This window comes from Neoarius graeffei, chromosome 2 (assembly GCF_027579695.1).
Source record: "Neoarius graeffei isolate fNeoGra1 chromosome 2, fNeoGra1.pri, whole genome shotgun sequence".
NCBI lineage: Eukaryota > Metazoa > Chordata > Actinopteri > Siluriformes > Ariidae > Neoarius > Neoarius graeffei.
In genome coordinates this window covers 4,351,495-4,489,924 of record NC_083570.1, presented here as the reverse complement: position 1 = coordinate 4,489,924, position 138,430 = coordinate 4,351,495, and the positions used below count along the sequence as shown (strand labels likewise).

General features: G+C 43.9%; 6 protein-coding genes across 11 annotated transcripts in view; 2 read left to right on the top strand and 4 right to left on the bottom strand.

The window, feature by feature from the left end:
* LOC132876101 (uncharacterized) overlaps positions 1-1,961 on the top strand; it is a 7,615-nt gene extending 5,654 nt beyond the window's left edge. The window contains exon 10 of the mRNA XM_060913367.1: positions 483-1,961. Coding sequence (XP_060769350.1) covers positions 483-1,018 — 536 coding nt within the window. The 3' untranslated portion in view covers positions 1,019-1,961. The remainder of the gene's footprint in view (positions 1-482) is intronic.
* Positions 1,962-28,467: 26,506 nt separating this feature from the next.
* On the bottom strand, positions 28,468-45,374 carry LOC132877506 (uncharacterized). Of its 4 annotated transcripts, none has more exons than XM_060913593.1 (5): positions 45,112-45,374; positions 32,763-32,861; positions 31,682-32,027; positions 31,084-31,164; positions 28,468-30,750 (listed from the first exon to the last, which is right to left on the bottom strand). In XM_060913593.1, exons 1-5 carry the CDS (start codon positions 45,135-45,137, stop codon positions 28,609-28,611), a joined length of 2,694 nt encoding a protein of 897 aa, XP_060769576.1. In that variant the 5' UTR covers positions 45,138-45,374; the 3' UTR covers positions 28,468-28,608. The 4 variants fall into 4 exon arrangements, with proteins under 4 accessions (XP_060769576.1, XP_060769575.1, XP_060769577.1 ...); XM_060913592.1 differs by lacking the exon at positions 45,112-45,374 and adding an exon at positions 43,697-44,600; XM_060913594.1 differs by lacking the exon at positions 32,763-32,861.
* Positions 45,375-55,349: 9,975 nt separating this feature from the next.
* Positions 55,350-56,511, top strand: LOC132878224 (E3 ubiquitin/ISG15 ligase TRIM25-like). Its single transcript, XM_060913650.1, has 2 exons — positions 55,350-56,114; positions 56,410-56,511. The coding sequence occupies exons 1-2, from the start codon at positions 55,515-55,517 to the stop codon at positions 56,494-56,496; spliced, it is 687 nt and encodes a 228-aa protein (XP_060769633.1). The 5' UTR covers positions 55,350-55,514; the 3' UTR covers positions 56,497-56,511.
* Positions 56,512-79,600: 23,089 nt separating this feature from the next.
* On the bottom strand, positions 79,601-86,181 carry LOC132877898 (tripartite motif-containing protein 16-like). The gene is made up of 6 exons (XM_060913625.1): positions 85,490-86,181; positions 83,212-83,307; positions 82,848-83,081; positions 82,544-82,715; positions 82,286-82,345; positions 79,601-82,192 (listed from the first exon to the last, which is right to left on the bottom strand). Exons 1-6 carry the CDS (start codon positions 86,078-86,080, stop codon positions 81,639-81,641), a joined length of 1,707 nt encoding a protein of 568 aa, XP_060769608.1. The 5' UTR covers positions 86,081-86,181; the 3' UTR covers positions 79,601-81,638.
* Positions 86,182-95,794: 9,613 nt separating this feature from the next.
* Positions 95,795-102,800, bottom strand: LOC132877714 (tripartite motif-containing protein 16-like). Of its 3 annotated transcripts, none has more exons than XM_060913611.1 (6): positions 102,106-102,800; positions 99,819-99,914; positions 99,441-99,674; positions 99,137-99,308; positions 98,879-98,938; positions 95,795-98,804 (listed from the first exon to the last, which is right to left on the bottom strand). In XM_060913611.1, exons 1-6 carry the CDS (start codon positions 102,703-102,705, stop codon positions 98,212-98,214), a joined length of 1,755 nt encoding a protein of 584 aa, XP_060769594.1. In that variant the 5' UTR covers positions 102,706-102,800; the 3' UTR covers positions 95,795-98,211. The 3 variants fall into 3 exon arrangements, with proteins under 3 accessions (XP_060769594.1, XP_060769596.1, XP_060769595.1); XM_060913613.1 differs by having other exon boundaries at positions 95,795-98,780; XM_060913612.1 differs by having other exon boundaries at positions 98,879-98,932.
* A 33,025-nt stretch (positions 102,801-135,825) lies between these two features.
* The window catches only part of LOC132879131 (tripartite motif-containing protein 16-like), a 4,593-nt gene continuing 1,988 nt past the window's right edge, over positions 135,826-138,430 (bottom strand). The window contains exons 2-6 of the mRNA XM_060913707.1: positions 137,462-137,557; positions 137,086-137,319; positions 136,782-136,953; positions 136,524-136,583; positions 135,826-136,428 (exon numbers count right to left, since the gene is read on the bottom strand). Of these exons, the coding sequence (XP_060769690.1) occupies positions 135,875-136,428; positions 136,524-136,583; positions 136,782-136,953; positions 137,086-137,319; positions 137,462-137,557 (1,116 nt within the window). The 3' untranslated portion in view covers positions 135,826-135,874. The remainder of the gene's footprint in view (positions 136,429-136,523; positions 136,584-136,781; positions 136,954-137,085; positions 137,320-137,461; positions 137,558-138,430) is intronic.

Below are 138,430 nucleotides of genomic sequence, written 5' to 3'. Positions count from 1 at the left end.
GTGGGCTCTGTGTTATAGGTTATACCTGGGTATAATATTCAAGGTTCTGTGTGTTGCATAGCCTACCTGGTTATGAATTTCCAGACTGTGTTGCAGAAGATGTTCAAGGATGTGTTGCACAGCTGGGTGTTGTGTTAAAGACTCTGTGTTGCATATCAGGGTATGATGTTCAAGGCTCTTCATTGAATAGCCAGTGATTTTGGGATGTTTGATATTTTTGATTAAGGATATGAGGCACTAGCCTGGCAAGCCAGACTATAACATGAAATGTACAAGCAAAAATACTTTCTGCCACTAGGTAGGGTTGTCTAGTTCACTATGCTAATGGGGCACACCTTTCTATGCTTTGATATCCGGCCTACAGGTTTTACGATGAATGCGTAAAATGGGCTTCCCCTGTTTTAAAAACCAGCAGCCGCCACTGGTGTGAATTAATTCCAACATGTTGACATTGTTCAGTTTGTTTTTCTCTTTTATTTTAGATTTCTGTTATCTGACTCTGGATCCCAACACGGCACATTGTCTCCTCATTCTGTCTGAGAAGAATAGAGCACTGAGAGACAGTGAGAGAGAGCAGCGTTACTCTGATCATCCAGAGAGATTTGATGCCTGGGAGCAGGTGTTGTGTAAGGAGCGTGTGAGTGGACGCTGTTACTGGGAGGTGGAGTGGAGCGGGTATGGTAGTGTGTTGTCTATATCGGTCTCATATAAAGACATCATCAGGAAAGGATGGAGTAATGAGTGTGGGTTTGGAGGCAACAATGAGTCCTGGAGTCTGTGGTGTTCTTCCTCTTCTCTCTCTTTCTGGCACAACAACATTGAGACTGATCTCAGAGTTCCATCAGCCTCCAGAATAGGAGTGTATGTGGATCACAGTGCAGGAACTCTGTCCTTCTACAGCGTCTCTGACACGATGAAGCTCCTCCACAGAGTCCACACCACATTCACTCAGCCTCTATACGCTGGGGTTGGGTTCTACTTGTTTTATGGTTCTGCGAGATTGTGTGATCCAGAATAAAAGTGTGGAGTGTTTTCTGTAAAATTCCTGCACGTTGCCACGTTGTTGTTGTTCAGTCGTCTGTTTCACTAGAACACAATCCAGCTGCACAAAAACGCTCATTTTAATATTTAAATTAAAACAGATGAATAATTAAAAAGGAAATGTTAAAAACTGTCAGACAAGAAACTCGTCAAATTTAAAAAGAAAATGATCTCATGACCTTCGCATTATAAAGTTGTGTTTGTTTCATATTAAGCAGCGTCTCATTAAATAACTAATAAACAGTAATAAAGCCAGAACAGAACAACATTTTAAACCTGTTCAGGTCACACTATATAAAAATAAAACATCACTTTTCGAATGAATTTGATTTTTCTGCTTGTGTTCTAAGATGTAAAATCCACATTCACTTTTTCAAATCTGAAGTTGTTTCTAAACCCTGAGATTTGATTGTAAAACATTGAACAATATTTAAACTCCATTAGAACATCCAGTACATGATCGGTTCAGGCTGCCGATGTCGTGTTCATCCCATATTCAGCCTGGATGATGATGATTGGCCCGCAGATAGAACCTTATAAATCCAGGTTTATCTGTGAGTTTGGGATTTTTATTCAAATATTACAATCAAAGCTTTGCAGAATAAAAGATAAGAGCACAGGAGAATAAAGTTTCCCCCAGTGATGGAGTTTCTGTGCTGAACTCATTTTCAGACAGAAGCTTTTAATACTGAGGTCAGGATGTCAGCAAGCCGCTGTATTGATACGCAACGGGGTTTTTCCCCACTTTGGATGGATATTTTTAGATTATTTAATCTGTGGGAAATAACTACAATGCCTTAAATATGTGTTTGTGAAAATGACTGTAAACCTACAACTGACTTTTTCCTCCAAAAAACATCTCTTTTAATGTTGTCATATATTGTCTGTGTGAATAATGATGATGAATCTATCTCTGTGAACTGGATCTGTCTGTAATTCTTTTCATTTTCAATAAAATAAAGCAACAAATCCAATACAGTTCTCTGTTCTGATTGGTGTTGGTGTTGATTAATTTTCCATAACATCAGCTCTGACAATGGTGCATGTTCATCCCATACAGTTTTAAAACATGTAAAGAAAGCAGTCCAGGATTCATTCTGGTATTTTTTAACACCTGTTACTTTGGAGAGATCAGAACCAGATTGAAATTTTAATATTTATCCTTCAGATACCTGGTTAGCTGTTCAAACATATGCTCAACGTGCCACAGCTTGCTTTGAGCAGTTTAGCAGTTAAACAGCTTCGACAGTTGCTTCGGGCTGACTGCAAAAGTGTTGAGATTCTTTTCATGAGGGACAGCTGGCTGAGAGCCAGGCTCATGGGCGGGACTGATGGCGACTGCAGCGAGGCACTCATTGCTTACGTATCCGAGTTAGTCTGCAGAGGGCTGGAGCACTGAATAAAAATCGCAGATATGAACATAACACGGCTGAGTTTCATAAGAAAGTGAAGTCAGCATTCATGCATTAACAGATGATATGGGCAAGGTCCAAAACTTACTATATACGTAAGTAAATTATAGATAAGGGAGAAGAAATATATGAAAGAGAAGGATACACTGTATAATAGTCAGCCTGTAGCTGACTACAGGCGAGAGGTGGGATACACCCTGTGTACTGCGAGTTCCCAAGGAGCGCCGCTACTCACGATTTCACTGATATGACCCGGGCCGGACATGTCGCCCTGCAAAGGCTGTGATGGATATTTACAGAAAATTGCATTACTTGAAACAACGATTTTTCATCTGAAAAACTCTGTGAGCAATCCATCAGTACCACCGAGCCAAAATGCTAACGCAGCATCAGCCCAGAATGTACCGGAGGCTAAGCTAACGTTAGCTAAATCCTGCTCCGACTCGGCTAAGCTAACGCTAACTCGTGAATCAACATCGGTCTCTAATGACACTGCCGTTTGGACTGCTTCCGGAGTGAAGCCGAAAAATAATTCGATCCCCCACAAATTAGTGATTCCACCGGAGTGTGCGTCTCAACCGCCTGAGATTAGCTCTGCTACAGGATGGCCGTCCCTGACTACCAGTCAACAATGTAGGCCTAAGGAACAGCTGTGGGCTCTCACCAGAGGAACAAGTAAAAAAACCCAAGCACCACCGCAGTTTTCTCTGCAACTGGGAAACAGATTCGACCCGCTTATACATGCGCCTGGTCCATCGTCCATCGACATGGTTCCGTCCCGACGCCGTTCTGAGAAGAGAGCAGTGGGTAAGCGAACAAGGCCTCATGCTAACGATGCTAACGCTGCCCCGAGGCTCTCCAAAATTGCTTGTCCGCAACAACAGCAATTCGACACCACAGAACAAATAACAACCCTGATTATTGGTGATTCCTCTATAAAATATATCAACATGGGCAGAAACTCCAAAACATACTGCTTCCCACATGATGTGATTTGTGACATAACAGAAAAAATCCCAGAGCTATTAGAAATTCACCAAGCTGTGACCAAAATTATTGTGCATATTGGATCAAATGACATCTCCAAGCAACAATCAGAGAAACTAAAAGCCGACTCTGTCGAACTCCTAAACCTGTTAGCCTCCCTGGATATTGAGGCCTATGTCAGCGGCCCTATTCCATCAAACCAGGGCATAGGCTGATTCACTAGACTGCTTGGATTAAGCACTTGGCTCTCTTTTGCCTGCCCCCTACATAAAGTGAACTTTATTGAAAATTTTAATTTATTTTGGCAATGCAGATACCTCTTCACTGAAAATGGACTGTATCTAAATAGAGCTGGTATGGCACTACTTACCTTAAACCTACTTCATACTGTGGATTACCACAAGACCAAGTCCCCTATTTCACCAGCTAAAAAGGCTTCTAGCCCATCTCAACTGCATGTTGCCCCGCCAGCTACAGCCTCAGAGACCTCAGGCCTGGCTAAACAGCCTTATGGCCCAGCGACAGTCTCCCCCGCCACTGGTGCAGTTTCTAAGGCCTGGGGCCTTAGTGTGGCGGAGACCCCTGCCTCACCATCAGTTCCAGATGCACCCAGCACAGCTCTATACCCTGATGCCCTGGCAATGGAGACCATCACTCTGCAACCCGTGGCTGCTGACCTGCCCCTGGCGATGGAGACCATCACCCTGCAACCTGTGGCTGCTGATCTGCTCCTGGCAACGGAGACCATCACTCTGCAACCTGTGGCTGTTTATCTGCCCCTGGCGACAAAGACCATCACCCTGCAACCTGTGGCTGCTGATCTGCCCCGGCGACAAAGACCATCACCCTGCAACCTGTGGCTGCTGATCTGCCCCCGGCGATGGACACCATCACCCTGCAACCTGTGGCTGTCGATCTGCCCCTGGCGACGGAGACCATCGCTTCATCACCTAGAGCTGCTGACTCTGCTCGGCGGCTTGAATCCTCCAGCCACTCCCCCCCTACACCCTCTCCCACTCCTCTACCCCCCTCCTATCACCCTCCTTCCTGCTCTCATCCCCCTCCCCCCCTCCACTGTTCCCTGTCCCCTCCCTCTCCCTGGCCCTTTTCAGCTGGCATGGACAAAATGGTTTCCCAGGGCAATGCCATTATAGCCAGCCCCTACCACCCCCACTGTCCTCAACCCCTATCTGGCATGAGCAAACTGATTGAACAGATTAACACCAGTTCAGCCAGCCTTCTCCATTCCCCTCGCCTTCCCACACCCCACACCTTATCCCTACCTGGCGCGAACAAACTGATTGACCAGAACAACACCATTTCAGCCAGCCCTCTATATTCCCTTCATTCACCCAACCCCCACATCCTTTCCCCACCTAGCATGAACAAACTGAATGAACAGAACAACACCAGTTCAGCCACCCCTTTTCATTCCCCACGTCCACCCACTCCCCATATCAAACCCCCAAGTCTTCCCTCAAAACCCCCTCTCCCACTCCCCTTCCCATCATCCCGGAACTCTCCCCGCCCCTCCCTACTCCCTCAAAAGAAGTCATCAAAACAACCAAAGACACTACGCCTTTTAAGGACAAGGTCAAGCAGAGACCCAGTAATGAAGTCATTCTAGCCATTCCCATTCTGATCACCTTTAGACCAAATAAAAACATCTTCTCAGCATGTTCAGTATCTAGATCAAACCTAGTACCTGTCCCTCAGAGACAGACTGAAGAATATCTGCTAAAACACCTTAGCACTAAAATTATTAAAGCCGCTCTACAACCCCGATTCCAAAAAAGTTGGGACAAAGTACAAATTGTAAATAAAAACGGAATGCAATAATTTATAAATCTCAATAACTGATATTGCATTCACAATAGAACATAGACAACATATCAAATGTCGAAAGTGAGACATTTTGAAATTTCATGCCAAATATTGGCTCATTTGAAATTTCATGACAGCAACACATCTCAAAAAAGTTGGGACAGGGGCAATAAGAGGCTGGAAAAGTTGAAGGTACAAAAAAGGAACAGCTGGAGGACCAAATTGCAACTCATTAGGTCAATTGGCAATAGGTCATTAACATGACTGGGTATAAAAAGAGCATCTTGGAGTGGCAGCGGCTCTCAGAAGTAAAGATGGGAAGAGGATCACCAATCCCCCTAATTCTGCGCCGACAAAGAGTGGAGCAATATCAGAAAGGAGTTCGACAGTGTAAAATTGCAAAGAGTTTGAACATATCATCATCTACAGTGCATAATATCATCAAAAGATTCAGAGAATCTGGAAGAATCTCTGTGCATAAGGGTCAAGGCCAGAAAACCATACTGGGTGCCCGTGATCTTTGGACCCTTAGACGGCACTGCATCACATACAGGCATGCTTCTGTATTGGAAATCACAAAATGGGCTCAGGAATATTTCCAGAGAACATTATCTGTGAACACAATTCACCGTGCCATCCGCCGTTGCCAGCTAAAACTCTATAGTTCAAAGAAGAAGCCGTATCTAAACATGATCCAGAAGCGCAGACGTCTTCTCTGGGCCAAGGCTCATTTAAAATGGACTGTGGCAAAGTGGAAAACTGTTCTGTGGTCAGACAAATCAAAATTTGAAGTTCTTTATGGAAATCAGGGACACTGTGTCATTTGGACTAAAGAGGAGAAGGACAACCCAAGTTGTTATCAGCACTCAGTTCAGAAGCCTGCATCTCTGATGGTATGGGGTTGCATTAGTGCGTGTGGCATGGGCAGCTTACACATCTGGAAAGACACCATCAATGCTGAAAGGTATATCCAGGTTCTAGAGCAACATATGCTCCCATCCAGACGACGTCTCTTTCAGGGAAGACCTTGCATTTTTCAACAGGACAATCCCAAACCACATACTGCATCAATTACAGCATCATGGCTGCATAGAAGAAGGGTCCGGGTACTGAACTAGCCAGCCTGCAGTCCAGATCTTTCACCCATAGAAAACATTTGGCACATCATAAAACGGAAGATACGACAAAAAAGACCTAAGACAGTTGAGCAACTAGAATCCTACATTAGACAAGAATGGGTTAACATTCCTATCCCTAAACTTGAGCAACTTGTCTCCTCAGTCCCCAGACGTTTACAGACTGTTGTAAAGAGAAAAGGGGATGTCTCACAGTGGTAAACATGGCCTTGTCCCAACTTTTTTGAGATGTGTTGTTGTCATGAAATTTAAAATCACCTAATTTTTCTCTTTAAATGATACATTATCTCAGTTTAAACATTTGATGTCATCTATGTTCTATTCTGAATAAAATATGGAATTTTGAAACTTCTACATTATTGCATTCCGTTTTTATTTACAATTTGTACTTTGTCCCAACTTTTTTGGAATCGGGGTTGTACTAAATATTAGATCACTTGCAAACAAATCCCTTCTGATCAATGATTTGATTATCAGTCACGAATTAGACCTCATGTTCATCGCAGAAACTTGGCGTGATCCAAATAACAGAGAGGTTGTTCTTAATGAGTCAGCCAGACCCAACTTCAACTACATTGACGCTTCTAGAGTCGGTAAGAGGGGGGAGGGGTTGCCATTATCAGTTCTGATATGTTTCAATGCAAGCAGATATTGTTTGGAGACTTCTCATCATTTGAATACCTTGCTGCTGTTCTGAAATGTTCACCCGCTATCCTACTAGTGATTATATACAGACCACCAAAATACTGTAGTAGGTTCCTTGATGAATTTTCTGAATTCCTTTCTATAATTTCTTTAGAACATAATTGTATTTCTATTGCAGGAGACTTTAATATTCATACTGACAATCCCAGTGACAACAGTACCAAAGAATTTAATAACCTGCTAGACACCTTTGAACTGTCACAACAGGTTTCTGGGCCCACTTCCAGCCAAGGCCACACCCTAGACCTGTTTATCACCAAGGGCTTTGACTCATCGTTTCTTTCAGCTATTGATATCACTCTGTCTGACCACTTCTGTATCTTCCTTGATATGAAGATCACCCCTGTCACTTTTTTACAATCACAATCTGTCAAGAAGCGACACATTAATGATAGTACTTGTACACTTTTTATGGAGGCCATTTCTCTGACCCCTACACTTTCCTCAGATTCTGTAAATTGTCTCTTAGAAGATTTAAATTTTAAAACCCTTAAGGCTATTGACACTGTAGCCCCTGCTAGAATCAAGCTAATATCTTGAAAGAAAAAAGCACCTTGGAGAAATGCTCCCTCTGTTAAAACTAAAAAAAAAAAAAGAATGTAGGATGGCTGAACGCAAGTGGCATAAAACTAAACTTCACATCCATTACCAAATCTATAAAACAAGTCTTCAACTCTACAATCAGGAACTGAAAAACTCTAGACAATCTTTTTTTTCCGAAAAAATGATTGAACTGAGTTCTTTTGAACTGAGTTCTCAGAAACTCGTTTATTGTAGCTTTTCAGCTTTTAACTACACACATACACACACGCACGCATACAAGTATCCTGGTTGGGGAGTAGCTCCCTTCCTCCGCTCTCCCTCTCCTCTTATTGGGCGTGGTCAATGGGGAAGACACACAAATACAGGTTAATTCCCGTCAGGTGCAGTGATTCCGCCACTTACCTTCCCTGACTCCGCCCTCCATTCACAGACCGCTGCTTGACCATGCCCCCGCTGCCACATACCCCCACCGCCCGACTCAGACCGGGAAGCCGTCCAGCCTGCAGCCGACTCCCCCCCCCCTTGATGGGAGAGGAAGTCCACCATAACCATCTGCACCCCTGGCCTGTGGACCACCTCAAATTTAAATGGCTGGAGTGCCAGATACCAACGGGTGATCCACGCATTGGCATCCTTCATGCGGTGGAGCCACTGCAGGGGCGCGTGGTCCGACCAGAGGGTGAAAGAGCACCCCAGCAGATAGTAGCGGAGGGCGAGGTCCGCCCACTTGATGGCAAGGCATTCCTTCTCTATGGTGCTGTACCTGCCCTCGCGCACCGACAGCTTGCGGCTGATGTACAGCACTGGATGGTCCTCCCCCTCCACCTCCTGGGACAGAACAGCCCCCAGCCCTCTATCCGATGCATCCGTCTGTAAGACAAAGGGAGAGAAAAGTCAGGGGAGTGCAAAAGTGGCCCCCCACACAGTGCAGCCTTTACCTTAGAGAAAGCCCACTGGCATTGCTCCGTCCACTGTACCGGATCTGGTGCCCCCTTTTTTAGTGAGATCAGTTAGCGGGCTGGTGATGTCCGAATAATTAGGTATAAACCTACAATAGTAGCCAGCCAGCCCCAGGAACTGTCTCACCCCCTTTTTGGTCTTGGGCCTCGGGCAGGCCGCAATCACTGCTGTCTTATTGATTTGGGGACGCACTTGCCCATTGCCCAAGTGGAAGCCCAGATACCGTACTTCCACCCACCCAATCGCACACTTCTTCAGGTTGGCTGTGAGCCCCACTCACTTCAGCAACCCCAGGACGGCCCTCAGGTGTTTTAGGTGCCGCGACCAGTCATTACTATAAATAATAATGTCTTCTAGGTATGAGGCCGCATGGGTGGCGTGGGGGTGGAGGACCCTATCCATAAGCAGCTGGAATGTAGCGGGCGCCTCAAACAGCCCAAACGGAAGAGTGACGAACTGGTGTAAGCCAAACGGTATGGAAAAGGCCGTTTTCTCTCAGGATAGTGGAGTCAAGGGGATCTGCCAATATCCCATTATCAAATCCAGTGTCAAATAAAAACGAGCCGTGCCTAGTCGATCGAGCAACTCGTCAATATGAGGCTTTGGGTATGCGTCAAATTTAGATACCGCGTTGACTTTTCTATAGTCCACACAGAACCGGACCGACCCGTCGGCCTTGGGAACCAAGACCACCGAACCGCTCCAGTCACTGTGGGACTCCTCGACGATGCCCATTTCGAGCATGGCCTCAAGTTCTTCCCGAACCACCTTTTTCTTGTGTTTGGGCAGTCTGCAAGGGCGGCTGCACACTACTACCCCCGGGGGTGTCTCAATGTGGTGTTCTATGAGGTGGGTGCAGCCGGGCAGGGGTGAGAACACGTCAGAAAATTCTGTTTGCAACCAGGCGACCTCCGCGAGCTGGGTCAGGGAGAGGTGGGCTCCACAGGGGACCGGAGAGGTGGGTGATGCCGATTTTCCCTTTTGAACCTCCGGCCCCAGCTCCACCTTCTCTGTAACCACCGACACCAGCGCCAGGGGGACCTCCTTGCGCCATTTTAACAGATTGAGGTGGTATATCTGTAACGCCCCACCCCTGTCCGTTCGCCTCACCTCATAGTCGATGTCCCCGACTCACCGTGTGACCTCAAAGGGTCCTTGCCACCTAGCGATTAATTTAGAGCTTGACGTGGGCAACAACACGAGTACTTTGTCTCCCGGTGTGAATTCCCTAAGGCGCATGCCCCTGTTGTACAGGCGGACTTGACATTCTTGAGCCTGCCACAAATTCTCCTGGGTTAGGTGTGTGAGTGTGTGGAGTTCTGCACGCAGGTCAATAACATATTGAATTTCATTTTTGCTCGGGGAAGTTCCCTCCTCCCAATTTTCCCGCAGCACATCTAGGATGCCACGCAGCTTACACCCATATAATAATTCAAATGGGGAGAACCCCATGGAGGCTTGTGGGACCTCTCACACTGCAAAAAGCAAGGGCTCGAGCCATTTATCCCAGTTATGTGCGTCCTCGCCTACAAATTTTTTAATTATGTTTTTGAGGGTGCGATTAAACCGTTCGACTAAGCCGTCTGTTTGTGGGTGATAAACGCTGGTGCGGATCGGCTTGATTCCCAGTAACCCATACAGTTCGCGCAGTGTGCGTGACATAAACGTAGTGCCCTGATCATTCAGAATCTCTTTGGGGATTCCGACTTGGGAGATGACGTGGAAGAGTGCTTCTGCAATACTACGTGCGGAGATATTGCGAAGTGGCACTGCTTCTGGATATCGTGTTGCATAGTCCACCAGAACTAAAATAAAGCGATACCCTCGTGTTGACCGAACTAATGGCCCGACGAGACCCATCCCAATTCTTTAAAACGGGGTCTCGATTAATGGTAGAGAGTGCAAAGGCGCTTTTGGGATGGCCGTTGGATTTACTAACTGGCATTTGCGGCATGCCGTACACCACCCACGGACATCACTGCGAATCCGTGGCCAATAGAACTGGGCCAGTATTCAGGCTAGTGTCTTATCCTGCCCTAAGTGTCCAGCCATGGGATTAAAGTGAGCTGCCTGGAATACCAATTTGCGGCGGCTCTTTAGGATCAAAAGTTGGGTTATTTGTTCCTTAGTCTGAATGTCCTGCGTCACTTGGTATAACCCATCCTTAATAATCGAAAAATAGGGGAAGGATGGGGTGGCGTTTGGCTGGAGCATTTGACCATTGATTACTCTCACTTGGTCAAACGCATGCCACAGAGACTTGTCTCACGATTGCTCTAACGGAAAATCCGCGAGGGATTCCCCGAGAGGGGGAAGAGGGGCCTGCTGCTCCTCACTCTGACGCGGTGATGACATAGACAGATCTGTGACAGCTGCTCCCGCCAATGCCACACCGGGACCTCCCCCTGCTGAACTACGGCAGGACCCACTCTTCACTAAGTGCGTCATTAAATCCTGAAATCCCGGCCAATCAGTCCCCAAAATTATCGAGTGGGTAAGGCGAGGATTAACTGCCGCCTGTACTCTAAATTTCTCCCCTCGAAACAGAATGTGGACCGACACTAAAGGGTAGTTGTGAACATCCCCATGCACACACAACACCTTCACCAACTGTGCTCTTCCCAATGCCTCGTCTTGCACCAGGCTTTGGTGGATTGAGGTCTGATTACAGCCAGAGTCCACCAAAGCCTGATACGTATCCCCTTGGATACTCACCGGTATGCGATATACTGCGTCCCGATCGTGGGTAGTTCCTGGCGCGTCGGGGATCCGGACCACCGCGCCCACCTCCATCGCTGAGCACTGATGCTGGAGGTGCCCTGGCTCCCCACAGTGCCAGCACACTGGCCCAGGCTCTCTCTCTGCACCGGTGTTCCGGATATCACTCACCTGAGGGGGGGAAGACACAGACATGGAAGTAGGAAATGGTAGGACACCGCAGGTGCGGCGGGCCGGCTGGGGTGGAGCTGGCCCCCGCCTCTGCGGTGGGGGAATGGGGCGAGGAACAGAAGGGGAGAGAGAGAGAGAGAGAGAGAGAGAGAGAGGGGAGGGGAGAAGGGGAGACACGCTGTCCTGCCGTTGGAACGGCCGCCATATGGTCCTCTGCCAGCTCGATGGCCTGATTCAGTGACGCCAGGTGATGGCACTGGACCCACTCCGCGGTTCCTTCCGGAAGTCGTGCGACGATCTGCTCCAGCACCACCAGATCGATGGTGTCATGGTTGTCGGCCCTCAGCCACCAGCGGCAGGCGTCCCGGAGTTACTGGCCAAACGCGAACGGCTGGCTGACCTCCTCCAGGCGCAGTGTGCGGAAGTGCTGCCACTGCTGCTCCGGAGTGTGACCTACGCGCTGGAGGACGGCCCTGCTGAGGTCCGCATAAACCAGCCGGCTGTCGGCGGGGAGCTGTAGCGCGGCCAGCTGCGCCTCGCCCATGAGCAGGGGGAGGAGGCGTGCAGCGCGCTGTTCCACCAGCCAACCCCACACCTCTGCTGCCTGTTCAAAGAGAGTGAGGAAGGCCTCGGGGTTGTCGTGTGGGCCCATCTTCATTAGGGTAAGGTGGGGAGGGCCCGCGGTGGTGGAGGTGGTGGACCCCACCGACGAGAGTAGGTGCCAGAATGCCTGGTGATCTTCCTGCTGCGCCAGCACCAGGGCCTCGAACCTTTGCTCCTGTTCCTTCCGGAGGGCGACCAGCGCCTGGCTCTGTTGGGCCGTGGCAAGGGCATGGATCAGGTCCTTGAAGGGGGAGGACTCCATGGGGCTGTTCTCTCCTGCGCTCCTTCCCCGGGTTTCGGCACCACTGTAGCAAGTGTTCTAGGTGGGTGGAGCATGGCAGGCCAGAACTGAGTTCTCAAAAATTCGTTTATTGAAGCTTTTCAGCTTTTAACTACACACATACACACACGCACGCACACAAGTATCCAGGTTGGGGAGTAGCTCCCTTCCTCCGCTCTCCCTCTCCTCTTATAGGGCACGGTCACTGGGGAAGAGACACAAACACAGGTTAATTCCTGTCAGGTGCAGTGATTCCGCCACTTACCTTCCCTGAGTCCGCCCTCCATTCACAGACCGACGCTTGACCACGTCCCTGCTGCCACAGTAAAAAAAAAAACAGTGAAGGGGAGCGCTACACAAATATGTAAGGAATGTGGGTGAAGTTGAGAAAATAAGAGGAGGTAATGAGATGGGGAAAAAAGTCAGGAGATACTTTTCTTTGGGCAAAGTTGATCAGATACCACGGTTAAACACATGAGCCAAATACACGCGATGGGAGGGTAAGATGGCGGCCAGATGGCTTCACTCGTCTCTACAGCGGGGAATAGGCTCTGAGCTCTCCAGATTTCATGTCGAGCTCAGTGTACACCACCCACATAATGATCACTGAAAACACTGTGTGTTAAATCAACATTTTCTGTCAAGGTTAATTATGGCAGTAGTTTACCTGGGCTCTCACGACTGCCTCACTACTGCCACTGTTGGGAGTGGAGCAAGAAGGTGAAAGGAAATCAAATTCCTATCATAACGAAAAAAAATGTTAAAAATTAATTAAATTAAATTAATGAAATCAGCACTTTAAAGCAGTCCCTCTTATTGATATTTTAATAGAAGGATTGATTCTCAAGACTGAACAATAATGGATCAAAAATATTCATAATGTGATATCGATCCAGGCGGCACAGTGGTGTCGTGGTTAGCACTGTCGCCTCAGAGCAAGAAGGTCCGGGTTCGAGCCCCGTGGCTGGCGAAAGCCTTTCTGTGCTGAGTTTGCATGTTCTCTTCGTGTCCACGTGGGTTTCCTCCGGGTGCTCCGGTTTCCCCCACAGTCCAAAGACATGCAGGTTAGGTTAACTGGTGACTCTAAATTGACCGTTGGTGTGAATGTGTGTGAATGGTTGTCTGTGTCTATGTGTTAGCCCTGTGATGACCTGGCGACTTGTCCAGGGTGTACCCCGCCTTTCGCCTGTAGTCAGCTGGGATAGGCTCCAGCTTGCCTGCGACCCTGTAGAACAGGATAAAGCAGCTACAGATAATGAGATGAGAATGAGATATCAATCCACCCATCCTTACAAGAAAGCTTTAGTGTTTCATGAAGTTTCATCTGGCTATCATTATCTGTGTGTATTTCTGAAATTAATCCTAATCAGTGCGGCTACATAGGTTACATTTATGCACTGAAGGGAGATGAAATGGTTAATAGTGGAGTGTTCATGATCTCTCTGTGTTCGTGCTCCTCCTCTCTCCATTGCTCTTTCACACACAGAACCAGGAAGTAACTCCTCATTTCGGAGAAAAACAACTGATCTCTCTCTCTCTCTCTGTGATTTCAGGAAAATGGCTGAGGCCAGTATGTCAGTAGCTCAGGACCAGTTCAGGTGCCCAGTGTGTCTGGATCTCCTGAAGGATGCGGTGACTATCCCCTGTGGTCACAGTTTCTGTAAGGTGTGTATTAATGGCTGCTGGGATCAGGAGGATCAGAAGGGCGTCTACAGCTGTCCTCAGTGCAGAGACACTTTCACTACAAGGCCTGTTCTACGCAGAAACAACATGCTGGATGAAGTGGTGGAGAAACTGAAGAAGACTGAAGTCCAAGCTGCTTCTCCTGCTCACTGTTACGCTGGACCTGGAGATGTGGAGTGTGATTTCTGCACCGGGAGAAAACACAAAGCCGTCAAGTCCTGTCTGATGTGTCTGGCTTCATTTTGTGAAACTCATCTGAAACCTCACTATGAAGTTTCTTCATGGAAAAAACACACATTAATTGAAGCCTCAGCAAAACTCCAAGAGAAGATCTGCTCTGAACATAACAAGCTGATTGAGATCTACTGTCGTACTGATCAAACCTGCATCTGTTATTTGTGTACGATGGATCATCACAAAGGTCACGACACCGTCACAGCCGCAGCAGAAAGAGCTGAGAAACAGGTGAGAACTAGAAATCTTTCCAGAATTAAATCATCTTAATTATAGTTTCCCATCTAGAAACAGGTGCTTTAGTCAGTGATATGATTTGAACTTTAATTTCAATGTGTGTCTCAATCAGAAGGATTCTGTAAAAGCTGATTAAAATTGTCTGTGTTCTGGTGAAGAGTTAAATTTATCTTCAATGATGGTCATAATCTGGTCAAACCAGTTAGCAAACATTTCACACACACACACACACACACACAGTACATAACATTCACAGCTGTAAGAAACATGAATGTACTTTGAACTGACATTAATATGTAACCAGTTCGCTCGTACTGTATAAAAAGTTGAATGTATTTTATTTGTCCTCAGAGTGAGTTAAAGGAGGAGCAGATGAAATCCCAGCAGAGAATCCAGGAGAAGCAGAAGAAGGTGCAGGAGCTGAAACAGGCTGTGAACACTATAAAGGTGAGCAGTGAGCAGAGACAGAGCTGCTCCTAGAACCACACACAACATGGACAACGAGTCATTTACAGTCCCAGTAAGAGAGGGAATGATAGATGAGCTTTAAATCTTGTGTGTGTGTGTGTGTGTGTGTGTGTGTGTGTGTGTGTGTGTGTTTGTGTGTGTGTGTGTGTCCTAACAGCTCAGTGCACAGACAGCAGTGGAGGACAGTGAGAGGATCTTTACTGAGCTGATCAGCTCCATGGAGAAAAAGCGCTGGGAGGTGACGGAGCTGATCAGAGATCAGGAGAAGGCTGAACTGAGTCGAGCTGAACGACTCCTGGAGCAACTGGAGCAGGAGATTGCTGATCTTCAGAGGAGAGTCACTGAGCTGGAGCAGCTTTCACACACACACGATCACATCCATTTCCTCCAGGTAACACTCACTGTCTGATCTACAGAGCCAGCTGTTCCTCACACACTCTCTAAAACACCTCTCATTAAGGGAACAATAAATGTCCCTGTCTGACATCACAAGTGGGTTTTAAATTTCATTTGCTTTCTGTAGGTTTTAGCTTCAGGACATCGGTCTCCTCAATTTCAGAGACCAGATTTTCACACATCCAGCATCACTGTCCATCAACATCTCTCATTTGATGGAGTGAGGAATTCTCTCTCAGATCTGAAAAAGAGACTCGAGGAATTCTGTGAGGAGGAATTCAACAAAATCCCTCCACATGGTAAGAGGAGCTGTTCCTGCTGGAGAAACACAGTGATGTGTTATTTCTTAGCGATGCTCCTGCTTTCTTTTCTGCAGACACTTTATTCACCCGACACTTTGAACTAAAACACTGATTTAAAATGAATAAACTGACTGGATCACTTTAAAGGTTCTGACTGCAAAGTTGAATTCTGGGTAAAATGTTCTCTTGCTGTTCCTGTTGGAGTTTCGAGATGTTTCGCTGCTGCACAAACACACTGTGTCCTGTGTGTAAATGTTTTGCCGAGATAAAAAGCGTCCTGCATTTTACAATTCCAAAAATTGCTGAAGCAAATGAGCAAGAATATCACGTGACCACAATGGGGCGTGTTTGACCTACTGTTCACCAAGACAAGTCGGCCTGGGCAAACATGGTGGACTCGGCTCTGCCACCACCTAAAAGCCAGCAGGAAAGAATAGAATAGAATAGAATGCCTTTATTCTCACTGCACAAATGTACAACGAAATTTAGTTCATCATAGGAGAGCAAAGCCTCTGCGTACATGCACGCCGCCACTCTTGGGCACTTCAGCTCAAAGCTGAAGAAAAGGAAAGCCTGCCGAGTGAGTGTAATTGCAAGATGGAGCAAGGTTAGATGGCATTTCTTTTTTTTTTGGACAGATAACTAAATCATTCTGGCCAGTTCTTTGCTCCGTTAGCTTTAGAATGCATGGGCTCGACTCCATAGTCCTGAGTACGGAGTTATAGGGGTCTTTCACATGACATCATCGTAACTGCAGATTTGTTCATCTGGCCAAGCTTTGTGTTTGACAACGACCAGCACAATTTTTCTTTTTTGGAAATTTCCCAAAACATTCTGGCCCAAAACCTACCTCGGAATATTGGTAGGCACCTGTAGTTTTGTCTGCCTTTAGTATTTCTGGTGTGTTTACAAATCCCAAATGTCAAATAATTCAGGATGTCGTAGTGTCCCAAATCCGGTAGCCGGTTTGCCAAACACTTTTCAAGAAGAATAAATACATCTGTGGCTAAATTGAGAAGAAAAAGCCCTTATTTTTGTCACAAATACGCTCAAGCACAGCAAAACTCCTCCTCTGACTTTAAACCATTTGAAGCTGTGAACGCGTGCACATACATTTCAGGATTTGAATGTAATGCGATCTGCTGGTATTTCATTCATCTCATCTCATTATCTCTTGCCGCTTTATCCTGTTCTACAGGGTCACAGGCAAGCTGGAGCCTATCCCAGCTGACTACAGGCGAAAGGCGGGGTACACCCTGGACAAGTCGCCAGGTCATCACAGGGCTGACACATAGACACAGACAACCATTCACATCTACGGTCAATTTAGAGTCACCAGTTAACCTAACCTGCATGTCTTTGGACTGTGGGGGAAACCGGAGCACCCGGAGGAAACCCACGCGGACACGGGGAGAACATGCAAACTCCACACAGAAAGGCCCTCGCCGGCCCCAGGGCTCGAACCCAGGACCTTCTTGCTGTGAGGCGACAGCGCTAACCACTACACCACCGTGCCATCTGCTGGTATTTTTTAATTTTAATTGTCATGATGTTTTCTGCACATCGCCACCTTGGTGTGATGCAGTCCCAGAGTTATGCTCATTAGTTAAGGCTCTTGGTGTTCGGCTGTTTCCGTAGGGCCACACTGTTTACCTCAAGAAGTAGGAAAACGGTCTCCGAATGGAGAAAAGTGACTCTCAGCACATCAAACTGTTTACACCTCGTCCGCATGATCTTGATCTTATGAGAGAGGAAAATGTCATGCACAAGAATTTTTTTTTTAATTTCAGAGAACTTTGCAGTCAGCACCTTTAAACTCTTTCCATCTTTTACACAAACTAATGTTTCCATTTTACTCTCCACAACTGCAGCAGTTCAGATCATTTCAGGACCAGAACCACAGAGCAAAGAAGAGTTTCTGAAATGTACGTCTAAAACACACACACACACACACACACACTCTCTCTTCGTTTAAATAGATTGTGTGAATTAAACCCAACATGTTCACATTGTTGAGTTTGGTTCTCTCTTATTTTAGATTTCTGTTATCTGACTCTGGATCCCAACACGGTACATCGTCACCTCATTCTGTCTGAGAAGAACAGAGAGGTGAGAAACAGTGGGAGAGCGCAGCGTTACTCTGATCATCCAGAGAGATTTGATTACTGGGAGCAGGTGTTGTGTAAGGAGAGTGTGTGTGGACGCTGTTACTGGGAGGTGGAGTGGAGCGGTGCTGGTGTGTACATATCAGTCTCATATAAAGACATCAGCAGGAAAGGACTGGGTAATGAGTGTGGGTTTGGAGGCAACAATCAGTCCTGGAGTCTGTGGTGTTGTTCTTCTTCTTCTCTCTCTTTCTGGCACAACAACATTAAGACTGATCTCAGAGTTCCATCACCCTCCAGAATAGGAGTGTATGTGGATCACAGTGCAGGAACTCTGTCCTTCTACAGCGTCTCTGACACGATGAAGCTCCTCCACAGAGTCCACACCACATTCACTCAGCCTCTATACGCTGGGCTCTGGCTCCCCTGGGTTTCTGGTTCTACAGCGAGATTGTGTGATCCAGAATAAAAGTGTGTAGTGTTTTCTGTAAAATTCCTGCACGTTGTCACATTGTTGCTCAGTCGTCTGTTTCACTAGAACACAATCCAGCTGCACAAAACACTCATTTTAATATTTAAATTAAAACAGATGAATAATTTAAAATAATTAAAAAGGAAATGTTGAAAATTAACTGTCAGACAAGAAACTCGTCAAATTTAAAAAGAAAATGATCTCATGACCTTCGCATTATAAAGTTGTGTTTGTTTCATATTAAGCAGCGTCTCATTAAATAACTAATAAACAGTAAAAAAGCCAGAACAGAACAACATTTTAAACCTGTTCAGGTCACACTATATAAAAATAAAACATCACTTTTGGAATGAATTTGATTTTTCTGCTTGTGTTCTAAGATGTAAAATCCACATTCACTTTTTCAAATCTGAAGTTGTTTCTAAACCCTGAGATTTGATTGTAAAACATTGAACAATATTTAAACTCCATTAGAACATCCAGTACATGATCGGTTCAGGCTGCCGATGTCATGTTCATCCCATATTCAGCCTGGATGATGATTGGCCCACAGATAGAACCTTATAAATCCAGGTTTATCTGTGAGTTTGGGATTTTTATCCAAATATTACAATCAAAGCTTTGCAGAATAAAAGATAAGAGCACAGGAGAATAAAGTTTCCCCCAGTGATGGAGTTTCTGTGATGAACTCATTTTCAGACAGAAGCTTTTAATACTGAGGTCAGGATGTCAGCAAGCTGCTGGATTGATACGCAACGGGGTTTTTCTTCACTTTGGATGGATATTTTTAGATTATTTAATCTGTGGGAAATAACTACAGTGTCTTAAATATGTTTGTGAAAATCACTGCCAACCTACAACTGACTTTTTCCTCCAAAAAACATCTCTTTTAATGTTGTCATATATTGTCTGTGTGAATAATGATGATAAATCTGTCTCTGTGAACTGGACCTGTCTGTGATTCTTTTCATTTTCAATAAAATAAAGCAACAAGTCCAATACAGTTCTCTGTTCTGATTGGTCAGAAGGTGTTGATTAATTTTCCATAACATCAGCTCTGACAATGGTGCATGTTCATCCCATCCAGTTTTAAAACATGTAAAGAAAGCAGTCCAGGATTCATTCTGGTATTTTTTAACACCTGTTACTTTGGAGAGATCGGAAGCAGATTAAAATTTTAATACGAGGGGAAGTCAAAAAGTTTTAAGACAAGCTGAAAAAAAATCTTTGTTCATGAAAATAAAGTTATTTCTCTACATATCCTCCATTTAAGTCTAAACATTTCTGCAAGTGGTGTTTCCATCAGAGAATTCCTTCTTTGTAGAATTCTGGGGGATGTTTTTCACACCTTTTGAAATTATAACATCTGTCTGAGAACTTTCGACTTGCCCTCATTTTTATGCTTTAGAAGCCTGGTTAGCTGTTCAAACATACGCTCAACGTGTCACAGCTTGCTTTGAGCAGTTTAGCAGTTAAACAGCTTCAGCAGTTGCTTCATGCAGACAGCAAAAGTGTTGATGTTCTTTTCATGAGGGAGAGCTGGCTGAGAGCCAGGCTCATGGGCGGGACTGATGGCGACTGCAGCGAGGCACTCATTGCTTCCATATACGAGTTAGTCTGCAGAGGGATGGAACACTGAATAAAACTTGCAGATATGAACAGAACTTTGGCGGCACGGTGGTGTAGTGGTTAGCATGGTCACCTCACAGCAGGAAGGTTCTGGGTTCGAGCCCAGTGGCCAGCGGGGCCCTTTCTGTGTGGAGTTTGCATGTTCTCCCCGTGTCTCCGTGGGTTTCCTCCGGGTGCTCTGGTTTCCCCCACAGTCCAAAGACATGCAGTTAGGTTAATATGGGACGGCCTTGGGCTGAGGTGCCCTTGAGCGAGGCACTGAGCTCCCAACTGCTCCCCAGGCGCTGTTAGCATGGCTGCCCACTGCTCTGGGTATGTGTGTGTGCTCATTGCTCATGTGTGTGTGTGCATGTGTGTGTTCACTGCTTCAGATGGGTTAAATGCAGAGAGGAAATTTCACAAGTGTGTGATGAATAAAGTTGTGCTTTCTTTCTTTCTTTCTTTCTTTCAAAGCACAGTTGAGTTTACTAAGAAACTGAAGCCAGCACACATGCATTAACAGATGATACGGGAAAGATCTCAGTCAGGTTTTTGATTGCGCCACTTTCTCAACATTAGCATGTCTAATATAGTTCTAATTCCATGTCGGATCTTCTACTCTAACATCTATCATCACACCAGCATTTAACAAAATACCTTCATCAAAAGAACCATCTCCAAGGAAAGGTCGAGACTGAGGTTGACACTCCATTCATCCTGATAAATTGTCAATGAAAGGCTGCATGTAGTATTCCAATCCATGACTGTTCATGCATTCGTGAGGAGTTTTATTCTGGGACAGACCACTTCCACCCATGGAACACACACATTGATACAAAATTACACAAACAGAGGATCAATAATTGAGTGGAGTACTGAAAAATTAACTGATCCTGTGACACTGTAAGATTTATAGCATCCAGTTGTATGCGCCTTGAGTCAGACTCGTGAACCTCTTGCAATGAGAAGCAATCAAAATAGGGTTTACCATACACACAGATTACAACAGTCACTTCCAATTCGTTCTGAGAAACTTCAGCAAAACGACTTATACTTTTAAAACATATATACAAACACAACTGGGACAAACAGATGTGTATATGTTAGGGTTTTGCTGGGATTCAAACCTGGTTCACTGGTGTGATAATCCAGCAAACCCCCACTAGGCCAACAGGGGGATGACTCAAATGCAGAGGCGTGAGGCGGAAGGACAAAAAGTATCATAAGGTTTATTTACAATATTTACAAAAATCCAAAAAGTATAATCCAAAACGCTCAGAAGATCTCTCTCTCTCTCATTATCTCTAGCCGCTTTATCCTTCTACAGGGTCGCAGGCAAGCTGGAGCCTATCCCAGCTGACTACGGGCGAAAGGCGGGGTACACCCTGGACAAGTCGCCAGGTCATCACAGGGCTGACACATAGACACAGACAACCATTCACACTCACACCTACGGTCAATTTAGAGTCACCAGTTAACCTAACCTGCATGTCTTTGGACTGTGGGGGAAACCGGAGCACCCGGAGGAAACCCACGCGGACACGGGGAGAACATGCAAACTCCACACAGAAAGGCCCTCGCCGGCCCCAGGGCTCGAACCCAGGACCTTCTTGCTGTGAGGCGACAGCGCTAACCACTACACCACCGTGCCGCCGATCAGAAGATCTTAAGGGAAAAAAATAAAAAATTCCAAAAGTTCAAAGTCAATACAAAAGCCCAAAAAACTAGAAAAGAAAAGGCAAAAATACTAAATGCTCAGAAGATTCACAAAGTCAAAAAACAAAATCCACAAAGTCCAAAAGAAAGCAAAAATACAAAGAACACGAGGACATGGACGAGGAAATCGGAACAGAGGTAACTGGAGCTTATACATAGCACAAAGACTCCATGACAAGAGGACTGAACTCATCTCATCTCATCTCATTATCTCTAGCCGCTTTATCCTTCTACAGGGTCGCAGGCAAGCTGGAGCCTATCCCAGCTGACTACGGGCGAAAGGCGGGGTACACCCTGGACAAGTCGCCAGGTCTGACACAGGGCTGACACATAGACACAGACAACCATTCACACTCACATTCACACCTACGGCCAATTTAGAGTCACCAGTTAACCTAACCTGCATGTCTTTGGACTGTGGGGGAAACCAGAGCACCCGGAGGAAACCCACGCGGACACGGGGAGAACATGCAAACTCCACACAGAAAGGCCCTCGCCGGCCCCGGGGCTCGAACCCAGGACCTTCTTGCTGTGAGGCGACAGCGCTAACCACTACACCACCGTGCCGCCCGAGGACTGAACTCAGGGGGGTAAAAATACACAAAATAAATTGGAAACAGGTGACACTAATGAAAACAGGCAATCAACACAAACCACAGGACACAGTGGCGACCTCTAGAGGCCAAAACAAACATAGACAAAAAACAGGAAATAACAGCGGCCTCTAGAGGCCAAAACAGTCCCAGTCCTAACAGTATAAGGAGGAAAAGGAATTCCAGAAAATCAACATTCTTCAAAATATCGATATTTAGAATATACTTACGAACGTATCTTTATATCAGACTGGTTTGATGAACTGCTGTGCACCAGCCTGTGTATTGTCTGGATGATTTTATGATTAATAGCTTGACCAGCAGGTTTCTCTAGTCAACAAGTGAAGCCTCAAGAAATGAACCATTTCAACGCAATTAGCTGGAAAGCTTCAGTGTTTCATGAAGCTTCATCTGTCCATCATTATTTAAAGTTATTCATTTACAGTAAAAATGAATGATTATCTCTAATGGAATTAGAAACCCAGACATTCTAACTGATACGGTCTCAGATTTGCAAATTTCTAACATTTCACACAACTCAATTTGTATGAAAATGTAATGATGTTCAAGTGTAGGGGTGGACTGATGGTGATTTAAGGGTGGGGCTAATATTTGTACCTTTCCTTAGAACTTCATTTAAAAGAAATTGAACAAAATCCAACGATGTTAATTCTGTAAGGAGGAATTCAACCAAATCCGTCCACATGGTACGTGGAGCTGTTCCTGCTGGAGAAACACAATATTTAGTTTTTACTTTACTTGCTCAGCAACAGCCATATGCCTTTATGCCCCATCAATAAATAAACTTTATTACTTGATCTGCATTACATTAGCATGAGGACTAGCTCAGAGGTTTATTTATTCCTGATTCATTTTTGTAGCCAGTTTGCTCCATTGACAAATACTTTCAATAAAATACTGCTTGAAAATGTTTTCACGAACAATCACCTTTACCTTTTTCCAACTTTTAGACAAACTTATGATGCTTTTGTCTTTATTTCTGTTTCTCTCCACAGCTGCAGCAGTTCAGCAGATGATTTCACCACCACAGCCAGAAAGCAGAGAAGATTTTCTGAAATGTACATCTGAAAAAACAAACACACACAAAAAAAAACCCACAAGTTTTCTTTGAGACTGACGTCAGGAAATGAAATTGAGTTAAACGTATCACAATTTATCTTGTATAAACTCTCACTACAGCATTACAATGATAATAATGATTCTTTTATAATTTGGTAACAATTCTGTGCAGCACCTCAAAGCTCAAATTATCGACTTTGCAAGTTTCAGTTTTCATACAACACATGAAGTTACACGTTGTGGCTCAGGAATACTTCTGAAAACCATCGTCTGTGAAAACAGTTTATCACTGTGTAACCCCCATGAGTTATTGCACCACATTCAGTCAGTGATTTTTCATACATCAACCCTTTCTTTCACTTGTCCATAGTGTATAACCCCCTTGCTGTTAAGTTGTTGTTGGGGGTAGGGAGATATTTACAGACGCTCCCTGGGGAATTCCCATAGGTATTAGCTATGACCGTGGTTGGGTATTCGTAGACACTCCCTAAGGAACGTAAGCATCGAACACATAGGCTAGCGTTCGTCTTTTATTTTCCTCAGACCAGACGCCCCATTGATTCCACGGATAAAGCATAGATTTAGTGATCAAATGAATAAATAGATTTTGATTACACACACACCACACCAACACATCCACACAACATACCCACACAACAATAGTGATCCCCCAAGATTTTGGTTCCCGCAGAAAATTTTTGTTCCATTTGTAATTGAAAGATATCCTGGCTGGTTCCCCCCTTCAAGTGCCGTACGACTTGTGGATTCTGCCCTGGTCCTGGACTAACTCTGTCGCTGCCACATAATTCGCCTTCGAAGGATTGATGTTGAAGAGAGCAGTAGGAGTGGACTGATACTTACGAACTCGGAGTACAGAACTGCATAGGTTTTTTGAGACACTTTCTTCATCCCTTTTGATACTTTGTTTTGACACTTTTCTTTTTTTTCCTGCGATCTCAGAGGACAATCTTTCTTTTATTCCTTTTGCTTTTGGGGTTGTTGGATCCAACAAAGGGTAGATTTAGATTTTGAATTTTCCATATATTTCACACTATTCTGTGCCTGTTTAACGATTGTATAGACTGCAAATATTTTATATCATTACTTTATATTGTCTTGTGCCTATTATACCTGATTGATATTTCTTCCTTTATATCCTGATATTGGGTCCGGTACACCGAATGCCCTAATTTCACGGTGATTGCCATTTAGCTTTACACAACACTAAATTTACATTTCACCACACTCATTTAACATCACACCCCATTTATTTAACACTACATAGCATTCATTGATATTATATATAGATATTACACAGTATTCCTTCCACATTACAGATATTCATGTAGTACTACACCACATTTGTTTCACACCTTACATTCATTTCCCATCATGTAATAATTCCCTCTGCACACTGAAACTAGATCCATTTTAGATTTAGATATTGACTTCTATTGATCCTCTTCTGCGGTAAATGTAACAATACAGAATAATTTTATATAAACCTTAATTGTTGTTGTCTGTGTTATTGTGTGGTGTGGCAGTAATACTATAATATAATAGTGTTCACTACTGCAGTCCTCCTGTTCGAACCCAGGGATAAGAACTCAGTTGACTATTAGATGCATTAGATTTATTAGATAGCAACGAGAAGTCTACCCAGGTAGGCAGAGTTACATAATTAGTGGTGAGCCAGCCAGGAGGATTGCTTTTCGTAGTTTAACCCTGCCTACCCACAATACACAGTAGTTAACCTTTTTAACTTAAGCACAACCCCAAAGCAATGGATCTTTGTGATCGTTTTAGTGTCGACGGACAAAAATCCCTCTTTGCCACAGGCATTGAAGACATCTACACCAATGAAGAAATAGAGCAGGTATTTTCAATTAATGGAAATATTAGTAAAATTGTTAGGATACCAGATAAAGAGAATGAGCCACAGGGTAGAGTTTTAATAGAATATTCATCAAATAAGTCCATCACTAAAATTGACCCCATAGTGTTAGGCAGGATAGCAAGCCCACATGACCCCAATGAGACATGGCATGTCAGGACCATAAGAGGAATGTATGAAGAGGAGGCAGGAAAGCAACTAGCTCAACGCTACTTGTATGAACTCAGGGCTGTGGCAGGTTCTAACACTGCAGGCTTCCTCAAAGCACTTCAAGGTGAACTGCAAGTTGCCAAAGATACTGATCGTAGCTCACCCACTACCACCTGTGATCCCAGAATGACACACCAAGCCATGTCAAGTCCACACATTCCCAGTACACCCTCTCCCAGTGTTCCAGCTAGCCCTGTTCACATGGATGATAGTGTAGTAAACCCTCCACACATTCAGAGAATGATCGTTGAGCATGTCATCCGCACTGAGTCTGCCCCACTACACTCTCTCCATCACCCCAGGCTTCGCACCTTTTCTGGCCACACCCCAAGGCCCAATGGTGAAGTTGATTATGAGACCTGGCATGCCCAGGCTGACCTCTTGATTAGTGACCCCTCTTTAAGTGACACTCAAAAAGTGCATAAGATCCTGGAAAGTTTACTGACCCCCGCTACTGATGTAGTAAAGCCACTCGGCATAACCTCATCACCAGACACTTATGTCACACACCTTGACTCTGCATTTGGCGTGGTGGAAGACAGGGAAGAATTGTTTGCAGCCTTTCTGAACTGTAGCCAGAACAGTGGTGAAAAGCCCTCCATGTATCTAAATAGACTGCACACACTCCTCACCAAAGCCACGTCTAGAGGGGGAGCCTCATGTGACGATGCAAGCAAGCTGCTACTCCGCCAGTTCTGCAGGGGCTGTTGGGACCAGAACCTCATCATGAGCCTGCAGCTGGAGCCCAAGAAAGAGAACCCACCATCATTCCCTGACCTGCTCCTGATGTTGAGAACTGAAGAAGACCGTAGGCCCGCCAAGTATGAGCGTATGAAGAAGCACTTAGGAACCACTAGAGCTGCAGCACACGCCCATTCCATTCTTGGCATGCCCTCTTACGATGTTGACCCTGTCCGGATGGCCCAGCACCAACAAAGTGAGGACTCAAAGCAGGAAAAGAAACCAGTGAAGCTGGATGCACAGGTGGAAACCCAAGACAACAGTGAGCTGGAAAAGAAAATTGAGGCATTAACGAGGCAAGTTGAAATATTGTCACACCATGCAAAAGTTGAAAGAGAAAGTAGTAACATCGAACGCAGTGGTTGTCCTCCAGCCAACTACACTCACCAAAAGACTGCAGTGTCTCCAGGGATGCTGAGGGCATGGTTCTGCTTCAGGTGTGGTGGAGATGGGCACATCGCTGCCAAGTGTTCCCACAATGCTAACCCAGGGCTGGTGTACCAGAAGAAAGCTGAACTGAGGGAGAGACAGGACCGTCTCAGATGCCAACAGAACACCTTTCACCCTCATTTAAACTGCTGACAGCGCCTGTACAGGGACGCCCAGGAGCTGAGAGTTTAAGTAACTTTAGTCCCACCACAGCAGAATGTAAAGCCACTACGCAGAGACACGCTGGAACAAACTACCATGTCATTCCTCCCTTACCCTCAGGACTTATTGGCCCTCGCTGTGCAGCATCAGTTTATGTTGAAGGTGTGCCATGTGAGTCCATACTGGACACTGGTTCACAGGTTACGACCATCTCAGAGTCTTTCCACAATGAATTTTTGTCTCCTCTCCCTATCCAACCTATCCATACTCTTCTTGAAATCGAGGGTGCAGGTGGCCAGAATGTCCCGTATCTGGGCTATGTGGAAGTGAACATCTTCTTTCCCCAGACCATAACTGGAAAGAAGGCAGATTTGAGGACTCTTGTGCTTGTAGTTCCAGAACATCACTTAAACAGTAAAATTCCCCTTTTGATTGGAACAAACGTCCTTGACCGACTTTACCAACACGGCATTGGACATGATGGCCTCAAATCCCTTTTCCAAGCTCACTCTGATGGCAGCTACGCACAGCTTTTCCTACATATTGCAAAGACCCATGAGACCACAAAACACCCACACACTGTGAAGCTGCAAGGACGGAGAACCCTCACCATACCTGCTAAGCAGAAGCTATGCACCACTGGCATTGTCAGGGTAGGAAAGATTGCCCACCACACTGACTTTGTACTTGAGCCACATGAACACTGTCCATTGCCAGGTGGAGTACTCCTTGAGTCTGCTCTTGTAAATGTCCCAAGTGAAGCCAGCTGTAAAGTCCCCATCATCCTGCGCAACTTGAGTGACCATGACATAACGTTACATCAACAGAGCATTCTTGCACAGCTATCAGCAGCTCACTGTGTTACCCCACTCGATCCTGACCGACGTGCTTCTGGCCTTCCTGACTCATCTCCGGGCCTACTCAGATTTGACCTTGAGAATTCCCCTATCCCTGAACAATGGAAAAGGCGTGTCACAGAGAAACTTAACAGTATCCCTGAAGTTTGTGCCACAGACGATCTGACATACGGCCATACCACTGTAGTGAAGCATCACATTAGGTTACAAGATGATACCCCATTCAAAGAAAGATCAAGGCCCATCCACCCGTGTGACAGAGAAGCTGTAAAACAGCACCTGAGAAAACTGCTTGACACAGGAATCATCCGAGAGTCAGAAAGCCCATTTGCTTCCCCGATCGTAGTTGTACGGAAAAAGAATGGAACCATCTGTCTATGTGTTGACTACAGAAAGCTGAATACCCGCACCATCAAAGACGCTTACGCCCTCCCGAACATCGAGGAGACCTTCACCGCCCTAAATGGAGCCAAATGGTTTTCTGTGATGGACCTCAAGTCTGGGTATTATCAAGTTGAAGTGGCTGAAGAAGATAAATACACTGCAAAAACAGATTTTTAAGAAAGTAAAAAAAGGCTTTTTTCTAGAAAATTTGTCCTATTTTTAGTCTAACAAGAAGAAGAATCTTGACAAGCATTTTTCACATGAGAAAAATAGTCTCATTTTGAGAAAATATATCTAACTTTTTCTTAATAAGATTTACCAGCTAAGATCAAGCTCAATTTAACTAGCAACAAGGTATGGACATGTTTTGCAAATTATCCAAGCAAAGGATGAAGATTATGTTCCTTATTTTAAGATTAAGACCACTTGCACAACTTCTCAATTTAAGAATTTTAAGAAATGACAGCAATTTTTTAAAAAATAATTCATTTATTGTCAAACAAGACAAACATGCAATACAGTTGACTGATTTAGAAAAAGCTATTAACCAGTTCTGTGTTGCCCACTAAATGAATTTTATAACATTTCAATAACTTTTTGCCAAATTTCCATGACTGAATATGAGCCACAGCTAATAGCAGAATAACAGTGTGCCTTTTATACATCAGATGAGGCTTTGTGTAGCCCAATCACATCTCCGAGGTAATATTTCATTGGGACAAAGACCATATCCTTGTGAGTAAAGCTGTAATACGGAGTGAAATCTACAAGGTTATTGACAGATATCAGTTCAGTTGCTTGTGCCAAGTTTGGGATCTCTAATTGATATGCCATATAATCTCTATTATAACAAATGGTGTTGTACTGCATGAACTCAAAACAAAACAATGATGAATTAATCACATAGATATGTCTTAAAAGTCCAAATTCTGGCAGATCAGAATTAACATCACTCACAATTAATGACTTTTCCCGTATGTATTTGTTGCCATTTAGATTAATCCATTTTACAGACACTGCATGGTTTACCTCATCATTTCCAAGAAAGGCTCTCATTTTTTCTTTTAAGTATGACATGTTGCTTATTTCTGATATCGGTCCCAATGTACAATCATTTGAAAAAATAGGGTGTTCGGAACTACTAACATTCTGACAGCATTCATACATTTGATTATGCCTTATTAAGGACTTGCAAACATTTTTAAAGTTTAGTTTTGAAGCCCACTGTTTGAAAAAGCAATGCTTTGATTCAAATCTCATGCACATATGACAGACAATTGGTCCCAGTAGCTTAATCTGAGATGGAATATGAATCAAATAATGTTGCTTTGGAGTGATGTTGTTATCTGGGAAAAGGTTCTTCATATGTGTTAGGTGCTGTTCAATGAGTGTTTTCAATTTGTTGATAGTCTGTAGACCAATAACAGGAGCAAACAAAATTTGAACTATTTCTATCAGCTCAAGAATGACTGTGTGGTACTCATTACCTTTAACTCTATCAATCAGAAATGGAAGAATTTTAAGTAGAACAATCATTTGGCCTGAGGATTGCTTTAATTTATTGTCACTGGATGCTAATGTGCTATAGCTTATAGGGCTTGGTTTATCTCTGACATCAAGTAGAGAGTAGGGAAATGCAAGTAACACACTATTGAGAACATCCAAGTCAAGTAGTCCTAAAAGTACTAAGTGTTTCATCACACATTTTATTTCTAATGGGGCAATGCCTTCCAGAATTACGTGCATGATGTCTTGGGGTGTTTGTTGGATCAAGTTAAAAGCTGGGAATTCTACCAGTTTACTCCTTCTGTTGATCCCAAATGTAGTTTTTAAACTGTTTCTGAGATACTCAGTATTGGCCTTCTCAATATCACTACACTGCCGCATATGTCTCTCTATGTTTCTTTCTTCAAAGTAATCCTCATCAAAATACAACTGCATGTCCTCAAATGTACATTCACACTGCCTACATTTCTTGAAAACAAAACCAACACCCTCTTTAAAACCACAAAGCTCATGCTGAGCTAAAGTGTCCCCACATATAGAAACTAATGCTCCATATATTTCACGTTCACCATCCCCAATTTGAATTCTAACACCCTCGTATAGCCTTACTAGGTCCTCATGCAGCCTTCCCAAAATTCCATCAACTCCACATTCAGAGAGTTCTCTCTTCTTTGCAATGGCGAGTAGGCGAATTGAAGCCAGTTTTGATCTATATTTTGGATTAATGTTTCCAAGTGTATAATAAAACATTACCAACTTATTCTTGGAAGCATGAGACCCAAGCGGGTTGCAAAGTTCAATTTCGTCAGAGTAAAGGATTATCTGTAAGGCAGAGGGTCGGGCAGAAAATAAGGGGTGTGATTTCATGAATTCACCATCTGTACTGTCATACAAATACCCACTTCTGTATTTCTGTGGCTCATCTATCATTGCCAGGACTTTTGGATGGGACAATAACTGCTCCAGACTTCTGATCAGAGGAACATACTGAAAACATTTGGGTCTGGTAGAGAGGACTCTTTTTGCTCCTTTTTTAAGAAAGCAAGCAGTATACCCAACAGTAACTTCCTCTGACTCTACAAAATGGAAATAGTCCTTAATCACACAGTCCTGCCTGTACGTTGTTGAAACAGAGGCAAACGGATCCTCCAACTGGTCAAATACCGCCAGAGCCTCCTTTTCAAGTTCACTTCCCTGGTGTTGTTGGAATACTCTTTGTAGCCGACTCCTCAGATTGGTCACCAACAAAGCTTGGTACTGTTGCATTGCAGCCACAACTTCATTCACACCAGTCTGAAAAAAAGGCCCAAAAAGACAAATAAGATATAATTACAATAGTCCAATATATATATAAAAGAATCGTTTTGTACTACCCTCTACAGAGACAGAGATTACACCCCCCTTTCAATGAGGATTAATGAATAAATGATAATAATTATTTTAAAAAAAAAACTGTGGAAACAATGAACTTACCAATTGAATGACAGAGCAATAAAGCATGATGATAAATAAGTCTGTGACAGTTTATGGACAAATGTAAATATTATCAAATTATCAGATTTGACATTGCAGATGATCAACACAGCCAAAGAATAAATTATATAGTAATGTTGCATGCGGACAGACCTGCGAAAGATGGTGTCTTTCTCTTGCAGTCAACACAATAGCAGTAGCTTGTTTGGTCAGACTGTCCTGGCAGGAGTCATCCTTTAACAACAACAAAAAAAAAAACCAGTCATCAGATGTGTATTTTTTGGTCATTTCATTTTTCTTGAAGAAATAGCATCCGCATACAATGAGTTACACTTTATGCTGCAGATAGATCTTGGAGCTTTAATGATTGGAGTGACAAGTAGTATTTGCATTGAAGACCAAGAGGATAAGATTCACTGCTCCTACTATTGTTATGAATTGTCAAGTGTTTCTTCTTCATCTTCAGAGTGACCAAGCCACATACATAACAAAATATCTTGCATACATGTTTGCGGTAACCTTGGAGTGCAGCAGGTAATGTGTTTGAAGAAATGAACCTGCTCTAATAGCAGTATTGGCTGATTGTGGGGGAGCAGGGGGCTATTAGGGCCAACCGTGGTATATAGATAGATAAAATATCAACTACTGACCCTGACCAACACACACACAAGAACAATCTAATGACAAGAAGATACATGGAGCATTATAAAAGATTGTTATTGTGTGCTCAGAAAACTATTCATATGCATACCTCAGATTGGTGTGATGCAGAGGGGCCATCTGCAGGCTCACTTGGAACATCTGGTATATTCAAAGTTGTTAGCATGGTACAGTCACAAGTCTGGGACATAGTAGGGTGCCATGGAGAGGTGAGGGTGCTGTTGTCAAAGCCAGAGTACAATGACACTGAATTGTCAAAAGCACCAAAATGCTCTGGGATGACAAAATCAGGACAGGGTTGCTCTCTGTTCTCCACCGTTGCATCCTCCGTTAGTCGCTCTACATTTTCCACCATTGCATCCTCCATTGGTTGCTCAGCGTTCTCCACTGCATCCTCTGTTGGACTCTCTCTGTTCTCCCCCATTGCATTAGTTGGCCTGTATTCATGGACATGCAAATATTAGAAGAGCAGGGGCCCAAACTCATAAAAGGCAGTCTTTGTGCATCAACATATATTTGCTACACTGGAATAATAAAAGGTATCTATTTAAAACAAACCCATAACTGGGGTTGGATCCAATACTACAACAACCCATCATATTGGCCCAATAGCCTACTATAACTTTGACATCATGCATTTAAGTCACAATTTGAAAAAGAAACCCATTGGCAAAACATTAGTTCTGAAAATAATCTCTCTCTCTCTCTCTCTCTCTCTCTGGTGCACTTTCATGCACCAAAGTAAAGGCTACTTTAGGTGGATTAATAAATCAGCCATATGCTTTATAATCGGGTCTGTCAAATACCTGCAATAATAAAGCCACACTTCATAGATGTTGTGAGTTTGACCTTAGGCTAACCTAACAGTTTATTTTTGCACACATTGAAATGCACAGTTGTAGTGAAGGCTTTGATGGCGATTAATGTTCAGTGATTCTACTCGGTCTCGTGCATGCCATACGCAGTAGAACAAATAACCACCGCAAGTACAATAAAACTACATTCTCAGAGGCTGGCAGGCTTGTTTTTCATGCATTCCCCGTAGGCTATACTTAAGCTATTTCCCAGCCATGCTGCGCTTGCCTTTGGGGACCTTTTGGCACTCCCAATGGATGCGCAACACGCGCCTACCCAATTGAAAACCGCTGACTTAAGTAACGCAGGTGGTTTACCTATATGCCCACACGTTGTTAGTGTTTCGATCCATTGCTGATGTGAGGTCCAGTCTTGAGGTTGCTGTCCTTCCTTCCCTCCTTAAGTTGCTGCTGCCACTGTCAAAGTGTTCAGAATGGGTTCTTCAAATATGATACCAAAGTGAGTTGTAGATGCGATATTCTTTGGTACAACCATCGATTCCACAAACAACACGGAAATCTGGACTACGACTATGAGCCGAATTTATATGACTCAATAAAGATTTGAGGGTTAGACCTACAAAAACAAAGCGGATTACACAGCGCCAAATCATGGTTGTAGAGTCTAGCTAGCTAAACTAGCTGGCTTGTTGACATGACACTGCACTTCTTAGATCACCTGTACTTTTGGATGTTTGGGGCGATCTGGTTGGTTTATCACATTAGGTCATCAAGGGGAAGTGACCATAACTCTGGGTCTCATAAGAGTAGCAACCAGTCATTAATTAATTATCTTATACACAGGCTTAATATGTATTATAAGTTAGTGAAATTATCTAAAGGAATTTCAATTCAATAAAAATATAGAGGCAATCCTAAGTTATTTTGGCCCGCCGGCCGCACCCCCGACCCTACCCTGAAAATGGTATATTCCAAATGTGTTCGCGCAATTTTCTGTAGAGAAGAGTGCTAAGACAGTCGTTGGATTTCAAATGCAAGCAGCTATTTTTGCAAGCAGACAGTGTTTGGAATCGCGCCGCAGTAATGGATCAACTGGACGAAGTTGCAATTGCTACACTTAGAGGTACGATATATGGTTAAGTTATCTGTTTTATTAACATTAACTTTTTTAATTTTATGTGTCTAACCTGCCTTGCTAGGTCGGGTTGTGTGCTAAAATCCATGAAGTTAACTAGCTAGCATGGTAAATCTCAAAAAATATCCTTGTGCATGTATCTACGGTTAATATTGTGCCTTTTATTGTCAAACATTAGTTTTTCGATGCTATCTTTGCAAAAGTGCATGAAGTTTAACTGAGGAAATTATTTAACTGTTAGCTAACTCTGAAACTTTAGTGCTAAGTTTCCAGGACAGTTGGACCTTATAGCTAACTAGCAGGCTAGTACAACAAGGGAACCTGCTAGATATATTGTAGCCTACTCTGATTTTTCCAGGGGTCCATGCCGGTTCTACTCACTTAAAATATATTATATATAGGATTTATGGACACAAGGCTGAATTAAGTCAGTGATAAGCTCAGTGTCTTGGCACTAACTACTTTTTTTTCTATAGCTGCCAAGATTGGAGAAGAGTTACTGCCTTCACTTACTCAAGATGACATCAAGGATCTGTTTCCTGGTCCTGAAAATTTTCACAGGCTGCGGGCTATATGGCTTGTTGTGAATAAAGATGAAACGGTAAGTTAAGATAATGATAAAATATAGTTAAGTGCATCCACAGGCCTATGTGGCAGTATCAATTTACAAATATTTTCATTTTAAAATTGTATTTATTTTAGCCAAAGCTCATTTTTTGGTTAAAGAAAAAAAGGCTTGACCAGTCAGTGTAACAATAGTGTAAATCCATATTTAAACTAAATTCAGCATGATCTCTGTTCTTCGAAGGCAGTTATATAATAGTTTATTGTTATTGCACAGGGGTGTCATGTTGTATGGGTTTTACAATTTGGCTGGGCCATATGATTATTACAGTGTAAAAAACTCATTGTGTGGGAATATATTTATGATGGAAAGTTATCCGATGTAATGTGTAATTGTGAATGTATTTTAGGTGGAAACTGCTGCTGAACTACCACAACCATCAGCGACTGGAGGCAGTGGTCTTTCACCAGAAGAGCCCAACACTTCCAAGTTTGTGGTTGTGTCCAGCCCAGAATACATAGTTTACACAGACAGTGAACTTGAACAGGTGCGACGCTCCTTCTTCGAGCAGAAACGGCTGGGGACTGACAACATCGTGGATTTATCCAAGGAGCTCTTCTGCCGGCTCATTAGAAACACTATGTGTAATATGATCTCAATTGCAAGAACCACAGAAGATGCCAGATACCCCACCAGACCAGAGGTCAATGCCATGGCAAAGCAATTGGTGGAATATTATCCAATGATAAAAGACTGGGTAAGCATTTTCATCTCCCTGCTTGTGTTTTTATTTTTATTGTGAAAACATTGTCATGTGTCATCTTTTAATCTTTACTGTTTTTATGGCAGGAGCATGTTGCCAAAAAGCTCATGAAGAGGCTATCGAATGTTAGAAGCCCCAAGAAGGGCACTCCTCCTGCAAAGAAACAACGTCGTGATGTCGGGGAAATGACTACAAGTGACTACGACGGGGATTCAAGTGCTTCTACGGTCATTCTTGAGCGGTCCCCAGTCAGCACCCCAATGCAACACCTGGATAGCAGTGATGAAGGTATGTATCAAACTTAATACACTTTGTTTACACAAGTTTTTGTGGGAAGTAGCAGCTAGTCTCAAGTTGTCAAGTTGAGATGTGTGGGAGAGATTGCTATGCTCAATTTTCAAACAAAAGAAAACAGGCCATGGGTAAGTGGCCTTGCAAAAGTTTAAGTCCAGGGATGTTAGTATTTGAACAATGCAATACTCTATGAACAAAAAAAGGGGGGAAACCTAATATTTTTTTACACCTCTAACCCTTTTTTAAAAAAAATATAATTCCTGTAGGTGGTTTGGGTGACGTCTTGGACAGCCAGAAAAGCCAGGCAAGGCACTACAATACACTGCAAGAGATGTGCCGGTCCAAGAAGCCAAACAAAGCTTCAGTAACCCATCTGCTGAACTTGGAGTTTGAGTCAAGAAGATGCTTTATAACCTCTGACACTATCAAAGAGCAAGACCGACCCAGCAAGATTCTGGAGGCATATTCTTGTTTCAAAGACTTGGATCATGTAAGTAAATCCCCTCGTAACCAGTCCTGACCTTTTTGTAGCTTTCAGTACATGATTTGGGGTCATTAGGGGCCTTTAACCATTAGGTTTTAATTGAAGAGACATCAGTCATCAACCTGTTGGACGGACCGGTAATGGAAATAATTTACACGTTTTTGAATGTCTTTCAGGTCCTAGATGAGTTGCAAAGGATAATACAGCCAAACAATGCCCACTACGTCTCAGAGATGAGAAATAGATGGGACGACTTTTATTCAAAGGTCCAATTTTATGGGGTGATGAAAAAAGTGATGAAACCACCTAAAATGTTGGATGGAGGTGAGGTCACTGTATACCTTGATTTGTCCAAGTTTATATTTTGAGATCTCATGATGAGTGGGTACTCATACTGCCTTGTGTTGTGCTTTCTTTCAAATTAGTGGAACATGCCACTGCTGTGTTCAGAGCCCTGCCACTGCTCTTCCCATCCAGCACTACGCCACCTAAGAGGCTGGGCGCAAGCAGCGAGGCTGTTTTCCATGTCCTTACGGTAAGACTAAAAGTATTTATTTTTTCAGTTCTATTTTGTGGTAAGCCTCTGTCATTTATGTGTTGTCAGTGACCTAATTGTTGTGTTTTTCTTTGGAAGAATCCCAGTCCAGGACAAGGTTTTTGTTTCTTGTGATTTCCTAAACTTACGCTCTTGTCATCTATAGGCTTCAGAAGACCCTGATGCATACTTGTGCCAGCGACCCCTGTCCTGTCCAGTTTTGCTCGTCTGTGAGGGTAACTGCTTGATCGCCATTGGAAACACACCAGTGACCACCTTTGACAGACAGAAGTTTTATGAAGGCCTGCTCTACCTCTTGGGGTATTACTATTGCCTGCACCTCACTTATCCAAAGTTCATTTCCACACTGCTCTCAGTATTGCAAACTGAGGTTCTCCAGGACTCCCTCCATGACCGAGATGTAACTGGTTCCTACAAAAAAAGCCATTGCCGAGTGGAGGTCCTTCATTGAGTGATTGACTATTGACATCTCTAACAACCAAAAGAAAAAGAGTTTGAGAGTCAGGCCCATGTTGGCCACGTGTTTGCTGAGGTCCTTCATGGAACAAGTAAGAGATTTTTTTTTTTCTGTTTGAGAGACCTGTGTAAAAGACATGTTTGTTTTTGTCAAATATTCAAACCAGCAGCTGCAACTGTTTTGTTGTGTTTTTATTTTTTTAGTTTTTATATTGCTTGAATAGCTGCATATCTTCTCAAAACATTTAACTGTTAGCTAACTCTGAAACTTTAGTGCTAAGCTATTTCAACATGGTACCTGCTAGATATACAGTAGCCTACTCTGATTTTTCCACCAGGGGTCCATGCCGGTTCACATAATAAAGAAAGAAATGCTAAAAACAAGATGCTTCTGGTGCCTTAATTTGAGATGAATTAGCTTATTTTTATTGTGCTGTTTTAAGATATTGTGTCTTGTTTTAAACTTTTTTGGCTAGTTATTAAAATAATTTCAAGGTATTAATTCTTAAAGTCAGCTCAATTAATATAATAAAATGCTTATTTTAAGAATATTTTGGCTGGTTGTTAATCTTATTTCAAGATATAAATTCTAACAGTCAGCTAATTAAGAGACTAAATTTCTCATTTTAAGTTACTTTGTCTTAAATAAATATGATTGTATTGCTTGTAATAAGCTCAGTTTGCTCAAATTCTAGCCTTTTTGTCTAGTTTTATGTCACATTATGATTTTCCAGTGACTAGGCTTTTTTGCTAGTTTTAAGAATTCTAACCTAGTAAATTTTGCTTACCCCACTGGCAGATTTTTTTGCTCAATACAAGATAATTTGGCTAGATTTAGGAATATTAGGCTTATTTCTAGAAGGGCCTTTTTTGCAGTGTACAAGACTGCATTCGTATGTCCATTAGGCTTCTACGAATTCAACCAGCTGCCCCAAGGTGTGACAAATGCGCCAAGTACTTTGCAATGCCTTATGGAGAAGTGTGTTGGTGATCTACATCTGAATGAAGTGCTTGTCTTTCTCGAAGACTTGATCATCTTCTCAGAGATGTTAGAAGAACATGAAGCTCGATTAATGAAAGTACTCACACGCTTGAGAGATTATGGATTGAAGCTATCCCCAGAGAAGTGTCACTTTTTCCAGACATCAGTCAATTATTTAGGTCATGTTGTAGACGCTCAGGGAGTTCACACTGACCCTGACAATGTCTCAGCCCTCAAAACCTGGCCCCGCCCCTCTAACAGAAAAGAGCTTAAATGTTTTTTAGGCTTCGCAGGGTACTATAGACATTTTGTTGAAGGGTACTCAAAGATAGCCAAACCATTAAACCATCTGACAGCAGGTTATCACCCAGAAAGGAAAAGAGGGAAAGTGTACAAACGGCCTAGTACAGAGAGTCACCCCAACCCAAATGTTCCGTTTGGAGATGAGTGGACTCCTGAATGCGACACTGCCTTTCACACCCTGATTGACAGATTGACCTCTGCCCCCATTCTTGCCTTTGCCAATCCACAATTGCCTTACATTCTCCACACACTCGCCTGCAGGCAGGGGCTGGGCGCTGCCCTCTATCAAGAGCAAGAAGGATGGCTCAGAGTAGTGGCTTATGCCAGCAGAGGTCTCTCAAAGAGTGAACAGAACTATCCCACTCACAAGTTAGAGTTCTTAGCCCTTAAGTGGGCAGTCTGCAAAAAATTTCATGACTACTTGTATGGGGGTGAGTTCACTGTCCTGACAGACAATAACCCCTTACATACATGTTGACATCGGCAAAACTGGATACTGCTGGTCATAGATGGTTAGCTGCCCTCTCCACCTACCACTTCAATATCAAGTACAGAGCAGGCCAGGCCAATGGAGATGCTGATGGGCTGTCCCGTTGACCTCAAGATCCCCCTTGTGAAGATGACGCCTTTGTCGAAGAGAGAGACAAAGTAGAAGACCTAAAGGAAAGGTTCATGGATATGGCTGGACCCACCATCTCCTGCGAGGTGCTCTCCGCCGTATGCCAACATCATCATGTGGTCTCCATGAATGAACCCTGCTCAGACGCAGTTATCGCTGAGTCACTTGCCATTGATGCATCCTCAGTCCCTGATTCCTTTGGTCAAGACGTTATACCAACAATGACATCAGCCGATTGGCGCAGGGCACAAGCAGATGATCCACACATTCGTCACATTGTTGGCCTTGTAGCGAGAGTGGCAAAGCCCAGTCACACAGAAGTCCGCTCAGAACACCCTGAAGTAAAGCTTCTGTTATGACAGTGGCATAAGCTGGAGCTGAAAGATGGAGTGCTGTACCGCAAGTGGGTTGATCACAACAGGCCTGTGTATCAGCTGGTGCTGCCCAAACAGTTTCACCAGAGAGCTCTACATGGCATACACAACGAGGTTGGCCACCTTGGTGCAGAGCGTGCCCTACATCTTGCCTGTGCCCGATTCTTCTGGCCTGGCATGGCCAAGGACGTTGAAGAGAAGTGCCTGAGGTGTGAACGCTGCTTCCGAAGGAAAGCTGTCCCCCAAAGAGCTGCACCGATGGAGAGCATCGCCACAACATACCCCCTTGATCTCATCTGCATGGACTACCTGTCTCTGGAACCAGACAGTCATGACACACGGAATATACTTGTAATCACAGACCACTTCACAAAGTTCTCAGTAGCAGTACCTACAAGGGACCAAAAGGCAAAAACCATCGCTAAGGCCCTGTGGGAGAACTTCATTGTGCATTACGGGTTCCCCAGTCGTTTGTTGAGTGACCAAGGTCGGGATTTTGAATCCAAAACCATCAAAGAACTCTGTGCAGTCATAGGAGCAACTAAAGTGTGAACAACCCCATACCATCCTCGTGGAAATCCTGTGGAGAGATTTAACCGGACACTGCTGGGAATGCTGGGAACCTTGGAAGATAAAGAAAAACACCACTGGAGAGACTTTGTTAAGCCCTTAGTGAATGCCTATAACTGCATGAGAAATGATACGACAGGCTACTCACCATATGAATTGATGTTTGGAAGGTAGCCAAGACTTCCTGTAGATTTCATCCTGGGAATCAGTCCTGACACTGGGAACCCTCAGACACACTCAGAGTATGTTGAAAGCCTCCGACAGCACCTCTGAGAGAGCTACTCATTGGCCACTGAGAGTGCTCAGAAATCAAGGGACAAAAACAAGGTCCAATTTGACAAGAAGGTCAGAGCTGCAAGACTCCTTATAGGAGACAGAGTTCTTGTCCGGAATGTGAACCTCAGGGGCAAACACAAGCTGGCCGACCGATGGGAGCACAAGATCCACGTGGTGATAGAACAGATTGGTGACAGTCCAGTTTACATCGTAAAGCCTGAAACTGGAAGCGGCCCCCACAGAACCTTACACAGAGACCTTCTGTTGCCATGTGGATTCTTGCCTCTGCAGGATGCAGAGGAGCCAGATCCTCATGTGGTGGTCACCAGGAGACTGAGATCTAGAGCCCAAGGAGACAAAGACCAGCCAGGATGTCCAGATGGCCTGCAAGGTGACTCCTCAGACAGCATGGACGAGCTGTATCCAGTAACCCAAGTGCCAGACTTTGTCACTAATGGACCCTTCATGCTGCGGAGAGACCGTATGCCTGAACCAGCTGTCAGGCCACAGCCCAGGCCACATGTTGAAGTGCCCACAAATGTCCCACAGACATCTGAAGTCGTCTCTGAGCCCCAGAGTGTTGAAGCCCATCTTGAGCCTCAAGTAACCCCTCCACAGAGGAACACTGTTATCTCACCCCCCAGAGCTCAGAGCCCAGACCATGTCATAATAGAAATCCATGAACCAGAACCAGAGTCCATACCTCTCCCTAGTTCAGAGCCTGAGAACCCTGATGATATGGTTATGCCAGAAGAACAGCCTGAAGTCAGACGCTCAAGTAGGCCCAAGAATCTGCCCCAAAGACTAACTTATAATGAGTTAGGGAAACCCCTAATTTTAGCAATTAGCTCACTGGTTGAGAATTAGAAACTACACTGCTCCAGGCACTACAGGACTCTGTTAAGCCTTACTTGCATGCAGAGACTCATGCGGTTTAGAGGGGGAGAGTGTAACCCCCATGAGTTATTGCACCACATTCAGTCAGTGATTTTTCATACATCAACCCTTTCACTTGTCCATAGTGTATAACCCCTTTGCTGTTAAGTTGTTGTTGGGGGTAGGGAGATATTTACAGACGCTCCCTGGGGAATTCCCATAGGTATTAGCTATGACCGTGGTTGGATATTCATAGACACTCCCTAAGGAACGTAAGCATCGAACACATAGTCTAGCGTTCATCTTTTTTTTTTCCTCAGACCAGACGCCCCATTGATTCCACGGATAAAGCATAGATTTAGCGATCAAATGAATAAATAGATTTTGATTACACACACACCACACCAACATATCCACACAACATACCCACACAACAATAGTGATCCCCCAAGATTTTGGTTCCCGCAGAAGATTTTTGTTCCATTTGTAATTGAAAGATATCCTGGCTGGTCCCCCCAAATGCCGTACGACTTGTGGATTCTGCCCTGGTCCTGGACTAACTCTGTTGCTGCCACATAATTCGCCTTCGAAGGATTGATGTTGAAGAGAGCGGTAGGAGTGGACTGATACTTACGAACTCGGAGTACAGAACTGCATAGGTTTTTTGAGATACTTTCTTCATCCCTTTTGATACTTTGTTTTGACACTTTTCTTTTTTTTCCTGAGATCTCAGAGGACAATCTTTCTTTTATTCCTTTTGCTTTTGGGGTTATTGGATCCAACAAAGGGTAGATTTAGATTTTAAATTTTCCATATATTTCACACTATTCTGTGCCTGTTTAACGATTGTATAGACTGCAAATATTTTATATCATTACTTTATATTGTCTTGTGCCTATTATACCTGATTGATACTTCTTCCTTTATATCCTGATTTTGGGTATGGTACACCGAATGCCCTAATTTCACTGTGATTGCCATTTAGCTTTACACAACACTAAATTTACATTTCACCACACTCATTTAACATCACACCCCATTTATTTAACACTACATAACATTCATTGATATTATATATTGATATTACACAGTATTCGTTCCACATTACAGATATTCATGTAGTACTACACCACATTTGTTTCACACCTCACATTCATTTTCCATCACGTCATAATTCCCTCTGCACACTGAAACTAGATCCATTTTAGATTTAGATATTGACTTCTATTGATCCTCTTCTGAGTTAAATGTAACAATACAGAATAATTTTTTATAAACCTTAATTGTTGTTGTCTGTGTTATTGTGTGGTGTGGCGGTAATACTATAATATTCACTGTGTTAAAAGTGTTCACTACTGCAGTCCTCCTGTTCGAACCCAGGGATAAGAACTCAGTTGACTATTAGATGCAATAGATTTATTAGATAGCAACGAGAAGCCTACCCAGGTAGGCAGAGTTACAACTGCATCCACAAATCCCAGTTAAAACCAGATACAAACACCATCCGGAAACACTGCTGCCTTCTCTGGGCCAGAGCTCTTTTACTTTATTGGACTGAGGCAAAGTGGAAAACTGTCCTGTTGTCTGACAAAGAGAAATTGGAAATTCTTTTTGGAAATTATGGACACCACATTCTACAGGCTAAAGAGGAGAGGAACCATCTGGCTTGTTATCAGTGCACAGTTTAAAAGCCAGCATCTGTGACGGTATGAGGGGGCATTAGTACACATGGCATGGGGAGCTTGTACATCTGGGAAGGCATCATTAATGCTGAATGATATAAACATGTTTTAGAGCAACATGCTGCCATCAAGATGACATCTCTTTCAGGGAAGATCTTCCTTCTTTCAGCAAGATAAACCGCAATCTGCACATATTACAACTGCATGGCTTCAGAGTAAAGGAGTCGGTGCTAAACTGGCCTGCTGCAGTCCAGACCTGTCTCCTGCTGAAAACATCTGGCGCAATATGAAAAGAAAAACATGACAAAAGGAGACCCCAAACTGCTGAGCAAATGAAATTGTACTGTATATCAGGGAAGAATGAGACAAGATTTCACTTCCAAAACTACAGCACTTGGTCTCCTCAGTTCCCAAACATTTACAGAGTGTTGTTCAAAGTAGAGGTGATGCAACACAGTGGTAAACATGCTCCTGTTCTTTCTTGAAATATGTTGCTGGTATTGAATTCAAAATAAGTGTATATTTTTCAAAAAACAATAAAATTTCACAATTTCACCATTTGATATGTTGTCTTTGTACTATTTTCAATGAAATATAAAGTTTCCAAGATTTGCAAATTATCACATTCTGTTTTAATTTATATTTTACACTGTCCAAACTTTTTAGAAATGGGGTTATACATAATACCATCACCTTGCGTGAGTCTGACTCTCATTCGGCTGATGTGAGCACTTGATAATATTCCGATCCTGTTAGAGATTATCTGATAAATGTCAGGAAGGTTGTATTGTAGTTAGTGAACTGTTATTTAATTCAGCCGAGTTCAGAAAGAGTTCTGTACTAGAGCTGATTCAGGGTTCCTACAGATATTTTATGTTGAATTTACTACCTTTTTACTACCTTTTTACTACCTTCACAATTTTTTTTTACTACCACAGCGACAATTTGGATTTGGACATTTTCTCACAATTTAACAAGGTAATCTTTGAGTGTATGTGTTAGTCCAAGTGAATGTGCTACATACAAGTTTGTGACAACTCTACCCAAAGAGTTGGATTGATGAGACAAGATAGAAAGAAAATCTGAATGTACCGGTAGTGTAACTCTTTCCCTTTGGACGCCTAATAGAACCTCCCATTGCTAGGGCTACACATGGAGTAATGCACATTTGCATAAAAGAAAACAAACTTCCACATATAATTTATAATTTTATTGAACTGTGAAACTGTGGCCCATAACCTCTTGGACGTTTGGTTCATGCTCTCGTCAAACATAATTACAAAAGGTCCGGTGTTAGTTAATGCCTCGACCAGGTGCCTCTTAAAATAAGGGGCAATGCCAAATTTAATCATGTACCTGGTTTGGTCACTGGCCAAAGCAAATGATTTGGCGATCTGGGAGTCCGGGAACATCCTCCGAAACAGATCTCCGATGCCTTCGTTAGAACTGAAGAAGTGGTGTTTCACCGCCAAATCCAAACACCACAGTACCTCAGCCTCAAGCGAGTCAGTGCCAGTTATGACCGTCTGATGTCCTGAAAGGCTGGTGGTAGCCATGGCGGTAGTATTACCAACGGTGGATTCAGGGTTTATCGGAGCAGGCAAGATTGAGGGCGTTGTGACCGTAGTAGTCGCAGAAGTGCCTCGGCAAAACAACGACAGAGGTAGCTGTCTATTTCGTCCACGCATCCTTCCCTGGTGGATATTCGATTCCATGTGGGACCTAATAGCCTTCACTCCCATCCAGGTAATGCTAATAGTTTTCTTGCACACTATGCAGAACGCCTCTCGCCGATTGCCATCTACCGCCTTTAGCCAGTCTCTAAAATCAGGTTCCTCCAGCCAGAGGTCTGAAAATTTGCATTTCCCCATTGTTTAATTCTCGTGCAGATGTTGCCAGTCGGGTGAACAGATAGATTCGACTAGAGCCGTATAAACAAAGTCAGTCTTGTACTAAACAATCTCTGGTATAAATTTATACTGGATTCGACCGTTATTGGAATTCAATGCGCATGCGCCACCAACTCCTCACTGCGGTCCTCCTTGATACATAAAAATAAATTCGCCCAAATGTAGTAATTTATGGATATTATGGCATGCAGGTTAATTAAACGAATTAGAAAACACATAGGCCCAGTTGGATGGGGGTCAAAAAAAATTTACTACCACGTCAGATTACGTTTACTACCTTTTACTACTTTTTACTGGCCATAATTTAGCCTATTTTAATTAACTACCTTTTAAAACCCCGCGGGAACCCTGTGATTAAAATGCTGCAAATATATATTTTAAATATTGTTTATTAATTTTTAATTCAACTAATCAATTAATGAAAAATAGTTGACAGATGAATTGAATATCAAAATAATCAGTAGTTGCAGCTCTACATTTTACTAAAATGGATTTGATTGGAAGTTTTAAATATAATTAAAGCACAGAAACAAGAATAATTGACTTGATATCCAGTGAAAAGGAAAAAAAAACTTGATTTGTATCTTTAAGATTTATAAAGAGCTCATTGTAATGATAGAAATGAAAATGCAGGCAATAAAAGTTTGGAGATTTGTTTGTGCTTTATAGTGTTTTATAAACTCAGTTAAAGACTTTACTCCACTTCTGCTACTAATTTTCTCCTCATACACATTCACACTCATGGAAAACAACTGAAATAAAAATAATTAACACAAGATTCAGTTCATTCAGATTTATGAACTATATTATCTTTAGCAATAACTCCCAATACTAGTGACAGAGAGACTGTAAAATGCTCACCATGTAAAGCTACTGCACTCCATCATACATCACCATTCTACTCCCACAGGCTAACCGGTTAGCATTAGGCACCAACAAGCTTTAAACATCACTAATGTACCGAATACACACAAACATTCGACGCTACAGTGATTTTAACAGCACAGACTCACTAAAAGCTGCCAAAATTTACACAAAATCACCAAAAAATCTCCATTTTTAAAGCGTTTAAAGACAGAAAATGGCGCTGTGGCGCCTCACAGCCTCCTGCACGCGCACACACTGAAATCTCCTCAGGGAATGAAAGCGCGTGCATTTCTGCAGGTGCTGCGCGAGCCGCCCCACACCACTCACAGCCAGTCAGAGCGGGGGGGCGGGGCGGGGGCGGGGCTCTCCTCTCTGCTCCAGACTTCTAATGAATCGCGCATGTGCAAAGCCGCCGCTATTTCCGCCCTGGCTGTAAATGTTTCTTCACTGTGACACTAAAATAAATCACTGCATTTTACTCACCCAGCCTCAGTCACTTCCTCACCTCGTCCACTGTGTGTGCGCCTCTGACATCAGCTAAACATCTGGCTACCCCATCATGTCTCAGTCTGAACTGTACCCTAACAGGTGTCTAACCCTGACTTAGACCCCGAAGCCGTTTGTTTTCAGGATAATGGCTGGCTGATGAAATTATTGGCTGGCTAGCTGACTCAGCCAAAACCTTAATGGCTGCTGCAGCCACCAAAATGTTTATGGCTACAAATGGCTGATACTGGACGTCACTGTGTGGCATATATCCGGGCGAACGGATCAAACAAATGGGGGGAATAAATAGCAAATTACCACAGGTCCCCTGGTCTCTTACTTCATTGTAAATATAAATCTAGCAAGGTTGTAGTTCAATGCTAATAATAAGCTAATCTGGATTGTTCGAGGAAGGCATCTAGCTATCTACTCTCACTAGCAATAACCAGTGAAGGACTAGCAGCTATCTTACTACGATGAAAGTAGAGTGGTGGAGTACTTTTTTTTAATCAATCTCGAAGTATGTGAAACAAACAAACAAAAAAAATACCTTTACACTTTCCCTCAGCAGCGGCAAAGAATGCAGCCATCTCGTCGATATCGGAGTCGATTGATGCTCTGGGTGGGTTCCCGGGTTCCCCAGTGTATCGTGGTAATGGTGTGAGGGGCGGGAAGCCAGACAGGTAGTCACAACGGCAAGCTTGTGGTGGCTCTCTGTGCTGTGATATCAGTTCTAAATCTCTACAGTGTATGCCTATATGTCTCTATTGTGTTACTACTAGTGTGTACAGTTGATCATGTTTGTGTCACTTTTCTTGTAGCTCATGATGTGGATAAACCCATTATTTGATGTACACAATTCTTAGTGGCTCAGCCAAATTTTATTAGATAGCGGCTCAAATTGGCTTACAAAATTATTGGCTGGCGGCGGCTCAAATTCTAAATGGCGGTTTTAGCGGCGCCTGGTGGCGGCTTCGGGGTCTACCCTGACTCAACAAGAAGTCCTCATTCAACTAGTCCATATATTCATCAGCCTGTTTTTAAACCCACTGCTCTGAATGTGACACAATTTATCACCAACGATGACTTTATGGGTGTATTTTTATTTTTATTTTGTGTTTCCTTTTTTATTTAGTTTTTGATGTAACACAACATGCCACTGTGCCAAGCAATAGTGACACTCAACTGCATGTTTAAAAATAAGAATATTCATAATTTCACACAATGAACAGGCATGACATGGCATCATGCAAACTTCATAACACCCAATCACACAACGGTGACACATAAAAAATAACTTCACACAATGAACAGGTGCAATTTTGTTCACCACCAACAGTGACTTAAGTGGGTGCATTTTACTTTTTTCCGATTTAGTGATACTCATAACAAAAATGACATGGCATCATGCAGTCTTCATAACACAAAATCACACTGTGTCAAGCAACAACACATAAAAGAGAACTTCACACAATGAACAAGTGCAGTTTTGTCAACCTACATGCAATGGTGGTACTACAGTAGCATTTACAGATCAGTATAACAAATAGATTTATAGATATAACTCCTTCTTACATTGGTGCCACCACAATTTCTACCACTTCATAACTTTCATCCCCCTTTCCTTCACAATCCACCAGGAATAACACCCATCTCTCTCCATCGCTTTCCTTTCTATGATTCCTTCCCCATACACTGATTTCCCATGTTACTTTCCAGAAAACTGCGCGCGGTGAGCTGTTGTAGGGAACGCCCGGAAAACCCGGAGTGGATTTTCAGTGGTCTGTGTATTCTCTTATCGATCAAGTGGAAAGGATTCTTTCACGAAGCAAGAGAAACGGTGCTGGGTGAACTAATATTTTATGTTAAATGTGGGGGTCCAATAGCCTGGCAAGCCAGAGTAAATGTGAATATTTAGTCTGGTCTCGATCGTAGACATTTCCGAAGGGTGTAGGTAGGGACAACCCGCTGTCTTTCAAACTGTCTCTGTGCGTATAGGCCAACGCTCTGACCAATCAGCGCAACAGTGACTGTGACGTAGTCAGATTGACAGAAAGCAGTGGGAGAGGCCTTGAAATAAATAAGTTTTCAAAATGCGTATTAATTAATAAACAGGTTCTAGATATTAAGAAGTTTGGAGATAATGACCACAAGTTTGGGGTCTGTACCACATACTTAACTCTTTTTTTTTTTTTCAAGTGTTTTTCAAGGGTTTGCTTAAACTGTTTTTGAGTTTTTATTTTTATTTAGTGGTGTTTGGCGAAATAATTTCCCTTAAATTTAAAATAACGGGAAAATAAGAAACAATCAAAAAGTAATGTTTCAAAGCTGTTTATTAATTCTTCGTACTGCACAAACTAGCCCCATCCTTTTGGCTACAAGCGGAGCCAGCTGGTAGATCAGACTTTTGCCATAGCCGGTCGGCAAAACAGCAAAAACATCCTTCTTGAAAAGGAATGAGCGGAGAGCCTCTTCCTGCTCATGTTTCAACGAAAACTCCAAGTCTAATTCTTCTAAAACTGATTCCAAAGCAGAGTCAAATGAGCGCTGTTCTCTAGCCGTAGCCATCTTTCCTGTTGTGCTTTCTCCAGCGTCGCGCAGCCTTGTCATCACTCCTGCAAAAGCCCGCCCAAAGAATCCAAACAAAAACTTTGTGTTGTGATTGGCGGGCACGATTTGATGCCCAGGGTGTTTTGTTGATATGGTGCGAGGCTAAAGCCACTCGTAGGCAAAAATATTTTTGGCCGCTAGGCGGGTGGGTCTAGTTTACTAGGCTAGGGGTCCAAACGAAGAATTATGAAATGTGAAGGGGACAGGCCCCCTTCACATTCAATGGTGGCGACGCCCATGGTTGTGGGAGAGACAAAAAGTGAGTAACAAACACCCTAAATATGTTTAGAACTGCAAATGAACTTTCTTCTTCTTTTTTTTTATTTTGCCATTGAAATAGGCCATCACTTCCCAAAATAACTTAATGACTTTCGTCAATTTTTTTTTATTTATAAAGTGCCAAATCATAATACAATTATCTCAAGGCACTTTCCACGTTACATAAATCAGTTTTGTCCTGTACTGTTAAATGTTAGAATATTAAATAGAATCAAAACACTGTTATGTGGGGTGGAATTGTTCGCTCTACATCCAAATCTCCTCCTTTATCCAGGCTTGGGACCGGCAAAGTGACCCAAAAGAGACACTCTGGCAGAGTTACTTAGGGTTTTTTTATTTGTTTGCTTTCTTCAGTTTATGCTCTTAAGGCGCCTATAAGAAGTCATAACATAACATTTTAACTCATCTCATTATCTCTGGCCGCTTTATCCTGTTCTACAGGGTCTCAGGCAAGCTGGAGCCTATCCCAGCTGACTACGGGCAAAAGGCGGGGTACACCCTGGACAAGTCGCCAGGTCATCACAGGGCTGACACACAGACAACCATTCACACCTACGGTCAATTTAGAGTCACCAGTTAACCTAACCTGCATGTCTTTGTACTGTGGGGGAAACCGGAGCACCCAGAGGAAACCCACACGGACACAGGGAGAACATGCAAACTCCACACTGAAAGGCACTCGCCAGCCACGGGGCTCAAACCCAGACCTTCTTGCTGTGAGGCGACAGCGCTAACCACTACACCACCGTGCCGCCCATAACATTTTAACATTTTTTTCTATTTTAACGTGACAACATTAACAATCTTAATGGACGAAAAAGAGACAATAGAAAAAAAAAACTGTCAATGGCAATGTAAGTAAATGATGCTAACTCATCTGGCCCTAATTCACATTCATTGTTTTTTTTTTTTTCAGACCCTCCCTCCACACACACAAGCTGTGCTGGCTCACAGAAAGAGTAGGTCATCCTCATTATGGTCAAGGCTTCCTATGGCAGGTTTAGCAACTGAGGAAGCTGACTTAAATGAGCAAGCAGCTGATGTGCCAAAGAGCTGCAAAACATCATCAGGCAGCTTGTGCTCATAACAAGCCTCACCAGACAGCTTCAGACCAAATCGGACATACAGGATGGAGTTAAGGGTCTGCAAGGACATCTGATTTCTAAGTTTGCTTTTTTCCACACTCATCTGGCTGAATAATCTCTCGACTTCAGCATTCGAATGTGGCAAAGACAACACAGACACAGCAGCCATGGCAAGTTCCTGAAATGGGTTGATATCAGCTGCATCCCTGAACTTCCAAATCTCACTCCAGAAGCCCACTGTGTTTTTTGTTTCATTTCACTTACTAAGATGGATGACACGCCATTGCTTGGCAATCTTGTCTATCTGTGCAGGAGAGTAGCCAAGGAGCTTGGCTATTTTTTCTATTTCTCCCAGGCTCTTATTGTGCTCAGAGGCGATTTTTTCTCACCAGGCAAGCCAATCAGCTGCTTGGGGCCCCCACCAGGTGGCGACAGAGAGTCGAAATTTGCACAGCAGTTGATAGAGAAATTTGCGAGTCGAGAGTGAAGAAGAATCGAAATTTGCGTTTTGAAAAGTCATTCGCTGAGTCTGACTCTCACGGGTTTCCCGTTTACAATAAGCTGTTGGGAGGAACAAAATGCTAAGCAGCCAATTGTGTGACCACATTTTTGAGTGACAAAAGTCTTCAAGCAATCAGCGCTTGCAGTCTGCAGAGGGATCCCTTCCTGCGCGTGCAACCACATGTTTGCACAAATCGGAAACCCTGTAGGCTATTAACGTGCACATATTGTGTGTTGGTAGACCTCCATGGCTAAATTTTATGAAGAGAAACTATCCATCCGGGAGTGAAAAAAGAAAGAAGAAAAAAGAAGACGAGGGGAGAAGAAAGCAAGATGGTGGTAAGTCAGTAGCAATAATAATGAACAGAGACAATAGTATTTTTCCCTACCGTTGATAATGAATGATGTAGTGCAAATGGTGCTAGTCTTGTTTCACTCGCGCTAGCATGACCATACTTTATTTATGTTGTTTTTATTTGTTGTGGGCGGGCGGTGGTGGGGCCCCCCAATGAATTTCTGATTGGGGCCCCACTAGACCCTAGAATCGCCACTGATTGTGCTTCAGAGTTTCCTCTACTGTACATTGAAAACTGACATGTACTGCAATGCTTCGATGTTGTCCGTCAGTCTCACCCTCAACTCATTAGTGAGGGAGATGGTGAAGGCTACACACTGCTTTCGGACATTGTCCTTTTCCTCAGGCGCAAGATGGAGCTCGGCTGCCTTTGACTCAAAAAGGAAACCAAGGTACGGTTTGGGACTGATGTATCCATCAGTTGGCTCTTTGAGTAGATCAATATTTGCCAGTGGATTCAGCACCCTGTTACTCACAGACTTTATCAGGCTAACCAAGCTGTCAAGAAGTTTAAGAAGATCTACCTGCTCTCCCTCAAAAGCCTTGATGGCCAACTGTACCTCACCCAGCACTGACTTCAAAAAAGTCAGACACAAGATGTTTTGAGGATCATTGTGCATGGAGTATAAAACCTCAGCCATGTAGCAGTGTTCACTGGACTTGGTGACTGTGAAATGCAGTTTAAGCGCCTCCCACTGGTCCAAAATGTGTGAAACCGCTGGTTCAATGGAGAGCCAATGTGTAGCACACACCTTGGTTATTTGTAAGGGTTTCTCCCCACAGTTGATGGTCTCATATAGTGCTTTGTAGGCCTCCCTGCGCTTTGGAGACACTGAAAACCAGTTATAAGTATCCCGTAGCAAGTACTCTACACTATTAGGCCATGGGCCCAGTATGGTCCACATGCACCCCCCCCCCCCCCCCCCCCACACACACACACACACAACTGTACAAAACAAGATTTTTTTTAAAGCATTGGGGTCCTCTGAACATGAAATCAACTGGTAACAGTAAATATATTGGTTCTCACTCTTCATTTTCCTCAAATATTGGATCGCACCCCCAAAACGTTAAATTTTCACCAATATTGTGCCATAATTTGGGTCCGATTACCATATCTAATATATCAAAAGAAAGGTAATTGTTTACTGGTTAAGATGATATATGTCAAGTTTAGATCTGATGGTGCTAAGTATTTAAAAATTTAGACCTAACAGTTGTACCCCACTTGTCCCTGCACTATCCCGAACAATCGGTGAAAATTTTAAATCCACATAATACCAAGCCGACCTGGCGACTTGTCCAGGGTGTACCCCGCCTTTCGCCCGTAGTCAGCTGGGATAGGCTCCAGCTTGCCTGCGACCCTGTAGAAGGATAAAGCGGCTAGAGATAATGAGATGAGATGAGATAATACCAAGCCACAATGAACTTAATAAACAACATTAATATATTTAGTGAAAACTTACATGAAAATACCTTTCATTTGATACAATACATAGCTTCTTACCATAGCAAGTCTGCCAAATATGATACTCATGAAAAACAACTGTATTGCCAAAAGATGCTTTTATATTTTCACATTGGTCTACATTCATACTATATATAGCAATATAAGCTCAATACCTGTTTATGCCATGGACCACTTTGGTGCATGTAAAAACCATTATTTTGAACTCAGCGTTCATTTAAACATATTAGGGAATATGTAAACTAAACACCTGGTTAGGTCAACAGAAAAGTATTCACAAAACTATACATCATAAATGATACAGTTAGTTGTCTTTAGGCTGGAAAGTAAAACTTAAATATGGAAAGTATACGACCTGATGATTCCCTTGCACATGACAGGTAAATCTGCTTCATACTTGATATGCTTGTAGCCCTGTAAGTGAATCTGGATGAAGCATTAGTACACAAAACAATGTCAATAAAATGAACACTTAATTGTTGCTTCACCTTCAATTGAAACTGTATTGCATTTATATATTGAGAATTATTGTAATCACTACAGTCATATTACAAGATTGTCTGATTGTCATATCTGGCAGACTTGGTATGGTAAGAAGCTATGTATGGTATCAAATGAAAGGTATATTCATGTAAATTGTCCCTAAGTATATTAATGTTGTTTATTAAGTTCATTGTGGCTTGGTATTATGTGGAATTAAAATTTTCACTGATTGTTCGGGATAGTGCAGGGACAAGTGGGGTACAACTGTTACTGTAGGTCTAAATTTTAAAATACTTAGCACCATCAGATCTAAACTTGACATATATCATCTTAACCAGTAAACAATTACCTTTCTTTCAATATATTACATATGGTAATCGGACCCAAATTATGGCACAATATTGGTGAAAATTTAACGTTTTGGGGGTGCGATCCAATATTTGAGGAAAATGAAGAGTGAGAACCAATATACTTACTGTTACCAGTTGATTTCATCTTCAGAGGACCCCAATGCTTTAAAAAAAAAATCTTGTTTTGTAGAGTTGTGGGGGGGATGCAAGTGGACCATACTGGGCCCATGGCCTATATGGGGAATGGTGTCATTGGAAGCATGGCTCACAGCAAGCTGCAGGGAGTGACATACACAGCGAATAAGAACCAGATCTTTAAGGCCATACTCCTCCTTCAGCACTTTATGAACCCCATTGTTAATCCCAGCCATAACGGTGGCATTGTCAGTCCCTATCCCCAGGAGTTTCTCTTTTTTAAGACAACACTTCTCCAAGAAAGCCACAACAGCTCGGGCTATAGATCTGGCATCTCCTCCCTCCAACTCAACTAGCCCCAGAAATGTTGAGACAGTTGTGTGTTTGGTGTCACTGACGTACCTTATCACAACCCCCAAGTACTTAGAAACACTTACATCTGTGGACTCATCGAGGAGGAGGCTGAAACGCTGGCCACCCACATCTGCAACCAATTTTTTTAGAAAGTATGGTGCTAGAACGCCATTAATCATTTCCGTGCACTTTGTCCAGTGCATTTTGAAGTGAGTAGCAGCAGTGGAGTCTGAGAAAGCAGCTTTACATGCTTCCCCAATGTGATCACATGCCAGCAGGGAACAGTGTTCAGCAATAGCTAATGCCATGGTGTCTTCAGCCTTTTTTGCAGAGTCAATTTTTTTACACATTAATGGCAGCTTGCTTTGGGTGGAACTGTTATAAGACTTTGACTTTTGAGTATGTTTTTGAGTTGCCATGTGTTTTTTTTATGTCACAAAGTTTGGCATAGAAATCAGCCTTACAATACAGGCAGTATGCCTGTGTATCATCCCCAATAAACTGTTTCAACCAGCCTTTGAGTTCAGGGTTTGATTCCCACTCCTTTCTGTATTTCTGAGTGTACAGTTCAGACTGAGACATGATGAGCTAGCTAGCCAGATGTTTAGTTGATGTCAGGGGCGCACACACAGTGGACGAGGTGAGGAAGTGACTGAGGCTGGGTGAGTAAAATGCAGTGATTTATTTTAGTGTCACAGTGAAGAAAAGGGGCAGCACGGTGGTGTAGTGGTTAACGCTGTCGCCTCACAGCAAGAAGGTCCGGGTTCGAGCCCCGTGGCCGGCGAGGGTCTTTCTGTGCGGAGTTTGCGTGTTCTCCCCGTGTCTGCGTGGGTTTCCTCCGGGTGCTCCAGTTTCCCCCACAGTCCAAAGACATGCAGGTTAGGTTAACTGGTGACTCTAAATTGACCGTAGGTGTGAATGTGAGTGTGAATGGTTGTCTGTGTCTATGTGTCAGCCCTGTGATGACCTGGCGACTTGCCCAGGGTGAACCCCACCTTTTGCCCGTAGTCAGCTGGGATAGGCTCTAGCTTGCCTGCGACCCTGTAGAACAGGATAAAGCGGCTACAGATAATGAGAGAGAGAGAGAGAGAGAGTCACCAAGTTGGCAACACTGGAATGAAGGCACGTGATAAGATTTTCAACGGGGGGGAGAGAGCCGGCATTTCCACTACTGCTCATTCGCGCCCTCTGTTGGTGAAACTACTGTTCACACAATTCTCATCTCTGTCTTTTATTTCCTGAAATCTTCCATCATAAACTCTCTGACAGGTTTACAGAGCTCTCAGTGGATCTGCACCCTCATGTATTTCAGAAACCCTCACACACTCTGTTCCAAATCAGGGTTTTAGGTCATTAAGTGGTTTCTTTATCTTCATTTGTGTGGAAAAACTGTAAAAAAACGAGATTTGTAGTATCAGGAGTAATATTACTTCATTAAGTATTGTAGATACAAACTTCAAAATAACACACATCTTGTTTGTAGCCGTTTTAGAAATAAATGAATGGTCATTTTGGCTTGACAGATATCAGCTATTATTATTTATTAGATATTAATTTCATTAAATATCATAGTCATTACACTAATGAATCTTATGATTGCAGGGCAGCACGGTGGTGTAGTGGTTAGCACTGTCACCTCACACCAAGAAGGTTCTGGGTTCGAGCCCAGTGGCTGATGGGGCCCTTTCTGTGTGGAGTTTGCGTGTTCTCCCCGTGTCTATGTGGGTTTCCTCCGGGTGCTCCGTTTTCCCCCACAGTCCAAAGACATGCAGGTTAGGTTAACTGGTGACTCTAAATTGACCATAGGTGTGAATGGTTGTTTGGCTCTGTGTGTCAGCCCTCTGATGACCTGGCGACTTCTCCAGGGTGAACCCCTCCTCTCACCCATAGTCAGTTGGGATAGGCTCCAGCTTACCCACGACCCTGCACAGGATAAGCGTTTATGGATGTTCTTCCTGAAGCTTCATCTGGCCACCATTATCTGTGTGTATTTCATGAAATTAATCCTAATCAGTGCGGCTACATGGGTGATATTTCTGCACTGAAGGGAGATGAAATGGTTAATAGAGGAGTGTTCATGACCTCTCTGTGCTCCTCCTCTCTCATTATCTCTCTTTCACAGACACAGGACCAGGAAGTAACTCGTCATTTTGGAGAAAACAAACTGCTCTCTCTCTCTCTCTCTCTCTCTCTCACACACACACACACACACACACACACACACCGAATAAGGAAGTCACTCCTTTCAGACAAAACAAAACTGATCTCTCTCTCGGTGGGATTTCAGGAAAATGGCTGAGGCCAGTATTTCAGTAGATCAGCTTTCTCAGGACCAGTTCATGTGTCCACTGTGTCTGGATCTCCGGAAAGATTCGGTGACTATCCCCTGTGGTCACAGTTTCTGTAAAGTTTGCATGAATGGCTGCTGGGATCCGAAGGATCAGAAGGGCGTCTACAGCTGTCCTCAGTGCAGAGACACTTTCACGACAAGGCCTGTTCTACGCAGAAACAATATGCTGCCTGAAGTGGTGGAGAAACTGAAGAAGACTGAATTCCAATCTACTTCTCCTGCTCACTGTTACGCTGGACCTGGAGATGTGGAGTGTGATTTCTGCACCGGGAGAAAACACAAAGCTGTCAAGTCCTGTCTGATGTGTTTGATTTCATTTTGTGAAACTCATCTGAAACCTCATCTTGAAGTTCCTGCTTTGAAAAAACACATATTAATTGAAGCCTCAGCAAAACTCCAAGAGAAGATCTGCTCTGAGCATAACAAGCTGATTGAGCTCTACTGTCGTACTGATCAAACCTGCATCTGTTATTTGTGTATGATGGAAAATCACAAAGGTCACGACACCGTCACAGCCGCAGCAGAAAGAGCTGAGAAACAGGTGAGAACTAGAAATCTTTCCAGAATTAAATGATCTTAATTATAGTTTCCCATCTAGAAACAGGTGCTTTAGTCAGTGATATGATTTGAACTTTAATTTCAATGTGTGTATCAATCAGAAGGATTCTGTAAAAGCTGATTAAATTTGTCTGTGTTCTGGTGAACATAGTGTTAAATTTATCTTCAGTGATGGTCGTAATCTGGTCAAACCAGTTAGTGAACATTTCACATACAGAGAGAGAATTTTGGTAAAGCAAGCATAAAGCTGTTATAATGAGCTCCACTCTTCTGGGAAGGCTTTTGTAGAGCTCTCTGAGGTGTGGGTGGAGCACAGAGGACGGCAGGACAAAGCTTCAGGTACGGATAGGCTTTTTATTGCCTGACTTTTCAGTATAACAACACCGTTTTACTCTGGTAAATACACACACACACGCTGTGTTCTTGTCCCGGGAAGAGCTCTCCTCTGCTCTCCCTCTGCCTCCTTAAATAGGGCGCGGTTACTGGGAAGACACACAAACACAGGTTAATTACCCTCAGGTGTAGTGATGCTGCCACTCACCTTCCCTGGCTCCGCCCTCCTGTCACAGACCGGCGCTTGACCACGCCCCCACTGCCAGATACCCCCACCGCCCGAATCAGGCCGAGCGCCCGTCCGGCCCGCAGCCGACTCCCCCCCCCTTGACGGGAGAGGAAGTCCGCCACGACCATCTGCGCCCCCGGCCTTTGGACCACCTTGAAATTGAAGGGTTGGAGTGCCAGATACCAACGGGTGATCCGCGCGTTGGCATCTTTCATGCGGTGGAGCCACTGGAGGGGCGCGTGGTCCGAACAGAGGGTGAAAGGGCACCCCAGCAGGTAGTAACGGAGGGCGAGGACCGCCCACTTGATCGCCAGGCATTCCTTCTCAATAGTGCTGTAGCGCCCCTCACGCACCGACAGCTTCCTACTAATGTACAGGATGGGGCGGTCCTCCCCCTCCACCTCCTGGGACAACACCGCCCCCAGCCCTCTGTCCAACGCGTCGGTCTGCAACACAAAAGGGAGAGAGAAGTCAGGGGAGAGTAATAGTGGCCCCCCACACAGTGCAGCCTTTACCTCAGAGAAAGCCCGCTGGCACTGCTCCGTCCACTGGACCGGATCTGGCGCCCCCTTTTTAGTGAGGTCAGTCAGCGGGCTGGTGATGTCCGAATAATTACGTATAAACCTACGATAGTAGCCAGCCAGCCCCAGGAACTGTCTCACCCCCTTTTTGGTCTTGGGCCTCGGGCAGGCCGCAATCGCTGCTGTCTTATTAATTTGGGGACGCACCTGCCCGTTGCCCAAGTGGAAGCCCAGATACCGTACTTCCACCCGCCCAATCGCACACTTCTTCGGGTTGGCAGTGAGACCCGCCCGCCTCAGCGACCTAAGGATGGCACTCAGGTGTTGCAGGTGCCGCTGCCAGTCGTTACTATAAATGATAATGTCATCCAGATATGCGGCCGCATAGGTGGCGTGGGGCCGGAGGACCCTGTCCATCAGCCGCTGAAATGTAGCGGGCGCCCCAAACAGCCCAAAAGGAAGTGTGACGAATTGGTGTAAGCCGAACCCTGTGGAAAAGGTCGTTTTCTCCCGGGATAATGGAGTCAAGGGGATCTGCCAATATCCCTTCGTCAAATCCAGTGTTGAGTAAAAGCGAGCCATGCGTAGTCGATCGAGCAGCTCGTCAATACGAGGCATTGGGTACGCGTCGAATTTAGACACCGCGTTGACTTTTCTGTAGTCCACACAGAACTGGACCAACCCGTCGGCCTTGGGTACCAAGACCACCGGGCTGCTCCAGTCACTGTGGGACTCCTCGACGATGCCCATTTCGAGCATGGTCTGAAGTTCTTCCCGAACCACCTTTTTTTTGTGTTCGGGTAGCCTGTAAGGGCGGCTATGCACTACCACCCCCGGGGGCGTCTCTATGTGGTGTTCTATGAGGTCAGTGCGACCGGGCAGGGGCGAGAACACATCCGAAAACTCGGCCTGCAACTGGGCGATCTCCGTGAGTTGGGTCGGGGAGAGGTGGTCTCCACAGGGGACCGGAGAGGTACGTGATGCCAATGTCCCTTTTTGAATCTCCAGCCCCAGCTCTGCCTTCTCCAGAACTACCAACACCAACGCCACGGGGACCTCCTCATTCCAGAGTTTAAGCAGATTGAGGTGGTAGATCTGTAGCGCCCCCTCCCTGTCCATTCGCCTTACCTCATAGTCGACGTCCCCAACTCGCCGTGTGACCTCAACGGGTCCTTGCCACTTGGCGATTAATTTGGAGCTCGACGTGGGCAACAGTACGAGTAGCTTATCTCCTGGAGTGAACTCTCTAAGGCGCGTGCCCTTGTTGTACAGGCGGACTTGCCGTTCCTGGGCCTGCCGCAAATTCTCCTGAGTTAGGTGGGTGAGCGTGTGGAGTTTTGCGCATAGGTCCATAATGTACTGAATTTCGTTTTTACTCTGTGAAGGTCCCTCCTCCCAATTTTCTCGCAGCACATCTAAAATGCCGCGCGTCTTACGCCCGTATAATAATTCAAACGGGGAGAACCCCGTGGAGGCTTGGGGGACCTCTCGCACTGCAAATAACAAAGGTTCGAGCCATTTATCCCAGTTATGTGCATCCTCACTTACGAATTTTTTAATTATATTCTTGAGGGTGCGATTGAACCGTTCAACTAAACCGTCCGTTTGTGGGTGATACACGCTGGTGCGGATTGGCTTAATACCTAATAGCCCATACAGTTCGCTCAGTGTTCGTGACATAAACGAGGTGCCTTGGTCAGTCAGAATCTCTTTCAGGATTCCAACCCGGGAGATGACGTGGAAGAGGGCCTCCACAATACTGCATGCTGAGATATTGCGAAGAGGCACCGCTTCCAGGTATCGCGTTGCATAGTCCACCAGAACCAATATAAAGCGGAACCCTCGTGTTGACCGATCTAATGGCCCGATGAGATCCATCCCAATTCTTTCGAACGGGGTCTCGATTAATGGTAGGGGGCGCAAAGGCGCTTTTGGAATGGCTGCTGGATTTACTAACTGGCATTCGCGGCACACTGTACACCACTTACGGACATCGCCGCGAATCCCCGGCCAATAGAATCGGGCCATTATCTGGGCTAGTGTCTTATCCTGCCCTAGGTGTCCAGCCATGGGATTAAAGTGAGCCGCCTGAAATACCAATTCCCGGCGGCTCTTTGGAATTAACAGCTGTGTGACTCGCTCTTTCATCTGAGTGTCCTGCGTCACTTGGTATAATCTATCCTTCATAATAGAAAAATAGGGGAAGGACGGGGTGGCGTTCGTCTGGAGCGTTTGACCATCGATTACTCTCACTTGGTCAAACGCATGTCGCAGAGTCTCGTCTCGCGATTGTTCTAATGGGAAATCCACAAGGGATTCCCCAACAGAAAGATGAGGAGCCGGCGGCTCCTCACTCTGTCGCGGAGATGACGTAGACGGCTCTGCGACAGCAGCTCCAGCCAAAGCGACACCGGGACCTCCCCCTGTCAAATGGCAGGACCCACTCTTTACTAGGCGTGTCATTAAACCCCGAAATCCCGGCCAATCAGTCCCCAAAATTAAAGAGTGGGTAAGGCGAGGATTAACCGCCGCCTTCACTATAGATTTTTCCCCTCTGAAAAATATGTGGACCGACACCAACGGGTAGCTGTGAACATCCCCGTGCACACACAACACCTTCACCCCCTGTGCTCCCCCCAATGCCTCGTCTTGCACCAGGCTTTGGCGGATCGAGGTCTGACTGCAACCAGAATCCACCAACGCCTGATATGTAGCCCCTTGGACACTCACCGGTATGCGATACACTCCGGCCCGATCGAGGGCAGCTTCTGGCACGTCGGGGATCCGTACCACCGCGCCCACCTCCATTGCTGCGCACTGTTGTTGCAGGTGGCCCGGCTCCCCGCAGCACCAGCAAACAGGCCCAGGCTTTCCCTCTGCACCGGTGCTCTGGGGCTCACTCACCTGAGGGGGGGGAGAGACAGACACAGAAGGGAGAAACGGGAGGGCACCACGGGTGCGGCGGGCTGGCTGGGGTGGAGCCGGCCCCCGTCTCCGTGGTGGGGGAATGGGGCGAGGACGGGACACAGAAGGGAGGGGAGAAAGAGAGAGAGAAGAGGAGAGAAGAGAAGACGTCGTCGGCTGTCCTGCCACCGGAACAGCTGCCAAATGATCCTCCGCCAGTCCTACTGCCTGATCCAGCGACGCCGGGCGGTGGCACTGGACCCATTCCGTGGTTCCGGCTGGTAAGCGGGCGATGAACTGCTCCAGCACCACCTGATCGATGATTCCCTCTGCGTCGCGATCGTCGGCCCTCAGCCACCGCCAGCAGGCGTCCCGGAGCTGCTGGCCGAACGCGAACGGCCGGCTGACTTCCTCCAACCGCAGCTCGCGGAAGCGCTGGCACTGTTGTTCTGGTGTGCGCCCCACGCGCTGGAGGACGGCCCGGCGAAGGTCCGCGTAGGCCAGCTGGCGATCAGCAGGGAGCTGTAGCGCGGCCAGCTGCGCCTCTCCCGTCAGGAGGGGGAGGAGGCGTGCCGCACTCTGCTCCATCGGCCACCCCGAGGCTTCAGCGACCTGTTTGAACAATGTGAGGAACGCCTCAGGTTCGTCCTGCGGGCCCATCTTGGTCACGGTGAGGGGAGACGGGCCCGCAGCCGGGGCGCTGGTGGACCCCGCCGACGCGAGGAGATGCCGGAATGCCTCGCGATCTTCCTGCTGGGCCAGCACCAGGGCTTCGAAGCACCGCTCTTGCTCCTTTCGGAGCGTGACAAGCGCCTGGTGCTGGCTTTGCTGAGCTGTGGCGAGGGCGTGGACCAGGTCCGCGAATGGGGAGGATTCCATGGGGCTGCGAGGTTGGTGCTCCACCTTTTCCCGGGTTTCAGCACCACTGTAGAGCTCTTTGAGGTGTGGGTGGAGCACAGAGGATGGCAGGACAAAGCTTCAGGTACGGATAGGCTTTTTATTGCCAGACTTTTCAGTATAACAACACCGTTTTACTCTGGTAAATACACACACACACACACGCTGTGTTCTTGTCCCGGGAAGAGCTCTCCTCTGCTCTCCCTCTGCTTCCTTAAATAGGGCGCGGTTACTGGGAAGACACACAAACACAGGTTAATTACCGTCAGGTGTAGTGATGCTGCCACTCACCTTCCCTGGCTCCGCCCTCCTGTCACAGACCGGCGCTTGACCACGCCCCCGCTGCCACAGCTTTTTACTAGATTTTGGGGCATGGCGGTAGGGATTACTGTTCATTCAGCTACAAGAGCATGAGTGAGATCAGACACTGATGTCAGGCGAGGAGGTCTGGGGTACAGTCAGTGTTCCAGTTCATCCCAAAGGTGTTCAGTGGGGATGAGTTCAGTCAGGACTCTATGTAGGACACTCGAGTTCTTCGCTCCAACCTTCACACACCATGTCTTCATGGAGCTCACTTTGTGTACAGGAGCATCATCATGCTAAAACAGGTTTGAGCGTCTGAGTTCCAGTGAAGGGAAATTGTAATGTTACAGCAAACAAAGGCGTTCAACACAATTGTCTGCTTCAGATTTTGTGGTAACAATTTGGGGAAAAACACACATGGGTCTGATGGCCAGGTGTCCAGATACTTTTGACAATGTAGTGCAGAAAAAAGCCTTTTAAAGAACAATGTTGTACAGTGTCTTGCAAAAGTATTCATCCCCCTTGGTGTTTGTCCTGTTTTGTCACATTACAAGATGGAATTTAAATGGATTTTGGGGGGTTAGCACCATTTGATTTACACAATATGCCTACCACTTTAAAGGTACAAATAGTTGTTTTATTGTGACACAAACAATAATTAAGATGAAAAAACAGAAACCTGGAGTGTGCATAGGTATTCACATCCCCAAAGTGAATACTTTGTGGAGCCACCTTTTGCTGCAATTACAGCTGCAAGTCTTTTGGGGTATGTCTTTATTAGCTTAGCATGCATGGGGGCAGAGGATTTTGTCCATGAGCCACTGGAACATAGTGGGAGCACTGAATAACCCAAAAGGAAGAATGATGAATTGGTGTAAGCCAAACTTTGTGGAAAAGGCCGTTTTTTTCTCGGGATAGAGGAGTCAAGGGGATCTGCTAATATCCCTTTGTCAAATCCAGTGTCGAATAAATGCGAGCAGCACCTAATCAACTGAGCAACTCATCAATTTGAGGCATTGGGTACACATCGAATTTAGACACCACAGTGACTTTCCGACAGTCCACACAGAACCGGACCGATCCATTGGTCTTGCGAACCAAGACCACCAGGCTGCTCCAATCACTGTGGGACTCCTCAATTATTCTCATTTCGAGTATGGCCTTGAGTTCATCCCGAACCACCACTTTCTTGTGTTCAGGTAAGCGATATGGGCGGCTATGCACCACCAACCCTGGGGGTGTCTCAACGTGATGTTAAATGAGGTGAGTGCAGATGGGAAGGGGCAATAACATATCAGAAAACTCTGCTTGCAACCTGGCAACCTCTGTGAGATGGGCTGGTGAGAGGTGGTCTCCACAGGGGACCGGAGTGGCTTGAGTGGTTACTTTCATTTTTACCTCCAGCCCCAACTCTGCCCTCTCTGGAACTACCAATGCCAATGCCATGGGGACCCCCTTCCAATGTTTACATAGGTTGAGGTGGTATACTTGTAGCACCCCACCCCTATCCGTTCGCCTCAACTCATAGTCGACATTCCTGATTCACCGTGTGACCTCAAAGGGCCCTTGCCTCTTAGCGATTAATTTTGAGCTCAAAGTGAGCAATAATACAAGTACTTTATCTACCAAGGTGAACTCTCTAAGGTGCGCACCCCTGTTGTACATCAGGGCTTGAGGTTTTTTCACCTGCCATAAATTCTACTGGGTTAAGTGACTGAGTGTGTGAAGCTTTGCGCACAGGTCAAGAATGTATTGAATTTCATTTTTACTCTTTGAAGGTCCCTCCTCCTAGTTTTCCCGCAACACATCCAAAATGCTGCAAGGCTTATGCCCATGCAATCATTCAAATGGGGAGAATCCCATGGATGCTTGCGGGACCTCTCATACTGCGAATAACAGGGTTTCGAGCCATTTATCCCAGTTACATGTGTCTTCGCTTACAAACTTCTGAATTAAGTTTTTAAGTGTTTGGTTGAATTGTTCTACCAAACCATCTGTTTGTGGGTGATACACAGTGGTGCAGATGGATTTAATCCCCAATAACTCATAAAGCTTGCGAAGTGTGCATGACATGAATGTCATGCCTTGGTCAGTCAGGATTTCTTTGGGAATCCCGACTTGGGAGATAATTTTAAACAGTGTCTCTGCCACATTGCTTGCAGATATGTATGCAGCAGGACTGTTTCCAGATATCGTGCTGCATATTCCACTAGGACTAAAATAAAAAAAAAAAATCCTCGTGTCAACCAAGCTAATGGCCCGACGAGATCCATGCAAATTCCTTAAAAGAGGGTCTTGATTAGAGGGAGAAGGCACAATGGTGCTTTTGGAGTGGCCACTGGATTCACCAGCTGGCATTTGCAGCATGCTGCACACCACTTCTGGTTATCACCACAAATCCCTGGCCAATAAAACCGGGTCATAATTTGGGCTAGTGTCTTATCATGACCTAAGCGTCCGGCCAGAGTGTTAAAGTGAGCTGCATGAAGTTAAGTTCCCTATGGTTTTTTGGGATTACAAAAACAATTGGGTTATTTGTTCATGGGTTTGAGTGCCCTGCGTCACTCAGTATAACCTATCTTTAATAATTGCAAAGTACAAGAAGGCGAGTGTTGTATTTGGCTAGAGAGTCTGACCATCGCCTACTCTCACTTGGTCAAAAGCATGACACAGAGTCTTGTCTTGCATTTGTTCTAATGGGAAATCCTCGAGAGAATTCCTGAGAGAGAGAGAGAGGAGGGGCAGGCCGCTTCCTGCTCCTCGTATCGCTCTGACATGATGCTGACATGGATGGCTCTGAGACGGCTTCCCCAGTCAATGCCACACCGGAATTCCTCGTGATGAGTTACCCCAGGACCTGCCCACTACTTCATGCTTGATTAAACCTTTAAACCCCAGCCAATCTGTCCCCAGAATTAGTGGGTGGGTGAGGCATGGGCTACCCACCACCGCCTCGACCCTATGCTTTTCATCCAGAATAGTATGTCGATGGACACTAGCAGATATTCATGAACATCCCCGTGTACACACAAAACATTGACCACTTGTGCTCCCCCTCAATGCCTCACCTTGAACCAGGCTTTGGTGGATTAAGGTCTAACTGCAGCCGGAATCCACCAATGCATGTTATTTATCCCCATGAACATGCAATACACTCCAGCCTGATCAAGGGCAGTCTCTGGCATGTTGGGGATCCGGGACCACTGCTCCCACCTCCATCGCAGAGAACTGCTCCCGGAGATGTCTGGGTTCCCCGCAGTGCCACCAAACCAGCCCAGGCTTCACCTCTGTACTGGTGTTTTGAGGATCACTCACCTGAGGGTGAGAAGACACAGAAGAGAAAGGAAGGACAGGTACATCACAGGCGCAGTGAACCAGCTGCTGGAGGGCCAGCCCCCATTTCTGTGGTGGGAGAACAGGGTGGGGACAGGAAGAGGGGAGGGGAGAGAGAGAGAGAGAGAGAGAGAGAAAGGGAGAGACAGAGAGAAGAGGCAGGATGTCCACCTGCCACTGAAACTGCCACCAAATGGTCCTCTGTCAGCTTGATTGCACGATCCGGCAACACTGGGCGGTGGTACTGGACCCACTCCACTGTTCTTACTCTACTGTCCCTTCCGGCAGCCACACGATGAACTGCTCCAGCCCCACCACATTGATGACTCAGTGTCACAGTCTTCCACCCTCAGCCACCACCAACAGGCATCTTGGAGCTGTTGGCCAAAAGCGAATGGCCAGCCAACTTCTTCCAATGTCAATGTGTGGAAGTGCTGATGGTGTTGTTCCAGGAAGCAACTGACAAGCTGCAGGATGGCTTGCCTCAAGTTGGCATAGTTGAGCCGACTGTCGATGGGGAGCTGCTGCGCAACATGCTGGGCTAGATGAGTCATGCATCACTTGACTGTCCATCCCCACGCCTCTGCCGCCTGCTCAAATAGCATGATGAAGGCTTCTAGATCATCATGTGGCCCCATCTTCGCTTGGGTGACATGGGGAAGGTCTGCAGCTGTAGCAGTCAAGGACCTCACCAACACGAGCAGGTGCTGGAACGCCTGGCGATCATCTTGTTGAGCCAGCAGCAAGGCTTCAAAGTGCTGCTCTTACTCCTTATGGAGGGAGATCAGGGCTTGCTACTGGCTCTGTTGGGTGGCAGCAAGGGCATAGGTGACATTCTTGAGTGGGGAGGACTCCATTGATGGTTTCCTTCAGTATTCCTGGCTTTCGGCACCACTTTCATATGTCCCTAAGGTGGGTGGAATAGTGAAGTGCAGATAGGCGGGAAATAGTGATGAACACAGTCTTCTTTATTTGTCAGTTTGGCTTTTCAGCTTTAAGGTTGTCTTGTCACATACATACATGCATTCTCTAATCAGGAGACGACCACCTCTTCGCTCTCCCCCTTTTTTCACTACCCTGTCATTCTTGCAAAACAGACACACGAGTTACCAACAGGTGAGAACAATTTGCAACTCACCTTCCCTGGCCTCGCCCTCTGTTCACAAACTGGTGCTTGACCACACCCTCATTGCCACAAAAAAACCCCAAAAAATCCACACAAAATAAAACACACAGAGAACAGAACATTCACAGCTGTAAGAAACATGAATGTACTTTGAACTGACATTAATATGGAACCAGTTCGCTCGTACTGTATAAAAAGCTGAATGTATTTTATTTGTCCTCAGAGTGAGTTAAAGGAGGAGCAGATGAAATCCCAGCAGAGAATCCAGGAGAAGCAGAAGAAGGTGCAGGAGCTGAAACAGGCTGTGAACACTATAAAGGTGAGCAGTGAGCAGAGACAGAGCTGCTCCTAGAAACACACACAACATGGACAACGAGTCATTTACAGTCCCAGTAAGAGAGGGAATGATAGATGAGCTTTAAATCTTGTGTGTGTGTGTGTCCTAACAGCTCAGTGCACAGACAGCAGTGGAGGACAGTGAGAGGATCTTTACTGAGCTGATCAGCTCCATGGAGAAAAAGCGCTGGGAGGTGACGGAGCTGATCAGAGATCAGGAGAAGGCTGAACTGAGTCGAGCTGAACGACTCCTGGAGCAACTGGAGCAGGAGATTGCTGATCTTCAGAGGAGAGTCACTGAGCTGGAGCAGCTTTCACACACACACGATCACATCCATTTCCTCCAGGTAACACTCACTGTCTGATCTACAGAGCCAGCTGTTCCTCACACACTCTCTAAAACACCTCTCATTAAGGGAACAATAAATGACCCTGTCTGACATCACAAGTGGGTTTTACATTTCATTTGCTTTCTGTAGGTTTTAGCTTCTGGACGTCGATCTCCTCCACTTATCGGACCAGAATTTCACACATCCAGCGTCACTGTCCATCAACATCTCTCATTTGATGGAGTGAGGAATTCTCTCTCAGATCTGAAAAAGAGACTCGAGGAATTCTGTAAGGAGGAATTCAACAAAATCCCTCCACATGGTAAGAGGAGCTGTTCCTGCTGGAGAAACACAGTGATGTGTTATTTCTTAGCGATGCTCCTGCTTTCTTTTCTGCAGACACTTTATTCACCCGACACTTTGAACTAAAACACTGATTTAAAATGAATAAACTGACTGGATCACTTCAAACTCTTTCCATCTTTTACACAAACTCATGTTTCCATTTTTCTCTCCACAGCTGCAGCAGTTCAGATCATTTCAGGACCAGAAGCACTGAGCAGAGAAGATTTTCTGAAATGTACATCTAACACACACACACACACACTTCATATAAATATACTGTGTGAATTAAACCCAACATGTTCACACTGTTCAGTTTGTTTCTCTCTTTTATTTTAGATTTCTCTTATCTGACTCTGGATCCCAACACGGCACATCGTCACCTCATTCTGTCTGAGAAGAACAGAGCAGTGAGAGATAGTGGGAGAGAGCAGCGTTACTCTGATCATCCAGAGAGATTTGATTCCAACTGTCAGGTGTTGTGTAAGGAGAGTGTGTGTGGACGCTGTTACTGGGAGGTGGAGTGGAGCGGTGCTGGTGGTGTGTCCATATCAGTCTCATATAAAGACATCAGCAGGAAAGGACTGGGTAATGAGTGTGGGTTTGGAGGCAACAATCAGTCCTGGAGTCTGTGGTGTTCTTCTTCTTCTCTTTCTTTCTGGCACAACAGCATTAAGACTGATCTCAAAGTTCCATCACCCTCCAGAATAGGAGTGTATGTGGATCACAGTGCAGGAACTCTGTCCTTCTACAGCGTCTCTGACACGATGAAGCTCCTCCACAGAGTCCACACCACATTCACTCAGACTCTATATGCTGGGTTTGGGTTCTTCAAAGTTTCTGGGTTAGCGTTCTACTGGTTTTCTGGTTCTACTGTGAGATTGTGTGATCCATAGTAAAAAAAAAGTGTTTTTTTTTTCTTTTTTATGTAAAATTCCTGCACGTTGCCACATTGTTGGTCAATCGTCTGTTTTATTAGAACACAATCCAGCTGGACAAAAAACAGTCACTTTATTATTTAAGTTAAAGCATGTATAATGTAAATGTATAATAATTAAAGGTAGACTGCCTCTCAGATTTTTTTTTAATTTAGGCCATAAAAATAATTTTCCCTGACACCCAATTCTTTTTTAGTGGACCGAATGCTACTGAATTCGAAACTCGGACTTCAAATTTTATTACTTTTTTTCCCTAAAAGAACAATTAATGAATTTCGAGCCATGTGGCCCTAAATTCTCTGCCATTTTTTTCTTGCCTCACCGTGACCTAATCCAAGATGCTATGTCATGCATAACGTGGCGGGGTTTCCCTGTTGTGGGATACAAATTTGCAACCTGAGAGAACAGATCAGACATCCTGTCACTCCTTCAATCAAACTTTAAAGATTTTTTTCTCTACTCGGGTTCATGTCTGAAACGGGTGGGTTATACAGGAAATTCACGAGGTTATACAAAAGTCGAGTTTAGGAAAGTGTATTAGTGGCATTACAAATGTAGTGGAGGGTTTGTATTCCCAAAGCTATTACTTCTGATCACTACGTTTGGCAAAAACATGAGCAAATACAAAAATCAAAAAGATGAATGGAACGGCTTCGCTTATATAGTGAACACTGAAACAGGCAGGCGGGCTCAATGTCACTTTAGTTTTTATTTTTTAAACTGTCACTTAACACAAAACACGCTTTTTAGCAGGTTCAAAATAAACTGTGTGCCACTGCACCAACGTGATTTCAGCCAGGGGAAGAAATTCACACTACACACACACACACACACACATAGCACCTTCACCAGGCTTGCATGCCATTCACAAACCGGTGCTTGACCACGCCTTCGCTGCCACAGTGAAAAAGAACCGTATACTGTCTTGCTCAATGAAATAAACTGCACAGTATGATAGTGAATCGAGAGGTTGTTCACCAGAAGTTGTGCAATATAGGTGCATAGCCTAATTACACACATTTTTGCTCAGCGGTCTTCACCATCGCAATGATAAAAAAAGAATCTTCTACGTAAACTATCTAATGCACGGGAATGATATTTACATTGTGAAATCAATACATAATTTTTGTTCTGAATAATTGGCTAGAATACGCTCAGTGAAAAAAGGACTTCAACAAGATGAGTGACCAGGTTCAAGTTCGCCTCAAAAAGATACATATTCAAGCTAATTGCAGCATGTTCTTCACTAATTACAATATTTACGACAGGGAGAAACAGACTAACCAGCATTTGAGGTGTAGGGTCCACTGGCTCCGTCATATTTTCTGTCACAACTTGAATACTGAAGTTGCAGTGCAAATATTATTGAGATTAGCTCATCATCTCATGGCAAAATGACGTAACTGGGTCAGTGCATGGTCAATGAAAACCTGCGCATGCGCACACTGGACTTCCTCTGTCTGCTTGACTGCACAAAGCGAGTGATTTCTTGCACATTATTTGCGAGGAATCCCCTCAAAATAAATAACTTACCAGCCACAAAATGGCCTGGGTTTATATATATATTACAGAAATAACCATATATCACAATGACCAAATTTGAGAGAGAAATAAATTTCAGCGATTTTATGAAATCAAAAGGCCGTCTACTTTTAAAAAGGGAATGTTAAAAATTAACTGTCAGACAAGAAACTCAAATTTTAAAAAGAAAATGATCTCTCATGACTTTAGCATAATAAATTTCTATTTGTTTCATATTCAGCAGCCTCTCATTAAATAACTAATAAACAGTAATAAAGCCAGAACAGAACAACATTTTAAGGTCATACTATATAAAAATAAAACACACTACAACCCCGCGTTAATCAACTCCTTGGGGGACATCCAAATAGTTTGTTATCCAGAAAAGTTCGTAATACTGAAATGGACCCCCTTTTCAAGTCATGTTTGGAATTCTGAGATTGATTGTATCCTAGTCATAATTCTAAGCAGGAACGATGTCAGCTCATGAGCTTTATAAAACCCAAGCTTAAAATGTAATTACCATATATATAATCAACCTTCAAGCTTAGATTTGTGAGTTGGGGCTCAAGAAAGATAAAAAGTATTTTTATGCACGAATAGCTAAGTTAATGAAAAAACTCTTGCTTTTGGTGGAACATCTTCACCCACTGCACCTCATCCCCTTTAGAAGAGGGGTGGGTGTGCAGCAACTGCAGAATCTCCACTTTTTAAAAAAGTAATTAGATTTTCTTTGTTAAATTACACATTTTTGATCTGTTTATTAGTTGTCCTAGATTATGTGGTGTGGCGTTTTCTCTGTGTAAGTCCTGATGAATGAGCTGTAAATGTAGAAAGGCTAACTCATTAGAATGAGTGTATACACATGTTATAACTGTAGCTGTACTTCTGTCAGAGTTGCTGTTGTAGAAAAGGGAGATTGTGAATAAGTGATTCTCACAGCAATGTTGCCTCTTCAGTAACTTTTTCACAAATGAAAATCATTGACACTGCATCCTCTAGGCTAAAGAGTATAGGGACTGTCCATCCAGCTTGTTATCAGTGCACAGTTCAAAAGCCAGCATCTATGATGGTATGTGGGTGCATTAGTGCACATGGCATGGGTAGAGTGCACATCTGGGCAGGCACCATTAATGCTGAATTATATTTACAGTTTTTGGAGCAACAGCCAGATGATGTCTTGTTCAGGGAAGGCCTGGCTTATTTCAGCAAGTCAAAGTCAAACCGCATTCTGCATGCATTACAACTGCATGGCTCAGTCATAAAAGAGTCTGGGTGCTAAACTGGCCTGCCTGAAATCCAGATCTGTCTCCCACTGAAAACATCTGGCACAAATTAAACAAAACAGAAAACTTGATGAAGGAGCAACTGAAAGTATATATCAGGGAAGAATGGGACAACATTTCACTTCCAAAACGACAGCAGTCTCTTCAGTTCCCAAACATTTACAGAGTGTTGTTAAAAGTAGAGGTGATGGAACACAGTGGTAAACATGCCCCGTTCTTTCTGGAACTTTCTTGAAATGCGTTGCTTGCATCAAATTCTAAATGAGTGTATATTTAAAAAACAGACAAAAAAATTCTCTGCTTCAACATTTGATATGTTGTCTTTGTACTATTTTCAATGAAATACAGCATTTCCATGATTTGCAAAGAATCACATTCTCTTTTAATTTATATTTTACAATCTACAAACATTTCTGGAAACATTGTATATAATAATCTCACCTTGCATTAGTGTGAATGGCTCATTTGGCTGATGTGAGCACTTGATAATATTCTGATCCTGTTAGAGATTATCTGATAAATGTCAGTAAGGTTGTATTGTAGTTAGTGAACTGTTATTTAATTCAGCCAAGTTCAGAAAGAGTTCTGTACTAGAGCTGATTAAAATGCTGCAAATATATATTTTACATATTGTTGTATTTAAAATGAATAAACAAATCAATTAATGAAAAATAGTTGACAGATGAATTGAATATCAAAATAATCAGCAGTTGCAGCTCTACATTTTACTAAAATGAATTTGATTGGAAGTTTTAAATATAATTAAAGCACAGAAACAAGAATAATTGACTTGATATCCAGTGAAAAGGAAAAAAAAACATGTTTTGTATCTTTAAGATTTATAAAGAGCTCATTGTAATGATAGAAATGAAAATGCAGTCAATAAAAGTTTGGAGATTTGTTTGTGCTTTATAGTGTTTTATAAACTCAGTTAAAGACTTTACTCCACTTCTGCTACTAATTTTCTCCTCATACACATTCACACTCATGGAAAACAACTGAAATAAAAATAATTAACACAAGATTCAGTTCATTCAGATTTATGAACTATATTATCTTTAGCAATAACTCCCAATACTAGTGACAGAGAGACTGTAAAATGTTCACCATGTAAAGCTACTGCACTCCATCATACATCACCATTCTACTCACACAGGCTAACCGGTTAGCATTAGGCACCAACAAGCTTTAAACATCACTAATGTACCGAATACACACAAACATTCGACGCTACAGTGATTTTAACAGCACAGACTCACTAAAAGGTGCCAAAATTTACATAAAATCACCAAAAGATCTCTATTTTTAAAGGGTTTAAAGACAGATAATGGCATTTGGGCATTTCCACTACTGCTCATTTGTGCCCTCTGCTGCTGAAACTACTGTTCACACAATTCTCATCTCTGTCTTTTATTTTCTGAAATCTTCCATCATAAACTCTCTGACAGGTTTACAGAGCTCTCAGTGGATCTGCACCCTCATGTATTTCAGAAACCCTTACACACTCTGTTCCAAATCAGGGTTTTAGGTCATTAAATGGTTTCTTTATTTAGGGTGACCAGATGTCCCGGTTTTACCGGGACAGTCCCGATTTGGGGTTGTGTGTCCCGAGTCCTGACAAAAGTCTGTCGGGACACGGATATGTCCTGGTTTTCACCACTCACGACGTTTGCGACTGAGCAGCGTGGGAATCATTAGCGGAGAAATGTCTGCATTTACTATTTTGATGAATTGACAGGAATCGCAAACTTTCCTGGTTACTGCCCCCTGGCCCTGTGGCATGGGTGTTTATTTAGCCACATTATTCCAGACAACAGAACGTGTTGCCATGCAACAATAAAATAAACATTAACTGGCGCGAATGTTCTTTGTCTAGCAGCTAGCAGCAGTAATGCCGCAGCAATTATGCTGAAAAGAAAATGTACCTTTTCCAAAGGTTTACAGGGCACCTACCCCTTCCTCCGAGAGGTGCAGAACAATGTGCACGAAGCCGACTGCACACACTGTAAGTGCTTTGTTCTTGTACTGAGTTGGGTAGCCTATGTTGCAAATGCTGTGCGCTCCTGTGGGGGCTTTCCTCGGGCTGTCGCCCCTCTCCTCCTTTACTGCTGTTTTGTTTGAGTGTATATTTATGGAAGGCGCGAGTGGCCCTTCATATAATCTTTTTTTATTCACCTTGTTATCCCGAGATAATGACATAATTAATTCAGGATCTCAAGAAAACAACACAACTAATTCGAGATCTCGAGAAAACAAAACCGTTATTCCGAGATCTCGAGAAAACAAAACAATTATTTCATGATCTCAGCTGGATCACTGTATCTCTGTCGGTAGAGAGGAAGCCGGGCCAGTCTTCTGCGGAGGTGCCGCGGACTAATTTTGAAATTATCCCTTATTAAAAGACTTAATGCAATCTCTCCCTGTGTCAACCCCTGATCAAAATATTGCCTTATTAGGTGATTGATTATTCCAGACATTCTAATGACCAAAGTTGCGTCTATACAGAATGAGAAATAGCCCCAAAGTCAGCATATCACAAGTCTCTTGGCGCACCTGAATGAACCATTTCTCAGCTGTTTACTCGAGATCATGAAATAATTGTTTTGTTTTCTTGAGATCTCGAATTAGTTGTGTTGTTTTCTCGACATCCTGAAATAATTATGTCGTTATCTCAGGATAACAAGGTGAATAAAAAAAAAGGATTATATGAAGGGTCTCTCTCGGCTTCCGAGGTACCGGTATATATTCTCAAATCACTTGTCTCTTTTTTGTTTCTGTTTAACATACCATTCTGACAGTTTGGCCATATTGCTGTGTTGAACAGCCTGTTGCACCTTCCATTAAATTGTTCACTATTCTTGCTTTATTTTTTCAGTTGTGGGAAATAGTTAGTAAGGTTGATTCTGACCGAGGCTATGTTGAGGTCACATATCTACTTTTTAAGTTCATGCTATAGTGCATACAATTTTAGAGATATAGCCTACATGTGGGCGGCACGGTGGTGTAGTGCTTAGCGCTGTCGCCTCACAGCAAGAAGGTCCGGGTTTGAGCCCCATGGCCAGCGAGGACCTTTCTGTGTGGAGTTTGCATGTTCTCCCCGTGTCCACGTGGGTTTCCTCCGGGTGCTCCGGTTTCCCCCACAGTCCAAAGACATGCAGGTTAGGTTAACTGGTGACTCTAAATTGACCGTAGGTGTGAATGTGAGTGTGAATGGTTGTCTGTGTCTATGTGTCAGCCCTGTGATGACCTGGCGACTTGTCCAGGGTGTACCCTGCCTTTCGCCTGTAGTCAGCTGAGATAGGCTCCAGCTTGCCTGCGACCCTGTAGAAGGATAAAGTGGCTAGAGATAATGATAATGATGATGAGCCTACATGTGCATATGCATTCTTCTTGGTGTTCTCACAAACAGGTGAAATAAATCAGTTTAAATTTGGCCTATGGACATAGCCTGGCCTATTCTCAGCCATTACAAAATCTGTTGTCTGACCATAATTTAACTGATCTGTATACCACTATGCTACTAGATAACAAAAATGCCTGCTTGTTTTATTTCATGTGAGATGTTGATAAATGTGAGCTTCAACAAAATGATAGAGCACCTCTCTGAGTGTCACGTTTACGTAAAAAAAAGGTGTGCATGCACGAGCATGGTCACGCGCAAAAGTGTCCCGGTTTCAGACTAGAGAAATCTGGTCACCCTATACTACAGTGGTGCTTGAAATTTTGTGAACCCTTTTGAATTTTCTAGATTTCTGCATAGAAAAAGTGTAGTGGTGCTGTGGAAGACGGCTGCCTCTCCAGTAGCTCTGTAGTTTTTAGTTCTTTAAACCTCTTTTTTCCACCTTTTTACATTTCTGCTCTTCTTATGAAGACATAGTGTTTTTCTTCATATCACATGGATATTTTTAACTTTAACACGCAACCAGGAGCCAGTTTTCTTGCTTATTCGAGAAAGGAACTGCTGGCCGTGAAAACAATGGGACGAGCCAGGATATGACACCCCATCCCGGTGGAGCTGAGGAGGAGACCCAGGGGCTGCAAAGCCAGGGCTAAGCTGAAGGCTAGGCTAGTGGACAACCGGCGGTGCTGCAAACCATCCAATCCCTCCGTTATTATGGGGAATGTGAACTCGCTGCTGAACAAGGTCGACGAGCTATCCGCACTGAACAACCAGCGGATTTACCAGGGGAACAGCTTATTTATCTTGATGGAGACATGGCTAACACATCTCGTACCGGATGCTAACGTGGACCTGCGGGGATTCACTGTTGTGAGAGCTGACAGAGACACTAAAGCATGCGGGAAAGGCAAAGGTGGGGGACTCAACATTTATGTGAACAACCACTGGTGTAACCCGGGACATATCTCTGTAAAGACAATCTTATGTTGCCCAGACTTGGAGCTGCTAGCCGTTAGCCTGCGGCCATATTATCTGCCGAGGGAGTTCAGTCACGTGATCACCACCTGTGTTTACATCCCTCCAAGGGCAGACGCAGCTGCTGCATGTGAGAGGATTCACTCTGTCACAGCAAGGCTGCAGACACAGCACCCTGAGGCATTTATGATCGTTTCTGGGGACTTTAATCATGCTACTTTGGACTCTACTTGGGCTGCTTTTTACCAGGCTGTGGACTGTCCAAGTAGGAGCAATGGAACAACTGACTTGCTGTATGCTAATGTGAGGGATGCATACAGAGTCACACCCATCCCCCACTAGGGAAGTCTGACTACAACCTGGTTCGTCTACAGCCGAAGTACACCCCCCTGGTCCAAATTAGCTCCATCAGGAGGTGGTCCCCTGAAATGGAAGATGCCCTCAGAGACTGTTATGACACCATGGACCGGGATGTGCTGCTTAGCCCACACTGTGAGGACATAGAGGGCCTGACACACTGTCTGACGGATTAGCTCAACTTCTGTGCAGATGTGGTCTCCCCTGCTAAGACTGTACGGTGTTACCCTAATAACAAGCCATGGGTAACACAGGAAGTCAAAGCTGTCCTCAACAGGAAGAAGGCCACCTTCAGGAGCAGAGACAGGGAGGCAATGAAAGCAGCACAGCAGGAGGTGAAACGTTGCGTGAGGGAAGCTAAGGACAGCTACAGGAGAAAGGTGGAGCAGAAGCTGAAGGAGAACAGCATGAGGGAGGTCTGGGAAGGTGTGAAAACCATCACAGGCCACAACACAAAGACCAGAGTCGTTGAGGGGACAGTGGAGAGGGCAAACGAGCTGAATGACTTCTTCAACCGGTTCAACCACCCACCCTCCCCCTCACTGCAGCCATCTCTCCCTCTTCCCTCAACACACCTCCCCCCAGTCATTGCAGCAGCCTCCCCCTCCCCCCACCTCAACACAGACTCCTCCATGCATTACTGCAGACCAGGTCAGAGGTCAACTGAGGAAGCTTCACCACAGGAAAGCAGCAGGCCTGGACAAGGTGTGTCCCTGACTACTGAAGACCTGCGCTGCTGAACTGGGTGAACCACTCCAATGCATCTTCAACCTCAGCCTGCAGCAGGGGAGAGTACCCACCCTCTGGAAGACATCATATATTGTTCCAGTTCCCAAGAAGAACCAGTCCAGCGAGCTGAATGACTTCCGACCGGTGGGACTCACTTCACATCTGATGAAGATGTTGGAGCGGCTCTTCCTCAGCCTCTTCAGACCCCAGGTGTAACATGCCCAGGACTGTCTGCAGTTTGCATACCGGGCAGGTGTTGGTGTGGAAGATGCCATCCTCTACCTGCTACACCGAGCCCACTCGCATCTGGATCAGGGAAATGGCACAGTGAGGATCCTCTTCTTGGACTTCTCGAGTGCCTTCAACACCATCCAGACCCTTATGCTTCAGGACAAACTGAACAGGATGTGAGTGGACCCCTGCCTGGTCACCTGGATCTCCAGCTACCTCACCAGCAGGCCACAGTACATCAGGCTGAAGGACATCATGTCTGGCACTGTGATTAGCAGCACTGTAGCACCCCAGGGCACAGTGCTGGCCCCTCTTCTCTTCACCCTGTATACCGCAGACTTCTGCTACAACTCAGAGCTGTGTCATGTTTAGAAGTTCGCCGATGACAAAGCCATTGTGAGGTGTATCAGGGACAACAGAGAGGAGGAGTAGAGGAGCCTGGTGAGGGACTTTGCTGTTTGGTGCAACAGGAACTATCTGCAGCTCAACACCTCGAAGACCAAGGAGCTGGTCATCGATTTTGGGAGGTCCAGACCAAGGTCATTACCAGTTCTGATCGAGAGAGTCGAGGTGGAGGCTGTGGATTCCTACAAGTACCTCGGGCTGTGGCTGGACAGCAAGCTGGACTGGACTTGCAACACCAACCAATTGTACAGGAAAGGACAGAGCAGGCTATACTTCCTGAGGAGGCTGCAGTCCTTTAACATCTGCAGGAAACTCCTGTGGATGTTCTATCCGTCTGTGGTCACCAGTGTCCTGTTTTACACCATGGTGTGCTGGGGGGGCAGCACATCCAAGAAGGACACATCCAGGCTGGACAAACTGATCAGGCGGGCCAGCTCTGTGGTTGGCATGAAGCTGGAGTCTCTGGTGACAGTGGCAGAGAAGAGGTCTATGGACAAACTACTGAACATCACGGATGATGCCAGTCACCCTCTGCACACCGTCATCAGCAACCAGAGGAGCCTGTTCAGCATTCTGTGACAGAATGCTCCTTCCCAAGTGCAGGACTAACAGACTTAAAAACTCCATTGTCCCTCACGCCATCAGACTGTACAACTCCTCTCGAGGGGGGGACAGGAGGACAGAGGACGGGAAGGAGCAGTAGCCTAGCTTGACAAAAAGCAATACTGGACAATGTGCAATAAAAATGTGCAATACCTCTCCTGCTGGACTTTTTTCAAATCTTTTTTTAATATATATGTATATGTAAATACTTAATTTATTTATCTAGAAGTTTTCTAAAGACTAAATTTATCTAGAAGTTCTCTCTTTTTTCTATTCTGTTCTCTGTTTATCCTATAATGATGCTACTGAAATTTTAATTTCCCTGAGGGAACCCTCCCAAAGGGATCAATAAAATTCTAATCTAATCTAATCTAATCTAATCTAATCTAATCTAATCTAATCTAATCTAATCTAATCTAATCTAAATATGACCTGAAACATCATCAGATTTTCACACAAGTCCTAAAAGTAGATAAAGAGAACCCAGTTAAACAAACAAGACAAAAATATTATACTTGGTCAATTATTTATTGAGGAAAATGATCCAATATTACATATCTGTGAGTGGCAAAAGTATGTGAATGTTTGCTTTCAGTATCTGGTGTGATCCCCTTGTGCAGCAATAACTGCAACTAAACATTTGCGGTAACTGTTGATCAGTCCTGCACACCGGCTTGGAGGAATTTTAGCCCATTCCTCCATCCAGAACAGCTTCAACTCTGGGATGTTGGTGGGTTTCCTTACATGAACTGCTCGCTTCAGGTCCTTCCACAACATTTCGATTGGATGAAGGTCAGGACTTTGACTTGGCCATTCCAAAACATTAACTTTTTTCATTTTTAACTATTCTTTGGTAGAATGACTTGTGTGCTTAGGCTTGTTGTCTTGCTGCATGACCCGCCTTCTCTTGAGATTCAGTTCATGGATAGATGTCCTGACATTTCCCTTTAGAATTCGCCACTATAATTCATTGTTCCAGCAATGATGGCAAGCCGTCCTGGCCCAGATGCAGCAAAACAGGCCCAAACCATGATACTACCACCACCATGTTTCACAGATGGGATAAGGTTCTTATGCTGGAATCCAGTGTTTTCTTTTCTCCAAACATAACGCTTCTCATTTGAACCAAAAAGTTCTATTTTGGTCTTATCTGTCCACAAAACATTTTTCCAATAGCCTTCTGACTTGTCCACATGATCTTTAGCAAACTGCAGATGAGCAGCAATGTTCTTTTTGGAGAGCAGTGGCTTTCTCCTTGCAACCCTGCCATGCACACCATTGTTGTTCAGTGTTCTCCTGATGGTGGACTCATGAACATTAACATTAGCCAATGTGAGAGAGGCCTTCAGTTGCTAAGAAGTTACCCTGGGGTCCTTTGTGACCTCGTCGACTATCACACGCTTTGCTCTTGGAGTGATCTTTGTCGGTCATGCACTCCTGGGGAGGGTAACAATGGTCTTGAATTTCCTCCATTTGTACACAATCTGTCTGACTGTGGATTGGTGGAGTCCAAACTCTTTAGAGATGGTTTTGTAACCTTTTCCAGCCTGATGAGCATCAGCCATGCTTTTTCTGAGGTCCTCAGAAATTTCCTTCGTTCATGCCATGATACGCTTCCAAAAACGTGTTGTGAAGATCAGACTTTGATAGATCCCTGTTCTTTAAATAAAACAGGGTGTCCACTCACATCTGATTGTCATCCCAATGACTGAAAACACCTGACTCTAATTTCACCTTCAAATTAACTGCTAATCCTAGAGGTTCACATACTTTTGCCACTCACAGATATGTAATATTGGATCATTTTCCTCAATAAATAAATGACCAAGTATAATGTTTTTGTCTCATTTGTTTAACTGGATTCTCTTTATCTACTTTTAGGACTTGTGTGAAAATCTGAAGATGTTTTAGGTCATATTTATGCAGAAATATAGAAAATTCTAAAGGGTTCACAAACTTTCAAGCACCACTGTAAATGACTTAGCATTTGTATCCAAAAAACTGTTTACTTTAGTATTTGCAGGCAACACAAACCTGTTTATGTCCCACTGAAATTTTGATGTCCTAGTTAGCTCCATGAATTCTGAAATGAGTGGGGTAAAAAAGTGGTTTTGAGCAAACAAACTGTCCTTAAATATAAAAAAAAAACAAATTTCATCATCTTTGTGGGAAAAAGTAAAAAATAGTGTCATAAAAACGCCAGAATATATATTGACAACATACACAGACACGCTTCTTAGGTGTTTTAATAGATGAAAAACTTGCATGGAAAAATCATGTTGAGCTCATTAGCAAAAAGATAGACAAAAATATCGGAATAATACGAAAGGTTGGAAATTTACTATCACAAAAAACACTTATGATTCTATACTACACCTAGATTTGCCAGTACCGAACATGCTGTAATATTATATGGGCAAGCACTTACACAACAACGCTTAAGCCACTGCTCTTACTACAGAAACGCTTTATTAGGATCGCTTCAAATGTGTCATATACATTCCCTTCAACAAATTAGTTTCATGACTTAAAAGGATTAACAATATATGACATTAACAAATTACAGATTAGTCTTTTTGTTCACAAAATCATCTATGGAAGTTGATGTTTACCAGCACATTACAGAGAAAGTATTATATATAACTCAGATATCCACAAACACAACACAAGACAGTGCAATAACAAGACCAATTCGAACCAAATCTAATCAGCGACAGTTTACTTTAATGTATAGACGACCCTTTGGATGGAGTAGTCTAAAAAAAAAAACAATTACAAAACAGTATGTCGCTGCCCCTTTTCAAGAAGCAACTGCTAAAGGAAATCTTGAATAATCCAGCTACAAAATTACACTGATCTCTTTCCAAATCCTTGTTATCGATTAATTGTTCATAATTGATGATGTTTTCATGCTTAATTTTAGATTTGTTCAGTAAGTTGATCTGAAGCTTATTCCTATCATTTTATTCAGCAAATCGATGTCATCATTGGGGCGGCACGGTCGTGCAGTGGTTAGCGCTGTTGCCTCACAGCAAGAAGGTCCGGGTTCGAGCCCCGTGGCCGGCGAGGGCCTTTCTGTGTGGAGTTTGCATGTTCTCCCCGTGTCCGCGTGGGTTTGCTCCGGTTTACCCCACAGTCCAAAGACATGCAGGTTAGGTTAACTGGTGACTCTAAATTGAGCGTAGGTGTGAATGTGAGTGTGAATGGTTGTCTGTGTCTATGTGTCAGCTGTGTGGTGACCTGGCAACTTGTCCAGGGTGTACCCCGCCTTTCACCCATAGTCAGCTGGGATAGGCTCCAGGTTGCCTGCGACCCTGTAGAACAGGATAAAGCGGCTAGAGATAATGAGATGAGATAATGAAAAGTATGTATTGATTTCACAATGTAAATATTATTCCTGTGCATTAGATAGTTTACACAGAAGGTTCTTTTTTTATCATTGCGATGGTGAAGACCACTGAGCGAAAATGTGTGTAATTAAACTATACACCTACTGTATATTGCACAACTTCTGGTGAACAACCTCTCAATTCACTATCATACTGCGCAGTTTATTTCATTGAGCAAGACAGTATATGGTTCTTTTTCACTGTGGCGGGGGGCGTGGTCAAATGCCAGTTGGTGAGTGGAGCACGAGCCCGGTGAAGATGCTGTGTGTGTGCACAGTGTAAATCTCTTCCCCTGGCTGAAATCATGTCGGTGCAGTGGCACACAGTTTATTTTGAAATTGCTGAAAAGCGTGTTTTGTGTTAAGTGACAGTTTAAAAAATAAAAACTAAAGTGACATTGATCCCGCCTGCCTGTTTCAGTGTCCACTATATCAGCGAAGCCGTTACATTCATCTTTTTGATTTTTGTGTTTGCTGTTATTATTTTGGTCCTGTGTTTCCTTTCCTTCGCAATACAGAGTCTTTTCTTCCCACTTTCTGTTACTGTAGTCGGTCTTCCATGTTTCATGCGCACACTCACGTCTTCCATTGTTCTCTCAGGTTGCAAATTTGTATCCCACAACAGGGAAATCCCAACACCTCATGCACGACACAGCATGTTGGATAAAGTCACGGTGAGGCAAGAAAAAATGGCGGAGAATTTAGGGCCACATGGCTCTAAATTCATTAATTGTTCTTTTAGGAAAAAAAAGTAATAAAATTTGAAGTCTGAATCTCGAATTCAGTAGCTTTCGGTCCACTAAAATAATTGGGTATCAGGGAAAATTCTATTTATGGCCTAAATTCGAAAAATCTGAAAGGCAGTCTACTTTAATTATTATACATTTACATGATACATGTTTTAACTTAAATATTAAAATGAATGTTTTGTGCAGCTGGATTGTGTTCTAGTGAAACAGACGACTGAACAACAACGTGCAGGAATTTTACAGAAAACACTCCACACTTTTTTTTTTTTTTACTATGGATCACACAATCTCACAGCAGAACCATAATGCCAGTAGAACGCGAACCCAGGAACTTTGCCGAACCCAAACCCAGTGAATAGAGGCTGAGTGAATGTGGTGTAGACTCTGTGGAGGAGCTTCATTGCATCAGAGACGCTGTAGAAGGACAGAGTTCCTGCACTGTGATCCACATACACTCCTATTCTGGAGGGTGATGGAAATTTGAGCTCAGTCTTAATGTTGTTGTGCCAGAAAGAGAAAGAAGAAGAACACCGCAAACTCCAGGACTGATTGTTGCCTCCAAACCTACACTCATTACCCTGTCCTTTCCTGCTGATGTCTTTATATGAGACTGATATGTCCACACCACCAGCCCCGCTCCACTCCACCTCCCAGTAACAGCGTCCACACACACTCTCCTTACACAACACCTGCTCCCAGTAATCAAATCTCTCTGGATGATCAGAGTAACCCTGCTCCCTCCCACTGTCATTCACCGCTCTGTTCTTCTCAGACAGAATGAGGTGACGATGTACCGTGTTGGGATCCAGAGTCAGATAACAGAAATCTAAAATAAAAGAGAAAAACAAACTGAACAATGTGAACATGTTGGGTTTAATTCACACAGTATATTTATGTGAAGTGTGTGTGTTAGATGTACATTTCAGAAACTCTTCTCTGCTCTGTGGTTCTGGTTCTGAAATGATCTGAACTGCTGCAGCTGTGGAGAGAAAAATAGAAACATGAGTTTGTGTAAAAGATGGAAAGAGTTTAAAGTGATCCAGTCAGTTTATTCATTTTAAATCAGTGTTTTAGTTCAAAGTGTCGGGTGAATAAAGTGTCTGCAGAAAAGAAAGCAGGAGCATCGCTAAGAAATAACACATCACTGTGTTTCTCCAGCAGGAACAGCTCCTCTTACCATGTGGAGGGATTTTGTTGAATTCCTCCTCACAGAATTCCTGGAGTCTCTTTTTCAGATCTGAGAGAGAATTCCTCACTCCATCAAATGAGAGATGCTGACGGACAGTGATGCTGGATGTGAGAAAATCTGGTCTTTGGAAGGGAAGAGACCGACTTCCAGAAGCTAAAACCTACAGAAAGCAAATGAAATGTAAAACCCACTTGTGATGTCAGACAGGGACATTTATTGTTCCCTTAATGAGAGGTGTTTTAGAGAGTGTGTGAGGAACAGCTGGCTCTGTAGATCAGACAGTGAGTGTTACCTGGAGGAAATGGATGTGATCACGTGTGTGTGAAAGCTGCTCCAGCTCAGTGACTCTCCTCTGAAGATCAGCAATCTCCTGCTCCAGTTGCTCCAGGAGTCGTTCAGCTCGACTCAGTTCAGCCTTCTCCTGATCTCTGATCAGCTCCGTCACCTCCCATCGTTTTTTCTCCATGAAGCTGATCAGGTCAGTAAAGATCCTCTCACTGTCCTCCACTGCTGTCTGTGCACTGAGCTGTAAGGGCACACATACACACAAGATTTAAAGCTCATCTATCATTCCCTCTCTTACTGGGACTGTAAATGACTCGTTGTCCATGTTGTGTGTGTTACTAGGAGCAGCTCTGTCTCTGCTCACTGCTCACCTTTATAGTGTTCACAGCCTGTTTCAGCTCCTGCACCTTCTTCTGCTTCTCCTGGATTCTCTGCTGGGATTTCATCTGCTCCTCCTCTAACTCACTCTGAGGACAAATAAAATACATTCAGCTTTTTATACAGTACGAGCGAACTGGTTCCATATTAATGTCAGTTCACAGTACATTCATGTTTCTTACAGCTGTGAATGTTATGTACTGTGTGTGTTTTTTCTTGTTTTTGGCAGTGTGGGTGTGGTCAAGCACCAGTTAGTGAATAGAGGGTGGGGCCAGGGAAGGTGAGTGGCAAAGTGATCTCACCTGTTGGTAACTGATGTGTGGGTGTCTGTTTTGCAGGAATGACAGAGTCATGAAAAAGAGGGGGAGAGCGAAGAAGTGGTTGTCTCCTGACTGGAGAACATGTATATATGTGTGACAAGACATAATGTTAAAGCTGAAAAGCCAAACTGACAAATAAAAGAGACTGTGTTCAACACCATTTCCCGCCTGTCTGCACTTCAGTATTCCACCCACCTCAGGGACATATAACAGTGGTGCCGAAAGCCAGGAATACTGAAGTTAACCACCAGTGGATTCCTCCCCGCTCAAGAATGTCACCTATGCCCTTGCTGCTACCCAAGAAAGTCAGTACCAAGCCCTGATCACCCTCCGCAAGGAGCAAGAGCAGCGCTGAATCCAATCGAAATGTTGTGGAAGGACCTGAAGCGAGCAGTTCATGTGAGGAAACCCACAAACATCCCAGAGTTGAAGCTGTTCTGTACGGAGGAACGGGCTAAAATTCCTCCAAGCCGGTGTGCAGGACTGATCAACAGTTACCGCAAACGTTTCGTTGCAGTTATTGCTGCACAAGGGGGTCACACCAGATACTGAAAGCAAAGGTTCACATACTTTTGCCACTCACAGATATGTAATATTGGATCATTTTCCTCAATAAATAATTGACCAAGTATAATATTTTTGTCTCATTTGTTTAACTGGGTTCTCTTTATCTACTTTTAGGACTTGTATAAAAATCTGATGTTGTTTTAGGTCATATTTATGCAGAAATATAGAGAATTCTAAAGGGTTCACAAACTTTCAAGCACCACTGTAGCTGAATGAACACTAACCCCACCGCCACACCCCAAAATCTAGTGAAAAGCCTTCCGAGAAGGGTGGAGCTCATTATAACAGCTTTGTTTGTTTGTTTTGCCAAAATATTCTCTGCGTGTGTGAAATGTTGAAATGTTGAGTAACTGGTCTGACCAGATTACGACTCTCACCGAAGAGAGATTTAACACTGTTAACCAGAACACATACAATTTTAATCAGTTTTTACAGAATCCTTCTGATTGATTTGGAGGTGGAAGATTTTACATTGTACAGTGTCTGTGAATTCTTTTATCTCCATTTTAAACCCTGAGGTCACCCAAGAGTGTCCCTTTTGTTCTCCGAGAGAAACTGTTTTTTATGTCTTTTTACATTGCGTCAGGTTGCAGTCACTGTTTTATTGGTTGGGGGACATTTTAAGATCATTTGATATGAATTTTACCTTTCAGCTTTTTATTTTTGGTTTTAAATATGTCCGGAGAAACAAATCCATGTGTCAGCTGGTTACTGTTAACCCTGGCCAGGCCAAAATGGCAATCTACTGAAGTAGAAAAAACAAAATGGCACAAAACACAGACTGTGACCCTGAGAGAATTCTGTCCAGACTGACTAAATCCAGAGTTTTGATTGATTTTAATTTTTTTAAGAGTATGGGTGATATGGAAATGTTTAAGACAGTGTGGTGTTGTGAGGAGGCTCTGTGCTCAGTAGTGGAAGAAGAACTTTGTTTTACACAAAACCTGCATTGCAGAATCACTGCAATAACTTAACTCACACTGTGCACTGTTATATTTAGCCAAATTTATTTAAAATGCTTTATTAAATATTTATTTATTAATTCACATTAATTTTATTATCTAATGCGACTTTTGTAAAAAATAAAGGATCATAAAAAGTAAAAAAAAAAAAAGTGTGTGTGTGTTCACCTGCCTCGCCCTGTCACAGGCGTTGGCTGAAATGTTCACTAACTGGTTTGACCAGATTACGACCATTACTGAAGATAAATTTAACACTCTGTTCACCAGAACACAGACAATTTTAATCAGCTTTTACAGAATCCTTCTGATTGATACAAACATTGAAATTAAAGTTCAAATCATATCACTGACTAAAGCACCCGTTTCTAGATGGGAAACTATAATTAAGATGATTTAATTCTGGAAAGATTTCTAGTTCTCACCTGTTTCTCAGCTCTTTCTACTGTGGCTGTGACGGTGTCGTGACCTTTGTGACGATCCATCGTACACAAATAACAGATGCAGGCTTGATCAGTCTGACAGTAGATCTCAATCAGCTTGTTATGTTCAGAGCAGATCTTCTCTTGGAGTTTTGCTGAGGCTTCAATTAATGTGTGTGTTTGCAAAGTAGGGTCTTCAAGATGAGGTTTCAGATGAGTTTCACAATAAGAAAATATACAGATTGGACAGGACTTGATGGCTTTGTGTTTTCTCCCGGTGCAGATATCACACTCCACATCTCCAGGTCCAGCATAACAGTGAGCAGGAGAAGCAGCTTGGACTTCAGTCTTCTTCAGTTTCTCCACCACTTCATCCAGCATGTTGTTTCTGCGTAGAACAGGCCTTGTCGTGAAAGTGTCTCTGCACTGAGGACAGCTGTAGACGCCCTTCTGATCCTCCTGATCCCAGCAGCCATTAATACACACCTTACAGAAACTGTGACCACAGGGGATAGTCACCGGACCCTTCAGGAGATCCAGACACAGTGGACACATGAACTGGTCCTGAGCTACTGAAATACTGGCCTCAGCCATTTTCCTAAAATCGCACTGAGAGAGAGATCAGTTTTGTTTTGTCTGAAAGGAGTGACTTCCTTATTCTGTGTGTGTGAGACAAAGGGGAGAGAGAGACAGAGTGATAGAGAGAGGAGGAGCACAAACACAAAGAGGTCATTAACACTCCTCTATTAACCATTTCATCTGTCTTCAGTGCAGAAATATAACCCATGTAGCCGCACTGATTAGGATTAATTTCATGAAATACACACGGATAATGATGACCAGATGAAGCTTCAGGAAACACTGAAGCCCATCCATAACTGCTTATCCTGTGCAGGGTCGTGGGTAAGCTGGAGCCTATCCCAGCTGACTATGGGTGAGAGGCGGAGTTTACCCAGGACAAGTCGCCAGGCCATCACAGGGCTGACACACAAACAACCATTCACACCTACGCTCAATTTAGAGTCACCAGTTAACCTAACCTGCATGTCTTTGGACTGTGGGGGAAACCGGAGCACCCGGAGGAAACCCACGCGGACACGGGGAGAACATGCAAACTCCGCACAGAAAGGCCCTCGCCGGCCCCGGGGCTCGAACCCGGACCTTCTTGCTGTGAGGTGACAGCGCTAACCACTCCACCACCGTGCCGCCCTGCAATCACAAGATTCATTAGTGTAATGAGTCTCTGATATTTAATGAAATTAATATCTAATAAATAATAATAGCTGATATCTGTCAAGCCAAAATGACCATTCATTTATTTCTAAAACAGCTACAAACAAGATGTGTGTTATTTTGCAGTTTGTATCTACAATACTTAATGAAGTAATATTACTACTGATACTACAAATCTCTGTTTTACACAAGTTTTCCACACAAATGCAGATAAAGAAACCACTTAATGACCTAAAACCCTGATTTGGAACAGAGTGTGTGAGGGTTTCTGAAATACATGAGGGTGCAGATCCACTGAGAGCTCTGTAAACCTGTCAGAGAGTTTATGATGGAAGATTTCAGGAAATAAAAGACAGAGATGAGAATTGTGTGAACAGTAGTTTCACCAGCAGAGGGACAAATGAGCAGTAGTGAAAATGCCCAAATGCCATTTTCTGTCTTTAAACGCTTTAAAAATGGAGACTTTTTGGTGATTTTGTGTAAATTTTGGCACCTTTTAGTGAGTCTGTGCTGTTAAAATCACTGTAGCGTCGAGTGTTTGTGTGTATTCGGTACATTAGTGATGTTTAAAGCTTGTTGGTGCCTAATGCTAACCGGTTAGCCTGTGTGAGTAGAATGGTGATGTATGATGGAGTGCAGTAGCTTTACATGGTGAACATTTTACAGTCTCTCTGTCACTAGTATTGGGAGTTATTGCTAAAGATAATATAGTTCATAAATCTGAATGAACTGAATCTTGTGTTAATTATTTTTATTTCAGTTGTTTTCCATGAGTGTGAATGTGTATGAGGAGAAAATTAGTAGCAGGAGTGGAGTAAAGTCTTTATCTGAGTTTATAAAACACTATAAAGCACAAACAAATCTCCAAACTTTTATTGCCTGCATTTTCATTTCTATCATTACAATGAGCTCTTTATAAATCTTAAAGATACAAATCATTTTTTTTTCCTTTTCACTGGATATCAAGTCAATTATTCTTGTTTCTGTGCTTTAATTGTATTTAAAACTTCCAATCAAATCCATTTTAGTAAAATGTAGAGCTGCAACTACAGATTATTCTGATATTCAATTCATCTGTCAACTATTTTTCATGAATTGATTATTTGTATTAAAAATGAATAAACAATATTTAAAATATATATTTGCAGCATTTTAATCAGCTCTAGTACAGAACTCTTTCTGAACTTGGCTGAGTTAAATAACAGTTCACTAACTACAATACAACCTTCCTGACATTTATCAGACAATCTCTAACAGGATCAGAATATTATCAAGTGCTCACATCAGCCGAATGAGAGTCAGACTCACGCAAGGTGATGGTATTATGTATAACCCTGTTTCTAAAAAGTTTGGACACTGTAAAATATAAATAAAAACAGAATGTGATGATTTGCAAATTTTGGAAACTTTATATTTCATTGAAAATAGTACAAAGACAACATATCAAATGTTGAAACTGTGAAATTTTATTGTTTTTTTGAAAAATATACACTCATTTTGAATTCAATGCCAGCAACATATTTCAAGAAAGTTCAAGAAAGAACAAGAGCATGTTTACCACTGTGTTGCATCACCTCTACTTTGAACAATACTCTGTAAACGTTTGGGAACTGAGGAGACCAAGTGCTGTAGTTTTGGAAGTGAAATGTTGTCCCGTTCTTCCCTGATATACAATTTCATTAGCTCAACAGTTCAGGGTCTCCTTTTGTCATGTTTTTCGTTTCCTAATGCACCAGATGTTTTCAGTAGGAAACAGGTCTGGACTGCAGCAGGCCAGTTTAGCATCGACTCCTTTACTCTGAAGCCATGCAGTTGTAATATGTGCAGATTGCAGTTTATCCTGCTGAAATTAGGAAGATCTTCCCTGAAAGAGATGTCATCTTAATGGCAGCATGTTGCTCTGAAACATGTTTATATCATTCAGCATTAATGATGCCTTCCCAGATGTACAAGCTCCCCATGCCATGTGTACTAATGCCCCCTCATACCGTCACAGATGCTGGCTTTTAAACCATGCACTGATAACAAGCCAGATGGTCCCTCTCCTCTGTAGCCTGTAGGACGTGGTGTCCATGATTTCCAAAAAGAATTTCCAATTTCTCTTTGTCAGAATAGAGGAGAGTTTTCCCCTTTGCCTCAGTCCAATAAAGTAAAAGAGCTCAGGGCCAGAGAAGGCGGCAGTGTTTCTGGATGGTGTTTGTATCTGGTTTTAACTGGGATTTGTGGATGCAGTGATGAACTGTTTTCACAGACGATGGTTTTCAGAAGTGTTCCTGAGCCACAACATGGAACTTAATGTGTTGTATGAAAACTGAAACTTGCAAATTAGATAATTTGAGCTTTATGAGGTGCTGCACAGAATTGTTACCAAATTATAAAAGAATCATTATTATCGTTGTAATGCTGGAGTGAGTGTTTATACAGGATAAATTGTGATGCATTTAACTCAATTTCATTTCCTGACGTCAGTCTCGAATAAAATTTGTGGGGGGTTTTGTGTGTGTGTGTATGTTTTCAGATGGACATTTCAGAAAACCTTCTCTGCTTTTTGGCTGTGGTGGTGAACTCATCTGCTGAACTGCTGCTGCCGTGGAGAGAAACAGAAATAAAGACAAAAGCATCATCAGGTTGTCTAAAAGTTGGAAAAAGGTAAAGGTGATCGTTCATTAATACATTTTTAAGCAGTATTTTAGTGAAAGTATTTTGGTCAGGGGAGCAAACTGGCTACAAAAATGAATCAGGAATAAATAAACCTCTGAGCTAGTCCTCATGCTAATGTAATGCAGATCAAGTAATCAAGTTTATTGATTGATGGGGCATAAAGGCATATGGCTGTTGCTGAGCAAGTAAAGTAAAAACAAAATACTGTGTTTCTCCAGCAGGAACAGCTCCACGTACCATGTGGATGGATTTGGTTGAATTCCTCCTTACAGAATTAACCTCGTTGGATTTTGTTCAATTTCTTTTAAATGAAGTCCTAAGGAAAGGTACAAATATTAGCCCCACCCTTAAATCACCATCAGTCCACCCCTACACCTGAACATCATTAAATTTTCATACAAATTGAGTTGTGTGAAATGTTAGAAATTTGCAAATCTGACACCGTATCAGTTAGAATGTCTGGGTTTCTAATTCCATTAGAGATAATCATTCATTGTTACTGCAAATGAATAACTTTAAACAATGATGGACAGATGAAGCTTCATGAAACACTGAAGCTTTCCAGCTAAATGCGTTGAAATGGTTCATTTTTTCAGGCTTCACTTCTTCACGAGAGAAACCTGCTGGTCAAACTATTAATCATATAATCATCTAGACAATACACAGGCTGGTGCACAGCAGTTCATCAAACCAGTCTGATATAAAGATACGTTCGTAAGTATATTCTAAATATCGATATTTTGAAGAATGTTGAATTTCTGGAATTTCTTTTCCTCCTTATACACATCCGTTTGTCCCAATTGTGTTTGGAGGTATGTTTTAAAAGTATAAGTTTAAAATTGCTGATGTTTCTCAGAAGTAATTGGAAGTCACTGTTGTAATCTGTGTGTAAGGTAAACCCTATTTTGAGTGCTTCTCATTGTAGGAGGTTCACGAGTCTGACTCAAGGCGCATAAAACTGGATGCTATAAATCTTACAATGTCACAGGATCAGTTAATTTTTCAGTACTCCACTCAGTTATTGATCCTCTGCTTGTGTAATTTTGTGTAAATGTGTGTGTTCCATGAGTGGAAGTGGTCTGTCCCAGAATAAAACTCCTCACGAATGCATGAACAGTCGCAGATTGGGATACTACGTGCAGCCTTTCATTGACAATTTATCAGGATGAATGGAGGGTCAACCTCAGTCCCGACCTTTCCTTGGAGATGGACTGTGTGGGTTAGATGCACATTTCAGAAACTCTTCTCTGCTCTGTGGTTCTGGTCCTGAAATGATCTGAACTGCTGCAGCTGTGGAGAGAAAAATAGAAACATGAAAACACCATCCTTCCAAGGGCAGACGCAGCTGCTGCATGTGAGAGGATTCACTCTGTCACAGCAAGGCTGCAGACACAGCACCCTGAGGCATTTATCATCATTTCTGGGGACTTTAATCACGCTACCTTGGACTCTACTTTGGCTGCTTTTTACCAGGCTGTGGATTGTCCAACTAGGAACAACAGAACCATTGACTTGCTGTATGCTAATGTGAGGGATGCATACAGAGTCACACCCATCCCCCCATGAGGGAAGTCTGACCACAACCTGGTTCTTCTACAGCCAAAGTACACCCCCCTGGTCCAAAGGCAGCCTGCAACAACTAGCTCCATCAGGAGCACTTACGAAAATCTACCATGGTTTACTATGGTTTTACCATGGTTTTTATGTAGTAACCATGATTCTACCATGGTATCTCATGGTTATTCTAAGTACTATGAACCAACCATAGTATTACTATGGTTCATCCATGGTAGTAACCATGGATCTACTATGGTATTTCATGGTGATTCTAAGTACTATGAACCAACCATAGCATTACTGTGGTTTATCCATAGTACTGCAGTAGCTGTGGTAGCATCATAGTTGTATGTGTAATAGGTCATAGTAACTACGAAATTAGTTTAAAAGGGATAGTATGGTTTTTAAAAGGATGCACTAACTGTAGTATTACCATGCTTTCGTCCAACAGTCAATGCTGTAGAGAAGGATCTCGATTAACAGCCCAGATACATTAACATTTACTTAGAACCTAAAAATTTAAGTGAACATTGAGGTAAAATGCACCATGGTTTTCATGGTTACCCAAAAAACCATGAAAACCATGAATAACTATAAACCATGGTAAAACCATGGTTAGTTTTCATAGTAAAACCATGGTTAATTTTCGTAAGGGAGGTGGTCCCCTGAAATGGAAGATGCCCTCAGAGACTGTTATGACACCATGGACTGGGATGTGCTGCTTAGCCCACACTGTGAGGACATAGAGGGGCTGACACACTGTCTGATGGATTAGCTCTACTTCTATGCAGACATGGTCTCCCCCGCTAAGACTGTACGGTGTTACCCTAATAACAAGCCAAGGGTAACACAGGAAGTCAAAGCTGTCCTCAACAGGAAGAAGGCCACCTTCAGGAGCAGGGACAGGGAGGCAATGAAAGCAGCACAGCAGGAGGTGAAACGCTGCGTGAGGGAAGCTAAGGACAGCTACAGGAGAAAGGTGGAGCAGAAGCTGAAGGAGAAGAGCATGAGGGAGGTCTGGGAAGGTGTGAAAACCATCACAGGCCACAACACAAAGGCCAGAGTCATTGAGGGGACAGTGGAGAGGGCGAATGAGCTGAATGAATTTTTCAACCGTTTCAACCCCCCACCCTCCCCCTCACTGCAGCCAGCTCTCCTTCTTCCCTCAACACACCTCCCCCCAGTCATCATAGCAGCCCCCTCCTCCCCCTCCCCCCACCTCAACACAGACTCTTCCATGCATTACTGCAGACAAGGTCAGAGGTCAACTGAAGAAGCTTCACCCCATAAAGCAGCAGGCCTGGACAAGGTGTGTCCCCGACTACTGAAGACCTGCACTGCTGAGCTGGGTGAACCAGTCCAATGCATCTTCAACCTCAGCCTGCTGCTAGGGAGAGTACCCACCCTCTGAAAGACATCATGTATTGTTCCAGTTCCCAAGAAGAACCGGCCCAGCGAGCTGAATGACTTCCGACCAGTGGCACTCACTTCACATCTGATGAAGATGTTGGAGCGGCTCTTCCTCAGCCTCCTCAGACCCCAGGTGCAACATTTCCAGGACTGTCTGCAGTTTGCATACCGGGCAGGTGTTGGTGTGGAAGACGCCATCCTCTATCTGCTACACCGAGCCCACTCGCATCTGGATAAGGGAAATGGCACAGCGAGGATCCTTTTCTTGGACTTCTCGAGTGCCTTCAACACCATCCAGATCCTTATGCTTCAGGACAAACTGAACAGGATGCGAGTGGACCCCTGCCTGGTCACCTGGATCTCCAGCTACCTCACCGACAGGCCGCAGTACATCAGGCTGAAGGACATCACATCTGACACTGTGATTAGCAGCACCGGAGCACCCCAGGGCACTGTGCTGGCCCCTCTTCTCTTCACCCTGTACACCGCGGACTTCTGCTACAAGTTGGAGCTGTGTCACATTTAGAAGTTCACCTATGACACAGCCATCGTGGGGTGTATCAGGGACAACAGAGAGGAGGAGTATAGGAGCAGGGTGAGGGACTTTGCTGTTTGGTGCAACAGGAACCATTTGCAGCTCAACACCTCGAAGACCAAGGAGCTGGTCATTGACTTTGGGAGGTCCAGACCAAAGTCACGACCAGTTCTGATCGAGGGAGTCGAGGTGGAGGCTGTGGATTGCTACAAGTACCTCAGGCTGTGGCTGGACAGCAAGCTGGACTGGACTTGCAACACCAACCAATTGTACAGGAAGGGACAGAGCAGGCTATACTTCCTGAGGAGGCTGCGGTCCTTTAACATCTGCAGGAAACTCCTGTGGATGTTCTATCAGTCCGTGGTCGCCAGTGTCCTGTTTTACACTGTGGTGTGCTGGGGGGACAGCACATCCAAGAAGGACACATCCAGGCTGGACAAACTGATCAGGTGGGCTGGCTCTGTGGTTGGCATGAAGCTGGACTCTCTGGTGACAGTGGCAGAGAAGAGGACTATGGACAAACTACTGAACATCATGGACAATGCCAGTCACCCTCTGCACACCGTCATCAACAACCAGAGGAGCCTGTTCAGTGACAGAATGCTCCTTCCCAAGTGCAGGGCTAACAGACTTAAAAACTCCTTTGTCCCTCACGCCATCAGACTGTACAACTCCTCTCTGGGGGGAGGAGGGGTAACAGGAGGACAGAGGACGGAAAGGAGCAGTAGCCTAGCCTGACAAAAAGCAATAATGGACAATGTGCAATACCTCTCCTGCTGGACTTTTTTCAGATCTTTTTTAAATATATTTGTATATGTAAATACTTAATTTATTTATCTAGAAGTTTTCTAAAGACTTAATTTATCTAGAAGTTCTCTGTTTTTTCTATTCTATTCTCTGTTTATCCTATAATGATGCTCCTGAAATTTTAATTTCCCTGAGGGAACCCTCCCAAGGGGATCAATAAAGTTGTATCTAATCTAATCTAATCTAATCTAATCTAATCTAATCTAATCTAATCTAATCTAATCTAATCTAATCTAATCTAAATATGACCTTAAACATCATCAGATTTTCACACAAGTCCTAAAAGTAGATAAAGAGAACTCAGTTAAACAAACGAGACAAAAATATTATACTTGGTCATTTATTTATTGAGGAAAATGATCCAATATTATATATCTGTGAGTGGCAAAAGTATGTGAACCTTTGCTTTCAGTATCTGTTTTGACCCCCTTGTGCAGCAATAACTGCAACTAAACGTTTGCGGTAACTGTTGATCAGTCCTGCACACCGGCTTGGAGGAATTTTAGCCCGTTCCTCCGTACAGAACAGCTTCAACTCTGGGATGTTGGTGGGTTTCCTCACATGAACTGCTCGCTTCAGGTCCTTGCACAACATTTCCAGTGGATTAAGGTCAGGACTTTGACTTGGACATTCCAAAACATTACATTTATTCTTCTTTAAGAATAAAGTTAAAATAAAGTGCTTAAGGTAAAAAAAAAAAAATTAAAAAAAGTGCTTAGGGTCATTGTCTTGCTGCATGACCCACCTTCTCTTGAGATTCAGTTCATGGACAGATGTCCTGGTCCTGACATTTCCCTTTAGAATTCGCCGCTATAATTCAGGATGCATTGTTCCATCAATGATGGCAAGCCATCCTGGCCCAGATATAGCAAAACAGGCCCAAAACATGATACTACCACCACCATGTTTCACAGATAGGATAAGGTTCTTATGCTGGAATGCAGTGTTTTCCTTTCTCCAAACATAACACTTCTCATTTAAACCAAAAAATTCTATTTTGGTCTTATCTGTCCACAAAACATTTTTCCAATAGCATTCTGACTTGTCCACATGATCTTTAGCAAACTGCAGATGAGCAGCAATGTTCTTTTTGGAGAGCCGTGGCTTTCTCCTTGCAACCCTGCCATGCACACCATTGTTGTTCAGTGTTCTCCTGATGGTGGACTCATGAACATTAACATTAGCCAAGGTGAGAGAGGCCTTCAGTTGCTTAGAAGTTACCCTGGGGTCCTTTGTGACCTCACTGACTATCACACGCCTTGCTCTTGGAGTGATCTTTGTTGGTCGACCACTCCTAGGGAGGGTAACAATGATCTTGAATTTCCATCATTTGTACACAATCTGTCTGACTGTGGATTGGTGGAGTCCAAACTCTTTAGAGATGGTTTTGTAACCTTTTCCAGCCTGATGAGCATCAACAGCACTTTTTCTGAGGTCCTCAGAAATCTCCTTTGTTCATGCCATGATACACTCCCACAAACATGTGTTGTGAAGATCAGACTTTGATAGATCCCTGTTCTTTAAATAAAACAGGGTGCCCACTCACACCTGATTGTCATCCCATTGATTGAAAACACCTGACTCTAATTTCACCTTCAAATTAACTGCTAATCCTAGAGGTTCACATACTTTTGCCACTCACAGATATGTAATATTGGATCATTTCTCTCAATAAATAAATGACCAAGTATAATATTTTTGTCTCATTTGTTTGACTGGGTTCTCTTTATCTACTTTTAGGACTTGTGTGAAGATCTAAATATGTTTTAGGTCAGATTTATGCAGGAATATAGAAAATTCTAAAGGGTTCACAAACTTTCAAGCACCACTGTAAATAACTTAGCATTTGTATCCAAAAAAAACTGTTTACTTTAGTATTTGCAGGCAATACAAACCTGTTTATGTCCCACTGAAAATTTGATGTCCGAGTTAGCTCCATGAATTCTGAAATGAGTAGGGTAAATAAGTGGTTTTGAGCAAACAAACTGTCCTTAAATATATTTAAAAAAAACAAATTTTATCATCTTTGCGGGAAAAAGTAAAAAACACTGTAATAAAAATGCCAAAATATATATTGACAACATACACAGACACGCTTCTTAGGTGTTTTAATAGATGAAAAACTTGCATGGAAAAATCATGTTGAGCTCATTAGCAAAAAGATAGACAAAAATATCGGAATAATACGAAAAGTTGGAAATTTACTATCACAAAAAACACTTTTATGATTCTATACTACACCTAGATTTGCCCGTACCGAACATGCTGTAATATTATATGGGCAAGCACTTACACAACAACGCTAAAGCCACTGCTCTTACTACAGAAACGCTTTATTAGGATCGCTTCAAATGAGTCATATACATTCCCTTCAACAAATTTGTTTCATGACTTAAAAATATTAACAATATACAACATTAACAAATTACAGATTAGTCTTTTTGTTCACAAAATCATCTATGGAAGTTGATGTTTACCAGCACATTACAGAGATAGCATTATATATAACTCAGATATCCTCAAAGACAACACAAGACAGTGCAATAACTTAAGACCGATTCGAACCAAATCTAATCAGCGACAGTTTACTTTAATGTATAGACGACCCTTTGGATGGAATAGTCTAAAAAAAACAATTACAAAACAGTACGTCGCTGCCCCTTTTCAAGAAGCAACTGCTAAAGGAAATCTTGAATAATCCAGCTACAAAATTACACTGATCTCTTTCCAAATCCTTGTTATCGATTAATTGTTCATAATTGACGATGTTTTCATGCTTAATTTTAGTTTTGTTCAGTAAGTTGATCTGAAGCTTATTCCTATCATTTTATTCAGCAAATCGATGTCATCATTGTTATTTTACCATGAATTCATATATTTGCTTGTAGCAAATTATATGTTTGTTTCCCCGGCTATCTATTGATCAATTACTTTAATTATTAACTTTTTTATGCTTTATATAAGTTGACCTTAATATTGTCATTTTTATCTTAATAAGAGGAGGCTCTTGAAAAACCATCAAGTTTCAGGCCTCCCCTGCATGTCTTAGTATTTGGTATATTTTGTTAAGCCAATTTTGTTCTTGTATGTGCAATAAACAATAAACACTGAGCGTGTTCTAGTCAATATTCGTTAGTCATAATGAAAAGTATGTCGTGATTTCACAATGTAAATATTATTCCTGTGCATTAGATAGTTTACATAGAAGATTCTTTGTTTATCATTGCGATGGTGAAGACCGCTGAGCGAAAATGTGTGTAATTAAACTATACACCTACTGTATATTGCACAACTTCAGGTGAACAACCTCTCGATTCACGATCATACTGCGCAGTTTATTTCGTTGAGCAAGACAGTATACAGTTCTTTTTCACTGTGGTGGGGGGCGTGGCCAAGTGCCAGTTGGTGAGTGGAGCACGAGCCCGGTGAAGGTGGTGTGTGTGTGCAGTGTGAATCTCTGTCCCTGGCTGAAATCACATCAGGGCAGTGACACATAGTTTATTTTGAAACTGCTGAAAAGCATGTTTTGTGTTAAGTGACAGTTTAAAAAATAAAAACGAAAGTGACATTGATCCCGCCTGCCTGTTTCAGTGTCCACTAGATCAGCGAAGCCGTTACATTCATCTTTTTGATTTTTGTGTTTGCTGTTATTATTTTGGTCCTGCGTTTCCTTTCCTTCGCAATACAGAGTTTTTTCTTCCCACTTTCCGTTACTGTGGTCGGTCCTCCATTGTTCTCTCAGGGTACAAATTTGTATCCCACAATGGGGAAACCCCACCACCTCATGCACGACATAACATGTTGGATAAGGTCACGGTGAAGCAAGAAAAAAATGGCGGAGAATTTAGGGCCACGTGGCTCTAAATTCATTAATTGTTCTTTGAGGGGAAAAAAGTAATAAAATTTGAAGTCTGAGTGTCAAATTCAGTAGCTTACAGTCCACTAAAAAAATAATTGGGTGTCAGGGAAAATTCTTTTTATGGCCTAAATTAGAAAAATCTGAAAGGCAGTCTACCTTTAATTATTATACATTTACGGTGGTGTAGTGGTTAGCACGTTCGCCTCACAGCAAGAAGGTTCTGGGTTCGAACCCAGTGGCCGGCGAGGGCCTTTCTGTCTGGACTTTGCATGTTCTCCCCATGTCTGCATGGGTTTCCTCCGGGTGCTCCAGTTTCCCCCACAGTCCAAAGATATGCAGTTAGGTTGACGTGGGGCGGCCTTGGGCTGAGGTGCCCTTGAGCAAGGTACCGAACCCCTGACTGCTCCCCGGGTGCTCTGGGCTGCCCACTGCTCTGGGTGTGAGTGTGTTCACTGCTTCAGATGGGTTAAATGCAGAGGATGAATTTCACTGTACTTGAAGTGTGCATGTGACGAATAATAATAATAATAATAAAACATTATACGTTTTAACTTAAATATTAAAATGAGTGTTTTTGTGCAGCTGGATTGTGTTCTAGTGAAGCAGACGACTGAGCAACAACATGGCAACATGCAGGAATTTTACAGAAAACACTACACACTTTTATTCTCGATCACACAATCTCACTGTAGAACCAGGAGACCAGTAGAACGCGAACCCAGAAACTTTGTAGACCCCAAATCCAGCGTGTAGAGGCTGAGTGAATGTGGTGTGGACTCTGTGGAGGAGCTTCATTGCGTAAGAGACGCTGTAGAAGGACAGAGTTCCTGCACTGTGATCCACATACACTCCTATTCTGGAGGGTGATGGACCTCTGAGAACAGTCTCAATGTTGTCGTGATAGAAAGAGAGAGAAGAAGAAGAAGAAGAAGCACACCGCAAACTCCAGGACTGATTGTTGCCTCCAAACCCGCACTCATTAACCCGTCCTTCCCTGCTGATGTCTTTATATGAGACTGCTATGGACACACCACCATCACCGCTCCACTCCACCTCCCAGTAACAACGTCCACACACACTCTCCTTACACAACACCTGCTCCCAGGAATCAAATCTCTCTGGATGATCAGAGTAACGCTGCTCTCTCCCACTGTCATTCACCGCTCTGTTCTTCTCAGACAGAATGAGGTGACGATGTGCCGTGTTGGGATCCAGAGTCAGATAACGGAAATCTAAAATAAAAGAGAAAAACCAAACTGAACAATGTGAACATGTTGGGTTTAATTCACACAATATATTTATGTGAAGTGTGTGTTTGTGTTAGATGTACATTTCAGAAACTCTTCTCTGCTCTGTGGTTCTGGTCCTGAAATGATCTGAACTGCTGCAGCTGTGGAGAGAAACATGGAAACATGAGTTTGTGTAAAAGATGGAAAGAGTTTAAAGTGATCCAGTCAGTTTATTCATTTTAAATCAGTGTTTTAGTTCAAAGTGTCAGGTGAATAAAGTGTCTGCAGAAAAGAAAGCAGGAGCATCGATAAGAAATAACACATCACTGTGTTTCTCCAGCAGGAACAGCTCCTCTTACCATGTGGAGGGATTTTGTTGAATTCCTCCTCACAGAATTCCTCGAGTCTCTTTTTCAGATCTGAGAGAGAATTCCTTACTCCATCAAATGAGAGATGTTGATGGACAGTGACGCTGGATGTGCGAAAATCTGGTCCGATAAGTGGAGGAGAGTGACGTCCAGAAGCTAAAACCTACAGAAAGCAAATGAAATGTAAAACCCACTTGTGATGTCAGACAGGGACATTTATTGTTGCCTTAATGAGAGGTGTTTTAGAGAGTGTGTGAGGAACAGCTGGCTCTGTAGATCAGACAGTGAGTGTTACCTGGAGGAAATGTATGTGATCGTGTGTGTGTGAAAGCTGCTCCAGCTCAGTGACTCTCCTCTGAAGATCAGCAATCTCCTGCTCCAGTTGCTCCAGGAGTCGTTCAGCTCGACTCAGTTCAGCCTTCTCCTGATCTCTGATCAGCTCCGTCACCCCCCAGCGCTTTTTCTCCATGGAGCTGATCAGCTCAGTAAAGATCCTCTCACTGTCCTCCACTGCTGTCTGTGCACTGAGCTGTTAGGACACACACACACACACACACACACACACAAGATTTAAAGCTCATCTATCATTCCCTCTCTTACTGGGACTGTAAATGACTCGTTGTCCATGTTGTGTGTGTTTCTAGGAGCAGCTCTGTCTCTGCTCACTGCTCACCTTTATAGTGTTCACAGCCTGTTTCAGCTCCTGCACCTTCTTCTGCTTCTCCTGGATTCTCTGCTGGGATTTCATCTGCTCCTTCTTTAACTCACTCTGAGGACAAATAAAATACATTCAGCTTTTTATACAGTACGAGCGAACTGGTTCCATATTAATGTCAGTTCAAAGTACATTCATGTTTCTTACAGCTGTGAATGTTATGTATTGTGTGTGTGTGTGTGTGTGTGTGTTTTGTTGTTTTTTGGCAGTGTGGGTGTGGTCAAGCACCAGTTTGTGAATAGAGGGCGGGGCCAGGGAAGGTGAGTGGCAAAGTGATCTCACCTGTTGGTAACTGATGTGTGGGTGTCTGTTTTGCAGGAATGACAGAATCATGAAAAAGAGGGGCAGAGTGAAGAGGTGGTCGTCTCCCGACTGGAGAACATGTATGTATGTGTGACAAGACATAATGTTAAAGCTGAAAAGCCAAAGTGACAAATAAAAGAGACTGTGTTCAACACCATTTCCTGCCTGTCTGCACTTCAGTATTCCACCCACCTCAGGGACATATAACAGTGGTGCCGAAAGCCAGGAAGACTGACGTTAACCACCAGTGGAGTCCTCCCCACTCAAGAATGTCACCTATGCCCTTGCTGCCACCCAAGAAAGCCAGTACCAAGCCCTGATCACCCTCCGCAAGGAGCAAGAGCAGCGCTGAATCCAATCACAATGTTATGGAAGGACCTGAAGCGAGCAGTTCATGTGAGGAAACCCACCAACATCCCAGAGTTGAAACTGTTCTGTACGGAGGAACGGGCTAAAATTCCTCCAAGTCGGTGTGCAGGACTGATCAACAGTTACCGCAAACGTTTAGTTGCAGTTATTGCTGCACAAGGGGGTCACACCAGATACTGAAAGCAAAGGTTCACATACTTTTGCCACTCACAGATATGTAATATTGGATCATTTTCCTCAATAAATAAATGACCAAGTATAATATTTTTGTCTCATTTGTTTAACTGGGTTCTCTTTATCTACTTTTTGGACTTGTGTGAAAATCTGATGATATTTTAGATCATATTTAGGCAGAAATACAGAAAATTCTAAAGGGTTCACAAACTTTCAAGTGCCACTGTTGCTGAATGAACACTAACCCCACCGCCACACCCCAAAATCTAGTGAAAAGCCTTCCGAGAAGGGTGGAGCTCATTATAACAGCTTTGTTTTGTTTTGCCAAAATATTCTCTGCGTGTGTGAAATGTTGAAATGTTGAGTAACTGGTCTGACCAGATTACGACTCTCACCGAAGAGAGATTTAACACTGTTAACCAGAACACATACAATTTTAATCAGTTTTTACAGAATCCTTCTGATTGATTTGGAGGTGGAAGATTTTACATTGTACAGTGTCTGTGAATTCTTTTATCTCCATTTTAAACCCTGAGGTCACCCAAGAGTGTCCCTTTTGTTCTCCGAGAGAAACTGTTTATGTCTTTTTACATTGCTTCGGGTTGCAGTCATTGTTTTATTGGTTGGGGAACATTTTAAGATCATTTGATATGAATTTTACCTTTCAGCTTTTTATTTTTGGTTTTAAATATGTCCGGAGAAACAAATCCATGTGTCAGCTGGTTACTGTTAACCCTGGCCAGGCCAAAATGGCAATCTACTGAAGTAGAAAAAACAAAATGGCACAAAACACAGACTGTGACCCTGAGAGAATTCTGTCCAGACTGACTAAATCCAGAGTTTTGATTGATTTTAATTTTTTTAAGAGTATGGGTGATATGGAAATGTTTAAGACAGTGTGGTGTTGTGAGGAGGCTCTGTGCTCAGTAGTGGAAGAAGAACTTTGTTTTACACAAAACCTGCATTGCAGAATCACTGCAATAACTTAACTCACACTGTGCACTGTTATATTTAACCTAATTTATTTAAAATGCTTTATTAAATATTTATTTATTAATTCACATACATTTTATTATGTAATGCTACTTTTGTAAAAAATAAAGGATCATAAAAAGTAAAAAAAAAAAAAGTGTTTGTGTTTTCACCTGCCTCGCCCTGTCACAGGCGTTGGCTGACATGTTCACTAACTGGTTTGACCAGATTACGACCATTACTGAAGATAAATTTAACACTCTGTTCACCAGAACACAGACAATTTTAATCAGCTTTTACAGAATCCTTCTGATTGAGACACACACTGAAATTAAAGTTCAAATCATATCACTGACTAAAGCACCTGTTTCTAGATGGGAAACTATAATTAAGATCATTTAATTCTGGAAAGATTTCTAGTTCTCACCTGTTTCTCAGCTCTTTCTGCTGCGGCTGTGACGGTGTCGTGACCTTTGTGATTTTCCATCATACACAAATAACAGATGCAGGTTTGATCAGTCTGACAGTAGATCTCAATCAGCTTGTGATGTTCAGAGCAGATCTTCTCTTGGAGTTTTGCTGAGGCTTCAATCAATGTGTGTTTTTTCAAAGTAGAGTCTTCAAGATGAGGTTTCAGATGAGTTTCACAAAATGAAGCCAAACACATCAGACAGGACTTGACAGCTTTGTGCTTTCTCCCGGTGCAGAAATCACACTCCACATCTTCAGGTCCAGCATAACAGTGAGCAGGAGATGCAGCTTGGACTTCTGTCTTCTTCACTTTCTCCACCACTTCATCCAGCATGTTGTTTCTGGATAGAACAGGCCTTGGAGTGAAAGTGTCTCTGCACTGAGGACAGCTGTAGACACCCTTCTGATCCTCCTGATCCCAGTGGCCATTAATACACACCTTACAGAAACTGTGACCACAGGAGATAGTCACCGCATCCTTCAGGAGTTCCAGACACACTGGGCACCTGAACTGGTCCTGAGAAAGCTGATCTACTGAAATACTGGCCTCGGCCATTTTCCTGAAATCGCTATGAGAAAGAGATCAGTTTTGTGTTGTCTGAAAGGAGTGACTTCCTTCTTCTGTGTGTGTGTGTGTGTGTCTGTGTGTATGTGACAGAGGGGAGAGAGAAAGAGAAAGAGAGAGAGAGAGAGAGAGAGGAGGAGCACAAACACGGAGAGATCACGAACACTCCTCTATTAACCATTTCATCTCTCTTCAGTACAGAAATATAACCGCACTGATTAGGATTAATTTCATGAAATACACATGGAAAATGATGGCCAGATGAAGCTTCAGGAAACACTGAAGCCCATCCATAACCGCTTATCCTGTGCAGGGTCGTGGGTGAGCTGGAGCCTATCCCAGGTGACTATGGGCGAGAGGCGGGGTTCACCCTGGACAAGTCGCCAGGTCATCACAGGGCTGACACACAAAGACAAACAACCATTCACACTCACATTCACACCTACGGTCAATTTTGAGTCACCAGTTAACCTAACCTGCATGTCTTTGGACTGTGGGGGAAACCGGAGCACCCGGAGGAAACCCACGCGGACACGGGGAGAACATGCAAACTCCACACAGAAAGGCCCTCGCCGGCCACGGGGCTCGAACCCAGGACCTATGACTCTCTGATGTTTAATGAAATTAATATCTAATAAAGAATAAGAGCTGATATCTGTCAAGCCAAAATGACCATTCATGTATTTCTAAAACGGCTACAAACAAGACGTGTGTTATTTTGCAGTTTGTATCTACAACCCATAATGACGTAATATTACTACTGATACTACAAATCTCTTTTTTACAGTTTTTCCACACAAATGAAGATAAACAAACCACTTAGTGACCTAAAACCCTGATTTAGAACAGAGTGTGTGAGGGTTTCTGAAATACATGAGGGTGCAGATCTACTGAGAGCTCTGTAAACTTGTCCGAGAGTTCACAGCAAGAAGATCCGGGTTCGAGCCCCGGGGCCAGTGAGGGCCTTTCTGTGAGGAGTTTGCATGTTCTCCCCGTGTCCGCGTGGGTTTCCTCCGGGTGCTCCGGTTTCCCCCACAGTCCAAAGACATGCAGGTTAGGTTAACTGGTGACTCTAAATTGACCGTAGGTGTGAATGTGAGTGTGAATGGTTGTCTGTGTCAATGCCCATGTTTACATTAGACCGTATCAGCGGATCATCAGATTAACGTTTTTAAAACGATTAGTGTGCACACAGCAACACCAATACACGATTTGCGTGCACACAGCAACACCAATACACGGATACGCTCGGCTCCGCAGGCATCCTGCGCTCCAAATCACTCCGCCCTGAACAGCGAGTGCCCTCTGGAGGGTGCGCACTCCGGCCCTGCGCAGCGAACAGAGCACACGAGTGAAGTGCACAAGCCACGATTCGGGACTGAGCCGCTGTGTGTGTGATCTCAGCGCATATCACTTACTACTTGCAAGTGGAAGGATGGCAAGCCTAAAGACAATCATAACTACACAATGGGCAGTATTTGCATCATTATTTGCAGTATTTTCATACTTTTATACTCTTTAATGAAAGGTGATACAAGGCGGAAGTCCGCGCCGTTTTTCAGCAGTCGCGTCACTTGACCAACGCCAGCGAATCAGGAAGGTGGATGTCACAGTGACGTTGTCCAATGAGACGCCAGCTAGAGCTCAGCACAGCGTAGCCGCGTATTCTCAATGTTTACACAGCACTGGAGCTGACACAATCTGGATTGAATACGTGGATGCTGGCGGATTCCCGTTTCCCAGCGTTTCCAGGCGGTTTAATGTAAACGGACAGTGCATCCGCGAAGAAAACGAGACAGATACGGTCTAATATAAACGTAGCCTGTGTGTCAGCCCTGTGATGACCTGGCGACTTGTCCAGGGTGTACCCCGCCTTTCGCCCGTAGTCAGCTGGGATAGGATCCAGCTCACCTGCGACCCTGTAGAACAGGATAAAGCAGCTAGGGGTAATGAGATGAGATTAGAATGTGATGATTTGCAAATCTTGGAAACTTTATATTTCATTGAATATAGTACAAAGACATCATATCAAATGTTGAAACTGTGAAATTTTATTGTTTGTTTTTTTTAAATATACACTCATTTTGAAGTCCATGCCAGCAACATATTTCAAGAAAGTTCAAGAAAGTGGTGTCCATGATGTCCAAAAAGAATTTCCAATTTCTCTTTGTCAGATAAGAGGACAGTTTTCCACTTTGCCTTAGTCCAAAAAAGTAAAGGAGCTCTGGCCCAGAGAAAGCAGCAGTGTTTCTGGATGGTGTTTGTATCTGGTTGTAGCTGGGATTTGCGGATGCAGTGATTAACTGTGTTCAGAGACGATGGTTTTCAGAAGTGTTCCTGAGCCACATGTAACTTCATGTTGTATTAAAACTGTAACTTGGAAATTAGATGATTTGAGCTTTATATGGTGCTGCACAGAATTGTTACCAAATTATAAAAGGATCATTATTATAGTTGTAATGGTCTAGTGCAGTGGTTTTCAAAGTGGGGGCCACGGCCCCCTGGGGGGCCGCCAGGGGGCGCTGGGGGGGCCTCAGAAAGTTGGAGGGACGATAACAAAAATTGCGAAAAAAATATATTTTTAAATAATTATTATTAAATTTATTGTAATTAGATTTTTAATCATTATTATAAAATATAATTATTATAAATAATAATACATCATATCGAAACATTGTTTGCCATGCTCATCTCTCCGATTGCCTGTGACGTTGCAGTTTGCGCCATTTATGAAGCTGCTTTGCTCCTCAAGCTAGCGTATTGCTAGCGCAAAATAGACAGGTTTTTGAAGAAGAGACCGAAGGAACAAACCAACAGCTCTGCGAGGCACTGGTCACAAAAAGGATGGATAACGAGTTGAATCAGGTACTACAGGAGGTTATACAAGTAGTGAATTTTATTAAAGCCCGTCCCATGAAACACAGACTGTTTACCCTGCTTTGTAATGAGATGAGCGCTCATTTTGAGGGGCTGCTGCTTCACTCGAACGTGCGCTGGCTGTCACGGGGCGCAGTTTTGAACCGTGTCTATGAGCTGCGGAGGGAGGTTGCAGAGTTCCTCTCATCTGAAAAGCATCAGCTGGCAGATCGGTTCACCGATGCAACCTGGATCCGCAAACTTGCATACATGTCAGACATTTTCCAGCATCTAAATGTACTGAATCAAAGCATGCAAGGACGTGACATGTACATACTCCAGGTGCAAGACAAAGTGCGTGCTTTTTCCAAAAAGATCATGCTGTGGTCAAACAAGCTCCAGGAGGGAGTTACAGAAATGTTCCCACTACGTACTTCACCAGGAGCTGCTGTCATGTGATGATTTGGGCTCCGTCTCTCCATTGATCCAGTCCCACCTGGAGCACCTCCAAGGATATTTCAACGACTATTTCCCTGACCTCGAAAACACACATTTAAACTGGGTTAGGAACCCCTTTGCCCCCGGTGTCGGTTCTAGTCTGGACTTAAAGTTAGAGGAGGAGCTGATTGAGATGACAAACTCAGGGGATTTAAAAATGGACTTTGAGGCTCTTCCCCTGTCTAACTACTGGCTACATGTAAGAAAGGACGATCCCAGCTTGGCTGACAAGGCATTGAAATGCCTTCTCCCTTTTGTAACAACCTACTTGTGTGAGTCTGGCTTTTCAACTTTAAAGGTACTCAAAACCAAACATAGAGCACGTCTACATGTGGACAATGACATGCGTATGGCACTGACGGAGATTAAGCCCAGGGTTGACAAACTATGTAGGAGCCACCAAGCCCATCCCTCCCACTAGTGTAAACCGTCTGTCACTCCCAGACACACACACACAAAATTGAGAGTGGTTTGATTTCTTTTGTGCTGTTCTTATCAACAGTTTGTTGAAAAGTTTATTGTTCAGTGCGAAAATATTTGTGTTGAAAACATGTTAGTTAATAATATTCTTATGCTAAACAAATGTAACAATTATTGAATATTGAATAAAAGTAAGAGAAAACATTCTAAAAGTTGATGTTTCTTTACATATTTTGTAGCATTGTCTGTGGATTTGCAAAGGGGGTCCCTGGCCAGAAGCTAATGCTGTTTGGGGGGCCTTGGCATGGAAAAGTTTGGGAACCCCTGGTCTAGTGAGCGTTTATACAAGATAAATTGCGATGCATTTAACTCAAACAATTTCATTTCCTTAAGTCAGTCTCGAAGAAAACTTTTGTCTTTTGTTTGTGTGTGTGTGTTCAGATGGACATTTCAGAAAATCTTCTCTGCTTTCTGGCTGTGGTGGTGAAATCGTCTGCTGAACTGCTGCAGCTGTGGAGAGAAACGGAAACAAAGACAAAAGCATCATCAGGTTGTCTAAAAGTTGGAAAAAGGTAAAGGTGATACAGTTTGTTAATTCATTTTAAATCAGTATTTTAGTGAAAGTATTTTGGTCAACGGAGCAAACTGGCTACAAAAATGAATCAGGAATAAATAAACCTCTGAGCTAGTCCTCATGCTAATGTAACACAGATCAAGTAATCAAGTTTATTTATTGATGGCTGTAACAGTTCCTGATGTGGGTGGAGCACAGAAGCACGGCAGGCGAGAGTTGATGTTCACATACATACATTTTATTGTCCTTATTTTGGCTTTTCAGCTTGCTTGCTTGCTTGCTTGATTGATTGATTGATTGATTGATTGATTGATTGACTCATTCATTCATTCATTCAGTCAGTCAGTCACACACACGTGTTGGGGCCGGGGATCCTCTTTTCTCTGCTCTCCCCCTCCTTCTATGCTCAATCCCTGTGACAAACAAACACACCCACATACATTAATGGACACCAGGTGTAATGATTTAGCCACTTACCTTCCCCGACCCCGCCCTCCATTCACAAACTACCACTTGGCCATGCCCCCGTTGCCACATGATGGGACAGGGAGTCCGCCACCACTATCTGTGCCCCCAGCCTGTGGACCACCTCAAACTTAAACAGCTGGAGGGCAGGTGATCAGCACATTGCTATCCTTCATGCTGTGGAGCCACTAGAGGGGCGCATGGTCCGAACAGAGAGTGAAAGAGTGCCCCAGCAGGTAGTATCAGAGGACGAGGACCGCCCACTTGATGGCAAGGCACTCTTTTTCGATGGTGCTGTACTTTCTTTCACGCATCGAGAGTTTATGGCTGATGTACAGCACGGGGTGCTCCTCACCCTCCACCTTCTGGGACAAAATGGGCCCCAGCCCTCTGTCTGATGTGTCAGTCTGTAAAATAAAGGGGAGAGAGAAGTCAGGGGAGTGCAAAAGTGGCCCCCACACAGTGCAGCTTTTACCTTAGAGAATGCCTGTTGGCACTGCTCCGTCCACTGGACCGGATCAGGAGCCCCCTTTTTAGTGAGATCAGTTAAAGGGCTGGTGATGTCTGAATAATTAGGTATAAACCTACGATAATAGCTAGCCAGCCCCAGGAACTGTCTCACCCCCTTTTTGGTCTTGGGCCTCAGGCAGGCTGCAATTGCTGCAGTCTTGTTAATTTGGGGACGCACCTGCCCATGACCCAATGGAACCCCAGATACCGTACTTCCACCCGCTCAATTGCACACTTTTTTGGGTTAGCTGTGAGGCCCGTTCGCCTCACCTCATAGTCGACATTCCCGACTCGCCGTGTGACCTCGAAGGGTCCTTTCCACTTCATGATTAATTTAGAACTCGACGTGGGCAATAATATGAGTACTTTGTCTCCTGGCATGAACTCTCTAAGGCACATGCCCCTGTCATACAGATGGCTTTGACGTTCTTGTGCCTGCCGCAAATTTTCCTGGGTTAAGTGCGTGAGTGTGTGGAGTTTTGTGCACAGGTCAATTACATGCGTCCTCACTTACAAATTTCCAAATTATGTTCTTGAGTGTTTGGTTAAATCGCTCCACTAAGCCATCCGTTTGTGGGTGATAGACACTGGTGTGGATAGACTTAATCCCCAGTAACCCATACAGTTCGCGCAGTGTACATGGCATAAACAGAGTGCCTTGGTCTGTCAGGATTTCTTTCAGAATCCCAACCCAGGAGATAAAGTCTCATCTCACGACTGCTCTCACAGGAAATTCCCAAGGGAATCCCCAAGAGATGGAGGAGAGGCAGGGTGCTCCTCACTCCTTGCATCGCTCTGACACAGTGCTGACGTAGATGGCTCTGTGACAGCTTCCCCAGTCAATGCCACACTGGGAACTTTCTGTGACATATTTATGCAGGACCCATCTCTCAATTTGAGTTCCATTAATTCTTTAAACCCTGGCCAATCAGTTCCCAATATTACGGAGTGGGTGAGACGAGGGTTAACCCCCGCCTTAATTCTATGCATTTGGTCCCGGAATAAAATATGTACGGACACTAAAGGGTAATTGTGAATATCCCCGTGCACACATAAAACCTTCACCGGTTGTGCTCTCCCCATTGCCTCACCTTGCAACAGGCGTTGGTGAATTGAGGTCTGATTCCAACTGGAATCCACCAACTCATGATATGTATCCTCTTGAACACTTACTGGTATGTGACCGCCCGATCGGAGGCGGTCTCTGGCACATCGGGGATCCAGATCACAGCTCCCACCTCCCTGGCAGAGCTCCAACTCTGGAGATGCTCCGACTCCCCACCCCACCAGCACACCGGCCAGGCTTTCCCTCTGCACTGGCATTATGGGAGTCACTCACCTGAGGAGGAGACAACACAGACACGGAAGAGGGAGATGGGAAGACACCACGGGTGCAACAGGCCATTTGGGGAGGAGCCAGCCGCCGCCTCCATGGTAGGGGAACGGGGTGGGGAGGGGAAAGAGAGCCGGGGGGGAGAAGAGAGAGCGAGCGGAGAAGCGAGGAGAGATGCCTCATCGGCCTGCCATTGGAGCTGCCTCCAGATGGTCCTCCGCCAGCTCGATGGCTCATCCCAGCGACGCCGGGCGATGACACTGGACCCATTCCACTATTCCTTCCGGAAGTCAAGAGATGAACTGTTCCAGTGCCACCAGATCAATGATCTCATCGGTGTCAAGATCTTCCACCCTCAGCCACCGCCAGGAGGCGTCCTGGAGTTGCTGGCCAAATGTAGATGTCCGGCCAGCCTCCTCCAATGCCAGCGTTTGGAAGTGCTGGCGATGTTGTTCCGGGGAGCATCCGACCCGCCACAGGATGGCTTTCTTCAGGTCAACATACACCAGTCGGCTGTCAGCAGGGAGCTGCTGTGCTGTGAGCTGTGCTTCACCAGTCAGGTGCAGGAGGAGGCATGTGGCATGCTGCTCCAGTGGCCACCCCCACGCCTTGGCTGCTTGTTCGAAGAGGGCGAGGAACGCTTCCAGATCATCCTGCGGGCCCATCATCATGAGGGTGCCGGTGCAGTGATGGTCGATGCCCCTGCTGACGCAAGCAGATGCCATAACTCATGGTGATCTTCCTGCTGGGACAGCATCAAGGCTTCGAAGCATTGCTGTGGCAGCAGGGGCATGGTCAAGCATCGGTCTGTGACCAGAGGGCAGAGTCAGGGAAGGTAAGTGGCAGAATCACTACACCTGATGTCAATTAACCTGTGTTTGTGTGTCTTCCCCAGAGACCATGCCCTATAGAAGGAGAGAGAGAGCAGTGGAAGGGAGCTCTCTCCCCAACCAGATGACTAATGTGTGTGTGCATGTCTGTGTGGCTGGGAGATTGTGTTCGACTGAAAAGAGTCACAATAAAGAGTTTTGACAACTCAGTTCGGGCCTGCCGTACTTCTGTGCTCCACCCACTCACTCAAAGTCCTACAGTGGGGCCGAAACCCAGGAAGGAGCACAGAGGAGAACAGCCCCATGGAGTCCTCCCCCTTCGTGGACCTGATCCACACCCTCGCCATGGCCCAACAGAGCCAGCACCAGGCACTGGTCGCCCTCCAAAAGGAGCAAGCGCAAAGGTTCGAGGCCCTGGTGCTGGTGCAACAGGAAGATCGTCAGGCGTTCCGGCACCTCCTCTCGTCAGCGGGGTCCACCACCTCCACCGCCGCGGGCCCTCCCCACCTCACCCTAACGAAGATGGGCCCGCATGATGACCCCGAGGCCTTCCTAGCGCTCTTCGAGGAAGCAGCAGAGGCCTGGGGCTGGCCGGTGGAACAGCGCATGGCGCGACTCCTCCCCCTGCTAACAGGCGCGGCGCAGCTGGCTGAACTACAGCTCCCCGCCGACAGCCGGCTGGTCTACGCGGACCTGCACTGGGCCGTCCTCCAGCATGTGGGGCACACCCCAGAACAACAACGCCAGCACTTCCGCGCTGTACACCTACAGGAGGTCGGCCGCCTGTTCGAGTTTGGCCAGCAACTCCGGGACGCCTGCCAGCGGTGACTGAGGGCTGACAACCGTGATGCCGAGGGAATCGTCGATCTGGTGGCACTGGAGCAGTTCATCGCCTGACTTCCCGAAGGGACCACGGAGTGGGTCCAGTGCCATCGCCCGGCATCGCTAGATCAGGCCATCGAGTTGGCGGAGGATCATTTGGTGGCTGTTCCCATGGTAGGATCGCAGATCTCCTCTTCTCCTCTCTCTCTCTCCCCCTCCCCTTCTGTGTCTCGTCCTCGCCCCATTCCCCCACCGCAGAGGCGGGCACCTGCCCCACCCCAGCTGGCCCGCCGCACCCGCGGTGCCCTCCCGTTTCCCGCTTCCATGTCTGTCTCTCCCCCCCTCAGGTGAGTGAGCCCCAGAGCACCGGTGCAGAGAGAAAGCCCGGGCCGGGTTGCTGGTGCAGTGGGGAGCCAGGGCCTTGCTACAGCCCTTTCGTATTCTGATTTCTTGATTCTCCTGCTGGTATTGTTTTGTGTTTGTTTGTCTAGATTTCTGTTCAATTTTTGCCCCTGTTTTACCTGCCTGTTCTTCTGGATTGTGTTTTTTGCTTCCTCTGCCTGGGTTTCCCTTGTCCCTGTTTTCTTCAGTTTTTGTGAAGATTTTCTGTCTTGTTTTTGTCTCTGACCATGCCTGCCTGCTCTTCTGTGTTTTGACCTCTTGGCCTGTTCTTTGACCTCTGATTTTTGCCTGAGCCCTATTGTACCTCTGCCCTGTACTTCATTAAAGAAGTTATTTTCTGTACACTGCCTGTTGAGTCTGCTTTTGGGTCCTCACTTCACCTCAGCTCGCCATTTCTGACAAAATGTACTGTAGATAAAGAGAACCCAGTGAAGCAAACGAGACAAAAATATTATACTTGATCATTTATTTATTGAGAAATGATCCAATATTACAGATCTGTGAGTGGCAAAAGGGCGGCACGGTGGTGTAGTGGTTAGCGCTGTCGCCTCAAAGCAAGAAGGTCCGGGTTTGAGCCCCGGGGCCGGCGAGGGCCTTTCTGTGTGGAGTTTGCATGTTCTCCCCGTGTCCGCGTGGGTTTCCTCCGGGTGCTCCGGTTTCCCCCACAGTCCAAAGACATGCAGGTTAGGTTAACTGGTGACTCTAAATTGAGCATAGGTGTGAATGTGAGTGTGAATGGTTGTCTGTGTCTATGTGTCAGCCCTGTGATGACCTGGCGACTTGTCCAGGGTGTACCCCGCCTTTCACCCGTAGTCAGCTGGGATAGGCTCCAGCTCACCTGCGACCCTGTAGAAGGGTAAAAGCGGCTAGAGATAATGAGATGAGATGAGATGAGATGAGTGGCAAAAGTATGTGAACCTTTGCTTTTAGTATCTGGTGTGATCCCCTTGTGCAGCAATAACTGCAACTAAATGTTTCCGGTAACTGTTGATCAGTCCTGCACACCAGCTTGGAGGAATTTTAGCCCATTCCTCTGTGCAGAACAGCTTCAACTCTGGGATGTTGTTGGGTTTCCTCACATGAACTGCTCGCTTCAGGTCCTTCCACAACATTTCTATTGGATTAAGGTCAACAAAACTGGGCGCTGGGTGAGATGGCTGCCTCTCCAGTAACTCTGTAGTTTTTAACTCTTTAAACCTCTTTTTTCTACCTTTTTTTGGTCTACTTACAAAGATAGTGTGTTTAACTATATAACGTGGATATATTTAACTTTAACACGCAACCAGGAGCCAGTTTTCTCACTTATTCGAGAGAGGAGCTGCTGGCCCTGAAAACAATGGGACGAGCCGGGATACGACACCCCATCCCAGCGGAGCTGAGGAGGAAACCCAGGGGCTGCAAAGCTGGAGCTAAGCTAAAGGGTAGGCTAGCGGACAACCGGCAGTGCTACAAACCATCCATTCCCTCCGTTATCATGGGGAATGTGAACTTGCTGCCAAATAAAGTCATGAGCTTTCCGCTCTGAACAACCAGCGGACTTACCAGGAGAGCAGCTTATTTATCTTTACGGAGACAGACCTTGTACCGGATGCTAATGTGGACCTGCGAGGATTCACTGCTGTGAGAGCCGACAGAGACACTAAAGCATGCGGGAAAGGCAAAGGTGGGGGACTCATCATTTATGTCAACAACCGCTGGTGTAACCCAGGATATATCTCCGTAAAGACAGCTTTATTTTGCCCGGACTTGGAGCTGCTAGCTGTTAGCCTGCAGCCATATTATCTGCTAAGGGAGTTCAGTCACGTGATCACCATCTGTGTTTACATCCCTCCGAGGGCAGCCGCAGCCACTGCATGTGAGAGGATTCACTCTGTCACAGCAAGGCTGCAGACACAGCACCCTGAGGCATTTATAATCATTTCTGGGGACTTTAACCATGCTACATTGGACTCTACTTTGGCTGCTTTTTACCAGGCTGTGGATTGTCCAACAAGGAACAACAGGACAAGTGACTTGCTGTATGCTAATGTGAGGGATGCATACAGAGTCACAGCCATCCCCCCACTAGGGAAGTCTGACCACAACCTGGTTCTTCTGCAGCCGAAGTACACCCCCCAGGTTCAAAGGCAGCCTGCAACAACTTGCTCCATCTGGAGGTGGTCCCCTGAAATGGAATATGCCCTTAGAGACTGCTATGACATCATGGACTGGGATGTGCTGCTTAGCCCACACTGTGAAGACATAGAGTGGCTGACACACTGTCTGACAGATTACCTCAACTTTTGTGCAGATGTGGTCTCCCCCACTAAGACTGTACGGTGTTACCCTAATAACAAGCCATGGGTTACACAGGAAGTCAAAGCTGTCCTCAACAGGAAGAAGGCCTCCTTCAGGAGCAGGGATAGGGAGAAAATGAAACCAGCACAGCAGGAGGTGAAACGCTGCATGAGGGAAGTTAAGGACAGCTACAGGAGAAAGGTGGAGCAGAAGCTGAAGGAGAACAGCATGAGGGAGGTCTGGGAAGGTGTGAAAACCATCACAGGCCACAATACAAAGACCAGAGTCATTGAGGGGACAGTGGAGAGGGCGAATGAGTTGAATGACTTCTTCAATCGGTTCAACCAGCCCACGTCCCCTGCACCCTCTCTCTCACTGCAGCCATCTCTCCTTCTTCCCTCAACACACCTCCCCCCAGTCATTACAGCAGCCCCCTCCTCCCCCACCTCAACACAGACTCCTCTATGCATTACTGCAGACCAGGTCAGAGGTCAACTGAGGAAGCTTCACCCCAGGAAAGCAGCAGGCCCGGAAAAGGTGTGTCCATGACTACTGAAGACCTGCGCTGCTGTCCTGGGTGAACCACTCCAACACAACTTCAACCTCAGCCTGCAGCTGCAGAGAGTGCCAACCCTGTGGAAGACATCATGTATCGTTCCAGTTCCCAAAAAGAATTGGCCCAGTGTGCTGAACGACTTCCGACTAGTGGCACTCACTTCACATCTGATAAAGACGTTGGAGCAGCTCTTCCTCATCCTCCTCAGACCCCAGGTACAACATGCCCAGGACTGTCTGCAGTTTGCATACTGAGCAGGTGTTGGTGTGGAAGACGCCATCCTCTACCTGCTACACTGAGCCCACTCGCATCTGGATAAGGGAAATGGCACAGTGAGGATCCTCTTCTTGGACTTCTCGAGTGCCTTCAACAGCATCCAGCCCCTACTGCCTCAGGACAAACTGAACAGGATGCGAGTGAACCCCTGCCTGGTCAACTGGATCTCCAGCTACCTCACTGACAGGCCGCAGTACATCAGGCTGAAGGACACCACGTCTGACACTGTGATTAGCAGCACTGGAGCACCCCAGGGCATGGTGCTGGCCCCTCTTCTCTTCACCCTGTACACCGCGGACTTCTGCTACAACTCGGAGCTGTCACATTCAGAAGTTTGCCGATGACACAGCCATCGTTGGGTGTATCAGTGACGACAGAGAGGAGGAATAGAGGAGTCTGGTGAGGAACTTTGCTGCGTGGTGCAACAGGAACCATCTGCAGCTCAACACCTCGTAGACCAAGGAGCTGGTCATTGACTTTGGGAGGTCCAGACCAAGGTCACAACCAGTTCTGATCGAGGGAGTCGAGGTTGAGGCTGTGGATTCCTACAAGTACCTCGGGCTGTGGCTGGACAGCAAGCTGGACTGGACTTGCAACACCAATAACTTATACAGGAAGGGACAGAGCAAGCTATACTTCCTTAGGTGGCTGTGGTCCTTTAACATCTGCAGGAAACTCCTGTGGATGTTCTATCAGTCTCTGGTTGCCAGTGTCTTGTTTTACACCATGGTGTGCTGGGGGGGCAGCACATCCAAGAAGGACACATCCAGGCTGGACAAACTGATCAGGCGGGCCGGCTCTGTGGTCGGCATGAAGCTGGACTCTCTGGTGATGGTGGCAGAGAAGAGGACTATGGACAAACTATTGAACATCATCGACAATGCCAGTCACCCTCTGCACACCGTCATCAGCAACCAGAGGAGCCTGTTCAGTGACAGAATGCTCCTTCCCAAGTGCAGGACGAACAGACTCAAAGACTCCTTTGTCCCTCACACCATCAGACTGTACAACTCCTCTCTGGGGGGAGGAGGGGTAACAGGAGGACAGAGGACGGGAAGGAGCAGTAGCCTAGCCTGACAATAAGCAATACTGGACAATGTGCAATATAATGTGCAATATAAAGTGCAATATCTTACCTGCTCCCCCCCACATAAATACTTAATTTATTTTAATTTATCTAGAAGTTTTCTCTATTTATTTTCTCTGTTTATCTGTAATGATGCTGCTGGAATCTGAATTTCCCTGAGGGAACCCTCCCAAAGGGATCAATAAAGTTTTATCTAATCTAATCTAATCTAATCTAATCTAATCTAATCTAATCTAATCTAATCTAATCTAATCTAATCAGTCCCCCCAGGATTTCGCGGGCCTTTTTTGTGATTGTTGTAGGCTAAAATGTCTGTTGTTGCGGGGGGTTTTCCAAAAAATTGCGATGAAAGTTGCGGTGTTTTTTAGGTTTTTGTTGCGATTACATTGCGGGAGGAAGTGAAAGTTGCGATTACATTGCAGGAGGAAGTGAAAGTTGCGAGAAATTGTTGCGATTTTCTCTTTTTGTGATTAAAATTGAGTGATATGTTAAATATTAAGTTATTACTGAAAAACTATTGATTAAAAAAACAAAGACACTGAGAAATGGTCCTATAAACAACTTTACCAATATAAAAGATTACCAGGACTACAAAGATACAGAAAAATAGGCTTTACTTATCCAAATGCACCTGTTGGTTCAAAAGTTAAAGTGCATAGAACCTCAGAGCACAACATGAAGTTACCTTAAAATATAATATAATATAAATGCCCCAGCTTTCATGTAAGAGAAAAAACTATTAATACTAGTCCTGTGTGCAGGCAGTCTCTCCTGAAGACTAAATTAAACAATAATTATAAACTAATATAATAAATTGCTCAGGCTTCATAGAATAAAAAAAAAAAACAATTTGAACAGAATCTCACAGTATGATGCTGAAGCTGCCTAAACCATGGAAAATAAAATACCATTTTGGCAAAAATGTTGGCCTCCATTCATTTCTTGTATTAAGTAAAAAAATAATGTAAAGTGCACACAGTCCTTCACTGTAAACATAACACACTTTCACTAACAGAATTTAAGCCTACTGTATATAAACACTGACTCACACATGCTGCTTCTCTTGAACGCATAGTCCACGGAAGTAAGGCGGAAGGTAGTTTGTCGATGTCACCTCAAGACGATGCCAGTGATTGGTCAAATTTGCAGGAAAGTTGCGGTGACTGGATATAATTGCAACACCGCCCTGAATTCGCGGGGATTGGTTGAATTTGCGTTGAAGTTGCAAATCGCAACATCGCAAAATCCTGGAGGGTCTGTCTAGTCTAATCTAATCTAATCTAATCTAATCTAATCTAATCTAGGTCAGGACTTTGAGTTGGCCATTCCAAAACATTAACTTTATTCTTCTTTAACCATTCTTTGGTAGAACGACTTGTGTGCTTAGGGTCGTTGTCCCTGCATGATCCGCCTTCACTTGAGATTCAGTTCATGGACAGATGTCCTGACATTTTTCTTTAGAATTCGCTGGTATAATTCAGAATTCATTGTTCCATCAATGATGGCAAGCCGCCCTGGCCCAGATGCAGCAAAATGGGCCCAAACCATGATACTACCACCACCATGTTTCACGAATGGGATAAGGTTCTTATACTGGAATGCAGTGTTTTCCTTTCTCCAAACATAATGCTTCTCATTTAAACCAAAAAGTTCTATTTTAGTCTCATCCATCCACAAAACATTTTTCCAATAGCCTTCTGGCTTGTCCACGTGATCTTTAGCAAACTGCAGATGAGCAGCAATGTTCTTTTTGGAGAGCAGTGGCTTTCTCCTTGCAACCCTGCCATGCACACCATTGTTGTTCAGTGTTCTCCTGATGGTGGACTCATGAACATTAACATTAGCCAAGGTGAGAGAGGCCTTCAGTTGCTAAGAAGTTACCCTGGGGTCCTTTGTGACCTCACTGACTATTACATGAATGAATGAATGAATGAATGAATGAATGAATTTATTTATTTCGAACATGTATAAAAATGTATGTAACTATTTATACATACAAAAGAAAGAAAATGAAAAAAGTGACAAAAAAAGAATAAATAAAATAATATAAAGAGCTAATACATTACAATACACCGCACATTGTTCGAAAAAGGAGTGGGAAGAAGTACAATACTTTTAATACTTTTACATGCCTTGCTCTTGGAGTGATCTTTGTTGGTCGACCACTCCTGGGGAGGGTAACAATGGTCTTGAATTTCCTCCATTTGTACACAATCTGTCTGACTATGGATTGGTGGAATCCAAACTCTTTAGAGATGGTTTTGTACCCTTTTCCAGCCTGATGAGCATCAACAACGCTTTTTCTGAGGTCCTCAGAAATCTTTTGTTCGTGCCATGATACACTTTCACAAACATGTGTTGTGAAGATCAGACTTTGATAGATCTGTGTTTTTTAAATAAACCAGGGTGCCCACTCACACCTGATTGTCATCCCATTGATTGAAAACACCTGACTCTAATTTCACCTTCAAATTAACTGCTAGAGGTTCACATACTTTTGCCACACACAGATATTTAATATTGGATCATTTTCCTCAATAAACAATTGAACAAGTATAATATTTTTGTCTCATTTGTTTAACTGGGTTCTGTTTATCTACTTTTAGGACTTGTGTGAAAATCTGATGATGTTTTAGGTCATATTTATGGAGGAATATAGAAAATTCTAAAGGGTTCACAAACTTTCAAGCACCACTGCATATAATGATGTTGTCTAAGTAGGCAATGGCATAGGCAGCATGTGGATGGAGAATTTTGTGCATGAGCCACTGGAATGTTGTGGGAATGCTGAATAACCCGAAAGGAAGCGTGACAAATTGGTGTAAGCCAAACTTTGTGGAAAACGTAGTTTTTTTCTCTGGATAGAGGAGTCAAGGGGATCTGCCAATATCCCTTTGTCAAATTCAGTGTCACATAAACTGAGTAGCACCTAATCAACTGAGCAACACGTCAATGCAATGCATTGGGTTAGAGTCAAATTTAGACACCATGGTGACTTTCCTATCGTCATGGCTGCAGCCAGCTATGAGGCCACCAAGGTCCGGACCTCGGTCATTTTTAAGAGCTGAAAATACATTTGTACACTAAATATTCAACTGGATAAAAAAATAAAGAATAACATTAAACGCCTCCGTAAAAAGTGCATTGTTAATTATGTTAAACGTTGATTCTGTCTTCTGTGTCTGTTTCGTGCGTGCGGCTCTGAGACCAAGAACACAAAAACGAATGAGACTTGGGGGAGTGAAAGCAGTGCAGTAGACATTGTTTTTTTTCATGGTAACTATCAGTCCACTTTTATGAAGCTGTTAAATTTACATTTTCAAAGCAGTGCAGTTTTGTCCTCATTGCTTGGGCAAGATCACACCATTAAACAAGCTTAAATTATTCTTACTCTTGCCACATACATGATTTTTTGTTTTCAAAACTAATGATATTCAGTTCAAACACCATTAAAAGTAATTTCAGGAAAAGATCTCTTGTGTGACATGTAATTCAACCCTCTCATTTAAATATGTTGAAATTTTTTCAGCGCGCGTTTTGCGTGCACATCACGGATCTCTGTGATTTTAAAATACTGGCTACGGCCCTGCCTATAGTCCACACAGAACTGGACTGACCCGTCGGTCCTGGGGACCAAGACCACCAGTGTGCTCCAATTACTGTGGGACTCCTTGATTATTCCCATTTTGAGCATTGCCTTGAGTTCATCCCAAACCATCACTTTCTTGTGTTCGGGCAAGTGGTTTGGGTGGCAATGCACTACCACCCCTGGTGGCATCTCAATGTGGTGTTCTATGAGGTGAGTGTGGCCAGGAAGGGGCAAGAACATGTTGGAAAACTCCACTTGCAACTTGGCAACCTCCGTGAGTTGGGCTGATGAGAGGTGGTCTCCACAGGGGACCAGAGTGGCTCGAGTGTTCACTATTTTTTTTACATCTGGCCACAGCTCTGTCCTCTCTGGAACAACTGATGCCAATGCCATGGGGACCCACTCATTCCAAGGTTTTAGTAGGTTGAGGTGGTATATTTGTAGTGCTCTGCCCCTATCCATTCACCTCACCCCATAGTCGACATCCCCGATTTGCCGTGTGACCTCAAAGGGCCCGTGACAGCGATAAATTTTGAGCTCAAAGTGGGCAATCATACAAGCACTATATCTCCCGCTGTGAATTCTCTAAGACACGCACGCCTGTTGTACAGCCAGGCCTGACATTCTTGTGTCTGCCATAAATTCTCCTGGGTTAAGTGACTGAGTGTGTGGAGCTTTGCATACAGGCTGAGAACATACTGAATTTCATTTTTACTGTTTGAAGGTCCCTCCTCCCAATTTTCCCACAGCACATCCAAAATGCCACGAGGCTTGCACCCATATAATAATTTGAATGGGGAGAATCAAGCAGAGGCTTGTGGGACCTCTTGTACTGCAAATAACAGGGACTTGAGACATTTATCCCAATTACATTTGTCTTCACTTACAAACTTCCAAATTTTTAAAGTTTTTAAAGGAGATACGCAGAGCCATGGCCTCACTTTTTATTTATAAATGCCTGCAACCTCAAGAATGGCATAGTAATAGTTTTAAGCGTTAACAATAAATATGATATACGTACATACATGCGTTCTCTAATCGGGAGACGACCACCTCTTCGCTCTCCCCTTTTTTTTCACTACTCTGTCATTCTTGCAAAACACACACACACGCACGCACACACACATGAGTTACCAACAGGTGAGAACAATTTGCCACTCACCTTCCCTGGCCCCACCCTCTGTTCACAAACTGATGCTTGACCACACCCTCATTGCCACAAAAAAAAACAAAAAAATCCACACAAAATAAAACACACAGAGAACAGAACATTCACAGCTGTAAGAAACATGAATGTACTTTGAACTGACATTAATATGGAACCAGTTCGCTCGTACTGTATAAAAAGCTGAATGTATTTTATTTGTCCTCAGAGTGAGTTAAAGAAGGAGCAGATGAAATCCCAGCAGAGAATCCAGGAGAAGCAGAAGAAGGTGCAGGAGCTGAAACAGGCTGTGAACACTATAAAGGTGAGCAGTGAGCAGAGACAGAGCTGCTCCTAGAAACACACACAACATGGACAACGAGTCATTTACAGTCCCAGTAAGAGAGGGAATGATAGATGAGCTTTAAATCGTGTGTGTGTGTGTGTGTGTGTGTGTGTGTGTGTCCTAACAGCTCAGTGCACAGACAGCAGTGGAGGACAGTGAGAGGATCTTTACTGAGCTGATCAGCTCCATGGAGAAAAAGCGCTGGGAGGTGACGGAGCTGATCAGAGATCGGGAGAAGGCTGAACTGAGTCGAGCTGAACGACTCCTGGAGCAACTGGAGCAGGAGATTGCTGATCTTCAGAGGAGAGTCACTGAGCTGGAGCAGCTTTCACACACACACGATCACATCCATTTCCTCCAGGTAACACTCACTGTCTGATCTACAGAGCCAGCTGTTCCTCACACACTCTCTAAAACACCTCTCATTAAGGGAACAATAAATGTCCCTGTCTGACATCACAAGTGGGTTTTACATTTCATTTGCTTTCTGTAGGTTTTAGCTTCTGGACATCACTCTCCTCCATTGGAAAGACCATTCTTTCACACATCCAGCGTCACTGTCCATCAACATCTCTCATTTGATGGAGTGAGGAATTCTCTCTCAGATCTGAAAAAGAGACTCGAGGAATTCTGTGAGGAGGAATTCAACAAAATCCCTCCACATGGTAAGAGGAGCTGTTCCTGCTGGAGAAACACAGTGATGTGTTATTTCTTAGCGATGCTCCTGCTTTCTTTTCCGCAGACACTTTATTCACCCGACACTTTGAACTAAAACACTGATTTAAAATGAATAAACTGACTGGATCACTGTAAACTCTTTCCATCTTTTACACAAACTCATGTTTCCATTTTTCTCTCCACAGCTGCAGCAGTTCAGATCATTTCAGGACCAGAACCACAGAGCAGAGAAGAGTTTCTGAAATGTACATCTAACACACACACACACACACACACACACACACACACACACACACACACACACTTCATATAAATATACTGTGTGAATTAAATCCAACATGTTCACATTGTTCAGTTTGTTTTTCTCTTTTATTTTAGATTTCTGTTATCTGACTCTGGATCCCAACACGGCACATCGTCACCTCATTCTGTCTGAGAAGAACAGAGCGGTGAGAGATAGTGGGAGAGAGCAGCGTTACTCTGATCATCCAGAGAGATTTGATTCCAACTGTCAGGTGTTGTGTAAGGAGAGTGTGAGTGGACGTTGTTACTGGGAGGTGGAGTGGAGCGGTGCTGGTGGTGTCTCCATATCAGTCTCATATAAAGACATCAGCAGGAAAGGACTGGGTGATGAGTGTGGGTTTGGAGGCAACAATCAGTCCTGGAGTCTGTGGTGTTCTTCTTCTTCTCTTTCTTTCTGGCACAACAACATTAAGACTGATCTCAGAGTTCCATCAGCCTCCAGAATAGGAGTGTATGTGGATCACAGTGCAGGAACTCTGTCCTTCTACAGCGTCTCTGACACGATGAAGCTCCTCCACAGAGTCCACACCACATTCACTCAGACTCTATATGCTGGGTTTGGGTTCTTCAAAGTTTCTGGGTTAGCGTTCTACTGGTTTTCTGGTTCTACTGTGAGATTGTGTGATCCATAGTAAAAACAAGTGTGTTGTTTTTTTTTTTATGTAAAATTCCTGCACGTTGCCACGTTGTTGGTCAATCGTCTGTTTTATTAGAACACAATCCAGCTGGACAAAAAACAGTCACTTTATTATTTAAGTTAAAGCATGTATAATGTAAATGTATAATAATTAAAGGTAGACTGCCTCTCAGATTTTTTTTAATTTAGGCCATAAAAATAATTTTCCCTGACACCCAATTCTTTTTTAGTGGACCGAATGCTACTGAATTCGAAACTCGGACTTCAAAATTTATTACTTTTTTTCCCTAAAAGAACAATTAATGAATTTTGAGCCACGTGGCCCTAAATTCTCTGCCATTTTTTTCTTGCCTCACCGTGACCTAATCCAAGATGCTATGTCATGCATAACGTGGCGGGGTTTCCCTGTTGTGGGATACAAATTTGCAACCTGAGAGAACAGATCAGACATCCTGTCACTCCTTCAATCAAACTTTAAAGATTTTTTTCTCTACTCAGGCTCATGTCTGAAACGGGTGGGTTATACAGGAAATTCACGAGGTTATACAAAAGTCGAGTTTAGGAAAGTGTATTAGTGGCATTACAAATGTAGTGGAGGGTTCATATTCCAAAAGCTATTACTTCTGATCACTACGTTTGGCAAAAACATGAGCAAATACAAAAATCAAAAAGATGAATGTAACAGATTCGCTTATATAGTGAACACTGAAACAGGCAGGCGGGCTCAATGTCACTTTAGTTTTTATTTTTTAAACTGTCACTTAACACAAAACACGCTTTTTAGCAGGTTCAAAATAAACTGTGTGCCACTGCACCAACGTGATTTCAGCCAGGGGAAGAAATTCATACTACACACGAGAGGTTGTTCACCAGAAGTTGTGCAATATAGGTGCATAGCCTAATTACACACATTTTTGCTCAGCGGTCTTCACCATCGCAATGATAAAAAAAGAATCTTCTACGTAAACTATCTAATGCACGGGAATAATATTTACATTGTGAAATCAATACATAATTTTTGTTCTGAATAATTGGCTAGAATACACTCAGTGAAAAAAGGACTTCAACAAGATGAGTGACCAGGTTCAAGTTCGCCTCAAAAAGATACATATTCGGGCTAATTGCAGCATGTTCTTCACTAATTACAATATTTACGATAGGGAGAAACAGACTAACCAGCATTTGAGGTGTACGGTCCACTGGCTCCATCATATTTTCTGTCACAACTTGAATACTGAAGTTGCAATGCGAATATTATTGAGATTAGCTCATCATCTCAGGGCAAAATGACGTAACTGGGTCAGTGCATGGTCAATGAAAACCTGCGCAGGCGCACACTGGACTTCCTCTGTCTGCTTGACTGCGCGAAGCGAGTGATTTCTTGCACATTATTTGCGAGGAATCCCCTCAAAATAAATAACTTACCAGCCACAAAATGGCCTGGGTTTATATATATATATTACAGAAATAACCATATATCACAATGACCAAATTTGAGAGAGAACTAAATTTCAGCGATTTTATGAAATCAAAAGGCCGTCTACTTTTAAAAAGGGAATGTTAAAAATTAACTGTCAGACAAGAAACTCAAATTTTAAAAAGAAAATGATCTCTCATGACTTTAGCATAATAAATTTCTATTTGTTTCATATTAAGCAGCCTCTCATTAAATAACTAATAAACAGTAATAAAGCCAGAACAGAACAACATTTTAATTTCACACTATATTAAAATAAAACACACTACAACCCCACTATAATCAACTCCTTGGGGGACGTCCAAATAGTTTGTTATCCAGAAAAGTTCGTAATACTGAAATGGACCCCCTTGTGAAGTCATGTTTGGAATTCTGAGATTGATTGTATCCTAGTCATAATTCTAAGCAGGAACGATGTCAGCTCATGAGCTTTATAAAACCCAAGCTTAAAATGTAATTACCATCTATATAATCAACCTTCAAGCTTAGATTTATGAGTTGGGGCTCAAGAAAGATAAAAAGCATTTTTATGCACGAATAGCCAAGTTAATGAAAAAACTCTTGCTTTTGGTGGAACATCTTCACCCACTGCACCTCATCCCCTTTAGAAGAGGGGTGGGTGTGCAGCAACTGCAGAATCTCCACTTTTTAAAAAAAGTAATTAGATTTTCTTTGTTAAATTACACATTTTTGATCTGTTTATTAGTTGTCCTAGATTATGTGGTGTGGCGTTTTCTCTGTGTAAGTCCTGATGAATGAGCTGAAAATGTAGAAATGCTAACTCATTAGAATGAGTGTATACACATGTTATAACTGTAGCTGTACTTCTGTCAGAGTTGCTGTTGTAGAAAAGGGAGATTGTGAATAAGTGATTCTCACAGCAATGTTGCCTCTTCAGTAACTTTTTCACAAATGAAAATCATTGACACTGCATCCTCCAGGCTAAAGAGTATAGGGACTGTCCATCCAGCTTGTTATCAGTGCACAGTTCAAAAGCCAGCATCTATGATGGTATGTGGGTGCATTAGTGCACATGGCATGGGTAGAGTGCACATCTGGGCAGGCACCATTAATGCTGAATTATATTTACAGTTTTTGGAGCAACATCCAGATGATGTCTTGTTCAGGGAAGGCCTGGCTTATTTCAGCAAGTCAAAGTCAAACCGCATTCTGCATGCATTACAACTGCATGGCTCAGTCATAAAAGAGTCTGGGTGCTAAACTGGCCTGCCTGAAATCCAGATCTGTCTCCCACTGAAAACATCTGGCGCAGATTAAACAAAATAGAAAACTTGATGAAGGAGCAACTGAAAGTATATATCAGGGAAGAATGGGACAACATTTCACTTCCAAAACGACAGCAGGCTCTTCAGTTCCCAAACGTTTACAGAGTGTTGTTAAAAGTAGAGGTGATGGAACACAGTGGTAAACATGCCCCGTTCTTTCTGGAACTTAGAGATTATCTGATAAATGTTAGAGATTATCTGATAAATGTCAGTAAGGTTGTATTGTAGTTAGTGAACTGTTATTTAATTCAGCCAAGTTCAGAAAGAGTTCTGTACTAGAGCTGATTAAAATGCTGCAAATATATATTTTATATATTGTTGTATTAAAAATGAATAAACAAATCAATTAATGAAAAATAGTTGACAGATGAATTGAATATCAGAATAATCAGCAGTTGCAGCTCTACATTTTACTAAAATGGATTTGATTGGAAGTTTTAAATATAATTAAAGCACAGAAACAAGAATAATTGACTTGATATCCAGTGAAAAGGAAAAAAAAGATGTTTTGTATCTTTGATTTATAAAGAGCTCATTGTAATGATAGAAATGAAAATGCAGTCAATAAAAGTTTGGAGATTTGCTTGTGCTTTATAGTGTTTTATAAACTCAGATAAAGTCTTTACTCCACTTCTGCTCCTAATTTTCTCCTCATACACATTCACACTCATGGAAAACAACTGAAATAAAAATAATTAACACAAGATTCAGTTCATTCAGATTTATGAACTATATTATCTTTAGCAATAACTCCCAATACTAGTGACAGAGAGACTGTAAAATGTTCACCATGTAAAGCTACTGCACTCCATCAGACATCACCATTCTACTCACACAGGCTAACCAGTTAGCATTAGGCACCAACAAGCTTTAAACATCACTAATGTACCAAATACACACAAACAGTTGACACTCCAATGATTTTAACAGCACAGACTCACTAAAAGGTGCCAAAATTTACATAAAATCACCAAAAGATCTCTATTTTTAAAGCGTTTATAGACAGATAATGGCATTTTGGCATTTCCACGACTGCTCATTTGTGCCCTCTGCTGCTGAAACTACTGTTCACACAATTCTCATCTCTGTCTTTTCTTTCCTGAAATCTTCCATCATAAACTCTCTGACAGGTTTACAGAGCTCTCAGTGGATCTGCACCCTCATGTATTTCAGAAACCCTCACACACTCTGTTCCAAATCAGGGTTTTAGGTCATTAAATGGTTTCTTTATTTAGGGTGACCAGATGTCCCGGTTTTACCGGGACAGTCCCGATTTGGGGTTGTGTGTCCCGAGTCCCGACAAAAGTCTGTTGGGACACGGATATGTCCTGGTTTTCACCACTCACAACGTTTGCGACTGAGCAGCGTGGGAATCATTAGCGGAGAAATGTCTGCATTTACTATTTTGATGAATTGACAGGAATCGCAAACTTTCCTGGTTACTGCCCCCTGGCCCTGTGGCATGGGTGTTTATTTAGCCACATTATTCCAGACAGCAGAACGTGTTGCCATGCAACAATAAAATAAACATTAACTGGCACGAATGTTCTTTGTGTAGCAGCTAGCAGCAGTAATGCCGCAGCAATTATGCTGAAAAGAAAATGTACCTTTTCCAGAGGTTTACAGGGCACCTACCCCTTCCTCCGAGAGGTGCAGAACAATGTGCACGAAGCCTACTGCACACACTGTAAGTGTTTTGTTCTTGTACTGAGTTGGGTAGCCTATGTTGCAAATGCTGTGCGCTCCTGTGGGGGCTTTCCTCAGGCTGTCGCCCCTCTCCTCCTTTACTGCTGTTTTGTTTGAGTGTATATTTACGGAAGCCGCGAGAGGCCCTTCATATAATCTTTTTTTTATTCACCTTGTTATCCCGAGATAATGACATAATTAATTCAGGATCTCAAGAAAACAACACAACTAATTCGAGATCTCGAGAAAACAAAACCGTTATTCCGAGATCTCGAGAAAACAAAACAATTATTTCATGATCTCAGCTGGATCACTGTATCTCCATCGGTAGAGACGAAGCCGGGCCAGTCTTCTGCAGAGGTGCCGTGGACTAATTTTGAAATTATCCCTTATTAAAAGACTTAATGCAATCTCTCCCTGTGTCAACCCCTGATCAAAATATTGCCTTATTAGGTGATCGATTATTCCATTCTAATGACCAAAGTTGCGTCTATACAGAATGAGAAATAGCCCCAAAGTCAGCATATCACAAGTCTCTTGGCGCACCTGAATGAACCATTTCTCAGCTGTTTACTCGAGATCATGAAATAATTGTTTTGTTTTCTTGAGATCTCGAATTAGTTGTGTTGTTTTCTCGACATCCTGAAATAATTATGTCGTTATCTCAGGATAACAAGGTGAATAAAAAAAAAAGGATTATATGAAGGGTCTCTCTCGGCTTCCGAGGTACCGGTATATATTCTCAAATCACTTGTCTCTTTTTTGTTTCTGTTTAACATACCATTCTGACAGTTTGGCCATATTGCTGTGTTGAACAGCCTGTTGCACCTTCCAATAAATTGTTCACTATTCTTGCTTTATTTATTCAGTTGTGGGAAATAGTTAGTAAGGTTGATTCTGACCGAGGCTATGTTGAGGTCACATATCTACTTTTTAAGTTCATGCTATAGTGCATACAATTTTAGAGATATAGCCTACATGTGGGCGGCACGGTGGTGTAGTGCTTAGCGCTGTCGCCTCACAGCAAGAAGGTCCGGGTTTGAGCCCCATGGCCAGCGAGGACCTTTCTGTGTGGAGTTTGCATGTTCTCCCCGTGTCCACGTGGGTTTCCTCCGGGTGCTCCGGTTTCCCCCACAGTCCAAAGACATGCAGGTTAGGTTAACTGGTGACTCTAAATTGACCGTAGGTGTGAGTGTGAATGGTTGTCTGTGTCTATGTGTCAGCCCTGTGATGACCTGGCGACTTGTCCAGGGTGTACCCTGCCTTTCGCCTGTAGTCAGCTGAGATAGGCTCCAGCTTGCCTGCGACCCTGTAGAAGGATAAAGTGGCTAGAGATAATGATAATGATGATGAGCCTACATGTGCATATGCATTCTTCTTGGTGTTCTCACAAACAGGTGAAATAAATCAGTTTAAATTTGGCCTATGGACATAGCCTGGCCTATTCTCAGCCATTACAAAATCTGTTGTCTGACCATAATTTAACTGATCTGTATACCACTATGCTACTAGATAACAAAAATGCCTGCTTGTTTTATTTCATGTGAGATGTTGATAAATGTGAGCTTCAACAAAATGATAGAGCACCTCTCTGAGTGTCACGTTTACGTAAAAAAAAGGTGTGCGTGCACGAGCATGGTCACGCGCAAAAGTGTCCCGGTTTCAGACTAGAGAAATCTGGTCACCCTATACTACAGTGGTGCTTGAAATTTTGTGAACCCTTTTGAATTTTCTAGATTTCTGCATAGAAAAAGTGTAGTGGTGCTGTGGAAGACGGCTGCCTCTCCAGTAGCTCTGTAGTTTTTAGTTCTTTAAACCTCTTTTTTCCACCTTTTTACATTTCTGCTCTTCTTATGAAGACATAGTGTTTTTCTTCATATCACATGGATATTTTTAACTTTAACACGCAACCAGGAGCCAGTTTTCTTGCTTATTCGAGAAAGGAACTGCTGGCCGTGAAAACAATGGGACGAGCCAGGATATGACACCCCATCCCGGTGGAGCTGAGGAGGAGACCCAGTGGCTGCAAAGCCAGGGCTAAGCTGAAGGCTAGGCTAGTGGACAACCGGCGGTGCTGCAAACCATCCAATCCCTCCGTTATTATGGGGAATGTGAACTCGCTGCTGAACAAGGTCGACGAGCTATCCGCACTGAACAACCAGCGGATTTACCAGGGGAACAGCTTATTTATCTTGATGGAGACATGGCTAACACATCTCGTACCGGATGCTAACGTGGACCTGCGGGGATTCACTGTTGTGAGAGCTGACAGAGACACTAAAGCATGCGGGAAAGGCAAAGGTGGGGGACTCAACATTTATGTGAACAACCACTGGTGTAACCCGGGACATATCTCTGTAAAGACAATCTTATGTTGCCCAGACTTGGAGCTGCTAGCCATTAGCCTGCGGCCATATTATCTGCTGAGGGAGTTCAGTCACGTGATCACCACCTGTGTTTACATCCCTCCAAGGGCAGACGCAGCTGCTGCATGTGAGAGGATTCACTCTGTCACAGCAAGGCTGCAGACACAGCACCCTGAGGCATTTATGATCGTTTCTGGGGACTTTAATCATGCTACTTTGGACTCTACTTGGGCTGCTTTTTACCAGGCTGTGGACTGTCCAAGTAGGAGCAATGGAACAACTGACTTGCTGTATGCTAATGTGAGGGATGCATACAGAGTCACACCCATCCCCCACTAGGGAAGTCTGACTACAACCTGGTTCGTCTACAGCCGAAGTACACCCCCCTGGTCCAAATTAGCTCCATCAGGAGGTGGTCCCCTGAAATGGAAGATGCCCTCAGAGACTGTTATGACACCATGGACTGGGATGTGCTGCTTAGCCCACACTGTGAGGACATAGAGGGCCTGACACACTGTCTGACGGATTAGCTCAACTTCTGTGCAGATGTGGTCTCCCCTGCTAAGACTGTACGGTGTTACCCTAATAACAAGCCATGGGTAACACAGGAAGTCAAAGCTGTCCTCAACAGGAAGAAGGCCACCTTCAGGAGCAGAGACAGGGAGGCAATGAAAGCAGCACAGCAGGACGTGAAACGTTGCGTGAGGGAAGCTAAGGACAGCTACAGGAGAAAGGTGGAGCAGAAGCTGAAGGAGAACAGCATGAGGGAGGTCTGGGAAGGTGTGAAAACCATCACAGGCCACAACACAAAGACCAGAGTCGTTGAGGGGACAGTGGAGAGGGCAAACGAGCTGAATGACTTCTTCAACCGGTTCAACCACCCACCCTCCCCCTCACTGCAGCCATCTCTCCCTCTTCCCTCAACACACCTCCCCCCAGTCATTGCAGCAGCCTCCCCCTCCCCCCACCTCAACACAGACTCCTCCATGCATTACTGCAGACCAGGTCAGAGGTCAACTGAGGAAGCTTCACCACAGGAAAGCAGCAGGCCTGGACAAGGTGTGTCCCTGACTACTGAAGACCTGCGCTGCTGAACTGGGTGAACCACTCCAATGCATCTTCAACCTCAGCCTGCAGCAGGGGAGAGTACCCACCCTCTGGAAGACATCATATATTGTTCCAGTTCCCAAGAAGAACCAGTCCAGCTAGCTGAATGACTTCCGACCGGTGGGACTCACTTCACATCTGATGAAGATGTTGGAGCGGCTCTTCCTCAGCCTCTTCAGACCCCAGGTGTAACATGCCCAGGACTGTCTGCAGTTTGCATACCGGGCAGGTGTTGGTGTGGAAGATGCCATCCTCTACCTGCTACACCGAGCCCACTCGCATCTGGATCAGGGAAATGGCACAGTGAGGATCCTCTTCTTGGACTTCTCGAGTGCCTTCAACACCATCCAGACCCTTATGCTTCAGGACAAACTGAACAGGATGTGAGTGGACCCCTGCCTGGTCACCTGGATCTCCAGCTACCTCACCAGCAGGCCACAGTACATCAGGCTGAAGGACATCATGTCTGGCACTGTGATTAGCAGCACTGTAGCACCCCAGGGCACAGTGCTGGCCCCTCTTCTCTTCACCCTGTATACCGCAGACTTCTGCTACAACTCAGAGCTGTGTCATGTTTAGAAGTTCGCCGATGACAAAGCCATTGTGAGGTGTATCAGGGACAACAGAGAGGAGGAGTAGAGGAGCCTGGTGAGGGACTTTGCTGTTTGGTGCAACAGGAACTATCTGCAGCTCAACACCTCGAAGACCAAGGAGCTGGTCATCGATTTTGGGAGGTCCAGACCAAGGTCATTACCAGTTCTGATCGAGAGAGTCGAGGTGGAGGCTGTGGATTCCTACAAGTACCTCGGGCTGTGGCTGGACAGCAAGCTGGACTGGACTTGCAACACCAACCAATTGTACAGGAAAGGACAGAGCAGGCTATAGTTCCTGAGGAGGCTGCAGTCCTTTAACATCTGCAGGAAACTCCTGTGGATGTTCTATCCGTCTGTGGTCACCAGTGTCCTGTTTTACACCGTGGTGTGCTGGGGGGGCAGCACATCCAAGAAGGACACATCCAGGCTGGACAAACTGATCAGGCGGGCCAGCTCTGTGGTTGGCATGAAGCTGGAGTCTCTGGTGACAGTGGCAGAGAAGAGGTCTATGGACAAACTACTGAACATCACGGATGATGCCAGTCACCCTCTGCACACCGTCATCAGCAACCAGAGGAGCCTGTTCAGCATTCTGTGACAGAATGCTCCTTCCCAAGTGCAGGACTAACAGACTTAAAAACTCCATTGTCCCTCACGCCATCAGACTGTACAACTCCTCTCGGGGGGGGGACAGGAGGACAGAGGACGGGAAGGAGCAGTAGCCTAGCTTGACAAAAAGCAATACTGGACAATGTGCAATAAAAATGTGCAATACCTCTCCTGCTGGACTTTTTTCAAATCTTTTTTTAATATATATGTATATGTAAATACTTAATTTATTTATCTAGAAGTTTTCTAAAGACTAAATTTATCTAGAAGTTCTCTCTTTTTTCTATTCTGTTCTCTGTTTATCCTATAATGATGCTACTGAAATTTTAATTTCCCTGAGGGAACCCTCCCAAAGGGATCAATAAAATTCTAATCTAATCTAATCTAATCTAATCTAATCTAATCTAATCTAATCTAATCTAATCTAATCTAAATATGACCTGAAACATCATCAGATTTTCACACAAGTCCTAAAAGTAGATAAAGAGAACCCAGTTAAACAAACAAGACAAAAATATTATACTTGGTCAATTATTTATTGAGGAAAATGATCCAATATTACATATCTGTGAGTGGCAAAAGTATGTGAATGTTTGCTTTCAGTATCTGGTGTGATCCCCTTGTGCAGCAATAACTGCAACTAAACATTTGCGGTAACTGTTGATCAGTCCTGCACACCGGCTTGGAGGAATTTTAGCCCATTCCTCCATCCAGAACAGCTTCAACTCTGGGATGTTGGTGGGTTTCCTTACATGAACTGCTCGCTTCAGGTCCTTCCACAACATTTCGATTGGATGAAGGTCAGGACTTTGACTTGGCCATTCCAAAACATTAACTTTTTTCATTTTTAACTATTCTTTGGTAGAATGACTTGTGTGCTTAGGCTTGTTGTCTTGCTGCATGACCCGCCTTCTCTTGAGATTCAGTTCATGGATAGATGTCCTGACATTTCCCTTTAGAATTCGCCACTATAATTCATTGTTCCAGCAATGATGGCAAGCCGTCCTGGCCCAGATGCAGCAAAACAGGCCCAAACCATGATACTACCACCACCATGTTTCACAGATGGGATAAGGTTCTTATGCTGGAATCCAGTGTTTTCTTTTCTCCAAACATAACGCTTCTCATTTGAACCAAAAAGTTCTATTTTGGTCTTATCTGTCCACAAAACATTTTTCCAATAGCCTTCTGACTTGTCCACATGATCTTTAGCAAACTGCAGATGAGCAGCAATGTTCTTTTTGGAGAGCAGTGGCTTTCTCCTTGCAACCCTGCCATGCACACCATTGTTGTTCAGTGTTCTCCTGATGGTGGACTCATGAACATTAACATTAGCCAATGTGAGAGAGGCCTTCAGTTGCTAAGAAGTTACCCTGGGGTCCTTTGTGACCTCGTCGACTATCACACGCTTTGCTCTTGGAGTGATCTTTGTCGGTCATGCACTCCTGGGGAGGGTAACAATGGTCTTGAATTTCCTCCATTTGTACACAATCTGTCTGACTGTGGATTGGTGGAGTCCAAACTCTTTAGAGATGGTTTTGTAACCTTTTCCAGCCTGATGAGCATCAGCCATGCTTTTTCTGAGGTCCTCAGAAATTTCCTTCGTTCATGCCATGATACGCTTCCAAAAACGTGTTGTGAAGATCAGACTTTGATAGATCCCTGTTCTTTAAATAAAACAGGGTGTCCACTCACATCTGATTGTCATCCCATTGATTGAAAACACCTGACTCTAATTTCACCTTCAAATTAACTGCTAATCCTAGAGGTTCACATACTTTTGCCACTCACAGATATGTAATATTGGATCATTTTCCTCAATAAATAAATGACCAAGTATAATGTTTTTGTCTCATTTGTTTAACTGGATTCTCTTTATCTACTTTTAGGACTTGTGTGAAAATCTGAAGATGTTTTAGGTCATATTTATGCAGAAATATAGAAAATTCTAAAGGGTTCACAAACTTTCAAGCACCACTGTAAATGACTTAGCATTTGTATCCAAAAAACTGTTTACTTTAGTATTTGCAGGCAACACAAACCTGTTTATGTCCCACTGAAATTTTGATGTCCTAGTTAGCTCCATGAATTCTGAAATGAGTGGGGTAAAAAAGTGGTTTTGAGCAAACAAACTGTCCTTAAATATAAAAAAAAAACAAATTTCATCATCTTTGTGGGAAAAAGTAAAAAATAGTGTCATAAAAATGCCAGAATATATATTGACAACATACAGAGACACGCTTCTTAGGTGTTTTAATAGATGAAAAACTTGCATGGAAAAATCATGTTGAGCTCATTAGCAAAAAGATAGACAAAAATATCGGAATAATACGAAAGGTTGGAAATTTACTATCACAAAAAACACTTATGATTCTATACTACACCTAGATTTGCCCATACCGAACATACTGTAATATTATATGGGCAAGCACTTATCCAACAACGCTAAAGCCACTGCTCTTACTACAGAAACGCTTTATTAGGATCGCTTCAAATGTGTCATATACATTCCCTTCAACAAATTAGTTTCATGACTTAAAAGGATTAACAATATATGACATTAACAAATTACAGATTAGTCTTTTTGTTCACAAAATCATCTATGGAAGTTGATGTTTACCAGCACATTACAGAGAAAGTATTATATATAACTCAGATATCCACAAACACAACACAAGACAGTGCAATAACAAGACCAATTCGAACCAAATCTAATCAGCGACAGTTTACTTTAATGTATAGACGACCCTTTGGATGGAGTAGTCTAAAAAAAAAAACAATTACAAAACAGTATGTCGCTGCCCCTTTTCAAGAAGCAACTGCTAAAGGAAATCTTGAATAATCCAGCTACAAAATTACACTGATCTCATTCCAAATCCTTGTTATCGATTAATTGTTCATAATTGATGATGTTTTCATGCTTAATTTTAGATTTGTTCAGTAAGTTGATCTGAAGCTTATTCCTATCATTTTATTCAGCAAATCGATGTCATCATTGGGGCGGCACGGTCGTGCAGTGGTTAGCGCTGTCGCCTGACAGCAAGAAGGTCCGGGTTCGAGCCCCGTGGCTGGCGAGGGCCTTTCTGTGTGGAGTTTGCATGTTCTCCCCGTGTCCACGTGGGTTTCCTCCGGGTGCTCCGGTTTCCCCCACAGTCCAAAGACATGCAGGTTAGGTTAACTGGTGACTCTAAATTGACCGTAGGTGTGAATGTGAGTGTGAATGGTTGTCTGTGTCTATGTGTCAGCCCTGTGATGACCTGGCGACTTGTCCAGGGTGTACCCCGCCTTTCGCCCGTAGTCAGCTGGGATAGGCTCCAGCTCGCCTGCGACCCTGTAGAACAGGATAAAGCGGCTAGAGATAATGAGATGAGATAATGAAAAGTATATATTGATTTCACAATGTAAATATTATTCCTGTGCATTAGATAGTTTACATAGAAGGTTCTTTTTTTATCATTGCGATGGTGAAGACCACTGAGTGAAAATGTGTGTAATTAAACTATACACCTACTGTATATTGCACAACTTCTGGTGAACAACCTCTCAATTCACTATCATACTGCGCAGTTTATTTCGTTGTGCAAGACAGTATATGGTTCTTTTTCACTGTGGCGGGGGGCGTGGTCAAATGCCAGTTGGTGAGTGGAGCACGAGCCCGGTGAAGATGCTGTGTGTGTGTGCACAGTGTAAATCTCTTCCCCTGGCTGAAATCATGTCGGTGCAGTGGCACACAGTTTATTTTGAAATTGCTGAAAAGCGTGTTTTGTGTTAAGTGACAGTTTAAAAAATAAAAACTAAAGTGACATTGATCCCGCCTGCCTGTTTCAGTGTCCACTAGATCAGTGAAGCCGTTACATTCATCTTTTTGATTTTTGTGTTTGTTGTTATTATTTTGGTCCTGCGTTTCCTTTCCTTCGCAATACAGAGTCTTTTCTTCCCACTTTCTGTTACTGTAGTCGGTCTTCCATGTTTCATGCGCACACTCACGTCTTCCATTGTTCTCTCAGGTTGCAAATTTGTATCCCACAACAGGGAAATCCCAACACCTCATGCACGACATAGCATGTTGGATAAGGTCACGGTGAGGCAAGAAAAAATGGCGGAGAATTTAGGGCCACGTGGCTCTAAATTCATTAATTGTTCTTTTAGGAAAAAAAAAGTAATAAAATTTGAAGTCTGAGTCTCAAATTCAGTAGCTTTCGGTCCACTAAAATAATTGGGTATCAGGGAAAATTCTATTTATGGCCTAAATTCGAAAAATCTGAAAGGCAGTCTACTTTAATTGTTATACATTTACATTATACATGTTTTAACTTAAATATTAAAATGAGTGTTTTGTGCGGCTGGATTGTGTTCTAGTGAAACAGACGACTGAACAACAACGTGGCAACGTGCAGGAATTTTACAGAAAACACTCCACACTTTTTTTTTTACTATGGATCACACAACCTCACAGCAGAACCATAATGCCAGTAGAATGCGAACCCAGGAACTTTGCCGAACCCAAACCCAGTGAATAGAGGCTGAGTGAATGTGGTGTGGACTCTGTGGAGGAGCTTCATTGCATCAGAGACGCTGTAGAAGGACAGAGTTCCTGCACTGTGATCCACATACACTCCTATTCTGGAGGGGGATGGAACTTTGAGCTCAGTCTTAATGTTGTTGTGCCAGAAACAGAAAGAAGAAGAACACCGCAAATTCCAGGACTGATTGTTGCCTCCAAACCTACACTCATTACCCTGTCCTTTCCTGCTGATGTCTTTATATGAGACTGATATGTCCACACCACCAGCCCCGCTCCACTCCACCTCCCAGTAACAGCGTCCACACACACTCTCCTTACACAACACCTGCTCCCAGTAATCAAATCTCTCTGGATGATCAGAGTAAAGCTGCTCTCTCCCACTGTCTTTCACCGCTCTGTTCTTGTCAGACAGAATGAGGCGACGATGTGCCGTGTTGGGATCCAGAGTCAGATAACAGAAATCTAAAATAAAAGAGAAAAACAAACTGAACAATGTGAACATGTTGGGTTTAATTCACACAGTATATTTATGTGAAGTGTGTGTGTGTTAGATGTACATTTCAGAAACTCTTCTCTGCTCTGTGGTTCTGGTTCTGAAATGATCTGAACTGCTGCAGCTGTGGAGAGAAAAATAGAAACATGAGTTTGTGTAAAAGATGGAAAGAGTTGAAAGTGATCCAGTCAGTTTATTCATTTTAAATCAGTGTTTTAGTTCAAAGTGTCGGGTGAATAAAGTGTCTGCAGAAAAGAAAGCAGGAGCATCGCTAAGAAATAACACATCACTGTGTTTCTCCAGCAGGAACAGCTCCTCTTACCATGTGGAGGGATTTTGTTGAATTCCTCCTCACAGAATTCCTCGAGTCTCTTTTTCAGATCTGAGAGAGAATTCCTCACTCCATCAAATGAGAGATGTTGACGGACAGTGACGCTGGATGTGTGAAAATCTGGTCTTTGGATGAGAGGAGAGCGACGTCCAGAAGCTAAAACCTACAGAAAGCAAATGAAATGTAAAACCCACTTGTGATGTCAGACAGGGACATTTATTGTTCCCTTAATGAGAGGTGTTTTAGAGAGTGTGTGAGGAACAGCTGGCTCTGTAGATCAGACAGTGAGTGTTACCTGGAGGAAATGGATGTGATCACGTGTGTGTGAAAGCTGCTCCAGCTCAGTGACTCTCCTCTGAAGATCAGCAATCTCCTGCTCCAGTTGCTCCAGGAGTCGTTCAGCTCGACTCAGTTCAGCCTTCTCCTGATCTCTGATCAGCTCCATCACCTCCCAGCGCTTTTTCTCCATGGAGCTGATCAGCTCAGTAAAGATCCTCTCACTGTCCTCCACTGCTGTCTGTGCACTGAGCTGTTAGGACACACACACACACACACACACACACAAGATTTAAAGCTCATCTATCATTCCCTCTCTTACTGGGACTGTAAATGACTCGTTGTCCATGTTGTGTGTGTTTCTAGGAGCAGCTCTGTCTCTGCTCACTGCTCACCTTTATAGTGTTCACAGCCTGTTTCAGCTCCTGCACCTTCTTCTGCTTCTCCTGGATTCTCTGCTGGGATTTCATCTGCTCCTCCTTTAACTCACTCTGAGGACAAATAAAATACATTCAGCTTTTTATACAGTACGAGCGAACTGGTTCCATATTAATGTCAGTTCAAAGTACATTCATGTTTCTTACAGCTGTGAATGTTATGTACTCTGTGTGTGTTTTTTTTGTTTTTGGCAGTGTGGGTGTGGTCAAGCACCAGTTAGTGAATAGAGGGCGGGGCCAGGGAAGGTGAGTGGCAAAGTGATCTCACCTGCTGGTAACTGATGTGTGGGTGTCTGTTTTGCAGGAATGACAGAGTCATGAAAAAGAGGGGCAGAGTGAAGAGGTGGTTGTCTCCTGACTGGAGAACGTGTATATGTGTGACAAGACATAATGTTAAAGCTGAAAAGCCAAACTGACAAATAAAAGAGACTGTTCAACACCATTTCCCGCCTGTCTGCACTTCAGTATTCCACCCACCTCAGGGACATTTAACAGTGGTGCCGAAAGCCAGGAATACTGAAGTTAACCACCAGTGGATTCCTCCCCGCTCAAGAATGTCACCTATGCCCTTGCTGCTACCCAAGAAAGTCAGTACCAAGCCCTGATCACCCTCCGCAAGGAGCAAGAGCAGCGCTGAATCCAATCGAAATGTTGTGGAAGGACCTGAAGCGAGCAGTTCATGTGAGGAAACCCACCAACATCCCAGAGTTGAAGCTGTTCTGTACAGAGGAACGGGCTAAAATTCCTCCAAGCCGGTGTGCAGGACTGATCAACAGTTACCGCAAACGTTTCGTTGCAGTTATTGCTGCACAAGGGGGTCACACCAGATACTGAAAGCAAAGGTTCACATACTTTTGCCACTCACAGATATGTAATATTGGATCATTTTCCTCAATAAATAATTGACCAAGTATAATATTTTTGTCT

What these genes read in the sequence shown, in the direction of transcription:
- LOC132877506 (XM_060913592.1), bottom strand. Translation starts at nt 44,211, where the DNA reads ATGGGGAAATGCAAATTTTCAGACCTCTGGCTGGAGGAACCTGATTTT. An exon ending in TTGGCCAGTGACCAAACCAG is followed by an intron (nt 32,862 to 43,696) that starts GTACATGATTAA and finishes ACACTTTGACAG; the next exon opens with TGGCAGCAGCAACTTAAGGA. An exon ending in AACAACGTGTGGGCATATAG is followed by an intron (nt 32,028 to 32,762) that starts GTAAACCACCTG and finishes CCATGAATACAG; the next exon opens with GCCAACTAATGCAATGGGGG.
- LOC132877714 (XM_060913611.1), bottom strand. Translation starts at nt 102,705, where the DNA reads ATGGCCGAGGCCAGTATTTCAGTAGATCAGCTTTCTCAGGACCAGTTC. An exon ending in CAACAAAATCCCTCCACATG is followed by an intron (nt 98,939 to 99,136) that starts GTAAGAGGAGCT and finishes TTCTCTCCACAG; the next exon opens with CTGCAGCAGTTCAGATCATT. An exon ending in CAGAGAAGAGTTTCTGAAAT is followed by an intron (nt 98,805 to 98,878) that starts GTACATCTAACA and finishes CACATTGTTCAG; the next exon opens with TTTGGTTTTTCTCTTTTATT.
- LOC132878224 (XM_060913650.1), top strand. Translation starts at nt 55,515, where the DNA reads ATGGCTGAGGCCAGTATTTCAGTAGATCAGCTTTCTCAGGACCAGTTC. An exon ending in CAGAAAGAGCTGAGAAACAG is followed by an intron (nt 56,115 to 56,409) that starts GTGAGAACTAGA and finishes TCTTCTGGGAAG; the next exon opens with GCTTTTGTAGAGCTCTCTGA.
- LOC132877898 (XM_060913625.1), bottom strand. Translation starts at nt 86,080, where the DNA reads ATGGCTGAGGCCAGTATTTCAGTAGCTCAGGACCAGTTCATGTGTCCA. An exon ending in TAGAAAGAGCTGAGAAACAG is followed by an intron (nt 83,308 to 85,489) that starts GTGAGAACTAGA and finishes ATTTGTCCTCAG; the next exon opens with AGTGAGTTAGAGGAGGAGCA. An exon ending in ATCACATCCATTTCCTCCAG is followed by an intron (nt 82,716 to 82,847) that starts GTAACACTCACT and finishes TGCTTTCTGTAG; the next exon opens with GTTTTAGCTTCTGGAAGTCG.